The 144179-nt window shown below is 31.4% G+C and overlaps 15 protein-coding genes, 1 long non-coding RNA gene and 1 pseudogene across 22 annotated transcripts; 12 read left to right on the top strand and 5 right to left on the bottom strand.

Annotated features, from left to right (window-relative positions):
• Nucleotides 1-970: 970 nt before the first annotated feature.
• On the bottom strand, nt 971-1462 carry LOC130963552 (putative disease resistance protein RGA3; annotated as a pseudogene).
• Nucleotides 1463-8893: 7431 nt separating this feature from the next.
• On the top strand, nt 8894-12050 carry LOC130960517 (pectinesterase-like). The gene is made up of 3 exons (XM_057885933.1): nt 8894-9971; nt 10323-10646; nt 11510-12050. The coding sequence occupies exons 1-3, from the start codon at nt 8930-8932 to the stop codon at nt 11875-11877; spliced, it is 1734 nt and encodes a 577-aa protein (XP_057741916.1). The 5' UTR covers nt 8894-8929; the 3' UTR covers nt 11878-12050.
• An 11550-nt stretch (nt 12051-23600) lies between these two features.
• Nucleotides 23601-26415, top strand: LOC130963689 (probable pectinesterase/pectinesterase inhibitor 41). The gene is made up of 3 exons (XM_057889790.1): nt 23601-24254; nt 24579-25021; nt 25342-26415. The coding sequence occupies exons 1-3, from the start codon at nt 23698-23700 to the stop codon at nt 26031-26033; spliced, it is 1692 nt and encodes a 563-aa protein (XP_057745773.1). The 5' UTR covers nt 23601-23697; the 3' UTR covers nt 26034-26415.
• A 2088-nt stretch (nt 26416-28503) lies between these two features.
• Nucleotides 28504-29067, bottom strand: LOC130963551 (pectinesterase inhibitor 28-like). The gene has a single exon (XM_057889655.1). The coding sequence runs from the start codon at nt 29065-29067 to the stop codon at nt 28504-28506; it is 564 nt and encodes a 187-aa protein (XP_057745638.1).
• Nucleotides 29068-33201: 4134 nt separating this feature from the next.
• Nucleotides 33202-33789, bottom strand: LOC130963550 (RING-H2 finger protein ATL2-like). The gene has a single exon (XM_057889654.1). The coding sequence runs from the start codon at nt 33787-33789 to the stop codon at nt 33202-33204; it is 588 nt and encodes a 195-aa protein (XP_057745637.1).
• A 15494-nt stretch (nt 33790-49283) lies between these two features.
• On the top strand, nt 49284-50070 carry LOC130961510 (uncharacterized). The gene has a single exon (XM_057887441.1). It carries the CDS (start codon nt 49418-49420, stop codon nt 49934-49936), a length of 519 nt encoding a protein of 172 aa, XP_057743424.1. The 5' UTR covers nt 49284-49417; the 3' UTR covers nt 49937-50070.
• A 253-nt stretch (nt 50071-50323) lies between these two features.
• Nucleotides 50324-52455, top strand: LOC130961509 (uncharacterized). The gene has a single exon (XM_057887439.1). The coding sequence runs from the start codon at nt 51053-51055 to the stop codon at nt 51599-51601; it is 549 nt and encodes a 182-aa protein (XP_057743422.1). The 5' UTR covers nt 50324-51052; the 3' UTR covers nt 51602-52455.
• Nucleotides 52456-53406: 951 nt separating this feature from the next.
• Nucleotides 53407-55962, top strand: LOC130961831 (uncharacterized protein At5g01610-like). Its single transcript, XM_057887852.1, has 2 exons — nt 53407-54494; nt 55049-55962. The coding sequence occupies exon 1, from the start codon at nt 53985-53987 to the stop codon at nt 54480-54482; it is 498 nt and encodes a 165-aa protein (XP_057743835.1). The 5' UTR covers nt 53407-53984; the 3' UTR covers nt 54483-54494; nt 55049-55962.
• A 1118-nt stretch (nt 55963-57080) lies between these two features.
• LOC130958085 (indole-3-acetic acid-induced protein ARG2-like) lies at nt 57081-62450 on the bottom strand. Its single transcript, XM_057884982.1, has 2 exons — nt 62325-62450; nt 57081-57489 (listed from the first exon to the last, which is right to left on the bottom strand). Exons 1-2 carry the CDS (start codon nt 62405-62407, stop codon nt 57264-57266), a joined length of 309 nt encoding a protein of 102 aa, XP_057740965.1. The 5' UTR covers nt 62408-62450; the 3' UTR covers nt 57081-57263.
• Nucleotides 62451-66332: 3882 nt separating this feature from the next.
• On the bottom strand, nt 66333-67569 carry LOC130960558 (indole-3-acetic acid-induced protein ARG2-like). The gene is made up of 2 exons (XM_057885980.1): nt 67340-67569; nt 66333-66756 (listed from the first exon to the last, which is right to left on the bottom strand). Exons 1-2 carry the CDS (start codon nt 67390-67392, stop codon nt 66534-66536), a joined length of 276 nt encoding a protein of 91 aa, XP_057741963.1. The 5' UTR covers nt 67393-67569; the 3' UTR covers nt 66333-66533.
• Nucleotides 67570-76730: 9161 nt separating this feature from the next.
• On the top strand, nt 76731-83600 carry LOC130961566 (poly [ADP-ribose] polymerase 2). Its single transcript, XM_057887513.1, has 18 exons — nt 76731-76910; nt 77170-77500; nt 78038-78156; nt 78295-78376; nt 78479-78714; nt 78974-79100; nt 79318-79373; nt 79803-79876; nt 80072-80118; nt 80269-80318; nt 80570-80632; nt 81108-81188; nt 81319-81429; nt 81603-81678; nt 81789-81931; nt 82770-82843; nt 82938-83043; nt 83134-83600. Exons 1-18 carry the CDS (start codon nt 76827-76829, stop codon nt 83230-83232), a joined length of 1959 nt encoding a protein of 652 aa, XP_057743496.1. The 5' UTR covers nt 76731-76826; the 3' UTR covers nt 83233-83600.
• An 8764-nt stretch (nt 83601-92364) lies between these two features.
• LOC130961275 (putative disease resistance RPP13-like protein 1) lies at nt 92365-98438 on the top strand. Of its 6 annotated transcripts, XM_057887047.1 has the most exons (6): nt 92365-95847; nt 96085-96147; nt 96271-96691; nt 96890-96954; nt 97547-97640; nt 97761-98438. In XM_057887047.1, exon 1 carries the CDS (start codon nt 92483-92485, stop codon nt 95840-95842), a length of 3360 nt encoding a protein of 1119 aa, XP_057743030.1. In that variant the 5' UTR covers nt 92365-92482; the 3' UTR covers nt 95843-95847; nt 96085-96147; nt 96271-96691; nt 96890-96954; nt 97547-97640; nt 97761-98438. The 6 variants fall into 6 exon arrangements, with proteins under 6 accessions (XP_057743030.1, XP_057743032.1, XP_057743029.1 ...); XM_057887049.1 differs by lacking the exon at nt 96085-96147 and having other exon boundaries at nt 96418-96691; nt 97765-98438; XM_057887046.1 differs by lacking the exon at nt 96085-96147 and having other exon boundaries at nt 96418-96691.
• Nucleotides 98439-99165: 727 nt separating this feature from the next.
• LOC130961280 (uncharacterized) lies at nt 99166-100195 on the top strand. The gene is made up of 3 exons (XR_009079466.1): nt 99166-99617; nt 99742-99800; nt 100009-100195. It is a non-coding gene; the product is annotated as an uncharacterized LOC130961280 (long non-coding RNA).
• A 775-nt stretch (nt 100196-100970) lies between these two features.
• Nucleotides 100971-103474, top strand: LOC130963549 (uncharacterized). Its single transcript, XM_057889653.1, has 3 exons — nt 100971-101583; nt 101664-102235; nt 102314-103474. Exons 1-3 carry the CDS (start codon nt 100971-100973, stop codon nt 103472-103474), a joined length of 2346 nt encoding a protein of 781 aa, XP_057745636.1.
• An 11054-nt stretch (nt 103475-114528) lies between these two features.
• On the top strand, nt 114529-120089 carry LOC130961278 (putative disease resistance RPP13-like protein 1). Of its 2 annotated transcripts, none has more exons than XM_057887056.1 (6): nt 114529-118030; nt 118149-118213; nt 118355-118442; nt 118580-118880; nt 119085-119184; nt 119307-120089. In XM_057887056.1, exon 1 carries the CDS (start codon nt 114694-114696, stop codon nt 118024-118026), a length of 3333 nt encoding a protein of 1110 aa, XP_057743039.1. In that variant the 5' UTR covers nt 114529-114693; the 3' UTR covers nt 118027-118030; nt 118149-118213; nt 118355-118442; nt 118580-118880; nt 119085-119184; nt 119307-120089. The 2 variants fall into 2 exon arrangements, with proteins under 2 accessions (XP_057743039.1, XP_057743037.1); XM_057887054.1 differs by having other exon boundaries at nt 118580-118813; nt 119307-120087.
• A 1091-nt stretch (nt 120090-121180) lies between these two features.
• LOC130961279 (putative disease resistance RPP13-like protein 1) lies at nt 121181-122176 on the top strand. The gene is made up of 2 exons (XM_057887057.1): nt 121181-121705; nt 121983-122176. The coding sequence occupies exons 1-2, from the start codon at nt 121408-121410 to the stop codon at nt 121994-121996; spliced, it is 312 nt and encodes a 103-aa protein (XP_057743040.1). The 5' UTR covers nt 121181-121407; the 3' UTR covers nt 121997-122176.
• Nucleotides 122177-141308: 19132 nt separating this feature from the next.
• LOC130963548 (uncharacterized) lies at nt 141309-142742 on the top strand. The gene is made up of 2 exons (XM_057889652.1): nt 141309-142066; nt 142187-142742. Exons 1-2 carry the CDS (start codon nt 141309-141311, stop codon nt 142740-142742), a joined length of 1314 nt encoding a protein of 437 aa, XP_057745635.1.
• Nucleotides 142743-144179: the final 1437 nt, after the last annotated feature.

Here is a 144179-nt window from a genome sequence, read left to right as displayed (position 1 = left end):
TGTGATTGAGACTGGATGTAGGCTGCATTGCACTTAGCAGCTGAATCAGTGTATATCTTGGTGTAATTTTCTCTCTACTCTTCTTCCATTTCTGTTTTTGTTGCATAGGAGACAAAACTGAAAAATGTCTCCTGACTGGTCACGAGACAAATCGAAAAAGTCTCTTGGCTAAGCATGAGACAAAAACTAGAAATATCTCCTCAAGTGTTCTGAAGGACAACAAGAGTTACTAAGCGAAAAAGGGGCTAAGATTCAACCCCCTCCTTCTCTTAGCCACTGATAAACCATCACATCATCTGACAAATATTTAAATGACAAAACTTGTAAGCACTTCAATTGTTCTAGTAAGTCACAAGGAACGACTATTCCCTCTGATAATTCATGATATGTATTCAATTTGATGACTGGCAGCAATGCCCTTGCATGCTGTAAACTATCACATACTTCCAGGATCTTTGAGACTGAATCCTTGTTGTGCAAAACATACGACAAATGACGAGTTTTGATATCGTGCTTGAGTACATTCTTGACTTCAAAGGTTCTAATATAGAACTTTTCACCATAAAATGTTGCTAAATCATGCATGAAATCGTGCATTACAAATGAATTTTTATAAGGTATTAGAAGGTTGAAAAAATGATCTTGATGCTAAATCACTAAAATATTCATAGCCGACTTCTTCTAAAGTGCTTCCCCATCTCGGCCGTTGCAAAAGCCCCTCGGCCATCTACAATAACACCAATTCATCTCTATCAAATTCATAGTCTTTGGGATACAAAGAACAATAAACAAAACAACGTTTTAAGTGCGAAGGAAGATTGTAATAACTGATCCTCAGTGTAGGAATAATTTCAATTTCCTCTTCAGAAAATTCCCAAATTTCACTGTTCAAAACATTATTCCAATCCTTTTCATTATCTTTAGACCTTAATAAGCTCCCAAGTGCTTGAGCAGCTAGAGGTAACCCTTTTCACTTTTTAACAATTTCTCTGACAACTTTTTCAAAAGCTAGACACTCTCCAGAAAGAAATGCATGATTTGCAAACATTACCCAACAATCTTCATCATTCAACGCACTCAAATCGTAGGCTTGATAATGAAAACCTTTCACCATGTTTGCAATCTTTTCGCTACGAGTTGTCATAAGGATCTTACTCCCCTCACTTCCACATCTAAAAGGAATCAGAAAATTTGCCCAAGCTGTGTAATTGTTACTCCAAAAGTCATCCAAAACAACCAAGAATTTCATCCCTATTTGTTTACTCCTTAAATGTTGTTGAGCTGAGTTTAAGCTATTCATATCACAGCAACTAGAAGTTATTTCCTCTATTACAGTCTTTGTCACTTAAAGAACATCAAATTCTTCCCCAACACAAACCCATGCTCTAACATTAAACTTTTGCTGCACTTTGTCATCATTAAAAACCAACTTAGCCAAAGTAGTTTTTCCGATCCCACCCATACCCCAGATAGGAATGACAAATAGTTCACCATCATTAGTATCATCTAACAACAATTGACTATATCCTCCCTGTCTTGGTCCCTACCAACAAATACATCAGACTTTTGAACAAGAGATGTTGATTCGATTCTCCCAGACATGTTCTTGGCTACAATCTTTTCTAGACGAAGGATATCTTTGTGTTTTGCAATCTCTTCTAGTCTAGCAATGATGTCTTCAGTCCTAGTAACCATCTCCCTATCTTGCAAATTGAGAAAGCGAGACAGGAAGTTACCTGGTGGATCCTTCTGAGTGGCAGCTTTGGTGGCCACTTCATCCAACAAGTCATCAGCATCATAGACAGCATCTTGGAGATCTTCGAGCCACCTCTTGACAACAGGGTCAGTGATCTGTTTCTTCTCAGCATCATTCAGCACAGCTTCAACCACATTCAGAATGGTCTTCAGCCTTTGAAGCAGCTTCTGGTCAACCTTCTTTCCTCGCATCATGTTGATGATCGCATGATCGGACAGCCTATCAAAAAGAACATTGAGAAAAGAAGAGAGAAAAGCTCCTCCAACAAGTTCAGCAGCCATGTTCACAACAGCAAGAAAGTAAGAGAAAGGGTGAGAGAAGTTTTTTATAGTTTGCACTGGAATTCAAAAATTCTGATGAACACAAAAGGGTAAGAAGGAAGTGGTAGATTGCAGTGTAGTTTAGCCAAGTATATGATATTTTAAATTGACTTGAAAATTGAGATGCTTATTGGATCTGGACAAGTTCACATGATGCTTCTGGGTCCTTTCCTCGAAAACAGTGACATGTTTGAATGCTTTCATAAAGTGTATGGTCCACTGCATCCTGTAGCCAATAGAGGGGAATGGATCCTCTCCAGTGGAAAAAAAAAACTGGATGGTGTTCAGTGGAGGATTTCACCTTTTATTATTCTCTCTATCCTATTTAATTTTGGTCTCACTTATAGAATTAAAGGTGAGAGATCACACTTTATTCTCTCAAGTGTTAGAAAAAATGGAGAGGATCCATTTCCGCCAATAGAGTGATGTTTGCTTCCATTATTAAGTTGAAGCATAAATTCTTCTTTTATTTTTCATTCGTTCAAACATGAAAGCCACTCAGATAAAGACACCTAAAACATCTTTTTTTAAAGATGTTTTCTAGTAATTAAAATTTAATATATATAATCGATTAAATTATATTATTTTTGTCAAAATTAAGCTAGATAAATTGATTTAACCAAAAAAATGGTGAATCAAATCTTGAATTGGTCTAAATTAATATTATTTTTTATTAAAAATAACTATAATATTCTTATTATAGAGAATGATTAAAATACTCTTATTTTATATATATATATTAATTTTAGAAATTCTAAATCCTAACTCTACGATAGAAAAATAAAAGACTAAAATTTAGAATTCTTAAAATTAATATATATAATAGAAGTATTTTAGTCATTTTTTATATAAGGTATTGTAGTCATTTTCTATAAAAAAATAATATTAATTTAGATCGGTTCAAAATTTGATTCACCATTTTTTCGGTTAAATCAATTTGTCTAACTTAATTTTAACAAAAATAACACGATTTAATCAATTATATGTGTTAAATTTTAATTATTAAAAAACATCTTTATAAAAAGACATTTTCAACGTCTTTATTTAAGTGACTCTCTTTAGACATTTCTTACTTTTTATCGGAAAAGTTAGACTAAATACCCATTTTGGTCCCTGAGAATCACGCGATTATTCAATTTAGTCCCCGAAATTTAAAATTACTTATACTAGTCCTTCAGATTCAAATCTGGGCACTAATATAGTCCCTCGACTCTTTATGGCGATGACTAGACAAACGAAATGCTGATATGACACTCTCCCTACCACGTTGGATGATGAGTAACCAACGTCCTTTACCCTTGACACCCAAACAAGTCAGAAATGAAGAATAGCGGAGGCAGAGAAGAAGAAAAATACTTTATTTTGGGTCTCCATTGTTTCTTCTCCCTTTATATACAAAACGATGATATTTCTGACTTGTTTCAGTGTCAAGGGTAAACGACGTCGTTTACGCATCATCCGGCGTGGCAGGGAGGGTGCCATCTCAGCATTCTGTTTGTCTAGTTATCGTCGAAAAGAGTCGAGGGACCACATTGGTGCCTGGATTTGAATCTGGTGGACCAGTATAGGTAATTTTAAATTTCGAAGACGAAAATGAGTAATCGCGTGAATCTCATGGACCAAAATGGGGATTTACTTTCTAAATGGAATCCAAATCCAAATGTACTGAAATGGTAAGTATGATGTTTAACATAATGGGGACAATCCTCCACCAACTGATGAGAAAATCAAACGTGAATGGTCCTTAGTTGTATTATTAGCTTTACACACAGTAACCTGCTATATACAAAAGAATAAGGTTTAATTTGTGTTTAAGCAAATTTTGATGCTTTCCAAATTTAACCAAAATCACGCATTCAATTGATAACTATTTTCGTAACAAACTACAGCATGGATAATAATGAAGATCCCCTTGTAGTTCTGATTGTTGCTATACTCTCAAATCTCCAAGAAAAGAAGGTAAACTATGTGTGCTATGTAATACTATCTATATAATCAACAATTTAAAATATAGAGTAAAGTATATTTTTTTGTTTTTAAATTTTGGCAAAAATTTTAAATATATTTTTAAATTTCATTTTATTTTAATTTTGTCTCCAAAATTTTTAATTTGTACCAAATATATTCTTGACAGCTAAATTTTTGAAAAAATTTAAGATCATTTCAAAAATAATGCATAAAAATTATGTTGAATTTGCTTATTTTGAAGGTTATCTACTTATTCTTATAAAATTGATCTTATTTTTAAAAAAAAAATATTTGTCAGAAATATATTTGATACAAATAAAAAAATTTTTAGATAAAATTAAAATATAATAAAATTTATGAATATTTTAAAAATTTTTGCCAAATTTTGAGAATAAAAAATATAATTTATTCTTCTTTAATAATATAATATTTTAGCATAACATGGCAGAGTACATGACTCTTTTTTATTTTTATCTCATCTTTTGTATTGGGCTTTGTAAGCCCTCTTTTTTAGCCCCCCAAAAGATACAAACTATCCATTCTTCCCTGCTTTGTGTATCATATTAGTTTTTGGTGTATCATATATTCATATTAATTATTATCTCGCTTAGTCTTTTAAATTGGGCCTAGCCCAATATGCGGTTACAAGGCAAAGACAGAAAAAAAGAAAAGCAGTAAGTTGTAACCCAAAAAAAAAAAAAAAAAAGCAGTAAGTTTCACCTTACCTGTTAAGTTTGTGTTAATATTTTGGTGTGCACTACCGTGAAATTGATTTATTGTCTTCTGTATTTTGATATTTGTTATTTTGTTTAACTAAAGGGAATACCTTGTCCAAAAAAAAGAAAGAAATAAGTTAAATAGAAATCACAAAAATGAAGAAAAGAATACTTTATTGTCCTTAGAACACCACAATGGATTTTAATTTTATATCGCCCAGATAACCCAATTTTATTACCTTTTTTTTTGGAAAAAAAAAAGGAAGGAACACAAGAATCTAAAGAAGAGAAAAATCGGAAAAAATTAAAGGAACAAGAGGGAGAAAAAATGCAATTACAAAAGAACTCAGGGGTAGCAAATGCAATTTTTCTATATTCTAATATTGGATAGTATAGCATCTTCAAGTGTATAATGAGTCACAACTCACAAATCAATTTGAAATAAAAAACACTTATTAGATTTATAAAGAAAGTATCTATCTTTATTACTTCTCTTTTTTCTCTATATTTCTAATTAAAAAACACAATCTAAACGCAACTCTAAAACGTGTCCATGTTGAAAGTTTTGGCTCCAACTTGCGTTATTGTTTTTGTATATCTCTAATGCTATATAGTTTGTTAGAACATGATGAGTGTAATGCACATATAAAAATCTCGATACTTACTGGCCCGTTTCATCTAAGCCGAGATTGCATGGCTAACTTATAATTAAAGGCATTAAGTTCATATATATAATTATTATATTCTTTAAGAACGAAGGTTTCCAAATAAAACTTTGCATTCTCTACTATCTAAGGTTTGAATTCTCCTTTAATAATTCTTAGTCTTGTATGCTTAACTATTGGTCATTCATCCCCATAGATATTTCGAAAATGATAAGACTAACGAGCCTCCTTTTAAGAAATACAAAAAAAGTAGTAGTCGATCTTTATGGAGGTGACATAAACCGAAAAAAAAAAGGAATCGTTAAAATAGAAAATAGAAAATAATAGCTTTGTCAACCAGTTGGCGAATTTGAAATCTTTTCCTCTCTCTTTTCATATATACGAAGAATGTTACCAAAGAAAATTAAAAAATAAAGGTTATTAATATATAAAACATATATCACATACATTATTATTATTATATAGTAAACTCCCATACTAGAGGTTGAATAAGATATACAAATTAAACAAAGTATACAACACAATTTTTTCAAATTAAACATGTGGCTACTATTACCTAATAATCCGAGTTAGGTACTGTAGATTATTATATAAAATATACGATAAGGTCACGGTTTATTTTAGCTAGCACCTAGAAGCAAGTTGCATGCACGAAATTAAACTACTTGTTTCTGGGAGTGATTATCTAAAGAAGTTGTTTATTTCATAATATGATATTAGAAATATAATAATTTATATATTTTTTATTAATATATTTTTTTAAATAATTAGTTATTATAATATAATATTAAAATTTGTATGATCAAAGATTATGTTTGTTTTTTTATACTAAGATTGAGATTAAAAAATTAAAATTAAGCATTGTATTTAGTGATTAAAAATTAAAATTTTAGTCATAAAATATAAAATTTGAAATTAAATTTTTATAATATATTTTTTAAAAATATTCTCATTTAATAACTTTTTAAATTTTAGTTTATTCTTTAATTTTTATATTTATCTTAAATTAAATACAATATTAAAATATATTTTATATTAAATATAATATAAAAATTTAATTCAATCCCATTCAAACACAATCTTTATAAGAAGTAATTTTATGACAGATGTATATGTATTATTTTTAGAAGATGCATTGTACTACATATTAAGCGTTCACATGATAAAAGTGTTCTACGGTAATTATTACCAAATGGTAAATAAAGATTTGACTAAATATTTCTCTTTTTCATGCAAGAAATAAATTGTGAAAATGGTCAGAACTCAGAACATGCAGCTTTCTGTGTTTCAATTTGTTAGCCTAATTTCATAATATTGGATATTGTGTTAATAACGAGTACAATTTTCTGTTTATTTATATGCATACCTTACCAATATTATTCTTGATGAGGACATCCAAGCTATATTATTCTTTGCGACTTTTTTTTTTTACCTTGTCGGTTGGAATATAACTAATTATGTTTCTGGCTCAAAGTAAATGTTTTTTTTTTTTTGCTACAATATTTCTATATGTTTATTATTCAGTTACTTGTACTTAATTTTCTAAATCAGTCCTTTTGCCGAGAAAACATAATTTTCCTTAAATAATATAATCAAGTTCACGGTAATAATATATAAGTTCGCCCCTATTATCAAACATGCATGTATTTTTGAATGGATTTCCTTAGGAAGATAATGAATTATTGAGTTACAAAATGAATATTTTTTATACTATCTAAAATAATTATTCGAGTACTAGAGATAATAAACATCTTTTTAAATTTAGCGTTCTAATACTATATCATGATACCACTCATTTTAAAAATTTTAACTGTTAAAAAAGATAATACTAATAACTATAATTATATCTCTAATATTCTCTAAACCTCTATTATACATATCGTATAAATATTTCATTAATTTTTCGTAATTTCCCTTTTGAAATATATATCCGTCAAATACATAATATAACAATCAACAAACACGTTTTTGACTAGTCATTATTACTTTTTCTTTTTTATTAAATATTTCTTTATTCTTTGTGAAGAATGCTAGGAACCAACCACATCATTGACAAACCAATAATCATCAAGATAAAGATAAAAATATACATACAAGTGTCTCTAATGTCACCAAAAAAAATACAAATGTCTCTAATAACGGTGATTAGATAAGTCATGCACCAAACGAAATAAATCTAATGTCAAGGAATATTTCCATTTGCATACGCTAACATTTCATTTGCAGCGACCAACCTTAATAGAATTAAGATCCTCTTCTTCCTAATTAATATAAATTCCAAAATTAAATGTTTTCTAATACCCAGTTGGTGATGTTGACTAACTTCATGGTAGCCACTGGCTACGTCATGATCAACATCCAGCACACCTAGGTCAAAATTTCTTTTAGTTGACTTTTTTTTAACCCAAAAATAAAAAGATTTAAATCCGTAATTTTTAAATAAATATGAAGAGGCTATACCATTTAAACTATAACTTGTTGACTTCATTTAGTTTGACTTACTATTTGTAATAATAATAATAATAATAATAATAATAATAATAATAATAATAATTTATTATTATTATGATTATTAATTAGAATCTCTGCTTCATTAAAGTACTAGACCAACATCCAAAGAAAATGTCTAGTTATAGATTCAAAAAATGTGAAGTTTTTGGCATCTTTTCATCAAATTGCATATTTCAAAACTTTTAAAAGTTATGTTAGGTAGTTAATAATTTTTTTGAACAATATGAACAATCGCTAATCAAATTAAAATATATTACACCTCCAAATTATCCATCTAAATCTTAATATTAGAATAATCATCCGCACACTTAGTAAAATGAACATCCGATATATTCATTATTCACATTATTTAGTATTTTCATTATCTATCTATACTTTTCTTTTTTTTAATTCTAAAAATTAAAAGTTCTTAAATACTTCTAGAACAAGAAATTTCTTTTTCTCTTTTTGAGAATTAGAACAAGAAATAATTTCTTGTGCATGCTTTATTTACTACTTTCATTTACAATTTTAGCATTATATTACAATTGAATAATGTTAAAAAAAAAAATTTTTTCATAAGCATTTTTTTGTTAATTTAATTTAATGATAAAAAATGAATTCAGATATTAGGACAAAAACATATACACTAAATATAATCAAGATAGCTAGAGTGCAAGATTTTAGGTGTTTCATAAACCTTTTCCACCAATATAATAAGATGCTTAAACCATAATACACATATATACATCTTTTCTTACTTTCAAAGCATATATCCTTGAATTAGTCCTCCTAAAATTAATACTACATATAAGGACTTTTCATACACAATCTAGATTAAACAATGCCTTCATACCAACCATTATTATAATAAGACTTAATCATAGAAAAAAAAAATTGATAATAACACAAATACACAATTATTCCTCTATATATAAGCACAATATATAGCCATCACTTCAACCACAAATAAATATACTACCTTTTCTCACACATTCTCAATAAGATCCCAATATGGCTTTCAAGAAATTCTCCATTCTTATCAATCTTTTTGTATCCCATTTTCTTCCCTTCTTTTTGTTAATGACATCTTTGTCCTTAGCAGATGACCATGAATCCATTTGCCAATCAACAATAGACCCTTCTTATTGCAAAAACATGCTTGCAAATCAAAATGGCAACATATTTGACTATGGCCGTTTCTCATTCCAAAAATCAATATCCCAAACCCAAAAATTCCTAAACCAAGTTAACTCATATCTCCAAAATACAAACACTTTGTCACAATACACAATTGGGGCACTCCAAGATTGCACCTTTCTTTCTCAACAAAGCTTAGAGTATTTATCAAACACCTTCACCACAATCAATCAAACTAGTAATAATAATAATAATCTTCTTCCATCTTCACAAGCTGAAGATTTTCAAACATTTCTTAGTGGGGTTTTGACCAACCAACAAACTTGCTTAGACGGTTTATCATTACAAACCACTTCTAATTCGGATCAAGATTTGAGGAATGAACTATCTTCATCATTATCCAATGACACAAAACTCCATAGTGTTTCCCTTGCTTTGTTCACAAAAGCTTGGGTACCAAGCAAGAAAACCATAACATCATGGCCAAACAACAAGCACAACTTCAACTTCCATCATGGAAATCTACCATTGAAGATGTCCAAAAAAGCTCAAGAAATTTATGATCATGCTAAGAATTCCAAGCATGGGAGGAAATTGCTCCAAAATAATGCGAACAACGGCAGCAGCAGCGGCGGCGATCAGAGTGTTTTGGTGAGTGATATTGTGGTTGTGAGCCAAGATGGGAGTGGAAACTTTACAAGCATAAATGATGCCATTGGTGCAGCACCAAATAATAGTGTTGCTAGTGATGGATACTTCTTTATCTTTGTAACTGAAGGTGTGTATGAAGAGTATGTTTCCATTGATAAGACCAAGAAGTACCTTATGATGGTTGGTGAAGGGATTAACCGCACAATCATCACAGGTAGTCACAATGTTGTTGATAATTTCACAACATTCAATTCCGCAACATTTGGTAAGCAACAAAAACTTTAGCCTCTCTTATATTCGACTCGTTTACAGATAGACACGTCAGCAAAAATAATTACTTTTCAACGTTCAAAGACGTCCATTACTTTTTAAAATGTCTAATTTTTTCGAGAGATCGATTTGTCTCTATATATTTTAAATGAAAAAACTTAAATATCTCGTATTTTAAAAAGTCAAAAACATTTTTGTATTTTCAATTAATCAAAAACTTATATATCTTTGAATTAAAAAATTAGAGATTTATTTACCTTTTTCTCTATATTATAATTAATTCGTTTTACAAATACGTCAGCAAAAATAACTATTTTTTATGTTTACTCGTATGAATTGCATGCAGCTGTGGTAGGTCAAGGGTTTGTAGCAGTAAACATAACATTCCGCAACACTGCTGGACCAAGCAAGAACCAAGCAGTTGCTTTAAGAAGTGGTTCAGATTTGTCCACCTTTTATAGTTGCAGTTTTGAAGGATACCAAGACACACTTTATACACATTCTCTTAGACAATTTTATAGAGAGTGTGATATTTATGGTACAGTTGATTTCATATTTGGTAACGCTGCTGTGGTTTTTCAAGATTGTAACATCTATCCTCGCCTTCCAAACAAAGGACAGTTCAATACTATCACTGCACAAGGCAGAACCGATCCAAATCAAAACACAGGTACGGTTTCTACTATAAGATAACTTCACTAATCACTGGCATTAATTGTGCTTTTTGTTACATTATTTTATTAATAATTATATTACGTATATACTAAAAATCAACCACCAAATCAACTATTTGTATAAAATATATATTAAAATATAAAATATACATTAAAAATAAATTAAATATTATATAATAATCGATTTATTGATGACTAATTTTTTTATACTCATAATGTTTCTGTTTTATTAATATACTATATAAAGATTAATTACTAGAAATCACACTTTAATTATATTACATAAACACTAAAAATTATATTAAATTTATCATTCGTATGAAATGTATATTAAAATATAAAATACATTTTAATTTATAGAACAACACATGTATATACTATATACACATAATATGTGGTAACAATTATTATATTCTAGCAACGATTTTTCAGAGTTCTCATGATTTTGGACCAAGCTAGTTCAAATTCATATGACATCTATGATTTTGAGAATCGAGTTGAACTAGTCGTTTCAATTGGATTAATTAAAAATTAGTCTCTAAATTATATGATTCAAGGCAAAATTCGATTGTAAGTAGTTCGGTCAAAAACTCATAAATCAATTAAAATCGGTCGATTTTTAACGATAACCAATCTAAAATAACATAATAAAAAATATTTTTTTTTAAAATATATTTTAATGATATATGTATTATATTATTGTATTTAGTTTAATTTCAATTGAATTTTATTGGATATTTAAATCTTCGAATCTTTAGTTCTACTTGTTCAATGTCAGATTCGATTGTTGAACTACTATACTCTCTTGTAAGTTGTAAATATTACCTGAATTATTATCTGTTCGAATCTTTAATAACAGGAACTTCGATTCAGAATGCAACCGTAAAACCTGCCGATGATTTAGCACCAAATGTTGGTAGTGTTCAAACATACCTTGGTAGGCCATGGAAGAATTATTCAGTGACAGTGTTCATGGAATCATTCATGGATGGTTTCATAAACTCTGCAGGTTGGCATGAATGGAGTGGTGATTTTGCACTTAGTACATTGTACTATGCTGAATTCAACAACACTGGGAATGGTTCTGACACTTCTAACCGTGTTACATGGCCTGGTTATCATGTTATTAATGCTACCGATGCAGCTAATTTTACGGTTTCTAATTTCTTGAGTGGAGATAATTGGATTCCTCAAACTGGTGTTCCATATTTGAGTGGATTAAATTAATGCAGTTAGTTATAAATCCAAGTTAATTAGACACCAAAGTTGTTCAATTATTATTCATTTAATTGGTTTTATTAAATTATTAGTAGTTCATGTATGTGTATTATGGATTTGATTTGTTGTATATGTATCTTTAATTAGATATGATTATGAATAATAAGGCCTTTGTTTTGTTATTATGTAACATGTGCTGAATTAAGGAATTCTTTTGAGCTTGAAATTATTGCTTGATTATTATATTGTTAGATGATAGTGATAGCTGAGTAGTTAAGTTAGAAAGCTAGTTTTTACGGTTACTTGACATAGAAGCATTGTAGCAAGTAGTTGGGCTTGGCGGGAAATTCTGTTAGGAAGCGTGCCAGCTTGGCATTTGGTAGTTAGAGTGGTAGTTAGGAAGTGATGTAATCTCTGTGTGATTCTGCATAATGCACATTCTCCACTTACTAGTGTCATTGCAACTGCGACCTCTTTTGCTAATTCTCGAACTGAAAATTTCGTTCTCTAATGTATAAATATGTTAATCTACCGCATATCTGAATTTTATTTAAAAGTTTATTATTGATCAGTAAATTGATACATAGACAAAATAAAATGTGTACCTGCAATATTTATTTAATTAAACATATGAGTGAGTTGATTTTTTGACCAAATCCAAATTGATTTATTAGTATGTTTTAATTCCGATGGTGAGACCTCTCTAAATGTCTAAATGCATGGGACATGAGAGACGAGATAGAGTGAATATAATTAAAAAAAAATGCTTACTAATGTTATGTAATAAAATAACAAGAAATAATTAAATATGTCCGTGGAATTTTTTTTTCCCATCCCTTTTTGGGTGAAAAATTAAATCTCTTCTTTAATGTGTGTTGGTTTGGTGGCAGAGGATATGCATATATAGCTTTACTTTTATTTGTCTTCTTCAACAACTAACCCTTAATTTTCAAAAGTCAAACCCCTCCAAATTTTGTGTATATATGGATCCATGTTGGAATGATGGAAGGTTGTTGGTGAATTCATAAGTTGGTGAATTCATAAAAATTTGATCAGTTCATTATTTGTTTCCCCAGTAGTTAAAAAAAATGCTTAACTCGGTCTTCTGAAATGAGAAAATTTATACAACCATAATTAAGAATTTAAAATAAATAAATAAATAAAATTACCTTTGTTCAAGTCTTCCACACTTTAAATCAAATAAACGTGAATGATAAACAATACAAATTTTCATGCCCAAACACGCTTTGAAGGAGTCTAAGGACAAATTTGGATTGGATTTTTAAGGAAAGAATATATTTTTATTGAAAAACATTTTTATATAATTATAAGGATGTTTGTATATATAATTATTTAAAAAATACTTTTATTAAAAAGCAAAAAAAAAAGGACTTAGTTTTTGAAAAAATAAAATTTTAAGAAGATTTTAATGAATTATTTACTAAAAAAAGTACTTCTTATATTTTCTCTCCAAATACAATATTTTTTTAATTAAAGAAATTAAAAGCAATTCAAACTCACTAAAACTGTTAGAATATGTTTAGGCATGAGATGGATATAGACAAAAACACTACACAAACTATTATTTATTTTAGGTTTAATTATTCTGTCGATTTTTATAGTTTTATCGAATTTTTAATGAGGTCTTTATATATTTTTTTTAATTAGGTCTCTATATCATATTAAATTTTGTAACTAAGTTTCTACTGTGACAAAACGTTAAAACTAATGGAAAATTCTATTAAACTATATAGAATATTCAGTCAAGTGTTTGATATATATTCGTTTGGTTTAATGAAATATTCTGTTAATTTTGGAATTTTTATAACGATAGGGACTTAATTACAAAATCTGATATAGAATAAGGATTCAATAAAAAAAAGTATAAAAATCTAATTGAAAATTTAATAAAACTATTCGAAATAACAGAATAATTAAACATTTATTTTATGAAGAAGTTCTAAATTTTGATATTTTTTATGTTTTATTTCTTTTAGTACCTTAGCAAATCCGGATCCAAAAATAAGCTAAAACCTACAAGCCTACAACGAACTAAGGGCTCAACAAAAACAAACGCATTCATTGACTTTTTATTACTTAAACTCAAGATTGTTGACTTTATTATGATTAGTTTAGCCATATATAATATAAGGGTAAATCATGATTAGAATAGGTTTGGCAGAATAGACATTGGAGAGGAAGACTTCTAAAATTGAGAGAGAGGAGTTGCTATTATATATAATCTTTTCTACATGTGTTCTTAAATTACATTCAAAATAGGTTACTCCTTGGTGTCAAGTGTCAACTAGCTTTTGGTAAGAAATCTTAAAATTAAAGAACAAAAGACAGTTCCAATTGCACTTCATTTGAGTTAGGCATCTAAATAAAGTGACCAAAATATTATTTGTAACTGAAGGGTAACCAAAATATTGATTAATTACAAGGCTTGACTTTTTAATTTAGTTTTGATACGAGCATTAAGTTAAAGAAACTATGTATACAACTTTAATAATTTCTTTATTGCAGAACTATTTGTTGGTTAATAAAAGTAATTAATTAATTAAATTAGGTAGCATTTGGTGGAGAGACAGAAACGAAAAGATTGAGACCGAGAGACAGAGACTAAGAGACAGAGATTGAAATAAATCTTAATATTCTGTTTGGTGCAAAGTGAAAGACAAAAATTAAAACAAAAATAAAATTCTAATTTAATTTACACAAAAAAAATAAAATTGAAATTAATTAATTGAAATAAGAGTATTTTAAGTATAAAATGTTATTAAAGTTTCAGTCTCTATCTCTAAAAATTTTAATCCCCTGTGTTTTCACTTCTTGAAAGTGCTGAAATACTAAAATTTTAGAGATAGAAACAGAAATTTTAGTATCAATCTCTGAACCAACAAACATGATACTAAATCTCAGTTTTACAGTCTCTGTCTCAATATCTCAAAACAAACACTACCTTAAGGAACAAATCAAACAAAACCAATAGTATATAATAAGTTCGGAATTGTTGAAGTTTTATTGATGTTGTTTTATAAATTATGATGAATGCTGTAATAGGAGAATAATATTTGAAATAACTTCAAAAGCTTGTTTTTCATGAGTTGGGTTTATTTAGAGGAAAAGGGAAGAAAATAATGAGGTTTATTAGTGTTAAACCTTTCTTCTCCCTTTCAATGAATATATCTTCTCTAACATCCTTTTTTTTTTTTTTTTGGTGACAAAACAAACGCTCTTGTTGACTTGTTAGCAAATTCTTTTGAAATTATTACCTATTCAAGCTTTGGTATAATCATTAATATTCAAAACTAAACCATCGTTCTCAGTACCCATCACTCATTATCAATAGTTATGACTTGTTTATTTACATCTTGACTCTTAAGCAGTCATTCAATTCTAGGGATCAATAATAAACTAATTAATTAACCTCATCTACTACGAACATGGCAACTTGGAGATTGAAGATTATTATAATTCACTAAAATTAATACTCTATATTTGGATACTCTTTCGGTCTAGAAAACGTGTTATTGTTTTACCTTTTTCGGAGTTTTTAAATAAATTCCAATTTAAAAAAGGCATGTATGTGAAGACAAGTTTTTTTTCCAACTATAACCTTTTGAATTTATTTATTGACATATTTTTTAAATTGTTTGTATCTCCCACTACACCAGAAACGGAGCATAGAGATGGAGTATTGGCGGCGTTTCACCTTGTCACCGCAAAACAAGGCTATGGAAAAAGGATATCTTCGTGTGCCGCCACAACAGCGACGATTGCTTAGTGAAACGTCGCTATGTAAGGATCTAATAAATCAATTTTTGTTTTACTCTTTTTTAATTTATCCTATATCATCTAATTGATTCCTCCCCAAATTTCACAGAACCCCGCGAAGAGTCTTTGGAAGCCCGCGAACATTACCGTTGCTGCTCCATTGCACCACTGCTGTTGATCCATCGTCCTTTGGCTGCCGTCGAGCCTTTGCCTTGTTCACAGTTTCTAAAACCCATACTCCCTTGTCCAGGGTGTGCGAAGTCCGTAAGATCTGCTCCACCCTGCGCCTCTGTTTGGGTTGTCAACTCGCGCAGCTCCCATACACGCTTCTCCCACCAGCGTCGAAGTCTTCCATCACTTTGGTCGTGCACGAAGTTGTTGAGTCCATCCTCCACCGTTCGCCATTCTGAACTACCACGGCCTCTCCCTGTCACGGATTAGTTCTGACACTTTGAGCTTTCCTTCGTGTTTTCATTCTTGCTTCGGAATTTTGAACAATAATTTGTCTATGTCTTTTATTAATTGAGGTTAATTGCTGCTGTTTAGGGTTAGGGATTTGATCCATGTGACTTGATCCCATATGAGTAAGCTCAGTTAGCTAAACATTATTATGCTTCTGTCATAACTTTAACTTCTTGAATACGTGAGTGTATCATCTATCTCTCATGTAAAATCATAAAGATAAATGTAGAATTTCATATCAATACTAAAATTATGAGATTGTCCTAAAAGTATTTATTTGAGTAATTTATTATTTAAATGGTTTACTATTTTTAATTTTATATACTATTTATAGAATATTTAAAAAATACTGTTGCACTTAAAGAAATATATGGATATAAAATTTTAAATCTATATATAATTGAAAAAATTTATATTATTCTGTTGTTAAGTGTTTTTTTTATTATTTGAGGAAGATAAATTTAATATACCTTATGTAAAATATCATAACAAAATTTCAAAATAAAATATTTCAGAAAAATTGAACAAAAAGATACTAATAATATATATTAAGTATAAATACTAAGTAGTATTTTATAATGGGAAAGTATGAGGAGCTAATGAAATATTTATACAATGTGTACAATGGAGATTTATGGAGTATTAGAGATATAATTATTAGTGTTACATTTTTTCATTAGCTGAAGTTTTTGAAATGAGTGGTATCATGACATGGTATTAAAGCACTAGATCAAAAATTAGATGTTTATTATCTCTTATATTATTGTGTGTATTTTACTATTTTATACTTAGTATTATAGTAAGCAGTTCAGCTCCACATTATATAGCTCCGTTGAGGTATATTACCGGTGCAATTATGCAAATTTACAGTGATAACTAACCTTAGATTTTGGCTTAAGCTTTTAGTTCGTTAGTTGTTATCCAATTAGAATCCAGCAATAGATAACATGATATAACTTCACGCAAAAGCCATTTGTAATTAGCTTAATTCTCTGTTAAGTAAGCTAATAAAGATCACATTTTCTTCATTAATCTTGATAGGGAAATATAATGACATCCGAAATTCATATTAACTAATTTTTGTCATATTTTTATTCAATTACTACTAGTAAGACGGAATTTGATTTGTGTATGTATAGAGATCCCAAAAGAGAGAGCATTTTTTTTTTTCAAAAAAAAAAACATTTGTCTTTTTTTTTTTTTTTTGAAAATTAGCACGGGAGTAGCTATCATTTTTATGGTAAATTTTAATATAATTTTCTGAATTTCTAAAAGGGAGAGAGAGAGAGTTGGTAGGCGTGCTTTTATTCGAGTAGTGTTAGGAAGCCAATGGCCTAAGTGTACAATGTATACAATGAGTTAAATCTTTGATCCATGAATAGAATGAACAATACCTATACTATCCAGAATAATCATCCGAATACCAGGATAAATAAACATCTCATGTCAAAAGCACTCATGAAATCACACATCCCAAAAGCATAACCTGATAGAACAATGTAACACTAATGATTATATTTCTAATACTTCCTAAACCTCTATTGTACGCATTGTATACTTAAGTCATTGACTCCCTATACTTTCCCTTTTATTTTTAATATTTTTTATTTTTAAAAATATTATAAAAAAAGAGCAATAAAATAATAAAATTTAATTATTTGTTTCTTTTTTTTTGTTATTTTCTAAAATAAAAAATACTAAAAATAAAAACACAAATTAAAATCACAAATTAAACGCACCGTAGGAATGCAATTCTATCATCTCACCGTCGCCATTTTTGTCTTGTAACGAAAACTATTAACCAAAATTCTAGAGTAATATATGGGAATAAAAACAGGCGAAGAACTTTTAAATCAAATAAAATATTTAATCATATAATAAAAGGAAGTAATAATAAACTATTGCTTTGTTAGTTACGGGTAGAAGAATTATTAGTGTTCTTGAATTTGAACGCAAGCAATGAGATTCTAATCAACAGGGAATAATATATATATATATCTATTATCATAGCTTGCGGTTTTGATTTTGATAGGGTGCTTATCCAACTTATTTCCTTTATAACTCTCTAAATAATCATAATCATTACATCATGATTGCACTTTTTACATAAAATCATCTAAAACTATTACGTTTTCATTATTATTCTTACTGATTAATTAATCAGTGCGCACTAAGATGCATGCATGTGATGGCCTAATAACTAATAACTTATACTCTTAAATAATTTAATTTTTATGTATTATTTATAAAATAATTTTATACATATATTATCTCTAATTATATAATATCACATCAATAAAAATAACTAATTTTTATATTATTTATCATGTAAATAATTATTTAAAAAAATAAATATAATTAATACTATAAAACGTTTTACACTGTGAGTACATTAAATTTAAATTCTACTGTTAAAACTTAAATTTGCTAATTTTTTTTTTCTTTTACCCCCTAAATAAAGTCAATATACTAAATTTGACTTCTAATTAGAATACTCTTTTATTCTTTCATATTAAAACCATTTTTAATATCCGTTTTCAAAATGTAGTAGTTAACAGTGCACTGTTAACTCAGAAGAGTGTATAATATAATGTATATATTAGTATAATGTCAAATTGCATTCCTGCAAAATAATGCAGACCTATGTTAGATGAAGCTTCGTGACATTTTCAAACACCGCCACATATGAATAATGAATCATTTCCGCGTTCAATTTCCAAGGCTAGAACTGGGATAGTGGGGCTCTCTAATTTTTTTCCCTTTCTATTTTTGTATATATTATTAATTGTCAGAGATGTATATGATTATTGTATTTTTTATATATATATGATAAAAAAATTTGGAATTTACTTATTCTTATTAAATAATCACGCTTCAAAAAGCTAAATTTTTTGTATGAAGAGAAAATATATATATTAAAAATATAATTATTTTTATATTTTTATTAATTTAAATTTTTTAGAGTAGTAAAAATTGTGTAATATTTACAAGCATATTATGCTATACTACTATACTGGTAGACTTTCCTTTTTTCGGTCTTTCTATGCTGCTAGACTTTAATTTCTATGGTTGAGTGAAGTCTTAACTGCATATAATTTGTTGACTCAGTTGTCTTGTGACACAGCTTGCAAAATTTGGCATTTTATATTGAAAGGTTCTAAGTTCTTCAACGGTTTGTAGGGAATATGTATGTAGGGACATTTATTTCTGTAAAATTTTCAAGAGGTGACAAATACTTTACGCGTTTAGAATCATAAATTCATAATAAAGGTTTTTCCTAAGGTCAAAAGTAGATCCTAGATAGTACTCTTCTTTATCAAACATGTAACCAATCATCTTAGTCCAAATTGCATTAATCTTGTCGTAGGTAGTTCTTTATTCATTGATTGGTTTTATTTTGTTTTGTTTTGTTTGGATTTGCAAATAAAGTAGGATATTCATTAAATCATAGTCCAATCTTGTGGATTTACTTAAACTTTGATCCCTTTATCATCACAATACTTTAAGGGTGTTTATTTATAGATACAAAACATTGAAATAAAAATATAAAATTATATTTGATAAATAAAATATAAATAAAAATATTGTATTTAAAAATATTAAATTAGTATATTTTATATTTATTTTAATAAAAAAATATAAAAATATTAATAAAAGATTTTTTTATTTTTAATTATTATATTTTTATTATTTTTAAATAAAAAAATAAAAATAAATTAATTTTTTTAATTTATTATCAAATAAAATATAAAAATTACTAATTTTTGTGTATTATTTTTAGTATTTTGTCTTGTATCCTATTCTGATATTTTTTTATTCGAATCAGTCTTAATTATTTCAACTAGCATACAGTAAGTAGAAGGGATGACAAAACTCTCTTTCCATAATTCTGTCGTCGTGTACATTCTTCTCTCTTATGTCGTGTCCCCCACTTTGTCATGACATCTTCCATTGCGTCATTTTGAAAGTTACCATTTTCACGTTTAGATTTTTTATATAAAATTTTACTATTTTTGTATAAGATAGATACTTTCAGCTCTATTCCTATAGAAATAATCAATAATTAATTAGTCAAAATTATTAAAGAGATGAAAAATGGAGTCCGCGTGAGAAATGAATTCCTGTAAAAAATGGAGATGGAAAACAATATTCTCCCACAGTAAAAAATGAAAACAAAAATGGAGAGTAAATCTAGGGACTGAGATGAAGAATAGAGAGACATCCCCCTCCCACATCGTACCTTGTTGACATCTTTAATAAACAAAATTTTTTTCTTTTTTTTTACTTGCGCTCATTTCATTTCAACATATTAATTGTGAATTTCACTCAATTTTCACTCATTTATACTCCTCTATCTTTTTTTTTTTGACAAACTACCATCTCCACCTTTAAATCTAAGATGTAAAGTATACAACAAACTGGGTTGTATAATTATAATTATCTCTTTCTTTGTGTTGGAGTCATAAAAATGCTCTGATATACATTGACATTGATTCAAAACACTCTATCGCTATAGAAAAACACTAAATTTGTTAAATGATAATATATTAATATATCATAAATATGGCATATATGTATATAATTTTAATATTTATACTTTTTAATAAAGCACACCATCTTCTGGATAATAAACTTTTTTTTTTTGTGTGTGTGTCCGGATAACCAATTGACCAATGGATTCAAATTACAAAACTTTAATTTATCAGATTAAAGGACCTATTCAAAAATACACTAATCAAAACTTTAGAAATACACACTAACTAATTCAGCCTCTCTTTTTTCAATAAAAACTGTGTGATAAATTAAATCAACTAATATCATAGTTGTCAGAATTAAATCGATGATTAAGCCAATCAAATTACTAAATTACTAGATCATTAATTCAACCAATTAATCTAATTTTACGTAATAAAAATAAAAAATTTAAAATTAAAATCAGGCCAGATCCTTGGCAGGTCACCGGATCTGATTCCACTCATAAATCCAAATTATATCAATCTTTATATTTTTTGCAGCTTGTATAAATTATATCTGACTATAATGATATTATAAAATAATTAATAAAATTAATAACAGCGTTAGTTCTTATTATTTTCTGAATGTGGTTCCAAGTTACAAGTCACACATTTGCCTAATTTTCATTATTAAATGAAGACGTACTTTATGAGTAGTCATGCAATGCAACTAGTTAGGCATGTTATTGACAATACCTATATAATTCCAAATGCATTGATACCAAAAGGAGGCAAACTTTTACCAAACGTTTTCCATCCCTTCTCACTGTATGTCCCTTGGCCCCTTCAATATTTTCTCAAATTTTATGTATTATATTTATATATATATATTGTCTTCCTAATCTGAAATAACATTGGGCCTATATATAGCTAATTTACAGTGATCATTAACTAAACTATATTATATATTAAATTGCATCTAAACATATACAAGTCTTAATTACTTGAATCTAAGGTGCATTTAGAATTTTAAATCCTTAAACACTCCATTTTAAATAAAGAATATTGCACTTCTTGCCATTTAAATAAATCATAGTCATTTATTTATTATATTTTATATTAATGAATTAAATTTAAATTTTAAATTTTAAATTTTAACATTTAAGATTTATAATTTAAAATTTTGACTTTAAATTTAAAAAAAAAAGTATTTTTTACTTTTTTCCGTACGTATTAGCATTCGTCCATAACTCCATATACTAGGGTATATATGTACGTGGTAGGTACATTAATACTTAGACTTTTAATTTGTGGTAAATTAACCTTAGCTTAATTATAATGACGTCATAATCCATTACTATAAAATTTTAGATATTCCATGAAATTAAACAAGTATACAACTGATTACGGAAAACTTTTTAAGCGGTTCAAACATGAGCATTGATATTTTAGATACGTAGAATATTTGACTCAAAACTCTCATTGATAAATGCTAAAGGAATAAGAATAATGTATATTGTCAATATACATATACAACCCTTGCAAATTTCAATAACTATAAATTGAGCAATAACAATGCTTTTGGAGAAAAGAAAAAAAAACTAATAACTAGATATTTCAAAAAATAATTACATCCGCTAAAATAGATCATGACCCCAAACGTACACACTAAATCTAACCTTAAAACTTTTATGATTCATAATTATTTAATGATTTCTAATCAATCACCGAAAATCTTAATAGATAATTATTCTAGTGGGAAATCCATTACCGCATATAATTGCCAATAATATAATCTAGTTAAATAAGTATTAATTTGAGAGTAGTTAGAAAACATGCATACATATATATACCGTTGAATGCATGATCCTATTATATATTGACCCCGTCGTCCAAGTTAGAAACTTTGCATACAGCTAGGTAATAATAAATAAATAAATAAATATATATATAACATCCTTCCATCCTTAATTATCGTTATCAAATTTTATCGGATTTTATGTGACGGTAGTAGTGATCAACGCGCATCGGACAATTGTTTTAGTTGACTTCACACACGTAAGCTGCGCTACAGTGCAATATATACAACACCGTCATGAAAACAAATATTAGAATTTGATTTGAAAAAAAATTACAAGAGACACAATACACAAAACCAAAGACAATGATGTATTAAAGTGATAGTTATCTTTGACTTTTAATTTCTAGATTAGTTAAAAAATGTTAATGCTAATAAGATGAAGTAAAATCCATTTAAAAGTAGAAGTGTATGCATTAATAATTTTGTATAGAAAAAAATAAAAAATTTTCAGTTATAAAAATTTTAATTTATATTATAAAATTATTTAAATTTAATTATTCTATTATTCTTTATAATGTTATCAAAATTTTTATTAAATTTTTATATTTTTTTCTTTTAATTAGGTTTATATATTATTTTTAATTTTGTAATTAAATTTTTTTAATATAAAAAATGTTAGAATTAAAAAAATATTTTTTCACAAAAAGAAGGTATCTACAATTAAGAATCTAATTAGATATTTAACTACATATTTTTTAAGAAAAATATTCTATTAATTTTAACATTTTTCATATAAAAAAGATCTAATTATAAAATTAAAAATAATATAGAGACCAAATTAAAAAAAATTATAAAGACGTAATTAAAAATTTGATAAAATTATAAAAACTAACAAAATAATCAAATTAATTATTTATTCAAAAAATTAAATTATTAAATAAAGATATATAAATAATTATATTTAAAAAGATAAAAAAGAGAAAAAAAAAAAAACTACGTTCAATGTAGAAACTAGAAAGAGCTTTATTCTTTATTCTTTATATATGGTATTCTATAGTAATGGTTTTTGCCACATTTACAACGACTAGTCTTCTTTCTATGGTATGTTTGCACTTTGGCAGCCAGCATGTATAAACTTAAAAAAAACCCATCACGCAATCACAAAATCATAATCTAATTAAAAAAAAAAAAAAAACCCTCACTTTTCTCCCCTATAAATTCAACTCAAATCCAAAACCCAAATCACCAAAAAAACACTCATCACACTCTTCAAATATCAAACTCCATCGTTCTCATCATAATAACTTAAAACACAAGTTATTATTACACCCAACAATGTCTAAGCTTCTCAATCTCATCATTCTCTTTCTACTCCCTTTGTTCTTTGCTTCCATAGCTTCTTCAGACACACCTCCTTCAACTCCAATCACCCCAACCAATCTATGCAAATCCACACCCGATCCAAACTACTGCAAATCCGTTCTCCCTCCAACAAAAAACGCCAATGTCTATTACTATGGCCGGTTCTCAGTTAAAAGCTCCATTTCACAAGCCACGAAGTTCTTGACTCTTGTTAACAAGTATCTTCAACGGAGCAACACGCTTTCCGTCCCCGCGATTCGAGCACTTCAAGATTGCAAGACACTGGGAGAACTGAACCTGGATTTCTTGACGAGTTCGTTTCAAACGGTGAACAAGACGACGAGGGTGTTGGGGAGTTACCAGGCTGATGATATCCAGAACCTTCTTAGTGCCATTCTTACGAACCAACAAACATGCTTGGATGGACTTCAAGAAGCTTCTTCAGCTTGGAGCGTCAAGAATGGACTCAGTGTTCCACTTTCTAATGACACTAAGCTTTATAGTGTCTCTCTTGCTCTCTTCACTAAAGGGTCAGTAGTGCTCTTCGCTTCATTCATCACCTTAATTTTATGACAATTTCTCTTATAAAAAATTTTTTATATAAAAATAATAATTTAAATATTAACACGTATTATATTAAATAATTAAATTATATATTTAAATTATTTATTAATTTTTTATTAAAAAATTTTGAATTTACAATCTTTTAAATAAATATGAAAAGATTATGTAATTTGAGTTATAATTCATTGACTATGCGATTATTTTCTTTGCTGATATGATAATATACAATTAAATATTTGTACATAAAGTTAAAATATTTTCATTTATTTGACTATTATTTTAATTTATAGGTGGGTTCCAAAGACAAAGAACAAAGTTGGAACATCTTCAGTTCAAGTGACTAGGAAGCAACTTGGATTCAAAAACGGTCGGATGCCTCCAATGCAGATGTCAAGCCAAACCCGAGCAATCTACGAGTCGGTGAGCCGCCGGAACCTTCTAGAACCGGTGGTGGGGACCCAGGTGAAGGTGAACGGCATTGTAACCGTTAGCCAAGACGGCACAGGAAACTTCACCACCATCAATGATGCCTTAGCGGTTGCACCCAACAAGTCCTCGTCCACGGACGGGTACTTCTTGATCTATGTTACCGCCGGAATTTACGACGAAATCGTGTCCATTGATAAAAAGAAGACTTATTTGATGATGATTGGAGATGGAATCAACAAAACAATCATTACAGGAAATCAAAGTGTCGTTGATGGCTGGACAACCTTTAATTCCGCCACTTTTGGTACGTATAATGATACATCATTTTCAATTTTTCATACTTTATGGATGATAAATATGCGCTATTATTTTTTTCATAATTTGTTTTCTAAAAACTTTTCTGTTTTTAGAATTATTTATAAATTTTTCTATTTCTACTTTTGAGTAAGCTAAGAGAATTTGAATCCAGTTCACACCTGCCAAATTGTCTTGAAAAAAAAAATCAATTAAATAATGGCTCAATCAATGCAAAGTAGTTAGGATTTGAATTGAATTTATTTATTTAGTAATTAAAATTAAATCATACATTCATCTTAATTAATAATATCTTTGACTATGTTGCAGCCGTGGTAGGCCAAGGATTTGTGGGAGTGAACTTCACCGTCCGGAACACCGCCGGCGCCGTGAAACACCAAGCAGTGGCACTCCGAAACGGCGCCGATCTATCCACATTCTATAGTTGCAGCTTTGAGGGTTACCAAGATACACTCTATGCACATTCTCTAAGACAATTTTATAGAGAATGTGACATATATGGTACCGTTGACTTTATCTTTGGTAACGCCGCATCCGTGTTCCAAAATTGTAACATATACCCTAGACTCCCAATGAGTGGCCAATTCAATGCAATTACCGCCCAAGGCCGAACCGATCCGAACCAAAACACCGGAATCTCAATCCATAATTGCACAATCAAGCCGAGTGATGACCTGGCCGCGAACCTTGGTGCGGCTGCGACCTACCTTGGTAGGCCGTGGAAACAATACTCTAGGACGGTTTACATGCAAACTTTCATGGATAGTGTGGTTGATTCTAAAGGGTGGAAAGAATGGGATGGTGATTTTGCATTGAGTACATTGTATTATGCTGAGTATGATAACAATGGACCCGGTTCTAACACTTCCAACAGAGTCACTTGGGCTGGTTACCATGTGATTAATTCTACGGATGCATCAAATTTCACTGTCTCTAATTTCTTGCTTGGAGATGATTGGTTGCCCCAGACAGGTGTCACTTACACTAGTAGCTTGATATAGTGTTACACTATACGGTAAAAATTCATATACAGTTATCTTAACTTTATGTGAAATTGATAGTTGAGAGTTGTTAAATAATTTGATAAATTTGATTAAATTATCATTTAACGACTCTCGTTTACTATCAATTTTATATAAAGTTAACTGTTACTGAGTTTTTACTAAACTATATAGATAGCTAAATATATATATACATTAATTAACTTGATCACATCCTTAATTACTTTGTTATTTCATATTTTGTTGTATTGATTCTTTGGGTTCTCATTCATATGAAATAAGTGGCGGGGCATAGTAATATAATTAACTAAGCCCATGCATTTTGTGCAATGTCAAAACTACACATTGTATGATGAAAGTTATTTAATGAGATTTATATGAAGTCAATATTATTGCTATATATTATTAATTAAGGTTGTAATAAACTAATAATCCATCTTATAGTTTATTGTTGTTGTGATGACCCACCTAATTACTTAATTATGTATTAAGTGCTTGTCAGCTGTTTAATTCAACCGCTGATTTTGACTTAGATATCATAGAGAATAATAATATAAGATATAATACGTAGTTGGATCTTAGCATTATTGCAAACTCAATTGGGAATGGCGAAGATCATTATTGTTCCTAATTTCTTTGCCGCGTCTAAGATTGTTTAATTTTGACTAATGTAACATCATTGACCTCTTTCTTTTTAGTTTTTTCTACATAACTATTTTTTATTATATATCTGATCTAGCTAGTGAGATTTTTCCTATTCTACTAAAATAGTAATATCATTGACAAACACTTTTTCCTTTGTTAGACACCGTTACAATTTCCAATTTCGAAAGATCAGATGTACTAAAAAAAATAACCAGTATATATAAAAGAGAATGAAAGAGTAATTTTTTTAAGCTATTTCTTTTACTTCCCCTGCTTATTTGCTTTTTATTATTTATGGTTCCAAGTAATTTTTTTAAGAGTTTCAATTAAGAAGTTAATTTTTCCGGTCAATATTAGTTAATTTTTTGTAAAAAAATTATTTTTATCTTAACTTTTAAATTCCAATTAATAAACTCTCATTTTAAAATTTAAATTAAATATTAAATTTAAAAAATAAAAGTTTCACAATTAGGAAACAAAAATAATTGACTAACGCTAATTAAATAAAATTAAAATATTAGTTTTCTATATTTTTTAATTAGCAGAAACATGCAGCTTTATGCCTCTACAAATTATTATACCTTTTATTTTTAAATTGGCCAAGTTACAAGTGTTATTAAGTCCAACCACACATTGAAATGTCATGCATGTAGGATAATTATCATATAATAACCATGGTATAGATAAATAATTCTCCCAAGTTCCAAAGAAAAACAATGGATTACATATATACAATGCAACTGTTGAAATATATGGAACAAGTAAAAAAAATATAGATAATATAATGTATCCCCCAAAAAAAGGAAAAGAAATCCAAAGAACAAAGAACAAGTGGTTAATGGCCAAGTCAAAAAAGGACAAGCGTCGTATCTTCAACGTTAATCACCATTTCCACTGGCTTCCATATCGCCTTGTTTTATTAGTCAGTCAATAATTCTCATTTCAAAATACAAAACTTGTAGAACAAGGTGGGGATGCACAAGAAGAGTCGGACCAAGTCAGGTATAAGTAAATTCCAATTTTATTTTAATATTTATTGAATCTATTTTAACGATTTAAATTTGATTTTAAATTAATTTAAAATGTATTCAATTAAATTGAATCTGCTTAATATATATATTTTATATAATAAATTAATAAAATTTTAATATTACAAAATAAATTTAATAAATATTATATAATATTTTATTTTTATTTTCATAATTTATATATTATTATTAAATATGACTTGAAGCCGATTCAAGTCTACGAAAAAATTATTTAAGATGAAAAATATTAAATAATATATTATATTTTTAGAAATAAATATTCTAACTATGAAAAAATATCAAACCAATGCAACCATATTAAAATTATTTTGGATAATTTATACCAAACAAAGAATAATTATTTTAGTGCATATATATAAATAAGTTCACCACCTCAATTTTTACACACTTAACAAGAGAAATAGTGGGTTAATTAGCAAAAATATCTACAATAAACAAAGTAATTAATAAGATTAACTACTCTCTTTATTCTATGTTATTTGACAAAAAAAAAGAATAAAAAATAAACGATAATTAAATTTGTATGTATACAAAATTGCTGCAATCAAATTACATTACATACAAGATTTTCCTACAAAATCCAAAAACGGATTTCATGCTCATGTAAAAGTGTACACATAGATAAGATGACATGATACATAAAAATCATCTCTCTTTATAACAAAATGTATGAGTAATAAGATATAGAAATTCAACCATAATAATAATAATAAGGTAGCAAAAATCTCCAAAGAGATGCTATAGTAGTAGTAGTAGTGGTGTTGGTTAAATTAGAATTATTTAGGCTTCATCTTAGAAGAAGAATCCAAGGCCTTGCTAAGAGAAATGGCAAGGTTGCAAAGATGGCGAAAAGCTCTACTTTGTTGAGACAAAATATCATCATCACCAGGAATTGAAGCATCACAAGTATCAATGGCTGCCAATGCTGCTTGAAGCCAAACTTGAGCATCATGTTCTTTGTTTGCCAATGTGGCAGCAATGGTGTCCTCAAGTTGACCCTCGGCATCCAACAAGGTCTCCTTACAATCAGCCAGACCTTGTTGGAATGCCGGGTCAAAATTTGGGTCGTCGATAAGCGTCTTGCATTCTGTTAGGATGCCGGACGCATTCGCGGCCGCGACCTTAAGAGATATCAAGACTAGGTCTTGTAGGCTTGCTTGAGGACATGATGGGTCCGAGGTAAGTACCTTAAGACATAGATCCTTTGTTTGTGACTCGCTACATACTACGTTGATTAGTTCGTTCCCTTTGAGGTTTTTATCAAATGCAACAGTTTTGTGATTTCCTAGGATAATGCAAAAGATGGTCAAGAGGGGCAAGAATGTTGTGATTGTCTTCATGTTTTTATTTTTATTTTTTTGGTTAGGAATTTGTTGTGGTCAAAAAGTGGTGTTGAAGCTAAGATCACAATAGTGTGGGAGTTAAATAAATAACATTGAGAATGATTTTTTTTTTTTGAATGGTTGTGTTTATGTTTCTAAATTGGGGATGTTAATTGACGATGGGCATTGTTCATAGTCTTGTTAGCCTAACATCAATTGCTAAATTCGATTTGTTTGCTATAATTGACACCCAATTATTACTGATCAACGTTCATGGCTTTCTATTTTCGGATAGATTAAGTTTAATGGAGTTACTAGCATGGTTCCCGTGAGATGCGCCTAATGGCAATATATATTTCATGCTCATTTATAAAATTTAGAAAAATGTATATTATTAAGAGGTGATTAGTGATTACTCACACTACTACAATTTATAGTGTTAACAACGACTTTTTTTTTCCAAACAACAATTTTTTTGTTAACAAAAATGTTTATATAGTCGTAAGTTTTAGAAGCCAAGTGTCGCCACTTTTTAAGAGTAATATATAATTAAGCAAGATATTTAATATATGAGTGAACGAAAAAATAAAAAAAATAATTAAAAATAGTCAAAACTTATTTTATTTAATAATTATTAATTTCTGACTTTTTTATTTCTCAAATATTATCGATGTGGGTGAAAGACGAAGAAAGTGAAATTAGCTAAAACTCAAATGCATTGAGTAAATAAAAAAGAAGCCTTGTTGGAAGAGAGTATACTAAAGTTGCTAGTCCCTCGTTAACAGTATCATTATATTCTAAAAAAGTGAGGCAAATAAATGTCTTTAATATAATTTTAACATGTGGATCAGATATAATGGTTTAATTTGGAAGTTAAATATATATTATTCAACTGAAAAATCATGATAATAATGCTCTGTTATACATGGACATCTTGTCATAATTGTGGTCTTATTTGTTTGTTGCGAGAGTCATCACAACAGATTATAACATATTGATAAAAATAAAATTTAATCATTTGTTCTTTTCAAAGATGTCCCTAGACCCTAGCTCACTCAAGCAGCTGTTACTTCTATATGATTTCAAATTAAATTTTCCAATTAATTATATTACTTACGTCGGTCGGATTGATTGAAGGTGAACAAAACATATCTTATAAGAATGTAATTTTTTTTTTTTTGGGATATGATTTGATGGATAAATATAGAAGATTTGCCATCATTCTTATTATATATCAAGAACAAAATCGTAAGGCGTTTGAAATGTTAAAGTAGACAATATCTATAAACAGATGAATTGAACATTTTTTTTTAAAGCAATGAACTCAACACACTAAGTAGAGCGTAACTGTGTAAGTAATAAACAAGAAGATCAACATATATGGGATAAAGAAAAGAAAAAAGAGAAAAGTCAGCACCACGAACACTAAACTATATCCTTTGTTATCTTTGCCTTTTTCATTAACAACAAAAGGGATCCTTACCTAGCCACTCCTTATAACTTGTAAAGGACACATGGATAATCTTGTCAATCACTTTTCTCTTATGCTAAAAAATTCTTCTATTCCTTTCTAGCCATATGTTACAAATAATCGCAAAAAAGGACACCATCCATCTTTTACGCATCTCCTTGCTACTGGATATCTCTGTCCAACTCAAGAAATGTTCCTTCAACGTTGTTGATGATGCCCATTGCCTTCCAATAAATGATAGTCATACACACTAAACCTGTCAAAAAAAATCACAACCAAAAAATAAATGGTAATCGATCATATTCAAAAAAAAAATTTATAGATAATATAAGAACTAGATCGATGTGCTAACAAAAACGTAAACGAACAAAAATTGTAGATGTATTTCATTATTTTCATGTTATCCATAATATAATTCACCTACCGATGCATGGCAGTGACATAGTGTCCACGTTTTGGTGTAGAATGAATTTTAGTACGGTAGGAAGCTTTAATAGAATGTTATATTAGTCCAAGTTATTTATGGTAGATACCAAAAAAAATGTCGTTTACCAAATACATATCAATCAGTACTCATGCAAATTTATTGTAGGAACCAAAATGAAGAGGTTTGAAGGACAAAAATTCATTTTGTTTCTACTACATTGCTGTACATCCGTGACCATATCACTTTCATCCATGAATAATCATGAACCATGTTCCAATGCAAAATTGTATTCAGTTGGACTCTACATGTTATATATCTTTCAAGTATTAAATTATATTTATTATTATTATTATTACTATTACTATGACTATTCAAACAAAATCATCAGCCACTTTAAAGAAAACAAAATAGTCACTCATTGTCAACATCACTCGTCTTCACCGCTATCGCACTCTGATCTCAAAATCTCTTCACTTACCCAACATACATTAAAACAGTATAGTTTAAATTACAAATAATTAAATACATGATATATAAAAGTTTACTAAATAGAAAATTAGAATCTTCTAAATAGCAAAAGCTTAATTGCACATATATTTAAATTTTATTATTAATAGGATATTATTTTATATATATAAACCTACTTATTAAATGCGTATATATAGCATGCAAGCAGGTCTTGGATATATACCCCCGTTCCTCTCGCAGTCTCACCTCCATACACAACAAGATCAAGGATAAATTATGGCGAAAAATTATTGGCGGTTTTATTCTAAAACCGCCGTAAATTGATGGAGTAGCGGTGATTTTGATAGTATTTTCATACTTCATTAAAAATTAATGAAAATAGTGGTAGTTTAGAGTCTAAACTGTCACCGTAGAAGACATCATCGCGACACCTATTGTGAATTCTCAAGGAACAAAACAGATTTACCGATCTGTGTCGTCGTCGTCTTTTTTGCCGGTCTGTGCCGTCGTCTTCGTCTTTGTCGTCTGCTCTCTCGGACAATGAAGTGGTCTCCGTCGTCTTCATCTTCTATTTTGTCAAATAAGTTAGTTGTGAACTATGAAGCTGTTCTATTCTTCTTCTAATGCTTGTTGAAATTGAAATTATGAATTTTAGTATAAATATGTTGTTCTCTTCTGTTCTTTTAATGCTTGTTGAATGTGCTTGTTGAACCTGTGAATTATAGTATGAATAATCAGCTTGCTAAAATAGGAAATTTAAGGTTGTTGAATAGGAAATTTAAGCTAAGGTTGTTGTTGAATTTGGTTGAAGTTGTTTGTTGAAATTTTTTATATGAATAGGTAAAATTTTTGTTGTTGAAATAGCTGCTTGTTGAAATAAGTGATATTAAAATAATCTGTTTAATATAAATCTGCTTGTTCTGTGAATTTAAAGTTGCCATCTTATTAAATAGGTAATAGGGAATTTAAGATTGCTGTCTTGTTAAATTTGGTTGTTTTCGAATGTTGGTAAAGAATTAAAGATATATATTTTGAATTTTTTTAAGTTTATGAATTATGACTATTTTTAATATTTTATATTTTTTTATTTATATATAACCGATTTTATCAATTTAATCAATAATTTATCAGTTGAATTAATAAATTAATAAACCAGTAATTTGATAAATTTGATTATTAGTTTAGTTTTTACAATTATGATACAGGCTAATAAACTAAGTTTATTCAAGATTGAATTCCATTCATTTACACTAATTAAATAATCTCTTAATTTATTAAACTATTAACAAATTAAATTCAAACTAATTTACCATTTAATTTGACTCACTTTTTAACTCTAATTCATGCACAAAAGCATTTATCACAAATCACACAATTACTACTGTTGTTACAAAAATATTAACTGATTTAATTAAAAAATTACCTCTCAACTTTAACCTTTTTTATTTTTTTAACGGTATTTTTTAGCTTAATAAATTAAAAATTAATTCTTTACCGATTAAAATATTCTATTTAATTTTTTTTTTATAATTACCACATCTACACATTCGAGTGTCCAATACTTATTGGATAAGTAAATTAAGTCAATTAAGCATTATAGCAATGCAAGTTGGTTTTTAAACTATTTTATTGCAGTATAATTAACCATGCTGTAATGTTACATCACCTAACCACGTAACATAAATGTGGCCACACAGTTAAGTATAGCGCTACCAAAAAACTGAAAAAGAGAGAATGTTACATTACGCATAATTAAGTATACATATATAGTGCTAACTATTAATTATTAAAGAGCCATGATATTTATACAGTAACTACTATTCTTCATCTTCTGCACTTTCTCCATTTCCAACTCCATCTCCAACGGTTTCTTCTTCGGGCACCAAATCGGTTCTGGAGACCACTTCTCCAGACCCGGTTCAATAACGATCGAACCGGTTTGAACCGGATGAACCGGTTTTCTACAAAGCGGGCAACTCGAGTGAGAACCGAACCACGCATCTATGCATTGCGAATGAAAAGCGTGGCGGCAAATCGGAAGGACACGGCCCTCGTCGCCGGCGACGAACTCCGACATGCACACGGCGCAGATGTCGCCGCCGCCGACGGCGGAAGGAGAAGAAGGAGGGTGTGTGAAGGTTGGGAGGGAAGTAAGAAGGGAAGGGTGGATACCGTTGCTGGCGGGAACAGCGTGTCGGTGGCGGTGGTGACGACGGTGGCTGTTACGGCGGCGGATAGGAAAGCATGAGTGTCGGAAAGTGTGGAGGAAAATGATGAGGAGGAGGAGGAAGAAAAGGAGTACGGTGAAGGTAAGGAAGAGGATGCCGTTTTTGGCATATAACTTGGAATTGGATTCGATTTCTGATGAATCCATGAACATGAAGAGAGGAGAGAGAGAATTGAAGAAAGGGAAGTGAAGTGTTGAAGATGAAACAGAATGTCATGTGCAAGTAGTAGTAGATAGAGAGAGTGAAGAAGTAGAAGAGGAAATGAAGAGGAAGGTTCCTATAACTTTATTATTATTATTATTATTATTATTATCCATCATGAATTTATATATATATATATATATATATATATATATATATATATATAATTTTAGGATTTAATTTAAAAAAATATTATTATTTTTTAACATTGATAATGATCGGTGTCTCATTCAGTCTTTTTTAGTAATTTTTATTTGATATAGCTGATTTTTCGAAATTAAATTTTTTTAAGAAAATAAATAATTAGTCAACTTTTTATTTTTTTACTTTTTTGAAGGTCAACTTTTTTATTTAGATATCATTAATAAAGACAGAAAAAAAATATTTTCTTTAACTCTTTTTCTCAATTTTTTTTCTTGGAATTGAATTTCAGATTTTATAAATTAAACACTCCACACTTTCAATTATACAAATACAAGAACTTTCAATTTTATATCAATTAAAAGAAGTTGTATAAAAAATACGAAACTTAATTTCTAATATATTTATTTTATATTTATTAAAATAAAATATTCAAACATTTTATATTTTTTGTTATGCATATTAACTAATTAAACCCTTATTTATATATAGCTCATCAATAAATTATTTGATTAGACTACTCTACTGTATCTCAGAGATCTAATAAGAATACAAACTGATTACACATAATTGAATGATAATAATATAATATAGAATAAGAAAACTTAATTATATATATTTTATACCCACGAGGACCAAAAACTAATAGTAAAATATTGTTAATTGAACTTATAGTTGATGATTTAGGGTATAAGAAAATGCTAGACTAGCTAGTCTTTGTTGATTAGTGAAAAGAAATGATTGTGTGCTTCCTGTTAATTAATCCAATATTATTCTTATTGTTCTTCTTGACCTTTCAAACAAAATAATATTTCCTCTCATCATAACTGGTTCTGTTCTTATAATAACTTAAATAAAAATAGAAATGTTTTATGGATTTTTTTAATATTTATTTAATAAATTAAAAATATAATTATATTCTGTAATATCTGTGGTTGATATCTATCCAATTCATCATGTAAAAAAATTACTTTATTTGTACTTTTGTTAATTAAAATCAGAAAAAAAATCCTAATTATCTTCCGTTCTAATTTCTATTTGTTCTAATTTCTTGTCTTTTCCTGTCCCTAATTAAAAAGTCTTAATGATCATACTGAGACCACATTAATTATTCATCTCCTTTGGAAACAAACATTCATTCTAGTAATGTCCAAAGACATAATAGAAACACATATAAAGTGACAAAAATAAAAGATGGATAAAAAGTGACAATTAGGATAGTCCACCATTTGTTTTGATAAAGAGAAACATCGATTTGATGTTAATTATTAAGTTCATGGAGGTTATTAATTAAATGACATTTTGCTGCACCATAAATATTGTCCAAATTATACATTATCAATAATGCTAGGTAACAAGATGGTTCCATCCAAAAATCAGTCAAATGTTTTTGGGTGAATCCAAAACCTCTACGTGGATGGTGTTTATGTTAGGCATTAGGATGTTTCTTTTTTTGTAAATTGGATGGTTCTGAATCTATTTTCTGATTTATCATGTTTTAGGCATTTGAAGAGGGAATGAGGGTGAAGTTTCTGTAATTCACGTTGCAATGATACTAAACGTATCTCTTCTTAATTTAAATGTGGTGAAACATCTAATAACCAATATTTTAAATCATAAATAAATAAAACTAATTACTATATTTATAATTAATTAAGTTATTCCATTCTTGACTGATTTATAATTGGTTACGTATACTTTTTCATACATTATTATTAAGAAGTACGAAGTAAAAATACTTTATTTTTAAGTTTTCTTTTATTTTGTTGGCTGTTATTATGAGAATCTTTTTGTTTTCTTTTTCTTGGGCTATTAAGATTTTGTATTAGTCATTCTTTAAAAAGAAAATATAAAATAAATTAAAGTATTTCCTTCATCACCTCATTTAATTTTGATTAAGACCATCTGAGTAAGTTTAATTTGTAATAATTGGTAAAACCATGGTTTGATATATTAATAAACAATTTTTAACAATGTTTTTGCTTTTTCTTTTGCTGAATTTCATAGTTTAAGACTTAATCTATAAAAGAGTAAAAATTATTCAGAAATGTAGCTTAACGTGATTTTGTGGAATATAATCCAATCCAGTTTTTTTCCTTCATTTTTTATTTTATAAAATCTTCAAAGAAAATAATCCTTTTTTTCTTTTTGTTTCCAACCTCTAACATACAAACAATACCAAAACAAATTAACAAACACACACAATATAATATTTGTTATTAATGTTTGTATTTTAAAATTTTGTCCGTTTATAAACAATCTATTGAACCAACTTTTATATCAGTATAGTTAACATTATTCAATTTTTTATTATAAAAATTATTTTTAATTCTTATCTTTTAAAGAGTTTAGAGTGAATATATATATGTAAAAATAAAAATCAGTTGAAATTAGCTGAAAATAGTAAAAAAATAATGGTTAAAAAAATATTAGCTAAAATTAATTATCGAAAATCGATTGCCTGATAATTGGACTACTCTTTATATAAATCAATTCATGAATATATTATTAATAGATACTACAACAAAGATTTTATAATTTTCTTCATATAAAAAAAATTTTCATTCTTAAATAATGAATTGTATAGTTAAATTTTAATATGATATAAAAGTGTTATCTTTGTTTAATTTAAAGTGTAACTAAATAAATAAATTATATTTTTAAATAAACTATCTTTATAAAAAAATATTTTTATCATCTTTATTTGAGTAATTGTCTATATTATTTTCTTTCTTCCTTTTTCACGCTTCTCTGTCTATCTTTTTTCTTCTCTCCCTCTCTCTCTCTGAAAAAATTGGATAAACCAATCACTACTCACATGTTTTTGTTCCCATGCAAAAAGCAAGACTTTCACTACGTACAAGAAGAAAGAAACATATTAAATATACAAAAAGGTGTGTCCTACAAAACTCAATGGGGCTGTGATTATTTAGCAATAGATCAGTATAGTAATTATTAAAAATAATATTAATTCAATAATGAAAAAAAATGACTCTTTTGTTTTGAACCGAATCCGAAAATGTTTACCTAATTACCTATAGCAAAACCAAATAATCCAGGTCACTCATGGTAATAGTGATTCTAGCTAGTTTCATCGGATTGGAATTATTAGAATCTTGAAGCTAAGCTTCAAAGATTTAGTGGTAATTTTTTATGAGTGAAAATTCAGGCACCATTAATTTTATATGAAATTGATAGTTAAAAATTGTTAGATGATAATTTAGTCAAATTTATTAAATTATTTAATAATTTTCGACTATCAACTACTTCATACGAAGTTACACCTGAAAAAGGTCTATTATAAACCATTCAAATCTTCGAAAACTACTCCTTAGAAATACATATATTTTACCAAATTTTAGTAGAATTAGTGCACTTTGCCCTAAATTAATAGCATCGTAAATATTTCTAAAAAAAATCAGCCTTGTTTTCCTTGCAAACACCGGCGAAAATTAGAATAATATATAATAATTTTCTACAAGATCCAAATTATTGTTTTCATCACTTTTATGCAAACTAAAGTTCCTAAAGCATATACCCTTGAATTGATACAAAGCATGAACAAAAAGTGAATCCATATATATATAACAGTGGCAAAGTGGTCCATAAGCATATAATGATGGAAATGTACCTCAAGATGTTCAAAAGAAATATAAATGGTTATAGTTGCCTTAACATGTATATATATGTATAAGACATTTAGTATAAATATATTATTAGGGCCTACCAAAAGATAATTTGTCTTTGTTCTTATTAATGTTAGTTGGCATAGGTTTGAAAGTCCATAACGTTTAGACTATTATATAGTCTAATAATAAAATATATTTTTTTAATTTTTTAATAATAATTAAATAGTCTTTAATTTATTTAATTTTAAATATAATTTAATTTTTTATATATTATTTAATTATTAAATTTATTTTCTATTTTATAAATTATTATTTTATTATTTATATATCATGTTTATTAGCAATTAGAAACAAAAACAACAAAATAAATCTTCCATTAATCGTAACCTTCATAAATATTTTAGCAATGCGAATCAATGAAATTTTTTTATACTTGATCCGTTACATCTGTAAACGCCAGAAAAATTATGTTTTTTGTAATTGAATCGATTGGACATACAACACAATCGATTGAATATAGCAAGTTTCTTTAAAATTCAATTAATTGGAATTGTTACCCAATCGTTTGAATTGTGCTATAGGATATAAGTTCTTTCTTATTCAATTTGGTATTGTTACCCAATGGATCGAATTTCGCAAAACAATAAAGGCAAATCGATTGGCATGATAATGTAATTATGATTGAATTGTGCCATAGAATAAGTTTCCTCAAAATTTAATTGATTGGTTTTGTAATAATCGATTGAATTTTGTACATGATTAATGGTATTCTTGTATACCATCGATTGGTATGTTATAATAATATAATCATGAAAAAACAATATATCCAATTTGTATATATAAATCCAATTTGTATATATAAAATTTTGTTTTATTAGTTATGGAGTCTTCGTCATGTATTAAAAGTATATAGATATTATTTGAAATATAACTTTTAATATATTAAAACGGTTCAATTAGCTACTATTGAACAATACTGAAAGTTATTACACATTTTTAAAATAGAAATAAAAAAAATTCATGTTAGTCACGGCAAAAATTTCATTTTACAGCACAATTCAATCGATTGTGTTACCATACCAATTGATTAAATAAGAAAACACCCTTATTTCTCTATGAAATTCAATCGATTGGATAGTTACAATTGATTGAATAAAAAAAAATTTATATTCTATAGTACATTTTAATTAATTGTGTAACCATTCAAATCAATTGAACTTTAAAAAAACGTGCTATATTCAATTGATTGTGTTGTACGTCTAATCGAATTACTAAAAAATACGATTTTTATGGCGTTTACAGATTTAACAGATCAAGCATAAAAAATCTCGTTGATTTACATTGTCAAAATATTTATAAAGGTTACAATTAATAAAAGATCTTTTTAGCTGTTATTTTTATTTCTAATTGCTAATAAATATGATAGATGAATAGTAAAATAATAATTTATAGAATAGAAGATAAATTTAATAATTAAATAATATATAAAAGATTAAATTATAATTAAAATTAAATAAAAATTATTTAATAATTATTAAAAGCTTAAAAAAATGTTTTATAATAATATTCATAATACATAATAGAGAAAGAAAAACAAAACACAAACAAGTGTCTCACAGATTATACGGCATAATTGAAGTGCCTTAGGAGTAAACCTCTTAATAATTTTATCTAAAATTTTCTTAATCCTAGTATAGTTACGAAACTGTCCTCCATATATAATTTTATATAGAGTAAAAAATAAATAGATTTTTGACTTTTTAAACGTGAATATTTTCATTCTTCAAGATTGAAAAATATATTTAAATTTCCCACCTTATAAAATGCGTGACAATTATACCCTTCTATCGAGTTGGGACTTAAAATGGTAACAGAGAATGTTGACCTGGAGAGATAATAACTGAGTTGTCCATTTTGCCTCATGATGTAGATGAAGAACAAATTATTAAAGGACAAATTCGTCTTTATGCTCTAAAACGATACCGTTAGCATCCCCCACCTTATTTCACTCTTTGTAATCTCCATAACATCCAGAATTCACTACTCCATATATTACAAAAAACCCTATCAAAAGACAAACAACTTCCTTCTCCCTCCAAAAAAATGTCTTCCTCTAATTGAAAGTGATGGTGTACTTAGTGGATGTTGTGGTTGGCAAAGGGAACAGCAAGCTTCGTCTGGAAAGAAGCAGCCATCTTCTATAGAGACAAGGGTAATAGTCGCATGTATACATGTGTTGTTGTTTAAATGTTTGTGACAATATAATGCATGGGGTTGGGCTTAGGGGTGATTGCATGTTTTATTTCTGGTAGAAGAATAAGAAAAAAGCTATGTGGAGTTTACTGATTTCTAAATTTGAGGCACCTGATCTAGGATTTATTGTCTGATTTATGTTGTTGGGGATAATACATATGGATGACATATATGTGATACCTGTTTTTTTTTTTTTTATCACGGAGGCCATTTTAGTAGAGGACCCAGTAGAACTCTTGAGTATATTGGTGAAAAAGTTGAAAAATTTTCAAAGATGGACTTAGACTTCGTGAATTTTGGGAGTTTGGTGACATTGTTCAAGGGTCTGGGCTATGCATCATACATGGCAGTTTATTGGTATGACCCAACAAGTACTGATGTTGAGTCTGGACTGCACATTCTGAGAGGGGATGCAGAAATAAATGAGACGCGAGAGAACAGACTGAAGAATTCAAGCACCGATAAATTTTACATTTACTTCGACCACCCCATGGATGAGTCACAAATAGTGGAAGAAGATGTTGTTGCAAAAATGGGGGCAGAAAAATTTGATGATCACATTGATGTTGATCATCATGAGGGAACTTCAGTCATCACCATCCATAGAAGATGATGGGTATGATAGTGGAGAGGACAAACTGTATAAACCTCATCCGGCTGTCTTTGAAACTATTTCTAATGATGATTATTCTAGCTGTGATGCGGAAAATGATGGTATAAGAAGAAAAAGAATTATTAAGGAAAGGAAAATGTCCTACCACAGAGTAAGGTCAATGTCAAGGAAGGGATAGGAGCAGAGTCAAGTGAAAGTAAAAAAATAGCTGGACCAAGGAGTGTAAGTGGGAGTGATGCCAAAGGAATCAGGACAACTGCGAAACTCAAAGAAACTGGGCCTACTGTAAATCCCACAAGGACCAGGCCCACTGCCAAACCCAAAAGAACTGGGCTTAATGTAAAGCCACAAAGAACTAGGCCTGCTGTACATGCTGAAAAAGTTGTGTCTACTGTGCAGCCCAATGATAGCCTCCAATTAGACTCTATGTGAATGAGAAGGTTTCAGATGATGATGACCTCATTATGAGTATGAATTAGAGGATCTTCACACACCGGTGTCTTCAGAAGATGGGGGAGAGAAGCACAAATTTTCAGTTTTTAATGATGAGTATGGGTTTGGGGAGGGTAGATTTGAGATTAAAACCAAATTTGTAACAATTTATAGGTTCAAAGAAGTGGTAAGAGATATGTTCATTTCTAAAGGGAAGGAACTTGTGTGGATGAAAAATGATAAGAAAATGGTGAGAGTTGGCTGCAGGGGTGAAGATTGTCCTTAGCTGGCACATCTATCCTACAACAAAACACTATTATGTTTCTAGGTAAAGACTTACAAGGTAGAGCATACATGTGCTATAAATTTCGATAGTAATGCTGCTGATCAACATTGGATCAAGAAAAAAGTGGAGAAGAGAATGGCAAGTCAACCTCATATGACAACTAACGAAGCAATTGACTTTTTTAGAGAAAAGTTTAATCTGGTGGTGCATCTGAAGATGGTTTACAGGGCAGTGAAAGAGGCCAAAGAAAGGATAATGAGAAATAAAAAGGAACAGTATGGGAAGCTCAGGGACTATGGGATGGAGATAATTATGAGTAACCCCGGATCGACTGCAAGAGTTGATGTGAAGCCTATTCCACAATCCTTCCCTGTATTTGACAAAATATATATCTGCTTCGAGGGCTGTGAGCAAGGCTTTAAGAGTAGATGTAGGACTTTCATTCATCTAGATGGAGCTTTTCTAAAAAAATACTACGGAGGCCAACTACTTTCAACAGTTGCACAGGATGCGAACAATCAATTCTATGTAGTGGCATATGGAGTTGCAAGATCAGAGATTAAGAAATCATGGAAATGGTTCTTCACACTGCTTCAGGAAGATTTGGGTGATGCCAATCAATATGGTTGGAACTTTATGTCCGACTAGCAAAAGGTTAGACTTTTACACTATTGATTTGGGTAGATTAGGCTAGTAATCAGTGGTTTGCATCATTATATTTTAATAATCAATCAATATATTTAGGTAGATTAGGCTAGTACTTAGTCAATATGGTTAGCATAATGCATGACTTTGGACTGTTTTGACAATGTTATGTGATTGCATCAATATATTCTATGTAGGGCTTACTACCAACCTTAAAAGAGGTAATGCCGAGAGCACATCATCGAAACTATGTAATGCACATGTGAAAGGATTTCATTAACTAGTTCAAAGACACGCATACTAGAGACATAGTATGGGAGTGTGCTAATTGCACAACAGAACCAGAGTTCAAAGAGATCATGGAGAATCTGAAGGGGGTTAATAAGGCAGCATAGAAATATTTGATGAAATTTGAACCTGTCACTTGGGTTAAAGCTTTTTTCAGCCATGGACTCAAGGTGGATAACCTTACTAATAACATGTGCGAAATTTTTAACGCAAAAGTAGTAAAGTACAAAGTTAAACCAGTGTTGACAATGTGTAAAAAAATGAGGTGTTACTTAATGAGGAGAATGACCAAGTACATTAGGCTGTTAGAGCACTGTAGTAAAAAGCTTGCACCAGTCCAGGAGAAACAGTTACAGAAACGGATAAATTCCAACAACAAATGGATTGCTAAGTGGGTGAGAGACAATGAAAGAAAGAGATTTGAAGTTAGCAGAAATTACAAGTACATCAATCATCTTGAGCCCTTTAAAAAATATATAGCAAAAATAACAATAACTACACTAATCACAGTAATATGCCACAAATTCATGAATTTTTTCTTTTCAATAGATAATAGCTTCCTCTCCAAATCCTTCATTTTTTTTTTCAATTCTTGCCTTCGAAACAGCTGTTCTTCAACTTCTATTCCCTCACCATCATCCACAGCACCAAATGCTTCAGACTATATGGTCCTGATTTTTTTCAAGTGTTCATCAAGCCAGACAAAGAATCGGCAGTGACGTTCTTTAACCTAGAGCAAATTTTTAGAAAATCACCCAATTAGACACATTACAGTCTCATCCAATTATTGCCAAAATAGTAAATTACCTTGAAGAATGGACACCCAAAAAATATTCTGTTAGGGTTAGTAGTTGTTCTTGACTTGTACAGAATGACATATACACCGCAGAAGCATTTTGGCGCAACTCCATCTCGCTCGTATCATCCTGGCACGACGAATGAAGACCTCGCTCCAGGTCTTGTGCATGAAGAACCCCTTTCACTCATCATGGACGATCGCACCATCAATGGCCATGGCTTCGTAGATGCATTTCGATCAAATAGGACTCATTCCAGGTAATGGCGTCGTTTTAGAGCATAAGGACAAATTTGTCTTTTAATAATTTGTTTCCATCCACATCATCAAGCAAAACAGACAGTTCAGTCATCATTCCTCCAGGTCAGTATTTTTTGTTGCTGTTTTGAGCTCCAACTCGACAGAAAGATATAATTATCACGTATTTTATAAGATATAGATTTAAATATATTTTTCAATTTTAAAGAACAAAAATATTCGCATTTAAAAAAAATCAAGAACCTATTTATTTTTTACTTTTTTATATATTTATTCACGTTAATTAACAAAGCATTCCAATCACTTAGTAAGTTAAAATTTCAGAAACTCTTTTCTTTCCCTACACTATTTTACTGCAAAACAATAATTTACGAATATAATAAGCTAACAAAAACGGCATCAGAATTAAAGTTCATATAGTTTTATATACACTGGGTGTCATTAGTCATATCCATATCTATTTTATAATGAACATTAATAAATAGTTGTCTTTATATAAAATTAATAGTTAAAATTTGTTAGATAATAATTTAATTAAATATGTCAAATTTTTATTCTATTTTATATCCCAATCCTAATCTTTATATAATTGGTTCTGATTTCTGAATTTGGATAAACGAAGAAGGCTGTGTTTTTTTTTTATCAAATGGATTAGACAATCTTTAATCTTAAGCATTACTTATATATTACACATCCACACAACACATTCACACACTCCATGAATTTATTTAAGAGTTCATTTTTTTTTTCTTATGGGACTTGAACCCAGGTGCAGCTACTTGCAAGGCAGCAGATCCTGCCACTAGCACTAGGGGTGGCAAAGCGGGCTGGCCCGCTCCAACCCGCTCCGCCCCCTCATAAACGGGGCGGACCGGCCCGCCCCGCCAACTAAAATGGGTTCAAAATGCTAGCCCGTCCCGCTTTATGGGGGATTGGCGGGTTGGCAGGCTAGCCCGCTTGACTCTTTTTTCTTTTTTTTTTTTGAAAAATAAAATTCATTAAAATTAATAAAAAATAATAATTAAAAAATAAAATACAAATAAAAAATAGTCAAATTTTAATATAATTTGTTTACTATTTTTTTTTAATTTTTAGCTTCAATAAAATTGTTCAAAATAATATTTGTCAATAAAATCATCTTTATTTTAAAAAATAAGTCACATAATTTGAGCATATATACGAAATTGTAAAATAAAATAAATAAAGTTAATAACTAAAAGAAGAATAAAAACAAAAAATGAAAAAAAAGTGTTTAAAAATTTTATAATTATTAATTTTATAATAGTAACCACTATTTTATTTAATAAAAAAAAAAAGAAAAATATAAAGTTTCGGCCCGGCGGACCGGCCCGTCCCGCCCCACCAAAACCCGCCAATTTGGCGGTGCGGGTTTGGCGGATTTTTTTAATTTGACGGGTTCGAAATCCTAGCCCAACCCGCGTTTTTTAGCGGGTTTTGCAGATCGGTCTGGCGGACTCGACCCGTTTTGTCACCCCTAACTAGCACCAAGCCTCGGCTAAGAAGGCTGTGTTAAGTCATTACACTAAACCTTTATGACACATGGATCATAATTGAGTAAATAGGTTTTCTCTTTTTATTTTTTTGTATTCCAACAGGCCTGAATCCAAAACAAAAAAGCTGATAAGTAATTATTGGTCTCTAGGTAGATAACTACATATCTTAATAATCTAGAAACATAGCCCATTTTTCCGAAATAAATTATGACCTATTTCCCCTCAGGTTCAAATGAGCTGTCTATTTTCTTATGACCCGGAGAAAAAAAAAAAAAAACATATCTCATTTCTTACCTTCGTAGTACGTGTACGTACACTTCATTCAAATATAAAATAAATATTAGGAAGTATGATAAAATAGTAAAATACATTAGATAAATATACTTCATATGGTAATTACTTAATTAGTTAATTACCTCTCATGATCTAGCCTTCATCGCATTTTTGTTGGATGATTGGATCATAGTATCAAAGTTTAATTTATTCTCCATGACAAAATTTGAATAAATAAACATTTTAATAATCTCATCCGTCATGAATCCTCAATGTTTGTCTTTTTACTTTTTTTTTTTTTTATCATGATCCTTTTACTTTCTGAAACTATATATTAAAAGAATTCTCCAAGTGTTGGACTTCGAAGTGACGAAAGGTTGTGTGTAACAACAAATTGTGGCCCGAATCTATTCACTATATTTTATTTGGAAACGCCAAAATAAATAAATAAACACAAACAAAAAAATCTTAAAATTTAAAATAATAAAATATCCTAACAAAAAAAACTAAATATTATATATGTATTATCAAAAAGAGCTTTAGCCATCCGATTTTGATTATATTTTTTTTAAACAAAATATAAAAAAAAAATTTATTTTTAAAATTCGATAATTTTATGTCAAGTAAACTTTTTTACAAAATGTTTATCAAATATCAAAATTATTTACCACTAGTTAGTAAAAGTCAACATTATTTTTTATTATTTTTATTATATATTTTAATTTTTTTAAAATTTTATTTTTTGATATTTAGAAATAATTTTATCAACACTAAAATCTTAATAAATATTTTTGGTAATTTTTTTAAGGTTAAGTACGATTTTGGTTTTTAAAGTAGGAGTTGAAAATTTTTTTTGTCTCTGACCCCTTTTTTTTTATAAAATCGTTTCTAAGGTTTAATTTAATTTTAAAATCATCCTTTTTACCAAAATTTTAATTTTTATTATCAAATTACTCCTAACTAAACAAAATATAAAATAAAGAAAAAAAAAAGAAAAACGGGATAAGGGAAAGAGAATCACGCTAGGGAGAGGGGGTGGAATTTCGTAGAGAATAAGAGGGGGAAGAGAAGGTGGAGAAGAGAAGGAGAAGGGAATCCTCCACCACTGCTCTTGTCGTCATCGCTACTGCCCGTCGTTCGGTCCTCGTCGCCAGATCTCACCACTCCTCTTCCTCGCATACGTTGCATCGTCTACCCAGTCCCTCAACAAGCGTCGTCGCATCATCGCACTCTCTTCCTCTTTGTTGTCGCCGCCGCAACGACGGTGTCCTCCGCATCTGTTACTTCTACATCGTCACATTGTCGCACTCTTTGTCCTCTTTGTTCTTCTTCTTTTGTTATTTCTATATCTAGTTCTGCTTCTATTTCTAATTTTGATGCTTTTAATTTTGCTTTTGTTTTAATTTTGTATCTAATTCATCGTTCTTTTAATTTTGATGTTTCTATTATTTCTGTTTCTGCTTCTATTTCAGTTTTTAATTCTGCTTCAACTTTTGTTTCCAATTCTGTTTATACTTCTGCTTCATTGTTGTTGCTGAAGAAGAAAAAAAAGAAGAGATAACTTTATTGTTTTTGCTTTTGATTCATTGTTCTTGTGCTTCTGATTTGGATTCGGATTCATTAATCTTGTACTTCATTATTTTTTCTTTTGATTCATTGTTGTTGATTGTATTGTTGTTGTTGCTGGTGAGTTTACTGTTGTTGTTGTTGTTGATGGAGAAGAATAAAAATTAGAATAGGAATTATGTATATATTTTGGTGAAGAAGAAAAAGGGTATTTTGATCCGAATGACGGTTTTAAAAATAAGTTAAACCTTAGAGACGTTTTGAAAGCAAAAAAAGGTTGGGAACGAAAAAAAAATATTCAGTCCCTATCTTAAGGACCAAAATTGTACTAACCCTTCTTTTTACTATGCCTGCACACGGATCGGATCGGCTCGAATTAGATATAAGCATAATTAAAAAAAAAACTGTTTTATTTAAGGCCTATTTGATTGTTTTTACAAAAAAATGTCTAAAAAATTTATTTTTTTACATATGTTTAAGCCTATTTACTCCTAAAATATTATCAATAAATTTTTTTAAATAACAAAAAAAATTAATAATAACACAAGATTTAAGTTTAATTATTTTAAATTAAATACAACATAAAAAATTAAAAATAAAATATTATAATCTATTCTATTTATACAAAACATACAAATATGTGGATCTACAAATTAAATTCACAGATATTACTATCAAATCTACAATCTGATTCTATCACAGTATAAATCTAATATGATCTTATCGGATAACTTTGTGAATCGAATAATATTCACACAATTTAAATTAGATATAAATAATAACCACAAATATGAGAATATTATTATAGGGTCCTACTTCTTATTACCTATATATACTCATCTTTTGCTTGACATCAACAGCAATTAATAAAATAAATACTTGAAAGGTATTTTTATTCGTCACTATCTTATAGATATTAGTGATTATTTCACGAGAATACAGAAAAGCTAGTTAAATATTACATATTGTCAGATTTATATGAATTTAGTTAACTGCTAACATCTGATTTAAGGATATATATTAAGGTTATTAGTTAAAAAATTTTAAAAATATACAAATTTAGTTTTCAATACAAATATTTATATATTAAAATAAAATATTTAAATTTTTTTACTAATAATAAAAACATATATTACCCTATATTTTAAAAAGTTTGTATGGGCGTTTAAGTTGTAATTCCTTTAAATTTTGTGTCTCGATTTCTGATACAGACAAAGCCCTTTTTCTCAAAATGCACATCTCTCACGTGCTACGCGAGTTTCTCGCACTTATTAGAATATTAATTAATAATGGTAGATACAGATCTATACCATGCGTAAAAATAAAAATAAAAAAAGACTGAAGTTGGAGTGAATAGCTCAGTAAAACAATGGGGCTGGTCCCTCGGATGATTGTCATGTTGAAGTTGAAGGTGAAGTTGGTACAAACAATTGAGAAAAAAGATGCACCCAAAAATTAAACAATTAGGAAAAAAAAACTTTTTTGCTTTTCATGAAAAAAGGTATATTTTCAATTTAGGATGTGTGCTTAACTACTTCCGAATTAAATATTAGTGTAGTTTTTTTTAAAAAAATGTCATATTTTAAATTTATTAGGTCATAAATAAAATTTATTTAAGATATTAAACATCATAAAATAGAATCAAATAGAAATAATTTTTTTAAAATTTTAAGAATAAAAAATTCAATTATTATATTTTTATAAAAAAACATTAGCCATTAAATGAATATTAAATATAAAATATAAAATATATATTAAGAATATAAGAAATAACACACATGGATATGCAGAAATACATTAATTTTTATTTAAATATATTTTATCCTGTATTTTATAACCATATAATTTTAATTTTTCTCGGTAAAATATTTTTTAATAAATAATCCTTTAAATATATTTTTATAAATATTTATTCAATATGATTCAAATTCACTAAATGTTATTTTAGAACTTAGTATTTTCCTAGTAGACCTTAGTTTAATGGTAGCAAGATTGATGTCTATATAGAAACAACTTTTATTTTTGTGTGTGTGAAAATAATAGTTATTAAAAAAGTTTCATTTTCAACCCTAAACTTTTTCAATAATAGTTATTAAAAAAGTTTTATTTTTCAACACTAAATTATCTCCGATTTTTAAATATAATTTTTTAACAAATTTGTATTTGTTAAATTTTATTAAAATTATTTATGTTGTATAAATAAATATTTTTTTTAAAGTTTTCATTTAGGCTTCATTAAAATTATTTTTTTCTAAGATAATTTCTGTTGAATTGTTTTTTGAATTTTCAGACCCAATATCTATAAAAAAATAAATATTTTTGTTATTTTTAATATATATTAGACAAATATATCACTAATAAATTTTATTATAAAATAAATTAATTTTTACTTAAAATAAAAAATTAATTTATTTAATAAAAATAAATCTTATAAAAATTTATTAAAAAATAAAATATTCAAAATTTACATAATTAATTATTATTATTATTATTAAAAAATTATTAAAAATTATTATTTTTATTATTAATTCATTATTAGTATTTTAAACAAATAAAATAAAATATATTATTAAATTATTAGACTAAATAAATTTTAAAAAAATTAAATTAATGATCATGGTCCCTATTATTTATTATTATTATTATTATTATTATTATTATTATTATTATTATGACTTTTCCACCGAACCTTAGCTCGAAGAATCCCTTCCTCTCTTCTTACTTTCCCATTTATATTTTATATAACATCACATTCATCTCCCCACAACAAAAACAAATCCAAAATATCTCTAAAGACAAGTATTATTTCATCATTTCATCAATTCATCAATTCAATCCAACCTTCCTAACTTGAAATTTCCATCACACTAACAATAACCATGTCTTCAATCACCACCAAATTCCTCTTCACCCTTCTCTTCCTCCTCTTCTCTCTCAAATCATCATCATCACATGCTTCTTCAATTCAACACCACCAACACCAAGTTCAACAAGATGAGAAGCTATCAGCCTATGATGTTCTCCAACAATACGGTTTCCCTGTCGGTCTTCTCCCAAAGGGTATAATTGGCTATGCACTCAACAAAGAAACCGGCGAGTTCGCTGCATACATGGATGCCACGTGTTCGTTTTCTATTGAAGGGTACACCCTAAAGTACAAGTCCACCATAACCGGTGTTATAACACAAGGTAGGCTCTATAATCTTAAGGGTGTTAGTGTTAAGATTCTTCTTTTGTGGCTCAACATAGTTGAAGTCAAACGTGACGGCGATGAGATTCAATTCTCTGTTGGTATTGCTTCTGCCAATTTTGGAGTTGAAAATTTCTATGAGAGTCCTCAGTGTGGCTGTGGATTCGATTGTGTCACTGTTAACACTCTACCCCTCTCTTCAATTTAATTCAACATTTTGCATTTTAATTAATATCTTATCATATGTTATGATTTTTCTTCTTACAAATTACAATGTATTTATTTAGCATCGCTTTATTTTGTCTTTGCTCTTATCATTTATCAAACACCCCCACTTCTACATTGAGCACATCGTTGCAGCTTTTGGCGTTTTTTTCAATTTTTTTATTTCATTTTCCCTTTTTCTATAAAGTCGATCAGTACCATATAATATCGTAACATTAATATGGTGGTCCCACTATAAGTAAATAAATAATTTGTGTCATGACTTTTTTATTTACTGTCCGCTTAGTTTTAAATAATTGTATCTACCAAGAAATGCTGCTTAAAATAAAATATAATACTTTCCGTCCTTTGATGCCTCATATAATTAATGTGATATTTTTTAAAAAAAAAAGAATATTCTAAGTAATTGTGTAGTTGTTCTTTTCAGTATAATGTATAGATACGTGTATTTTCGATAGCCGCACAAGCTAGATACTCTCATAAAGTATTTTCTCTGATTACATTTCTTTAACTTCATATACATGTTATCTAAGCTTTATAGAAATAGAGTTTATAGGATTTTATACTTCTTTAATATTTAAATTAAGCATGTTGAATTATTACTTGGAAAAATTTAATTCATTAAAAAGAAATATTAATATATGAATAAATTATATTATATAAAATTTTGTATCTAATATTTTTAGTAAAAATTTATACATAAAATTATTAATTAAAATTATCAAATAATAATTTAATTAAATATGTAAATTATCTAATAATTTTACATAAAAATAACTAAACGTAAATTTTTACAATTATTTTTTTATGCTTACAAAAACACACGCCTTTTCAAATAATGGACCCAACCCAAACCTAAACGAGTTGCTATTAGTCAATTAGTCAAACTCGTGTGTGTGGAGAAAATTAAAATTTATCTATGCTTTTTGGTCTTTCCACGTGTCCACTAGGAACTAAAATATCACCATCCATTATGGTAGTTGGAATCTACGGTCTAGAAAATAACAACAAAGTAAAGAATCCAAGTAACACCATCATCAATTAAAATGTTCCTCACACTCACAACACAGTAACACACTCATAAACCCAAAAGAAAAAAATGGGTACTATCAATTTTCAAGCAAAACCCATATTCCAAAATCTAATATTTCTCACAACCTTGATCCTGATCTTCCTCTCAACCCCATCATTATCCTCTAATGAAGAAAACACAACCACCTTAACTGCTTATGATGTTCTTCAAAAATTCAATTTCCCAATTGGGCTTCTCCCAAACGGTGTTCTAAGCTACGAATTAGACCCTTCCACGGGTAACTTCAAAGCTTACTTAGATGGCACTTGCACGTTCAAGATTGAGTCCTATGATTTGAACTATAAGTCAACCATAACAGGTGTCATCACCAAGAACAAGATCTCTAGCTTAAGTGGTATTCAGGTTAAGGTTTTGTTCCTTTGGTTGAACATTGTGTCGGTGACACGTGTTGATGATGAGTTACAATTCTCGGTTGGGATTGCATCTGCTGATTTTGCGGTTAGTAATTTCTATGAGTCTCCCACTTGTGGTTGTGGATTTGATTGTGTGAATTTGGCTAATAAGGTCATTAATCATGGGAACATGTCATCACATGATTATGTTATGTCTTCTTAATTAGGGTTGTTGGATCGGAGAGAACTTGTTAATTAGGTGTGTTAAATAAGATTATATCATGGTTTTGATGTTGTATTTGGATGTTTTTAGTACTTCATCTTCCATATCAACATGGTGAAAGGGACTAAGGTTTGTTTTAATAGCCTTTTGTGGTTCTCTTCATAAGTTCTTATGAGATTTGTTTAGAGAAATTTTTGTGAGTTTGCCAATCAATTGATTTATCATAAATTGAAGTATTTGTCACACTTAATAATTGAATGTCACAATGTGTATAAGTGACGAAATCTTAAATATAATTACACATAAAATGGATTATATTATACTTCACTAACTTAACATGTTTTCTTGTACTTATTAGTTTGTGTTGTCCTTTTACACATGATTTATGTGGAAAGTGGAAAGTACATTTGATTAAGCATGTATGTGTATAATTTATTTTTATTTTCCTTTTAATAAGTGTAACTTGGAGAGTGACAACCGTGATGATATTTTCGCGTGAAAATGATATTGCGAATCGTTAGATGGTTGATCGATCTTATACATCGAGTTAATGTACATTTTTTTTATCAATGGATGAAGTGTGATATCTATTTCATATTAATCATGAATCTTATTTAACGGAGAAGAGAATTCTGTCGATTCCGTATACAAATCATCAAAATGATGATAATTGAAAACATTTCGCAGCTTAGACATCCGAAGCTGATGATCACATGGGTATCACTTTCCAGGTGCTTGGTTTAGGTGGGAAAATATGGCCGGACTCCATGGTCATGTTTGTTTCTAATTCTTTTTGACAATTTAAGTGGATTTAGGATTCAAAATGTGACCAAAAAAAAAAAGAATATTCAATTATGCTCTAATTATTTATTAGTCTCTTTCAGATCCTAAAATGGGGAATTTTTTTTGGGGGGGGGGGGTTTCTCATTTTTTGCATAAGTAGTGGATCTTTTTTTATTAAATTAAGGGAAAAAGACAGAGTTTGATTTTTTAAATTTTTAACAAATACATCTCTGACAAAATTTAAATACAAAAAAGTTCATAACTTCAACAAACAGAGAACAATTTAGTCCTTCCGTCTATTTAGTTCAGTTTTTATCATACTAGTGGCATTAGTTAGCATTAGTTCATTTATGCATCAAGTTAGTATTAGTTCATTTGTGTATCATTTATGTATTAAGTTAACATTAGTGCGTTTGTGTATTATATTAGAACTAGTATTTTTATCTATAATAATATTACGAGAATATTTTTTTTTTTAAATTATAGTTCACTTTGTTCTAACAGTATAAATTATGCATGGCACAAAAGATTTATAAAATCAAATTACTTTTACAAAAAAGTCGTAAATTGACAAAAGTCTTTAGCTAAAAAGACCAAGATATCTGCAGATAAAAAATTAAATAATAAGATTTTTACTTATTATTTTTGTATGAAAATGTCTAATTTTTTATTAATAATTAATTTTAACATTCGTTATCTAAAACTTAAAATAATTTAATGTGTATATTTTTACATTTAAAATATTTTAATTACAAAAAAATATCGAATGACATATTTTGATTTGTCAAATTACTAATATAAAATATAATTATATATAGAGTAAAAATAGTAGAGAGAAATAGAAAAATGGAGAGGTAGATGAGAGAATTTAATAAAGGAGTTTATTAATTTTGAAAAAAAATTTCTCTCAATTTTAATAAAAGTGTCATGTGACACATTTAATTATTAAATTAGATAGTAATATATGATACATAATATATGTATATTTCAATTAGATAGTAATATATGATACATATAGAAGCATAATGAATTAAATTCTCAATGACTTATTTGTCCTTCGAACATTATTTGCAAAATGAAGTCAAGGACTTATTTGTCCTTCGAAATTTATTCCCCTTCTAGCGTGACACTGTAACAGACATCTGGACACCGTTTCAGTCATATCAGCTAGTTCTGTTTGGTGTATGAAAGACAAATAGACAGAAGGATTAAATTGTTCTTCGTTTGTTAAAGTCAGGGACATTTTTGTATTTAAATTTTGTCATAGATGTATTTGTCTCTATATGCCCTTTTTCCTTAAATTAATTGAAATTTTTAGATTTAAACCATTCATTAATCAATGCATTCTTACGATGAAAATCACGCTCATTTTGGGCCAACAAAAAAAACATGGTAATCCAATTCTAACACAGCTGTGTCATGAGTCACATACCAAACAGTCAGATCCATTTAATTTAATCCACCAAACAAACGAAACGACGTCGTTTTGTTAAACCCCAGTCCCCACTTCTTTCTTTTTTCATTCATAGTTTCATTTCATACTAACCGAAAAACTGAACCAAAAACCCTTCCATCCCAAAAAAAAAAAAAAAAAACCGCCATGGCTCCGATCACCGCCATTCTTCTCTTCCTCCTCCTCTCTCCGCTGCTCACCACTTCCTCCCTCGCCGGAGAACCTACCGCATACGAGGCTCTCGCCAGCTACGATTTCCCCTCGGGAATTCTCCCTGAAGGCATAACCGGCTACGAACTCGACGAATCCACGGGCAAATTCCGCGCGTTCCTAAACGGAACCTGCAGCTTCTCTCTGGAAGGTTCCTACGAGCTTAGCTACAAATCAACGATCAGTGGCATTATCTCGAAAGACAAGCTAACGGAGCTCAACGGCGTCTCCGTTAAGGTCCTCTTCTTCTGGCTTAACATCGTCGAGGTCGTGCGTAACGGCGACGAGCTCGATTTCTCCGTTGGAATCGCCTCCGCTTCGTTCCCGCTTGATAACTTCTTCGTGTCGCCACGGTGCGGTTGCGGATTGAACTGCGACGACGAATTCCGAATGAGGAAGCTTAAGTTGAGGAATCCATCGGTTTCGTCATCGTAGAAATTAAAAAAAGTATAATTTATTTTTCAGAAATTTAATTAGGTTTCTCTGTGGATTTGTGTTGAATACTGTTATCGTAAATCAATTGCATAGTTTTGATTGGTGGTTTATTTTGTGCATGTTCTTGCTTGATAATTAGGTTATTATTATGTTAAAATTAAAAAAAAAAAAAAAAACTTGAGGGATTCTTAGGTACTTCTTTCCGCTATTGTTAAAATTGAATCGAATAAGAAATTTGTTATTCTACTTGCTGTCATGCTGTGACATAATCACAAAATCCAAAAGAATTTCTCTTAAACAATAGTATAGAGAGTCAGAATTTTGTCAGTATTTGCTACAATGATGTTGACAGCTTGACATGTTTATAGAGTCACTTTTGATTGTTGAAATGCTATTTTTTTGTATGGATTCAAACATGATGAACTATGCTTGCTGTAACAAAAAAGGGAAGGGGCCTTTTGTATGTTCACGTGGTATTTTCCTAAGCTGTTTTTGCTTCTGTGTGATTCATTATTCTGTGCTTTTGGACTGTTAAAAAGCTTAATTAATTTGATCATATTCACCAGGGAATAAGGATTGGAGCATTTTCGATTTTCACTGCAATGCTCTTTCTAGATCTGGCATTTAAACCACAGAATAAATACAGTGTAGTGGTTTTGCTTAGTGTCTTGAAGAACAGGACTATTATAATGGCATGTTAAATTGCAATTGTAGCTTATATTAATCAATTTGTATGAAGGGGATATGGGAATCAATCACTGATGTTTTATTCTGATGGAGGTTGTTTACCTGTATACCATAGATCTTGTTACAGTAATTTCGGTTTGATACACTATGCATAAGCAAAATCTGAAAATTGTTTGATATGCACAGTATTGGAAAATGGAAATTCTCTGGATAAGCAACTTAGTTGTAGTGTGGCACAGGGAGGTTTTGAGAAAAATTCTCAAACTTATTTTAGAATAATAGTGTATATAAAGTGTGAAATAGTAATACAACTACTTATTAGAAATCAGAAATGTCAAAATGTAGTTTGTCAAAATCTGTTTGTTTGGTGGAGATGACTTAATAATACAATAAAGATAGTGTACAAAGTGTTGTGGATCAAATATCTGGAATTCCAAATAGTGTAAACTTCATTACGTTTTGGTGCTTGCTTAATGCAATAATGATGGACCTAAAAACTACCCATATTTTGCTAATTACTCGCATAACCCGTTCACCAATATCAAGTTTTGCAATCGTTGGGCAAGCTTGAAATGCAACCATCTTTGCTAACTTAACATGAACTCGGGGGCTTGAAGCTTGCCTGGACTATGGGTTTTCGAAGATTGGAGGTAGGAGATGCAGCAGTGGTAATGAACTTGATCAATGGAGAAAGAAACCTCCGCAATCACCTCGATGTTCTTGTTTGAAGAATTGATGAGCCGAAAAGTAGAAATTAGTGTTTATTTTTTACAGGTTTACAGAGAGAACAATAGATGTACTGATTGTCTTATTCGAAGGAACTATCTCAGAATTAGCTAAGTTCCTCAATGAGGATGAAGAAGGAATTCATTTTTTTGGTCATTGTATTACTCACATACCTATACACCCACACTACGAGGTTTTCAAATCTCATCCCAGTCTTAGTTGGGATTTGAATTGATGCAACTTTTTAAGATGCAACTTATTTTGTTATTTGATCTTGCTCTCTGTTGCAAAGAAGAAACTACTTTATCCCGTAGAGTCTGTATTTTGGTTTTCTTGATTTTTGGGATTTTAGTTACTGTATAATAAAAAAAAGGTAGAAAATTCCCCAGCCTCCAATCTGGCAACAATTAGGAGGATAATCGAAATAAGTGAGAATTTGACGTCATGCAAAGTGCACTTCCAAAACAGCAAAACTCTTAAAATGTTTAAAACATGTGGATGCACAAACACCTCAAAATCATTGCATCAAATAATTTTCACCGACGTTTGTTATGTTTTGAAATGTTTGCTTGAAGGACATGACATAGGTTTATATAGTCAAGTTTTCGTGCATTTATGAAAATTATATTTTTGTCGATAGTTGAAAGAGCAAACTGTGTGGCATTTAAGAAAATTAAATGACTTAAGTTCAAATTTATCACAAGAGAAGTTCAAGAACCATAGACTTTAAGTCATAGGATTAAAGTCATATGCAACTGCCAGTCATTTCAAACACTAATACAAGACAAATTCATCAACTATGACTCCGATGCAAACAGTTGCCCAAGTAGTCTTGAATCTTGATAAAAACTTATTAATGTTTCAAATTTAAAATACTTAGTATACTTTTTATTTGGTCGTAATAATCATATTTTCCAACGTAACATTTTTTTTGTAATTGTTCAAATTAACTTCTTCAACTTTATGCCCGAGTCAAATTGGTTGCTTAAATTTTCATTGAATCAAATAGGTTCCCAAAATTATCTACCATGCATCGTTTTAGTCAACAATGCATATCAACGTGAGTCAAATAACATACATGAACATAAAAAATGAGTTAGAAACCGATTTAATAATTCAATAGAAATTGGAATACCAATTTGAGTATTTATTCCCAAAAAAAGAAAATAGAGTAAGAGTTGCTAATATTCGCCTAGAGGTTCGATTAAGTAAGGTTCACAAACGATGCTTGAAATATTAAATCATAATCTTCATGTCCTAATTCATCACCTTTCGCTACTAGTATATCATACATGAAAGTATGAAACATAATGAGAATTTTATTGTTGTAATCATAACATATGTTTTGGTGGAGTCACATAATCATTATTAATTGTTGAATTTTTTGGTCAAAAGTGAAGCTCTGAGCTCAGCAACATCGATCTCATTGATGTTTTCTGGTTTGTAGTAACCGGTGACAGTGTCCGGCATCCATGACACCTTTTTAGCAGTTGCCACCTTTTCTTCCACCGTCGCCGGCCCCATTTTGCTGCCACTTATGGTGGCTCTTCCTCCGCTTGCTACACTTTGTGCTGTTGCCACCGCGTACGTACGTCTATATATACTCCACAAAAAAAGCATAGTATAATGTATTAATTAATTAAACCCTTCTTGTTTTGTGAGATTCGGATTTGTATTAATATAAGAGAAAATGATTAAAATGGTATTTTAAAATTTATCTTGCTAAAAGAAATTTTAAAAGATACTAACAATAAATAAATTTTTAAAAAAAATTTAAAACACAACAAAAAAATTAGATATTAAATATATATTTTAAAAAATACTTTAGATATCAAATTTTAATACAAATTTGTATAATCATTACTATAGAATTAAGATATTTTTATCTTTAAAATTTGATAAATTTATGTCAAGTGAATTTTAAAAAAAAATTTGAAAGACCACCTTTTTTGAAAATTAAAAAAAAATTAGAGATCAAATTTTGCTATGAATTTTTGTGTACCTTTTAAATATTTATTCAAATATTGACACAAAAATTCAGATCAAGTGAATAAGTCGGTTGCTAAATACAAAATTTTTTTTGTGACTCATAAAAATATAATATTTAATGGTTAATTTTGACGTATTTTTAAATTTTTTGAATCTATTCTATTAGTAACATTTTAAAATTTTTTTTTTTTTGCAAACGAATCTTTCAAATATTAAATTGGTAGTTAACCCTTTTAATAATTACATATGTCAAATATATTTGGTACGTATAGAATGTATTTTTCATTCATGATCAATATAATATTTGTAAATAATTTAACATTATAATTTAATATATTCAAATACAGATTAATGTTGTGAACTTTATACACAAATATACTTATTTAATTTATCTTATATTAATAGGTACGAGGATAGGAAAAAAAAAATTAATCAATAATCATCCAACATGAACTTTGGAGTCTAGTTTTTGGATTTTGGATGTGTTATATTTTAAATTTTGAATATTTGAACTTTTTTTACGATTATTAGTTTATTTTTTGTTAATTTTTAGCAAAATCGATATTATTATTGAACAATAATATCCATGATTTTTTTTATTATTAAGCAGCCACTAACATCATTCATTTTGTAAAAAGACTTAGACTATTTACCAATAAATTTATTTATTTAGATTTTTTTAAGTGACAAATTGAAAAAACAATAATAATTGTTTTATAGACGCAACAAATTTATGATTAAACTTTATATAAAAAATTTCACTATCTAAGAATTAGGGCAATTTACAGAAATAAATAAAGTGGGAGAATTATTTACGTAAATGTGCAAATCTGTTTGTTGTTACGATTTTGTGCAAAATTGAATATTATGTAAACCATGGCAACCCACCACGGTTTCAAAACAAACATAAACCGTGGGAGGTCACCACGGTTTATGAACAAATTGTGTTGCATGTAAACCGTGGGAGGTCACCACGGTTTACGTATGAAAAAGTGTGTGCATAAACCGTGGTGAGTCACCACGGTTTATGAGGAAGCAATTTTGAAAAAGTGTGCAAATAAACCCTAATTACGTTATGTTAATGTGCATGATTGTTAGTGTTATATTTCAGAGTTACTGCTAAATATTATTTATCTTTTGAGTATGTAGTGAGTGCCTGATTCAGAGTAATTCATCTGTTCATGTATGGTATATATATAATGCACATTATCAAAGATATCTAAAGAGGTTTAATGAAACTGATAATTTAAAACGACGTTATTATACAAACAGATTTCGTTGTTGATGAAACAAGTTGAAAGTGACATATTTAACCAACGACGCATTACTAAGATTACTTAGAGCAAGAAACAAATAAAACAGCATAGACGAGGGTTACACAACATGGGATCTAAGCATCCCCTCCACCACTTTGTGATCGCTGCTGACAGTTCCTTCGCGTATGCCCAGGCTGACGGCATAACCCACAACGCTTCGGCTGATTCTGTTGAGACTGATCCATGCTTCCTCGGATCCTGGTTGACTTTGGACGACCTTCCTTTGCCCGCCGCAGATTAGGGTCAGGAATAATGGTCGGGCCACCATATGGAGGCCACAGGCCTTCAGGAATAGGTGGGAGAAACCCATGATTGTAAACGTTGAACACCTCAGTCATACGATACACCTCATGAACATATGACGCCCAGTTTAACCGGGAGTAGGCGCAACAGGCAATGGCGTGGCAACATGGATAATGCAGCGCCTGGAAGTGCCCACAATCGCATCGGTGATCTTTAAGGGAAACTCTGTAGCTACCAAGAGAGAACGTCCCCGTTGGTGTTGTCTCAGCCACGGTGTACTCTAGTTGGTGCCTGTCGTATAATGTCACAGTAAAGCACCTGGAGTCTCTAAGGTTCCGATCAATAGCCTTGACCAACGCCTGACAGAATTCATGGCCGGCTCCGAGTTGTGCCTCTGCTGTCTGTCCCCGGACTACAAATAGCTGTGCAAGCCTCCCGTAGGTTGACTTAACCAATGATGTGACAGGGAGGTTGCGAGTTCCCTTTAGCACGGAGTTCACACATTCACTGATGTTTGTGGTCATGTGCCCGAACCGTCGACCAGCATCCTCATGTTGGGTCCATTTGTCATACTCCATACGGTTGGCCCAGTCACACATTGCTGGATTCTCAGTCCGCATGATGTCGAACCAGTAGTAAAACTCACCCTCAGTCTTGGCGTAGGCAGCATTGACCAGTAACCTCCTTGAGTCCTTACCTTTGAACGTTAGGGCGAAATTGGCGGCCACATGCCTTATACAGTAGGCCCGGAATGCACGAGGAGGCAGCCATCCATTCTCAGGTGCCTCAAGGGCCGCCTTGATCCCATTATGCCTGTCTGAGATAACTAGGATACCCTCCTGAGGAGTCACATGCTCTCGTAGGTTTGACAAGAAGAATGACCACGACTCTGCATTTTCCCCCTCTACAAGGGCGAATGCTACCGGGAGGATGTTCGAGTTTCCGTCCTGAGCTATAGCCAACAGGAGCGTCCCTCCATACTTCCCATACAAGTGGGTACCATCAATACTGACGAGTGGCTTGCAATGCCGGAAAGCCTCGATACAGGGTGGAAATGTCCAGAAAAGTCGGTGAAAGTACACCCTCGACTCATCAACAGCACCACCAATCTGAACCGGAGACGTCTTCAGCACCGTGATTGTTCCCGGCATTGTTGCCTGGATCCCTAGCATCCAACGGGGCAGTTCCGCGTAAGACTATTCCCAATCTCCATATATTTCTGCCACAGCCTTCTGCTTAGCCAACCAGACCTTCCTGTAACTAGGCCTGAAACCGTAATCAGCTTCTGTCGCTTCTTGAAGTACCTTTACCGTAACCGCAGCATCAGCCCTAACCATAGGAAGAATCCTCGCACATATAACGTTATAATCCAGCTGACGGTGATCACTTGATATAGAAGTTGCGAGGCACGTGTGTGGCCCGTTGTACCTCCTAACCTCCCAAGTTCCCTTTCGTGCACGAAGCGCTACACGAATCAACCAAGTGCAACCCTTGCCGAATTGCTTGCATTTTCCATGATACTTCAAATGATCCGATTCGATGACTCTGTACTCAACACCTCGCCGGATGCTATAGTCCTTCACACTGAGCACAGCTTCATCTTTACTCTGAAAAGATTGCCCAATCTCAAATTCTGTAGAAGATCTACCGACTATGTTACCACTGTCTTCCTGTTGACGAAGAGCTTCCAAGTTTAGTGTCGAGAAGTGTGGAGGGTATTGATGAGAAGCAGAACTTGAAGGCCGATGTTGCGCATCTGGATCGCCGCCTCTGTTTTCGTCGCTGTCACCATCGATATCAACAGGCTCCTCTTCAGATTCATCGTCACGCATTGCATTCTCTATATGATCAGGTCCACCAAAGTCTTCGAGATAAGGCACAATACCACCACCGGTGCCCACGACGTTGGCAGGCTCAACGACTGCTACAGGCTCGAAAGGGACAGAACCAACAACCTCCGTTTGTTGTAAGTCAGCCGCAAAAGAAGGTGATTGAACCGGCGGAAGACGCGGTCTGACCGGAGGCATCGAACTAGATGCACCACCAGCGGAAGCTACGCAAGGAACTGGAGCGGATGCCCCAGAACTATCGACACCAACCTCCAACTTCGCAAACAACTCATGGATTCTGATCTCCGGAAAACTCCTTACACAGTAGAACAGAACCCTAATATCTTCATCAGACTTAACCGCAAAGGTTTCGTACTGAACACCGGTCGAGACAACCGCCATTGGAATCTTGTAGAATAGTTTCTTCACCCACTTGGAACCCAACACGCCAAGCTTCTCCAAGATGCTGGTCTTCAAGTCCGACAAACTCATAGACGAACTGATAAACATACTTAGTGGTTCTCTGTCGGTGAACTTCACACCATGGCTTTTGCTTTTTTTTATTTTTCCAGAGCAATGCACCAGAGCAAGAAAGCTCTCTTCCTCACTAGCCATTGTGAGAATGATCTCTTCTGGTGCTTGAATCACCCACATATATATAGATTTTTCGTCAAAGTAAACCGTGGCAACCCACCACGTTTTCTAGCTCCTCATAAACCGTGGTGACTCACCACGGTTTATGCACACACTTTTTCATACGTAAACCGTGGTGACCTCCCACGGTTTACATGCAACACAATTTGTTCATAAACCGTGGTGACCTCCCACGGTTTATGTTTGTTTTGAAACCGTGGTGGGTTGCCACGGTTTACATAATATTCAATTTTGCACAAAATCGTAACAACAAACAGATTTGCACATTTACGTAAATAATTCTCCCACTTTATTTATTTCTGTAAATTGCCCTATGTAGACTAAATTCATGTACGGACTAAAATGTAAAAAACTAGGTAATTAATTTTCACATGAAATAGGATTAAAAATCTTTATACCTGGTAATGAGAGAGATGGAGAATCCTCCAAGAACATGAGCAGAGAGAAACTTCACATTATTAGTGAAAAAAGAGCTAGCCATGTTTTATTATTATTTGTAATTGTGATTTGTGATTAAACTTTATTGTTAAGTTGTGATGAGAACATATTTTAGTGGGGGTGTTTTTATAGGCAACTAAAGACAATGAACATACATGCATATAGCTCCGTCAAATTTAATCTACTAACATAAGCTAATTATAATCATCTATCTTAATAACTTGAACAAATTCAATGTCTAATCTTAGCTAATTTTGTTTATTGATCTAGCTAGAAGTACTTTAACTACATGTGTCTACATTTGTAGTTACGTTTTGTACAAAATTGTTGAAGTCAATAGATGTGCTGATAGGTTATTAATAAAGGAAAAAGGTAGGTATCTACTTTTGTTAAAGACTCTAATAATGAATGGGAAAGAAATCAAAGTATTATCATGTGATTTTCTGTTAATAATTATGTAGAAACTAGAAAGCATTATCACATGTATATATTAATGGTTGATTATCACGAAGAGTGTTAATTTTCTCAATTTTTTTGTAATTTTTTTGTATTAAGTAATTAATGTTGTTAAGTGTGATTTTTATTATATATTATCTTTTATCATATGGCTTTCCTTTGTTTCACTTAAAAAATGTGCAACGAAAAATCACACTTTATAACACTTATTAAAAAAAATATCATACTTTTATTTATTTATGTCCACCCGTGGTCTTGAGATAAAGGGAAAAAATGATGTGGTCACAATTTCGTTTTGGAAAAGTATAGGTGAACAATGAAAATATTAAACAATGTAAACAATAGATATATTGGATGTTCATTTTACTAGTGTATAGATGGTTATTTTAATATTAAAATTTAGAGGGTTAATTTAAAAGTATAATATGTTTTTATTTGATTGGTGATTGTTTATATTGTTCACCAAACTCATTGTCCCCTAGCATTCCCCTTTCGTTTTTTATCATGGTCCATATTATGTGAACATGACTCATATCACGGGTTCCCAAATATATATTATATATACATATTACTGATGGTATTTATTTCAATGGCACTTTCATGGTTAAAATTCAGTCTATTTACTATTTAGTTACATTTCAAAAAACTCCTGTCTTATAATTTGAAGGATCCTGGAGAAATTTCTATTAAGTAGATGAATTCTTTCGACCAGTTTAATTATTTTGTGGGTTCTTATAATTTTATTAAATTATTAAATAAATTATTATATATATTTTATTAATTTTAATTTTTTTTATAATAAATATTTAATTATAAAATCTAATATAATATAAGAATTTAATTAAAAAAATAAAAATATATAATCTAATTAAAAAATTGATAAAACATATCAACTGACAAAGTAATTAAACATATTTTAAACATTAATATTTTGAGAGTTTGTGACAAGTATTTAATTAGGTTATAATAATTAGATTGTCAACAAACTCTTACTATCTCTATCTCATCTAAAAGATAAGATCTCAACAAACTCTTAAAATATAAGATAAGATAGAATACCGTCACTAGGGCGGTAATCAAACTCTACTATAAATACACTGGCACCCCCCAGATATAACTCACGTTCTAATCTACAAAAATCCTGCTCAAAGACCTTACTAATTTAAGCATCGGAATCTCTTGCAGGTACTACCTCCTACTTTCTCACGAGAAACTCGGACATGCGGCACCTCGACACCAAAGAGGTCGGACGTTGTCATACCAAGAGATTTGGACCTCACGTTCAATTCAATCCCAAATCACCGTTTCAAGTAACCCTCGAAACATTGGCGCCGTTGTTGGCGACCTGGAATTCATCCCATAGCGATGGCCGACAACCAGCACGAAGACAGCCACTCAGTATATGAATCCAAAGATGAGCCCCAACCAGAGAGCAACGTTATTATACTGCCTCCTCCACCTCAAGAACAGGACCCCTAAGGAGAAGGGCCATCGGCCAACCCTAGGCAAACACGGATTCATTTGAAAATCTATCATCTCAAAAAAGAAGAACCTCCACAAACCGCTAAAATACTGGGTCTCATCCGAGACCGAAGAGATCGGTTAGAACAACTCAAGTACGAGGTTGAACGACAGCGAGAGGCTGAACGATTGTTACGAAGGGAGGTAAGAAGACAAAGACAGCTAGAAGAAAAGCTCCTGAAGTTGAAAACCGACCTTTGAATTCGAACTACCTAAACAGATTGGGAAGACAGCCCTCTCAGTGGAGAAGATCCATTCTCAGAAGAGATCATGCGGGCCAAAGTACCCAGGAATTTTAAAACCCCCGATATGGACTTCTACGATGGAACGACCGACCCTAAATATCATCTCAACAACTTCAAAAGTAGTCATGAAATGGTTCGACACCTTATCCCCCAGGTCGGTCACTAGCTTTGACAACCTGTCCTGAAAGTTCCTAACCAGGTTCTCCATCTAGAAGGATAAAGTAAAACACGCACTGAGCTTATTAGGGATCAAACAAGAAGTTGGAGAAACCCTCCGAGAGTATATATAAAGGTTCAACAAAGCATGCTTAAAAATTTAGAGCCTACCCACTGAAGCTGTGATTATGGGACTAGTCAACGGCCTCAAAGATGGGCCATTCTCCCAGTCCATATCCAAACAACACCCAACTTTTCTAAATGAAGTTAAAGAAGGACAGAGAAATACATCAACATGGAAGAAAATTTCCGACTAAAGAAACCTCTTCCTCGGCCAAATCTGCCCTACGAAGCCCAGGAGAAGGAGAAGAGAAGCTGACTGCTAATTGGAAAGGACTATACAAAATAGTAGAGATCTTAGATAAACAACTCATACGAAACGATCTCAATGAGATCGGATAAAAAACGAGTTGTAAAAACAACTTGATAAAGGCTGATTACTCAAAGTTGAATTTATGAAAGAAAACTCAACATCTCAAAAGACCTAACTTTATTTTAAAGGCAAAAAGGTTTTTTCGAAAAATAAAATAGCGATTTGAGCACTGTTTATAAGAGTAACAAAGAACAAACGTTTAAATTTTCAAACAGGTGAAAAATCCGACCTCCATAGAAAGGAGCACCCGACATCTAAGCAGAAGCCACAGAATACTCGATCTCGACCTATATAAAGATCAGGACTCGAGCAGGGACACTGTTTATACCTTAACCAAAATTATAAAGCCAATCCTAATAAAGACACAAGGCCCACCTCAAAGGATGTCTTCTACTGGATACCCGACCTCTTTGAGAGGTCGGACAAGACGAACGAGACCGGCTTGTACTCATCTAAATAAGTAACTGCCTCCGCAAATCTCTCTTACTATCTCTATCTCATCTAAAAGATAAGATTTCAACAAACTCCAAAGATATAAGATAAGATAAAACTACCGCCAATAGGGAGATTATCAAACTCTACCATAAATACACTGGTACCTTCCCAAACATAACTCACATTCTAATCCAGCACCTCGACACCAAAAAAATCGGACGCTACCATATCAAGGAATCTAAATTTTATGTTTAGACCTAAGTCACCGTTTCAAGCAATTCTCAAAACAAATAACAAAACATAATAAATTCTGATAATCCTAACATTTCTCATTAATATATTTTGTACATTTTGATATAAAATCATATTTGGAAAATTTATTTAGTGTTTTATGTAAATTTTGTTTAATTTGCTTAAATGTAAAAATACCATAAAGCTAAATTTAGATAATCTCTAATTTTATTAGATTAATGTTCAACTCTTAAAATATTAAAAATACTATAAAGACTCACATATAAATTATAACCATTTATATATAAATTAAGTTATTAATTAAAATCATTAAATAATTTGACATATTTAATTAAATTAATATCACTAAAAATTTTACATAAAAACAAATTCATCTAAATTTTCACTTTAAAAGAAACCAGCAGTAACTTATATGACTTGGGAATATTTCTTTAATGATATAAGATTCTGAGTAGGCAGAACAGAACACAGAGGGCACAACAAAAATTTAGAAATTAATATATGTATACAATAATGGATCTCTTCCCATACATACATGAACTAATTAACTAGTTTTCATGCATGGTTCATTCATATATGAAATTAAATCTTAACCCCTCCTAATTATAATAAGGTTATACATGTCACTCAAGATAATTCCTCAATCATAATTTTTTTTTTTTATGAAACTTTTAATGGTTGAACTTTTTTGTCAAGAGGGTAGCTCTAAGGTCAGCAACATCAATATCTTTGATGTTTTCTGGTTTGTAGTAACCGGTGACTGGATCTGGGACCCATGACACCTTCTCCGCAGCCGCTGCCTTCTCTTCCATCGTCTTTGGCCCCATCTTGCCGCCGCTTATGGTGGCTGCTCCTCCCCTAACTGCACTTTGTGCTGTTGTCGCATATCCCTGCCTGTATTCATATAAAATGTCTAGATACATTAATTTTTTAATATATATTATTTTAAAAAATAAAAAATAAGGTTGTATTTAAAAGAAGGAAAAAAGTACATACTAATCTTAGTATGTAACTAATATTATTTAAAATGTCTCTGAATATAAAAATGATGCTGTCTTTTTCATATTTTTGTTTCTCTTAGCTAGCTTCCATGTTCTCCTAGCTACTAGAGAAGTTATCATTTATTTAATTAATAATATATTCAAAATTTGTGATAAGTTATACGAAACAAAATAAAAAAAAAAATAGTATATACTTAATTGACTTTTACATATGATGAATATATAATGGTTAGATCTATTTTAATTTTATAATATCCACTTTCCGAAAACCATGAATTAAAAAAAATAAAAAGTATTCATAAACACACTTGAATTCCTTAATGAAGGAAACCATATATAGATGGTAGAAAAATGCAAAAAAAAAAAAAATCAAATAAAACAATATATAGATGATCATAGAAAAACACAAAAAGAATAATGTATTTCAACATTTTCACACTATTATAAAAAATTTCAACTATTTTTTGGGTACCAACCTGGTAATAAGAGAAGAAATGGAAGCCTTCACAGCAGAGAAAGAACGAGCCATATTATATTGTGAAAGATGATTAACTAGATTTGAAACAATCTAGTTAAAGCTCGTTTTGTTTGAAGTGATTTTTGTATGAGAATCACTTAATTAAAGAGGGAAAAAACAGAGAATGAAGAAGCTATTTGATGAGTTTGAGGGAACAAGCATTTCAATGGGGTCTATATATAAGCCAAACACAAGGGAAAGAAGGGACACATAAGACAATATACAAAATATCAAAATAAGAATAAGAATATTAAGAATAATAAAAATAAGAATATTAAGAATAATAAAAAGAATTTAATTTTTATGTATTATAAAATATTAATAGTGTGTAAAACTGTTTTACGCGTGTATTTAATCACATAATGCTATATTGGTCGTGTCAATAATAGTTTAAGAAAACATTTATAATTACATGATTGTGTAAAATATTTAATCACGTAACGCCATATCAGTGTAAAATTATTTTATATGTGTATCTAATTACATAACATTATATTAATAAAAATAACTACTTTTTATATTAATCACGTGAATGGTCATTTCAAATTAAAAAACAATTATGATTACACAATTATGTAAAATGTTTGATTATGTGAATGCATCAAAATTAAACTCTAATAAAAGTATAAAATACCCTCGTCTGAATTTTAATTAGCATCTACCACATATTTTTTCAGACAACTATTTTCTTGATTCTTAATGGTGTCCCTTCTGATCTGATTTGTGCTCTTTTTTATTTTTATTTTTTACCTCAAGTTCTTGGTTTTGTCTTGTTGTCTCAATCTTTTATATTAATATAAATATTTTAGTGTTGTTCCTCTCAAATATTTTTAAATTATGTGACACACTGCGGTGTGGAGTAGTGATTGATATTATAAGAAAATGTTTTGGAAGATTTAAGAGAGAAACAAGATAATATCATCTTTAATTTATTCTCTATAGATATATCATTTTGAGAGAATATTAAAAATCACAACTAAATCATCTAGCTACAACTTTAGATTTAGGGGAACTATAACACTTTTCTTTAAAGTTTCAAATTACATTATTATAAATAATAAAAAATAAAAAATTATTATTAATTATTATAATTATGTTATATATACACAAAAAATTAACTATTAAATCAATTATTCATATAAAAATACATGTTAAAAATAAAATAAACAATACAAAAATCAATTTAAATTGAATTTAAAAAAAAATACTTATATTTTTTTAAAAAATTAATAGACAAAAATTATTTTATATTTAAATATATTTTTTAAAAATTTAAATAATAAAAACATCTTTTAGTTTTATTTTTTAAAATAAGATATTATTAATTTAAAAAGATTAAAAATATATTTTTTAAAAAATACATCTAAACAAATTTAAAACTTAATAAAAATATTTTATTTTTTATTATAAATATTTTTGTTCACTTAAATAAATCAATCCAAACCAACATATATATTTATACACTTCACATCCATCTCAAAAATTCCTGCCAAATAATAACGGAATTTACGCGCTTAATGTTTTATATTGTTTATATAAAAAAACTTAAATACTAATTATTAAACAACATACGAAAAATTATATATTTATTCGAACATAAAACTCGCACCATCGAATAAAGGTAGACAAGAAGACAAGTGGGAGAGTTTGAGGTCTGAGAAGGCGTTGCGAGTTGTGACTTGTGACCACGCCTCACTAATTTCAGGCATTTTATTTTATTTTATTTTTTTATGGAATCGCGAAAAGTTATTCTTAGTGTTATTTAATTTGTATTATATACGTAATATATAGGTTGATATTTTGCTCTTATTTAGAATAATGACGACATTATATATATATTGTTTACCTTATTTGAAATATGATATATTTTGTCACAATTCGTAATATATAATACTATTCATTAGACAATTCATATAGTTAAGTGTTTAGTATGACACTGTTTAATATGATAGCCCGAATAATAATACTTTTTAAAAAAGTGAATAATAATAATTTTGTTTAGTATGACACTACAATATTCACTTTTTTTCTTCTTATATCTAGCTATTTAATTTTTATATTAACATTAAATTGATTAAACTTATTATTGTATGTGTTTTAATTTGATATTGCATCTCTTAGCTCTTATAAGTATCCGATCTTGCAAATTTTTCATTCAATATAGGTTTAATTACTCTATTAATTTTTATAGTTTTGCAAAATTTTTAATTAGATCTTTATATTTTTTTTAATTAGATTTCTGCACTAATTTTTTTTAATTAAGTCCCTCTTGACAGTAATTAGCTTAATTTTATAGGAATCTAACTAAAAAAAAATTTGGTGTAGGAATCTTAAATAAAAGAAAAAAAAAGTGTAAGGACCTAATTAAAAAAATTTTTGGTGCAAGAACTCAACTAAAAGAAAAAAAATACAAGAATCTAATTAAAAATTTCGTAAAACTATAGAAATCAACAGAATAATTAAACCTTTAATATAATCAATAAAGCATATTCTTATAATATCATAAAAAAATGTGGTTGCTAATTATTTAAAAAAATTCTTGTTATTTAATTCTTATCATGAATTGTTATAAAACTATTTTAGGTTTGCAAAGCTGGCTTCTAAATTATAATTGCATGACATGTTAGGGTTTGTCTGGTTTCAAGAGTTTAAGGTAGGCCATGGATGTTGGACTCAAATTGAGTGAGTGAATTTATTTGGTCTTGTTTTAGGTTACCAGCACTTTTTAAACCTTTAATTTGCCAACTTATTTATTAATTATATTATTTTTTGAATTTAATTTTAATGCGTCGTCAGTATAAAACAGTTTTATACGTACATTCAATAACATAACGCTATATCATAAAAAATAACTATTATTTTTATTAACGACGTGAATATAATTATAAAAAAAATAAATATAATAATTACACAATATATAAAATAATTTATATTATTAATACACCAAAATTAAACTCATTATTTACCTTTGCCAAATGCCAACTTATTAATTTGGAATAACCTTCCCCGACCCATCATATTATCTCTTGGTATCTAATATAGTGCTTTCTGCATTGGCTTATCAATGCACAATATAATGGTGCCTTATTGAATTATTGGATTCTCCTTAATTATATGCTTTTTATTAGCAGACAAATGGAATGGGTTGAAATGGCAATTGGGAACGGACATAGACATGATGTTACAACATTCTAGAAAATTTCCCACTAATTATCATATAACAATAATCTCTAGGATCAATAAAAAATATTTAAAAATATTTTAAATTTATTAACAATAAAAATATTTTCAAAATATTTTAAAATATATAAAAATATTTAACTGTTAAATTATATATTCTCAAAAGTATTTAAAAAAATAGATTTTGATGTAATTTTTTTAAATAAGCAAAAAATTAAGACATTTTTATCATTGTTAAAATTTGGTATAGTAGTGCATTTTTGCAATATTTTATTGAATAGCTATAGGCAAAATTATTTTTAAAATGTATGTTAAACGAATCAACAAGAAGAAATAGAAATTTTGTTTTTCATAAAATATACAAGTGATTTGCAAAATATAAAACCATTTATTGTCACTAATTAAAAAGTAACATTTTTTAATTTTTATCACCATTTAAAATATTTTAAAACCATTTTTTTGTCGTTAACAAATCCAGGAAAATATATATATATATATATATATATATATTATTTCAGGTGTCACGGATTTCTCTGAGACCACAAAGTTCACAGATTCGACAATGAAACTGTGGACGCGGCCGCAGGAAAAAATAACTGTGTTCCAAGTTGGAAGATCAAATTTGAGTTTGTGATAGGCATAATAATGAATGAATCAAAAATTTGTGGCACAGTGGCTTAACCTGAACCTGAAGGACATGTCTACAATCTCTATCATGCATGCACCCATCAAAAAGTTTTATATCCTCACCCATTAATACTTATATTATTATTTTATTATTATTATAATTAAGTTTTCATAAAATCTATTTTGTTGCTTTCCTATACCATACATTCAACTCCATGTGTATGGTTTCTGATCATATATATATATATGCAAAGATATTTCGGTGGTTATGATAATTACAATATCTTAAAAATTATTACTTAAATAGTTTTTTATTTTTTTAATAATATTTTTAAATTTAAAAAAAAATATTACTAAAATATGAAAAATATAACTTTAATTTTATTAATATTTTTATAATCATTATAGCTATCAAATATTTTTTTATAGTAGAATTTGCTATGTATATAATGCAAACACAATAATTATGTTTTAATTTAAGTAATAATTTGGTTATGTAATAAAAATTATAAGACTAAGAAGATTAGATACATTATTAATAATAAAAAAAATCCAAAAGAGATAATTAAGGTAGCGTTTGTTTTGAGGTACTGAGACAGAGACTGAGAGACTGAGACTCAGTATCGTGTTTGTTAGTTCAAAGACTGGTACTAAAATTTCTGTCTCTGTCTCTAAAATTTCAGTATTTCAGTACCTCCAAAAAGTAGGGACACAGGGGACTGAAATTTTTAGAGATGGAGACTAAAACTTTAATAACATTTTATACCTAAAATACTTTCATTTCAATTAATTAATTCTAATTTTACTCTTTGTGCAAATTAAATTAGAGTTTCATTCTTGTTTCAATTCATGTCTCCTATTTTGCACCAAACAGAATACTGAGATTTATTTCAATCCCTGTCTCTTAGTCTCTGTCTCACAGTCTCAATCTTTCCGTCTCTGTCTCTCTACCAAACGCTACCTAAGAGTCACAGAAGACTTGAAGAGCAATGCATGAAACTATACATACATGAAAAATATGTTACACATAGTCAAACACCTTCTAATTTTAGACATCAATATATATATATATTCCAGGAACACTCTAGCTACAAGTGGAAACAAGATATATAAGTGACTATAAAGTTTATATCATTATATATAAAAGACTCGGTTTTCCTGTGCTCTAATCTTATCTTTTATATATTAATTAAGTAGCATTATTATTCCATTATCATGACACAGGTCATAATATAAAAAGTAAGACGACAACAAACAGAACTTTAAAAATAATAAGGCCATGACCATAAACTTTGATTTCGGCATGTTTAATTTATATTTATAATATAGGAAATTTTTCAAGTGTACCAGAGAATATCAGTATTCCAATTGTTTTAACCATTGATTTTAATTAATATATATTATATATATTTTTTATAATTCATATCAACGATTAAAACAACTGAAACACTAGTATTCTTAGTACACTTGAAACTCTTTCTATAATATATATGTTAACCTCTTGAATTTTTTTAATGAAATATATATATAAAAAGAAAGTAATTATAAGATATGATTTAAGCATAAAGTAAAAGTGATTAGACATTTTAAGTTTTCGTAGTTCGTTATTTTGTTCCACTTGGTTTAAGCAATGGATCCTTTGGAGATTGACAAGGGTCATTTAAACATTATATTTTATAGGAAAAATATAGGGTACTAACATATTATCTGTCAACTTATTGCCAACAATGATTAATTATTATATTTTAAATACATATATAAAGAGATACATTCAAAAAATATATCTATAAAGACACTTCTATTAAACACAGTTATAAAAAAGATATTTTTATTAGACATATCTACAAAGACATTTCTATTAAACATATTGATAAATAAAAATTGACAGATGTTGACAGAAATATTGTTGGTAACATAGCAGAATTGTATTTTATAACAATTAATTCAATTCACTATATATTTGGCTCAATGGTCCCCGAATAAGCTGAGCCATTTTGACCTTTCTTCTATTTTGGTTCCTTTCGATTGTTTGGTTAATTATATTAATGCATTTAAATATAATAAACTTTTTCTGTAGTGGGAGAGAGTATAGAATATTGTTCATGAATATTAGGTCAGAGATATTTGAATGATCCTAGCCAATAATTAAAATATACATTAGATTCTGAAATCTGAATGAACCACTTCAAAAACAAAATAAAATAAAATAAAATATGGAACCAAAAAAAGCATGCACCGTGGAATTAAGTGGAAGATACTAGTTTGGATTGACTTTGTTATATATATGATTTACCAATGAATTGTCAACCAAACCATAACCATTAATTAACTTGTGAATTGTGATCTACATTCGCCAATTTGATGTATTCGATCATATCCCTTTGAAGAAGTAGTGGGCAATTTTGTCACTTGCTAGTTGCTACATAAATACGTGTGTTTTTTTGGTGACTACATATATACGTGTGTTTGTTATAGTACTTAAAAATTGGTGTTTAATTATCAAAAAATAAATCATTAATAAAGTTTAAATATTTCTAATTTATTATAAAAATTAAATTCAATAAAAATTTAATATCAAGTAATAGGTATCAAAAAAGTTATATATATTAGTAATTATGATAATTTAAAAAATATTGTTAAAATTAAGCTAGTATTTTCTATTATTAAACAATATTTTTAAAAATATTGTTTAAAAATTTGTTATAAAAATATAAAAAATATTTTAATTTTAATAATACTTACACAAATAATCAATATAGTTACTATAATATAATCATACTAGAATCAACTATATATAAAATAAAGATAAAGTTTTAAATTAGTTTTTCACGTTTGAACGTTATCTTATTTTGGTCTGATTTAAAATATTATATTTAAATAAAAAAAATTCCATTTAGTTTTAATGTAATTCCACTTTGAGGTTAAAGTTAAATAATTAATGAAATGTCTTATATAATAGTAGTATAAGAATAATATTAATAATTAAAAAATAAATATAAATTATAAAAATACAAAATCAATTGTAAATATATTAATATATTTATTTATTATTTTTTTTTAGTTTTATAAAAAATATTTTATTTAAATAGTAAGAAGAATGATAAGGTGAGTTGATATAGTAAACTAGCAAAGGTTTTGATCACACATTCCAAAAGAACATAGGTTCAAACTTTTCTTTGTTTTGAAAGGCTCTTTGATATATATAAAAGAAATCAATAAATATTTTCGTAAAAGTTCGTTGAACCTGAATCCCATATAGATCCTGATTTTAGTACGTTAATCGGTATTAAATTTATCTAAGTTTGTTATTTTTAAATATATAAAAAAAAATACAGGACGCCGAAAAAAATAAATGAAGTAGGGAATGAAATAGATCTTTAGCATGCTGATAATGATTGTTTGGTATTTAGGAATATTGTTCCATAGTAAGATGTTTAAATACCACGCTAAATTTTCACAAAAAAAAAAAACGCTAAATTTAATTTAAACACGTACTTGAAGATAAGGTTAGTTGTTCTTATTATCGATTTTAAAATACCTAGGACATGCTTAGTTTTGTTGTTATTATTATTTATATAGTTTCCACATCACTCACGCTAACTTTACACAACATATAAGTCATGTGATCATGTTTATCCATTTGGTATATTATTAAGATGCTTCCATAAGATGATCCCTTAGCTTGGATATAACTACCATGTTTAATTTATATATCAAGTCCTAAACACAACATTGTGTAGGCGTTAATAAAAAATATAAATGCATTCTTCTACATTAATAATAAATTATATCATAAGAAAAAGGGTCTTATTATAATATTATCATATATTATCTTGAACTTCTTCTAAAATATTTAATTCATCATACTGAAAAAAATTCAGAACATAGTTCAACTAGATTCTGTTAATATTGTAAGTGCAAAAAATATATGAAAATAGTTTTATATTAGAAAAAATAAAAAAAATAAATAATTTATAAGATGAGAAATTTATTAATTTAAAAATTTTTTTAAAGTGGCCTAATAAATTCACATGTAGTGATAAGGATCATCACGAAAAAAATATCAATTTATTCTTTTCGGAAGGTTTAATTGTCATATATTGAGAGTGCATTTTTGTTATCAAATTAATTAAATACTTAGACTTATATGCAATTTATATTAGATAATAGATGGTTGAGTTAACATTTTTGTTGTTACATAATACTAATATATGGCAACTATAATGATTATAAAGTTTTGATAAGACTTAGAAAATATAATTAAAATTAAGGTTGCATTAGCTATCATAATTATATTTATCATATAATTCCCTAATATAAAATTTGATTGAATATTAGTGTAGACATGGTTTTTACATTAATGTACATAAAGTAATTAAATCCATTAATTTTTGCCAAACAAAATTTAGGTTGTCAAGTGTCAAGAACTCAAGATTGTATTTTTTTCAAGACAAATAGAGGCAACTCTTCTATTATTTTTTCATTAATGTTTTGGTCTTGAACTCTTTTTTTTTTTTTTCTCCATTTGTTTTGAACTTTGAATCATGTTTTTATTCGGAAACTTTTTATTTGCTCCTACTATTGGGCCCTTTTATAGAATAAGGTTCAACCAAAAACTTAATGACAATTCAAACAGGTTAAAAAAGTCCAAAAGCCACAAACCCATGATTGAAACGCAAAACTAAGGCCCTGTTCAAAAAAAAAAAGGCAAAACAAAGGTATGACCAAAAACAAAAGCAAAACTAAGGTAAATTGAGCCCAACATTAAAATAAGAGTAATCTTATCTTAGGTTAATTTATAAAAGCTGATTAGATCATTAAATAGAGGTAAAAAAATTTAAAAACAAAAAGACAAAAAGAGTTGACCAAGTCAATAAGTTATAGTTCAAATGGTATAGTCTCTTTATACTCAATTAAAAAATTGCGAATTCGAATCTTCTATCTTTCGAAAAAAAAAAAACAGTTGACCAAAAAAGAATATACCTCCGAAAAGACCTCAAGAGACAAGAGATATTAACTCTAACAATCCCTAGTTGGATAAATATTTAAATCAAAAGGTTTTTTTATTTTAATAAATAAAATAATTATAATAATTATCGAAATAAATAATTTAAATATTTATTAAAATAAATATTTTTTTATTTTTTTACACTGTAAACGAGATAATTTTATATGTATCTCGTTTTTAATGTAAACGAAATAAGACGCGACACGTGTATATTTCATTTACACTATATGTATATTTTATTTATAGTATAAATAAGATACATATAAAATTATTTCGTTTACAATGCAAACGAAATAAGAAAAAAGTATCTATTTCGATAAATATTTTTTGAATTATTTATTTCCGTAATTATTACATTTATTTAATTTATAAAAATAAAAAATCCTAAATCAAAAGCTTTCGTACACCAACAAAAAAATATATAATGCGTTATCGTGCATTCGTGCCAAGCACACCTCGTAAATTGACGATTTAGCCCTTGTCCCTGTAAAACGGCGTCGTCTATTAAGTTCTCCACTTCTCTCTTCAGTGTTGGGAAAGTTTCGTTCGAAGTTTTGAAAAGAAGCTTTTCAGAGCCAGAAAAAAAGCGCTTCCAACCAAAAATCGGTTCCACTTCGAAGAAGAAGAAAACATGTCAAGTAAACTGAAGGTGGAGGAACTGCGAACTCACCTCCAACAACGTGGACTCGCCACCACTGGAACAAAACCCACTCTGGTTAGTTGTAACTACACTCTCACAGTAATCGCACTATTCACCATTTTTGTTCCAATTTGAAAAATGAAGAGTATAATTTTGACAATGATGTGTTTAGTGTTAGTTCATGTTGTTCAAAGTTAGTTTTTTCTTAAGTAATTCTCAAGTTCGAGTTATGTGAATGATAATTTTTTTTTTTGTTTAAATTTCTTTATTTATTTTATTACTCGAGTTAGATTAGTTAGAGTCTAGTGCATTTTGAAGGATGATTGTTCTACAGGTTCGGAGACTTGACGCCGCACTTCGCAAAGAAGCTAAGGAAAATTCTGTTGGTAATGCTGATGGTTCTGGTTCTGGTGTTGGTGCTGATGGTGATACTTTGTTATTGGCGGGTAATAAGAGAGTGAGAGAGAGTGAAGGTGATGATGGTGAGAATGGTGACTCTAATCATGGTAACAAAATCACTGCCATTGAGGAGCTTCGCGAGTTGAGTGTTCAGCAGCTTCGACAACAAGCTTCCCTTCATGGAATTCCGGCCTCTGGTTCCAAGAAACAGTTGGTTGAAAGAATCTCTCAGCTGTTGCGAAACGGTTCTGATAATGTAGAGGATGGTATGCTTCTCATTGATGCTATGCAAATGGCTTTAAAAGTTCTTATTTTGATATGGGAGAATTTCTGCTCCATTGATGGAAGTTCTATGCTTGTGAATATTTGTTGCATTTGAATGTTTTAATCTCAATAGTGTGGAGTGAGAACACAATATAGGTGTTTTCGTAGAATGTGAAAACTAATCCTGACATGTTAATTTTTCGATCCCCACTTAACTTCTAAAGGAGAGGTATTGTGATATTGCCTCCTAAAATGGGGTATCTATTGTTGTTTCTAAGTTCAAATGTAATCATGTTAAGTTTCAAGTTCCAACTCTGACTTTGTTTGTCTGAGAAGAAAAATGAGGATTGAGGATACTAGACCACTAGTGCTTCGTTATTATATAAACATCTTATAGTGGATGCTTTGAGATTTGGGAGTGAAATGGATGATTCTGAGAATGGGTTGTCACTTTCCTTGTTACTTAGTTTTTAGCATAGGCATTGCATATTCGGTCTTCCTTGTTAGTATTTAGAGTAGTGAATATGATGTGTCTGCAGAGGAGGCTACATCATGTAAAGAGGAGGAAAAGATAGTGACTGCAACCAAAAAGGGTGCTGCTATTCTTGATCAGTGGCTGCCGGATCATATCAAATCACAGTATCATGTTCTGCAACTGGCAAGTTTCTAATAGTTGTTGCATTGCAAATTTTGTTAGCGAGATACTGTTGTTGAAATTGATACCTTCTGTTCAATTTGGATAGTTAATTACTTGTAGGGGTTTAAATTGACCAGTGTTTTTCTTAATACGATGCAGGGTGGTGAAGTTTATGATGCCATGTTAAACCAGACAAATGTTGGGGACAACAATAACAAGTTCTATGTGATTCAAGTTCTTGGTTAGTCACAAATTTGTGTCACTTGGCTTGTTGAAAGTTAGCTCTACTTTTGTGTTTATCATTCCACTGGTTTTTCTGACCGCCTGTGTCATAATTGCTCAGAATCCGATGATGGCAGTAAATTTCTTGTTTACAATAGATGGGGAAGGGTAGGTGTAAAGGGTCAAGACAAGATACACGGACCTTTCACATCAAGCGCGCATGCCATTGTAGAGTTTGAAGAGAAGTTTTTGGCCAAGACCAAGAATGCTTGGTCTGATAGGAAAAACTTTATTTGCTACCCAAAGAGTTATGTATGGTTGGAAATGGATTACAGCAGCAAGGAAGAAGAATCTACAGTGAGTTCTATTGACTTGACTATTCCCCTTATTACATAATCCATTTTCCTTTTACTCATGTAACTTGAATACTTAATGTGCCTTTTGTAACTAATTCTCATCCACTCCATTCATATTTATGGATTTTGGAAAGGACTTCACACATTTCTTGTTGATGGTAATTGATGTTATCTTCCCTTGTGGTTATGCTGGTGGAGAGGAACCTAAAGGAGGAAGAAACTATTTTAGTTGGTCATTCTAAATGGGCAGTTGCTTTCAGGTCACAGAAAGTGCTGGTCATGAATTGAAAAAGCAACCTCTTGAATCAAAACTTGAGACCCGTGTTGCAAAGTTTATATCTCTTGTTTGCAATGTGAGCATGATGAATCAGCAAATGATGGAAATAGGTTAGTTATTGCTCCCTTCAATTGGATGAGTTCTAGATCATATTATCCAAAAGCATGCTAGACATTCAGCTTAGTCTTTTAAATCAACTAGATGGTTTCCAAAGATACAACAATATCAAGTCAATACTCATTGTCATGCTGTTGAAACCCCTTCTTTAAAATTTTGATAAAGCCTACTTCAATATAAGTTATCTTTAGCTCTGGGATCTTTTTTCAGGGTATAATGCAAACAAGTTGCCCCTTGGAAAACTTAGCAAATCAACAATTCTAAAGGTAAGTATTAGGGCACCACAGTTTTATTTTATTTTACTTTATTTTTTGGCATATGTTTAATTTAATCTATTGTTCCTTTAGAAGTTCATCTCATACTAATTTTCTGTGCTTCTATAATGTTGTTGATGAAAAATCAAATTTCTTTGATACTGTTGAACCAAAGTACATCTGGGTACTTATTGGTGGTGGAAAATAAAATTGCACCACGAGGTGAAGTTTCAGTGTTATATGGAAAATTTTTTCCCCCTTTGATCTGCTTTTAGAATATGAAAGTTAAACCCGAGGTCATTAAATCTTGATGACACGCACAAGTTATATTGTAGATGAATCTTTTGTTCACATCATGTTGGGAACTGCTGTTTCAACTTGCATGCATTTTACATCCTGTTTTCTAGAAAAATAACCATTTATATTTCTTAAATAATTTAGGGCTATGAAGTTCTCAAAAGACTTGCTGATGTGATTGATAAATCTGATAGGAGAGCCCTTGAGCAATTAAGTGGGTAAGAAGATTTGGTACTTTGTTGTTCTCAATGTTCTATTCTCTTTTATTGTTTCGGTTGAAATCATTTGCCTTTTCTTACCTATTTGCTTTTCAAAGAGCTGATTTGCCTATATATCATGACTTGTATTTTTCCATTTGAGCTTTAAGAAATTGGATTACCTCATTATCTAATTGGGTTCGTTGCTTATTACAGAGAATTTTACACTGTAATTCCTCATGATTTTGGATTCAGAAAAATGCGTAAGCTCTCTCTCCCATACCTTTTTCCACCTGCCCATGTATTGTTATATTCTATGGTTTAAATTATAATTGTGAAATTTTCACAATTGATTGTGGGTTTTGGGCACTCTTTTCTCGGAATCTTACTAATTGGTATAGAAATATAAACAGGAGACTTTGTTATCGACACCCCTCAAAAGTTAAAGCGAAAGTTGGAAATGGTAATCCTTTATTCCTTATCTTTTTTCTTATATGTATTCTATATGTGGTGGCTACTTGTTTTGGGTGCTGTTATATTATATATTTTCGTTTATTGCTTTGTTTTGTTTCTCGTTAACCTCAGCAGCCTCCTTGTCCCCTGAGGCTATTCACCATCTTCCTTCAATTTCCTTGCAATGGTTCAGAACAGTAAATTAGTTTTACCTATTTTTATTTAACTTGATATTTTTTGGCTCCTTGTAATCAATTAAAGGTTGAAGCTCTTGCTGAAATTGAGGTTGCGACAAAGCTATTGAAGGAGGATGAAGAAATGCAGGTATCTCTTGTTTAAACTTCTTTCTTGTGGATGGTTGGCAGTATCTGGAATTTTTTCAAGCATTCTTATCAAAATTTATTTTGGATACTGCCATAGGTGCTGAACTATGATAGAAATGTTTATGATATAAAATGTTAAATTAAACCCTAAGTGATGATGAATTACTTATGGATACATTTTATTCCAATCTTCTAAACAACATCGGAGTGAGAAAATATTGTATGGTTTTGTTTTTAATTGTCATAGTGAAATGAAGAGACAGCATAGACTAGTTAGTATGTTAGGCATCACAAAATATTTTATTTTGAAATAATTATTTCCATTGGTATATTTTTTGAAAATTAAACATATGATGTTCAATTTAACACAATCCTGTACAAAAAGGATGGACTCCTTTCCCGATGATATCTACTTTTCTAAATTACTTTCTGGATAGACTTGTTATACTTTATGACTGATCTTGGAATTGCTGTAGGGAGATCCCCTTTATGCACATTATCAACGCCTTCATTGTGAACTCTTACCAGTTGAATCTGGTAGCAAGGAATTCTCCATGGTAAGCAATGATGTTGTCTTTTCCTGTAAAATATTAAATCAGACCTTGCTGGAGATGTGAAGCATAAATTGTTAACCCTGACTCCTACTGGTCTCATTTGATATCATCATGTCCCTGTTGATGTCATCAGATTGAAAGATATATGAAGAACACTCATGCAGAAACACATTCAAACTATTCAGTGGAAATTGTTCAAATATTCAGGACTTCAAAAGAAGGAGAGGCTGAACGCTTCAAAAAGGTGTGATTAATGCATGATTGAATAAGAAATTTTTTTTTCTGTGATATTTTCTTCTGCAAATATAATATATTCCAACCCCCCCCCCCCCCCCCCCCCCCAAAAAAAAAGAAAAAGTAAATCCTATTATGTAGACATTTTGAATTAAATCTATAGCTTTCCACTCTATATGACAGTTTTGCAGCACAAAAAATAGGATGCTTTTGTGGCATGGTTCTCGGCTCTCAAACTGGACTGGAATTTTATCTCAAGGTCATTCCTTCTCTTAATTGTTGAATATTGCATCCATGTGCATGCTGTTGTACAAGTTAATATTGTTTTGTTGCTACAATATCCGAGTGAATTTGATGAACCATTGTCAGGTTTACGCATAGCTCCACCTGAGGCACCTGTAACGGGATACATGTTTGGAAAGGGGGTATACTTTGCTGACATGTTCTCCAAAAGTGCAAATTATTGCTACGCTACTCATACCGCTACAGATGGAGTGCTCCTTTTATGTGAGGTTGTTTCTTATCTTTTAGTGAACATTGTTGCTTCATGGATAAGTACGTTTTTAGGATTGAAACTCCCATCACCAATATCACCAAAAGATGTGCATGTCAATCATATTAGCTAACTACAAGAGCTCCAATGTTGATTTTTCATTGTTTTGTTTTCCCATGTTTTCTGAAACATAACGTGAGTATTGCACCCAAGGTTCCATTTATAAGATGAGCCTTGCAATATGTTCATCGTTGATCCACATCTTTTGAAATTTCAATATATATTAACTAGATTTAAATCTGCATGATGCACGAAAAAATATAAAATCTAAAATGAGATTTTTTTTTAATTGTATTTTAAATGAGCATCATATTTGTCTATTTGAATAGTATATTACTATTACTTTCTCATATAGTTACATATGCCAAAAATGTTCAAATAGACTAATTAGAATTATTTGTTGCTTATTAAAATTATGTCACGACTATTAATTTTTCGTATGATCATATATGATGAACTGTTTTATGAATTAATTAAAAATTTAATAATAAAATGAAGTATACTCTCCAAATAATTGTCTAAGTAGCAGTAGTAGTAGTAGGTGGTGTGACAAATTTATAGAGAACTTAAGAATTTATGTGTCATTAGTTTATTATAGCACTACTTTGGTATCTTTTATAATATAATTGGTTAATTTATTGTGGGAAATTATGAAATTGATACTGAATTGATTAAATAGATGCTATAATATTAGTTTAGTTTCTCCTTTTATATAGATTTGTTTTATTGTGCATTGTGTCATTACTCATACTGATATTCATCTTCATGAGAGTATGATTTTTTTTACTGTATTCTAGGTTGCACTTGGTGACATGGCTGAACTTCTAACAGCAAAGTATGATGCTGATAAGTTGCCTGAAGGAAAACTTAGGTTTGTTTCTCCAATTCCTCAATTGTTAACATTTAAGTATATAAAGTGGCCAAGTGGAGTTTCTAATTGAAATGTTTGCAATCTCATGCTGCAGCACAAAAGGAGTAGGAGGAACATCACCAGATTTTTCTGAAGCCCAGGCACTTGAGGACGGGGTTGTTGTTCCCCTGGGAAATCCCAAGAAAAATCCAAGCTTTAAGGTAGGCTAAGATTTTAAATTTCAACAGCAGATTTCTTCATTATTATACTTTGATTTTTTACATTTATTCTGTTATCACTTGGCATTGCAGGGTTCTCTTTTGTACAATGAGTACATTGTTTATAATGTGGAACAAATTAAGATGCGCTATGTTGTTCATGTAAATTTCAACTTTAAGCCAAGACACTAATGGTAAAAAATGTATGGACTTATATATATCTGTACTGAGAGAAAGGTTTGTACTTTTTCTGCTATTTTGAAGAAAAATGTTTTAAACAAGGGTAAAAAAATGTTATGCTCTCATTGAATTAGACCATGGTTTACCATTATAAACTACACATATTAGTGAGTGGTTTATAACTGATAATACACAATAGAGTGAGTCAAGAAATCAGGATATCTACTGAGATAGAATTAATAGAAGCAAGAAGTGTCAACTATATCTAAAACACTCACTACTTGGTTTTTTGCATGGTTTTTTCACTTTTTGTGAACTCTAGTGCCTGAAAAGGAAACTCTGGGCGGTGCACGCCAATGACTGTGTATATCCCCATATAAAACATGCATAGTTTTCATTTTGTTCACTTTTGTGCTTCATTTAAACCAGTATGTTGGCAGGTGAAATAGGCTAATAGCTACTCACAGAAAGTCAACAAATGGCAATTTGGCCAAACATAATTCAATTCCATGACATTATTGTGACGGAAGTAACGACTTCACTTGCTGTTTGGGAGCAATTTCCTTGAGAAAAAAATTGAAATAAATGTCTCTCATTTATATATATATAGTTATATACTCTTTACATCTTTTTTTCATTTTTCACCTAAAACTCATAAAGTCTGTAAAGGTTAAGAAAAAAAAATGTAAAGAGGGGGGATAATGGTCATGGACATGGTAGATTGGTAGTGGTTCCATGCTGGAATCATTAAACCAAACATAAGTCTGTTGTTTCCTTTTTCTTGTTCTTATAAATCCGTTAGATACATAATCATTTACCCAAATTTAATGGGGGGTAAAGAAGCAAGTGACTTTTGGCTGTGTTGCTGTTCCTTTTTCTGAAGCATAGTCAAACACACACATCAATTGCTGTAGAATTTCAGCTGTTTGTTGGGAGCATGATTGAGTTTTAAAGGCCTTTGAATCGTAGGGTGGTGCCTGACCAAATAAAGCATTTTCATTTTTCAACATACCCAACCCAAGTGCATGGTGCACACGCCAATATTAAAGACCCTTAGATTTGATAATGACCTCATCCAGAATCTATGTTCTTATCCCACAAGATAGTGGCATGGCCAACTTTCTTACAAGCCCCATAACTGCTCTAATATATGTATAATACATGGAACTAGACCTACTAACACCATATTGGTAGAGTGGTGTTGATTTCTTTCGACTGATCTCATGTTCCTCTCTTGGATGATGTTTAGTGAGTGTTTTTTAGAATAAAAATAGACATTTTGCTTGTCATTTTATTCTTTTTTTCCCTCGAAACAGGTTTGTGTCTCTTAAAATCTCTGTATTTGGAGACTTATACAAAAGTTATGAAGAAGTTGTAATTCTTCAATATGGATTAGATTGAGTTCTTAATAATAAAGCTAGATTATTAATTAACCAACTTGGGTTGGTCGAGTGACCAGCTCATTCTTCGGTTTATTGGGGGTTCGAATCTTACATTGTGCATGTAGCAACTCATTGGCTAGTTGTAGACCCTTAAATGGAGCTCAGATCTGCGACAGATTAGTCTTTGTCTTGTCGGGTTGGGGACACTATGTGCAACCAAAAAAAAAGCTAGATTATTAGTTGCAAAGTAAAACCCGAAGAAAGAGAGATATCACCCTTCCCCTTCAAAGTAGACCTTACCCTTCCCCTTCAAAGTAGACCTTACCCTTCCCCTTCAAAGTAGACCTTACGGTTCTTTAATGCATTGATACACGAGTGCTTGTGAAAATTTAGTAGGAATAGAGTGTGACATGTTTCATGGTTTTTCCTTTGTGCATAATTGAATTGGCATGGTAGAACAGCAAAGTAGGGGTGGTGGTAGTAATGATGGGGTTGCTGCTTGTGTATGTAAGATTGACCTATGTAGAAAAACTAAACTAGGATTTAAACCATTGCTGCACGGCACACCTTCCTAGCATGCTATTCATCAAACTTTGCAATGTTTCATTACTCCCTCCTCACCACTTCTTCTTAGGGAATTCTCTGTTGTGAAACTAGCTTCCTTCTTTGCCCCTACCTTTGTATCCTTTTTTATGCGATAAAAGTTGGAAGTAGCAGTATAATCGGGTCGGGATTGGATCGGTTTTGAGTGAATTTGAGAATCGAATCGATTAAATTTGTTTTCCAGTCATTCTATTAACAATTTTTATCAACGATTGATGACCTAAAATGTTAGTTGACAACATACATAATAGCTAACATGTCTAATTGGATGCTGATTAAATATATTTATAAAAATTTATTAATTTAGTCTCTTTTACCAATTACATAAAACCTATATCGAATTTGACTTAACAACTAAATTAATAAATTTTTATAAATATATTTTGTTAGCGTCTAATTAGATATATCATGTCTAATTGGATATGTCATGTGTGATGTATGCTATCAATTAGTATTTCACATTATTAATAATTGACGAAAATTTTTTAATGGAATAATTAAATGACAAATTTAAAAAGTGTTCAATTTTTTAAAGACTAATTTGACTATTAATTAAAAAAGCCAAAGTATTCATATGAATCATAGGTTAGTACAAGTGTAATTATCCTTTTGACTATGCACTAATCTAAGATAATCGCTAATTAATGTACATAAATAAACAATTTTTCAAATTTTATCTAATAATAAATGAATTATGAGTAGATAATAATGTAAGTCAAGTTAGTTCTTTTATTAATTTTTTTTAATATGTCACCACATGATATGTTAAAAATGTGATATGTGATAGACTTCACTTAACACATTAACAATTATAAGAAATATATTAGTAAAAATAATAAAAAACTAATTTAACTTAAACATGATCTTTAAAAATTAAATTATTATATATATGTATTATTTTATTAATTTTTAATATATATTTCATATGAGTAACTAATATGAAAAGTGAATTTAATATATAGAGTATGATTGTATACATATACAAGTACCATTCACACAAGTTAAAAAGCACATGAATAATGACGTAGGTATTTGAATTAGAAATGGATAGGGTTAGTGGCTGGGTTACTTATCTGGTTAGCCTTTGGATTTGATGTAGCTACAAGTCTAGAAGGTTGCAACATGGTGTTTATTATTAGGCCAATTTTATAGTGCCTATAAATATTTTTTGTAGTAAATTTTAATATTTAAAAATTATTTATTTTTATATTTTTTAAATTAAATAATAATTTTTAACTTTTTTAAATAAATAGACACTACTTTTTAGACACTATAGCATTCATGTTATTATTACGTACGAAGTAGGAGGCAGGCGTGAAGTATATTGAGTCCATGATGGGCAGTGTTTTGGTATTAATGTCAAGTCATTGAAATTCTTGTGCTGTTAAAAACTCACCAAAAACATTAGAAAGAAAAGGTAAAGGCCTATTACACATAGGGAATGATATCAACCTAGGAAGCCTCCCCACAACTTTCTCTAAAACTCACACAAACACAAACACATGCAAATGATGCAATACTTGAAAACTTTGCATGCCAACACGCAAAACCCAAACCTATCTGCACTCTATTACATTATGAAATTTTCCCTTCCTTTCTTCCTTCCTTCTTGTTTCCTCCATTCAATCCAATTCTTTTCAAAGATTTCTATTTGATTGAATTTGTAGATATTTTTATGATTTATGAATAAATTTTTTTAATTTTTACAGTAAAATTGATTTGAACAAATATAAGTTAACATGAGACAAAATTTGTCTTTAAATTATTTTTTATTATCATAAATGATTATGAAAAATTATTTTTATTAAAATTTATTATCTAAAATTGTTTTATATTTTACTATTATATTATTTTTTAAATCAAATAATATGATTAGCGACAAATTTATGCATTAGAATTTCAAAAATTATTTAGTAGTTCTTAATAATAATGGTTAGTTGTTCCTACTACATAAGTAATTTTGACTCCACTCTAGTAAATTATTATCAAAATTATTTTATTAACTTTAACTCTAGTAATATATAAAATTATTATGTTAAATTAATTTAAAATTAAAGATGTTGATTTAACTTATTTTAATATTAAATTTTAAACAAAGATATTTTATTGAATCGATAATAAAAAAATTATTTAATTTTTTTAAAATATAAAATCTAAAAGAATAAAATTCTAAATTATTTATTATTATTTTATTATTTTAATTTGCTAGTTAGATAATTTAAAGACTAATCATATTTTATAATAATATAGTAGAATTGTAAAAATTATTGTCATGTTATGAATACTTTGTTTTCACTGTTAAAATATTTTAGATTTATCCGTCATTGAATATGACTAATGTTATTATTTATTTGTTAAAATTTACCAACATATTTTATCTATTCTTGAATTGGAGTAGCTATATTTATACTTAAAAATAATTTTATGTTTTTTTTAGTTTAAACACTTAATAAATCTGCTAAAGATAAGAAAATACATAATTGAATATACAATATTTTGTCACAACGATGATAAATTTATTAGTTTAAAATCATTTATAATATTTTTTTTAAAAGATAGATAATAACAAATTTATTAAAAAAAATAAAATACAATTTATACTTATTATTATGTACGTATAAATACTATTGTATATAATTAATTTGATTGATTAGTTATAATTTAATGTGGTACGGTCAAACAAAATATTAAAATATCCTATGTCTGTCTCTCCAAAGTTTTGGACCTAGCTATAAATAGTGAGTCATTCCCTCGATTAAGTTCAACTTCAACATCTAAATTCACTTTGTCTCATCAAATTCTCAAGGCTTGTGGAGTGTCTTCTTCTTCATTGAGTGAATAGTTCTTGTTGGAGAAGCAGGGCACGTGCAAATTTTTTTTTATTTTTATAGTCGAAATTATTTTGTTGCACGTGCTCTTTTTCTCCAACACGGGTTTTTCACTCTTTTATTCTACTATCATGTTATCGTTTAGATACAACATTGAGTTTGAATAATGACGCTTCATGAGGTATAACTTTTATATTTGTGTTTGTTCATAGGTAGCATTCATACATACCATGATATGTTCAAAGGAGAAGCAATTTTCATATATGAGATTCAGAATCATGTTACATGTAACTCGCTTGATTTCATTAGATGTGATACAATGACTTAAGTTTCTATCCACTTCAAACCATGATTTTGAGGAGAGAAAATTAGAATCCTAACATACTAAAAGATGAAATGAATTTGTATATCATTATATCAATTTATTGATGACTACCCTACGAATAATATATAGTTTAATTTCATAACATTCTAAGCATGATTGTTAATGTATGAGTGTTTGTGATTTGAAAACTATAGACCAAATATCAGCTTAGTGCATGTAAATCAGCCATTGGTAGTTATATATTGATTTAGTAATATACTTTTGGAGTGTAATACAAGTTAATGCTGCAAATGAACAAGGCCTATATATAGATTGTAATATTGTAATTGAAAATGATGAAATGTACATTAAATGTTTTCACCTTATTTTCTCCCATGGGAGGTTCTAGACTATAGTATATACTATATAGTATAGAGAAACATTATGACAAATTAGGGTAAGCAACTATGAAATTTATATTAGATGGAATAATTTTCGCAAACACTTGTTGATGCTAGTTTAACTATATAACTATTTTACACTTCGAAAAAGTTTGAAAGGCCAGCACTTTTATTAAAATTTGGTCAGGACTTAATCAGTAAAAAAAAATGAGTAATTTTCTATCACTAGATAAAATCTCACACTATTAAAAATATTATTAATGACTAATTGATGACTAAAAATCACAAAATCTACTGGCTCTAACACTCCTCAAAATTGGATTAATGCAATTGATAATAAACATTTTTTTTATAAATTTAATTCTCATTACTATTTTAATTTGAGAGGCGTTTTAATGGATAATATACAAATATTTAAAAGTGTTTGGAGACATATCTCAATCCAAAGTAATATTATCATCAATTTTAAAACTTTTTTAATCTCTTCATTATATATGTATTGTTTGCAGATGTTTGAACTAATATAAAAGTTGTAAAATTTCTAAATGAGTTAAAGCGACTTGTATTGAGTACTAGTTTTTTGGTGTAGGAAAAATATTTTGCAATTGCCTATACTTTAATTTCCTAAAGGAAAAGTATGTAGAACCAAAAGGGAATCAGCAAAAACTAAACAAAATCACATTTTGCTTAATTAATTTAATTTTATTTAATTTTCAAATTTTGTTATTAATTGCCGTGTTCAACCAAATCACTCCTTGACTAATATGTGAAAAAAAAAACCAAAAATCTCTCCTGGGATCACGGAACTCCTCATCACCTTCGTTTCAAAATTCAACCCTATGGTGCATGGTTTGGTGAGGGTGTCATCAACGGTGTAGGGAATTGGTGCATAGGAAGCTGATAAAGCCGGTTGGAATATTGGATCAGCTTGGTCATAGTTGAAGGGAGAGTGTGGATTCTGAAGGTTGTGTTTTTAGGGAGTATGAAGTGGGGCCATTACGGGTGTTATTAAAAAAATATTTATTTAATATAAAAAAAACATCCTAACACTTAACAAAAGAAATATTCAGTTATATTTTAGCAAAAATAATTAAATATTTATAAAATTTAAAAAAATATAAAATTCTTAAAGAAATAGAGACATTTACATTTGTAATACAAAAAAATTCGAAAAATATATAAAAGAACATTCATTTAGCATGAAAAAGAAACATTCTAATATTTAGCAGAAGGAACATCCATATATATTAACTCGTAGAAATTTTAAATTCACCTAGAGATATTTGGCTAGCATTACTCCTTCTAAATAATTATTAGAGATGATTCAGAGCTTATTCCAGCAATGGAGACCGAAAAACTTGTAATCTTACGAAAAAAGAATTTAATTATAATAACACTCAGTTATGTTGGATTATTGGCCAAAACATAAAAAAAAAAAGAGTTAATGGTAAACATGGCGTTATCATAAATTTATACCTTAAAATAGTTTATATCATAAAAAGTTATATCAAATATTTGTTTATAATTATCTCTGATATATACCATAATAAGTAATATATTCAACTAAATATTTAGATTTCTATATGCAATAGACTGATGAAAGACTTAACTTGGCAACAAAAGCGAATTCCATTGAAACAATATTATTTATTTTCCAAAAAAAAAGAAACTTTAAATTCATCAAATTATCATCATTTTTTAAAACTAGAGAAAATTAATGTTAAACAAATTCTAAAATTAAATCAAAACTGAATTTTTGTAGAAACTAAAACTAAAATTCACATTTAAAAGGATTCAAAACTTATTTAGCAAGCGCATGTTTTAATTTCTTATATAATTAAAAACTAATTTTTATAGAAGTTAGTTTTAGGATTTGATTGGGTGAGTTTTTTAAAAAATTATTTTTTTAATAGTTTAAAAAATATAAAATTAATATTTTATGTTAAAAATATTTTTTATTTATGAATTATGTTTGAGTATGATAATATAAAAATATTTTTATTTTTTTTTATAAAAAATATTTTTTTAAATAAAATATTTTTTAAAAAAAATAAATTATAGATTTGTAATTTTTTAAAAAAAATATTTTTTAATTTTTTTAATATTTTATTTTTACTATTAAAAATTTATTAAATACAATTAAAAAATAAAAAAATCTTTTTATTGAATTTTTTTCTAAAAATGTATTAACATCCAAACAAACTCTTATTATTCACTTACAAAAATGTTAAAAAATAAAATTTTAATACATATTATTATTTAATAAAATTTACACAAAACTATAAAAGGTAATTTTTATTATGCTTATACAGTACCAAATTTAAACTAATATTACTGGCTAATTTAGTGGTATACGTTTTTATTCAATTTTTTGTAAATTATATTTCTTAACTTGAAAAATTTTACTGAATTCAAATCTTATTTCAAAATTTTCTAATTCACATACATTATAAAATTTTGAACCTATTTTCGGATAATTTAAATTATTATTTTACGTTAATTAATTAGTTAATAATTTTTTGTTTTTACATTAGGTGCACATGCTCATCACCATCGAGGTAGAATGGACGAAATCGAAATACATAATTTTCTATTAGTGTTAGTATCCTATACCCAACTTTTCCAACTTCTTTTCACTCCCTATCACCGACGTGCGTCAATATCAGACTCTCTAACTTGGACAAAGAATTTGCTCTCCGAGTGCGCAGCAGCGCAGAATTCTCATACTCAAATATAATCCCACTATCATTTTTCTCATGTGACAGTTGGGATACACCATCATAACAAAAAAATCACTACCACTAGACATTTTTAATAAATAAAAAAAGAACGGGAGAGAAGAAGAATTGAGATTTTTGTGGAGAATACCAACGGTTTGAAAATCCTTTTATAGATGATTAATTTTTGTCGTACTATATTTCATTTATATTGTCAACGTTTTAAGTTAGCATGTATCTCACTAAAAGAACGTTCTTCTCCTTGTAACACATGTGCACACGTGATACGTAGACCTGGATTTATACCTTATCTCGTTTACACCGAAAATGAGATACGCCTATATTTATCTCCTTTTACAAAGTAAAAGAGATAAAACATACAGGTTAAAGACTAGTTCGTCGCGGATCTGAGCTCCATTTAAGGGTCTGTCGCTGGCCAATGAGTTGCTGCATACACAAGGCAGAGTTCGAACTCTCGACACTTACTTAAGCGGACGATTGAGTTGGCCACTCGATCAATCCAAGTTGGGTAAAAACCTAAAAACCTATTTCTTTATCATTTATCTCTACCAGTTTGGGCCTTTAGTCCCAACACACCATTTTCTTCACAGAAGTCATTATAAGAGACTTCACTAATATTTGGGCCTTCAAATACCAAAAACAAAAAATTTAAGAGTATTTATTTTGTAATGTGTTACAATTTTTATTTCTTTTTTCAATAATAATGAAGAAGATTTGTGGAAAGTAATTGTACGTTGAAATAATATTATTGAAAATAACATGAAAAGGTGAAAATTTTCACCGATGGGTAATTCCGTAAAAGCAAGCATTATTGCAGCACGTGATTTTGTCGGAAGACCATAAAGCTGATCATTGATCAAGTCAATTTTAGTCACCACACAAATCAAACACTTCCCTTAGCTCCTGACCTCCTGTTTCAGAAAATCACGAGAGTACTCCCTTCTTCCCTCATCCTTCACCTTTCTTCCTTTGTTGTGATCTCATCCGCTACACTTTTGATCCAATCATGGCTGCAAAACTTGATGGTGGAGCTTATCTCACCTCCTTTGTTGATGCTGTTTTAGACAAGTTGTCTTCCATACTTGAAGATGACTCTGTCCTCAATGGAAACCACTCTGCCCTCGAGTTGCTTCGAAGGTTGGAGATAAGTCTGTATGAGGTTGGACCTGTGCTTGATGATGCTGAGCAGAAGCAGTTCACTAACAAGAGAGTCAAAAAGTGGCTTCTTGATCTCCAAGATGCTCTCTATTTTGCTGATGACTTGCTCAATGAGATCTCCACTAAAGCTGCCATCGCCGCCACTCAAAGGGATCCAAGTAACTCTTCTTCCTGGTCTCGTCTTGTTGATTCATATATTGAAGATACTGGTGACATGGAAAAAATAGTTGGTACACTAGAGTCTGTTATAGCAAAGAAAAATCATTATCGTCTGAAAGAGTGCGCCAAGGTGGACATGTCGTCATGGAGAACTCCATCCACATCTCTAGTTGTAAGTTCTGCCATATTTGGTCGGGACGAAGACAAGGAGAAGATAATCAAATTGCTGTTAGATGATACTCGTCATGCTGAATCACATGTGACTGTCATCCCCATTGTGGGTATGGGCGGTATAGGAAAAACTACTCTGGCTCAATCGGTTTACAATGATAACCAAGTGCAGCAAAAGTTTAATGTTAAAGCATGGGTTTGTGTTGGTGAAGTATTTGATATTCTTAAGGTGACAAAGACTGTAGTGGAAAAAGCTATTTCTGCTTCTTGCAACATGAATGATTTAGATTCAGTTCAACAACGTTTGAGGACTGAGGTAACAGGGAAGACGTTTTTGGTTGTTCTGGATGACATGTGGACCATTGATTATGATGATTGGAAAACTTTTCTAGCCCCCTTTCAATGTGGAAGTCAGGGAGGAAAGATTCTTGTAACAACCCGCATTGATGCTGTTGCTTCTATGGTGAAAACTATTCCAGCTCACAATTTGAGTTTGTTGGATGTTGAACAATGTTGGTTGGTGTTTGCAAATCATGCATTTTTTGCTACTGAATCACGAGATCGTTTGGCTTTAGAAAAAGTTGGCAAAAAAATTGTTGAAAAGTGCAAAGGACTGCCTTTGGCTGCTCAATCTCTTGGGGGCTTGCTGAGAACCAAGGATAATATAAGGGATTGGGAAGATGTTTTGATGAGCGAGATTTGGGAGTTTTCTGAAGATGAGTGTAGGATTCTTCCTGCATTGAGAATAAGCTATCATTATCTCCCTTCACACTTAAAACGTTGCTTTGTCTATTGTTCTTTGTATCCTAAAGATTATGTACTCAGTAGCCATGAATTGGTATCGTTGTGGATGGCGGAAGATCTTTTGCAACAACCAAAGAGTGGAAGCATTTTAGAAGAAGTTGGATATAAATACTTAAATGATTTAGCTGCACGATCATTCTTTCAACCATCAAAGAATGGTTATGAAGATTCATTTGTGATGCACAACCTCATGCATGATCTAGCGACATTCTATGGTAAAAAGTTCTTTGTTAGAATCTCTGAACACGAGAATGTAGGCCAACATGATACTAAAACTCGTCATTTGTCATATGATGTCAACGACAATAATTCAGTCCCGAAGATGTTGGAAGCATGTGAGAGTTCAAGTCATGTGAGAACCCTGTTTCGAATCAAGGCAGATTTATACCGTCAACACGAATTGGGAATTGATCCTGGTCGCTTACTAGCACAGTTGAAGCGCTTACGTGTTTTGTCATTTAAATCATTTAAAATTGATATATTGCCTGATTCAATTGGTGAATTGATCCACTTGCGTTATTTGAATCTCTCTAACACACTTGTCGTGACATTGCCCGAGTCCTTGAATAATTTGTATAATTTACAAACATTGAAGTTGGCAGAGTGTAAAAAACTTAAAAAGCTTCCCTCTAACATGCAAAATCTTGTGAATTTGCGTCATCTTGATATTTCCGGCACTGATAATTTGGAAGAGATGCCAAAAAAGATGAGCAAATTAAAAGATTTGCAATTTTTAAGTGGCTATATTGCGGGCAAACATGAAGAGAATGGGATTGGAGAACTGGGAGAACTAACACATCTTCATGGCTCATTGTGGATTAAGAAACTAGAGAATGTTAAGAATAGTGGTGAAGCATCGAATGCAAGGATGGATGAAAAAATACACCTGAATGCTTTAGATTTCAGTTGGTCATCGTTTGAAGAAAGTGAGGTTTGTGATTCCCAAAATGAAAAAGATGTACTTGACAAATTACGTCCTCACAAAGACTTGAAGAAGCTATTCATGTGGGGTTACAGAGGTACGATGTTTCCGGATTGGGTAGGGCAGTCTTCGTACCACAACATGACTTGGTTGAAGCTGTGGGGATGCAGGAATTGTTGGGTGCTTCCTTCACTTGGACAGTTACCCTCTTTGGAGAGTCTAGTCATTTCAGAGCTCGACAAGGTGAAGAAGATTGATGAGTCATTCTACAAGGGTGATGGAACTCATCAGCATCAGGAGACACCCTTCCGATCCCTTAAATATCTGACTATTCAAAAACTGCCTTGCTGGGAGGAATGGGAGTCATATGAATGTGATGATGATGATGATGCACCATTTCCGAAACTTGAGTGGCTTGGTATATTGAACTGCCCTAAGTTAAGAGGAGATTTGCCCACTTTCCTTCCGTCTTTGGAGAAGCTTCGGATTGAACGATGCGAGGAGCTTGGTTGTTATCTGCCAAGAGCTCCCATCTTACGCGAATTAATAATAGATGGAAAACAGGAAGCAAGAATGCGGGATCTACCACTTTCCATGTTGGAGAAAGTAGTAATTAATGGAGAGCAGCTTGTGAATTCTGTGTTTGAGGCCATGACCCACACCCAACCAACCTCTCTCACGGAGTTAAGTATCTCAAATTGCTCATCAGTGGTATCATTTCCAGGGGATGCTTTGCCCCCTTCGTTGAAAGAGTTGCGCATATATGATTGCAAGAATGTAGAATTCCCAAGGCAACACCAACAACATCACTCGCTACAGGAATTAGAAATATACAACAGCTGTGATTCGCTTACATCCTTCGCATTGCCACCATTCCCAAATCTCTTGTTTCTGACAATTCAAAGATGTGAAAATCTGACATCTCTGGAGCTGTCACAGTCACAGTCCCTCCAAGAATTATGGATTGTAGAGTGCCCTAAGCTGGAGAACATAATAAGGCTGCCTGCCTCTTTAAGTCGACTCTCCATCAGAGAATGTGGGTTGTTGGGTGAAGGCATAGAGAGGAAGGACCCCCACATTTGGCCATCCATTTCCCACATCCCCGTAATATTTGTTGATGAGAAACTGATTCAATATCACCCAACATCTTAAAACAGGTAACTCTTTTGCTCTCTCTCTCTATCCCAAACCCACTTCATCTTCTCCAACATAATCTTATTTTTATTTCCATATTTCTATACCTCATTCAAATTCTGTGTCTCCTGCTCTTTTCACACTGTCAATCACCACTCTAGTCAATGCCTACTTTTCGGAACATAGAGTATGGGTATACAATGTCAATTTTGGTCTTTTTTCCCCTAATAATTCTTCTGGGACTTGTCAATTTAATGCAGTTCGGTTGTGCACCTCCATTCTTGAAAGGATGCTTCTCTATCTCTAACATCTCTCTATTGAAGGTTGTTTTGTTAATTCAAGGATCATACCTTGAGAATGATGAAATCTTTCCCTTCAAGGATCATATCTCTAACATCTCTCTTTTAATGGTTTTTCTTCTTTTTTTTTTTTCTTATTTCAATCAGCTACTTGTCTTACACCCAAATGGAAGGCCTTTCATTACCTTTCTTCGTGTTGCTCCTGCTTGCTTGCCTGTGGCCTTTGTTGGATTTGGTATAAGTTTATTACCCAAAAATTGTATGAGTTGTTATAATTTGTTTCTTTCGGTGCAGCAAGAAACAAATTGAAGCCAAGTTGGAGTAAGCTCAATTTGGAGAGCAAGGGAGTCTGGTCAAGAATGATTTCATGAGGTGTGGTCTCTGCATCAATACAAAAGCTGAATTCATGGAAGACATCATCCTCATACAAAATCAAAAGAAGAAATAGATGATGTAGAACAGAATTTCGCTAAGACCGATAGATCAATCAAAATGCAACAAGAGCACCTTCAATGATAAGGATACAGTTGGAGCAGCCTGTCAAAAATTTATCCTACTCTTTTTTGAGGTAAATACAAAACCCAATCCTCTCTTTTAACACTCTTAATCACCACTCTACTCAATGCCTACTTTCCCCAACATATAGTCTCATAAAACTGTTAACTTGTTTTAGGATACAAGGTCAATTTTGGAATCCCCCCTCCCCATTTAACCGTTCTACCCCTTTCTTTTATTTATTATTTCTTCTTTCTTTCTTCATGTATAGGGACATCTATTCATTCTTCTGGAACTTGTCAATTTATTGCATTTGGGTGCTGCACCTCAAATCTTGTAAGGATGAGTATCTATATGACTATATGGATTTAAAGTAACGTTTGCTTTATTCTGTTGAAGGATTCCTGGAAAATTAATTGGCATTAAAGTACAATCTTAACATTAAAAATGCTCTTATCACTCTATACTCTTCAAAGTCTCATGTTTCATATCTGCATTAAACAAGCATAGGAAATCTTTGGGCATGCTTTTTTCCAATTTTCCACAAAATTCTTAGATTGTTGCTTTTTTACCTATTTTTTACCCTACTTGAGAGCATGGTAAAACTTGGTTATTTGGAGCAAATAATGTTGAAAGCAAGGTTGAGTGGCTGGTATAGTGATCTCAAAACAGTATTCCTCAACTAAAGGAACAAATGAATTCTGAGGCATGTCTTTTGAGTAAGTTTTGAATAGTATTATGTGGCTATTACTGTTAGGGGATTTTGGCCATAATGCTATAATAAACTACATACAACATAGAATGTTTATTAGAAGGTTTTAATTTTGTTAATTCAAGGATAAACCCTTGAGAATGATGAAATCTTCTACTTTCCACTTTTGCCTTTGTCATTAATGGTTTTTCTTCTTTTTATTGTTATTTGTGTCAGCTACTTTTGCACCACCCCTTGACTCACCCAAATCTAAGGCCTTGCATTACATTTCTGGTGTTGCTCTTGCTTGCTCATGGCCCTTGTTGGTTTGGTATGCTGTTTACTATCTTAGTATTAACTTTTGTTGAATTAAGAAATTAATTAACCTTGTGATGACTATGCACTAAGCAAAAATTGTACGAGTTGTTCTAATGTGTTTGTTTTGGCGTAGCAAGAGACGAATTGGAGCAAACTTGGATTAAGCCTAACTAGGAGACCAAAGAAATCTGGGCAAGAATGATGGAGGAACAATGAATTCCAAACAAATCAGATGAGGTGCAGTCTCTGCTTCAATTCAAAAGCAGAATTCATGGAAGACATCATCCTCGTACAAAATCAAAAGAAGAAATGGATGATGAAAAACATAATTTTGCAAGGACAGATAGACCAATCAAAATGCAACATGATTACCTTCAATGATATGGATACAGTTGGAGCAACCTGTCAAAAATAGGCAGAAAGCTTACAAACTTTTCAAAGAAAAAAAGGAAGGACAAACTTAGTTTTATATTTTTATTTACACTCAACAATTATCTTTTTTTTTTCTTTAAGAGTTTTTATGCCTTCATCGTTTCATTCTATTTTAGGAGAGCTGATATGAGTTATTCTGCTTATACGAAAGAGAGAGCTTAGAAAGTGAGAATCAATTTCTGTTATGAAAAAGGCAAGAGAGCTAGGATGTGAGAATATCTAGAAAAAGCTATAGCGCCGTTTGAGAAAATTGTTTTTTGTATTGGCTTGAATTGGTATTTGTAACTTGAATTTGTTTACAGTGAAAAATTCTACCATTTGTTGTGGTGGAGACTGGATGCAGATCCCACTTTGGGATTGAACCAGCAACCAGGATACATCGTGTTGTTCATCTTTTCTATTATAATTTTGATTCACAATATTGTTATAACTGTCATCTGCATATGTTTTCTGCAAATCATGCAATCATTTTATAAAATCACCTTTTAATCATTCAAATCTGCATCACTCTTCCATTTTCTATGTCTTACAATATAGTGCTGCAGGTTGGTGTTTAAGAAATAGTGTTATTAATTTATTGACGTAAAATTATAATTATAATTCATTCTCATTCAGTAAATGTACAATTCAATTCAGTTTTCTCTTTTTTATGCTTTCAATCCCTTCAACTCTGCTTTCTTTCTCCATTTTCTAATTTTTTTTCTTACTCTCAATCTTCTACTATAATTTTGGCACCTCATTCAGACACAAGTTTGGTTGTGTAGCATTGTTGTAGTGCAAAAATTAAATTGAAAATAAAATCATATGCTTTGGGTGCAGATTTCATTTCATTCCCTAGCTGCAACAAGGTTGATTGGATTTCTGAAGATGAGTGTAGGATTCTTCCTGCATTGAGAATAAGCTATCATTATCTCCCTTCACATTTAAAACGTTGTTTGTTCTATTGTTCTTTATATCCTAGAGATTATGTACTCAGTAGACATGAATTGGTATTGTTGTGGATGGCGGAAGATCTTTTGCAACAACCAAAGAGTGGAAGCACTTTAGAACAAGTTGGCCATAAATGCTTTAATGATTTGCACGATCATTTTTTCAACCTTCTAAAACTGCTTATGACGGTTTATTTGTGATGATTCATGATCTCATGCATGATTTAGCAACATTCTACGGTAAAAGGTTCTTTGTTAGAACCTCTAAACACGAGAATGTAGCCAAACATGATACCAAAGCCCATCATTTGTCATATAATCTCAAAGACGATGACTCAGTCGTGAAGAACTTGGAAGCATGTGATAGTTTAAGTGGTGTGAGGACTTTGTTACAAATCAATATGTATTCATTCTGTAAACACACAGAGGGAATTGATCCATGTCACTTACTAGCACAATTGAAGCGCTTACGTAAATTTGCGTTATCTTCTTTTTAATGGCACTCCTATAAAAGACTTGAAGAAGCTATTCATCTGGGATTACAGAGGTACCATGTTTCCGGATTGACTCAGTTGCAGCTGGGTGGATGCAGGAATTGTTGGGTGCTTCCTTCACTCGGACAGTTACAGGTAACTGTAACTCTTTTGCTATCTCTGTTCTAGAATACAGTGTCAATTTTGGAATATTTTTTATTTTTTCTCTCCATTTAACTTCCTTTGCCCCTTTATTTATTTCTTGTTTCTTCATATGTAGGGACATCTACTCATTCTTCTGGGGCTTGTGAATTTATTGCGTTTGGGTGCGGCAATCTTGTAAGGATGCTTCTCTGATTGGATTTGATGTTACTTTGCTTTGTCCTGTTGAGACTTAAAGGGTTCCTGCAGAATTAATTGGAAATCTATACTCTTCAAATTATCATTTTTGAAATCTGCAATAAACAAATATGGGAAATCTTTGGGCATGCTTAAAGAAAGATCTTGTAGAATAATTGGGTTATATGTTTCAATTTTCTTAATGCAGAAGATCTTTCAAGCTGGACTACTCTTAGAGTGGTATAATCCTACACTGGATTACTCTTGTGACTGACTCATAACAGTGTTGCTCAACTAAAGGAAGAAATCAATTCTGAGGCATATCTTTTGAGTAAGTTTATATGGCTGTTACTTTTAGGGATTTTGGCCATAAATATATAAACTACATACGTCATAGAATGTTTATTACAAGGTTAGAGTTTTGAATAGTATTATATGGCTGTTACTTTCATATCCAGTATATTGTTTCTATTATCAGAAATCGATTAATATAATTAGCCTTCATAGTTGTTTTTTTCTTTTTAATATATGTTTCTATATAAACAACCCCCCTTCAAAATTCACATAATATAAAAGGGATTTAATAGAGCCTTCCACCGTGTAGACCAAATCGATATTGGTGGATTGGTGTCACACTTTAATGCAACGGTCATGATCATCATGATTGTTAGTCCCTTAACCAAAATATTTGTTATTAACTCAAAATTTATAATTATACATCATTATTGGGCTCATGAATTTAAATATGGTTTTCAAGGTGGTGTTTTCCTTCTTTATGGAGGGAATATGTGTTTTACGTCTAGGTGGGGGTTTGGGGTGAAGGCCACCACGCAGGGGGCGGGGTGCAGGCTACACGTGGAGGGCGTGAAGTTGACGTGGCAGCATGTGGTTGGAGGAAGAGGGTATTACGTGGGGGGCGTGCTGACGTGGCAGATGGTGGTTCGTTGTTTGGAGCAGCACGTGGGGGGCGTGCTGACGTGGGCCTATCACGTTGGGGGCGTGATGAATCAGCACGCGGGGGCGTTTTGACACGTGGCAAGCTGTGATTGGATGAGACAATCATTACGTGGGGGGCGTGGTGAAAGCTCTCCTCTATATAAGGCAGTGCTCCGGTTCATTTTCATTCTGAGTAAGAGTGTATGAGTGTTCTTTGAGTGTTTCTGAAGAGTAATGGAGGGTACCGCAAATTTGGTGGTGTATCGCAACGGTGAGATAATACGTAATACTCATGAGGGAGTTCGGTTTGTGTGCCAAAATCCGTTTTCGTTTGTGGTTCCATGCACGATGACGTTAATGGAGCTTCAGAATGGTCTCTGTCAAAGCATGGAGAACAATACGTTAATGAGAGTGAGCAGAATTCTGTACCGAAATCCGGTTATAGTTTTTGGTGGTTTAATACAGTTTGATACCATGCCAATCACAGACGAAGTGAGTATGCAGAATATGTTTCAAATTCACCGGCAGACTCAGACGCGACAGCCACAGATTGAGCTGTATGTTGAGTTTGAAACCGTAGAGGCGGAAGGGACTCAAAATGATTTAGAGGTGGCGGATGATAGAAACGCAGTGTATGAGGGAATGAATAGTGACAGTGACGAGGACTTCGAAGCCACTTATGAAGCCGGAGATGAGGATGAGGATGGTGATGTGGGAGTTGAGACAGCAGCGGAGAATGTAGTGGTTCATCCCTCGACCAGTCAACTGATGAACGTGCCACGTTTTATGCGTGAGGTGGATCTCGACGCCATGCATGCACCGGAGTTTCCGGAATATTCAAACATAGGTGCGTGATGATTAAATAATACGTTGTTGTTAATTTATGCATTGGATTGATTAGTAAACGATGATTTCTACTTTCTGTAGGCGTTGCTAATCCTGAGGATGGAGAGTTTCGGATTGGAATGGAATACAGTTCTAGAAAGACGGTCGTGGCAGCAATTAGAAGTTACACTATCGCTAGAGGAGTTGACTACGACGTGTATGAGTCTGAGCCACATACCTTCTATGCAAAGTGCAAGATGTATGCGCGTGGGTGCGATTGGCTTATCCGAGCCAGCTTGATAAGGAAAAAAGGTTGTTGGGAGATACGCAGATACAACGGTCGGCACACGTGCTCAATGGGAGTGATTTCACAGGATCATTCGAAATTGGACTCGGATACAGTTGCGGAGGCTATAAGGCCATTGGTCGAGACTGACCCGTCCATCAAGGTGAAATCTATAATAGCCGAAGTCCAGTCAAGGTTCAACTATACCATCAGTTACCGAAAGGCTTGGTTGGCAAAGCAGAAATCCATAGCAAAGGTTTTCGGTGATTGGGAGGAGAGTTACCAAGCCTTGCCATGGTGGCTCTCGGTTATGGTTCAGAAGATGCCTGGGTCAGTTGTCCAAATAGAAACACGACCACTGTTCAACGGGAATGAGGAGGCGCAAGGGGTAAAAATACTCCATCGCGTATTCTAGAGTTTCAATCCATGTATTAGGGCATTTAGGCATTGTAAGCCCCTAGTTCAGGTTGATGGCACACACCTATATGGCAAGTACAAAGGTACACTTCTGGTCGCTGTTGCACAAGACGGGAACCAGAACATTGTGCCTATCGCTTTTGCCTTGGTGGAAGGGGAGACAGCCGACGCGTGGCACTTCTTTCTTAGGAATCTGCGAATGCATGTTGTAAGAAAAGATGGTGTGGGAATGATCTCAGACCGGCATGAGTCAATTCGGGCAGCAGTGAATCGTTCCGGAGGTGACTGGCAACCTCCAAGGGCATGGTGGATGTTTTGTATAAGGCACATCGGCAACAACTTCCTACGAGCATTCAAAGTCCCTCACTTGCAAAAGCTTGTGGTCAACATCGGGTATTCAAGAACGGTGGAGGAGTATAACATCAACTATAAAAGGTTGGAAGAGCGAGGCGAGGCATATGCCAGGTGGTGCGACGACATCGGACTTAGACATTGGGTACTGGCGTTCGACGAGGGACATCGATGGGGCCATATGACGACGAACCTTGTCGAGTGCATTAACTCAGTGTTAAAGGGTGCCCGTAATTTACCTGTGTTGGCACTAGTCCGAGCAACATATTATCGGCTAAATGAACTTTTTACGCGGAAGAGTGCCGAGAGTCACGAACGCAAGCGTGCTGGATTTACCTATTCCGCATTTGCACAACAGCGGATTGAGGCAAATATGCATCAGGCTGGGAATATAGTTGTGCACCGGTTTGACAGACGGAATGAGGTATTTGAGGTGCGCGAAATGACTAGCGAAAAGGTGTTAGTGGTTGATCTTGCGCGACGGAGGTGTGACTGTGGGCACTTTCAGGTGGAAAGAATACCATGTCGCCATGTTATTGCTTGCTGTGCTAACCAGCGTCTCGATTGGCAGCTGTATGTACATGATGTGTACAAGATGACAGAGATCCGTAAGGTATATAGATTCGAGTTCACACCATTAGGTGATGCCGAGACATGGCCTGATTATGAGGGACCCACATTGGTCGCTAATCCTGCCATGAGGCGAACGTCTAAGGGTCGCCCGAAATTGACCAGATACTTGAACGAAATGGACTCACGCGACATGCGTGGTCCTCGGATATGTCGTCTCTGTGGTGCTCAGGGTCATAGTCGGAGTCGATGTCCTCAGCGTCCTGGACCGAGTGGTGCGGGAGTTTAGGGTTTTATTTCCTTCGTGTTTGTATTTTTAAATTTGCAATTTGTCAACTGGGGTTTTTTTATATTAGTCGTCAGTCGTTTTTGTATTTTCAAATCTGAGATTATCCATTGATGTTTAACAACAACTTAATCTAAACATTTATTGCCTTCGTGAAGCAAATATACGAAAGATACATAAATTTTACATCGGTTAACATACACAACATTAAATACGAATTACATCGGTTAACATATAGAACATTAAATATGAATTACATCGGTTAACATACAGAACATTAAATATGAATTACATTAAACCTTAGGAATAAATCTAAAAAACCCAACCGAATGCTCACTTCCTACGACCCATCCAGTGCAGTCCCTTACCCATCATGCCCTGACCTGGCCGCGACGGAGTATACCTATCTGGCAGATTTCGCTCCGTCCGTAGGTCATATGGGTGCCCCGGATCCCGATCATCTGCACCTGGAGCGACTGACCCACCTGCCTCTGCCGGAGTAGTCGACCCAGCTGCCTCTGCCGGAGGAGCCGACCCACCTGCCTCTGCCGGAGGAGCCGACCCTCCTATCCATGCTGGAGCGGATGAACCGGGGTAGTACTCGTCAACTACTGTGTATGTCCGCCGAGGGAATCCACTATCACACGACGCACCCACTGACGAGTGCTCGGAAGCATGCGTCGGACCAACTGATGCCCCATGTGGATCAGCCGACCCTAACGGTGAATGCATAGCACTAAAATCTGACCAACCACCCAAACTAGCGTTGGCCCAATTCTGTTGTTGCTGATCTCCGTGACCACCGGTGGAGAAGTCAAACCAATCATCACCGCCTGGAATCGTCAGTATGGGCTGAGAGTGGTGAGAGTGGTGAGAGTGCTGAGAGTGCTGAGAGTGCTGAGACTGGCCCGGGTGGCTTCCCTGACTGTGATGGCTACCATGACTCTGGTCCGGTGGCTGTGGTACATAATACGGAAACGACTCAAACACTGCATGCTGAGGTGCATGTGGCTGAGGTGCAGGTGGCTGAGGTGCAGGTAGGTCCTGAGGAACATAATCCGACAATCTCAGCATATGTCCGTACGAGCGCACATACCAATCCCTATACTCCCTGCTCGGTATAAAGTCCCAGGTCGGAAGGGGGTGCAGATCCCGCAGTCGAGTGTTTCGCCTGTTGCCCCACTCCACTATCCATGGCCCATGCAAAACTGTCCAGTCATGCAGCTGCACTCCGCGAAGAGCAAGGCAATGCTGGTCCAATGGAATGACCCTTGCTCCTTGCGGGGGAGGCTGTGCGAATCCAAACTGACGCATCACTCGGTCCGCAGGGTGCCATTCGATACACTCGAACGACAACAACGGAGCAACGGTATCGCACACATCAAGATGTCCATGTAACTCACCGGGTATGATCATTCCTTCGTACGGCCGCCACTCAAACTGTCACATATAATTCGTACGTCAGAACCCTAACATTAATGTTTGGAAATATGAATCACAGGAACCATAAATATTTACCTCCTGCATGTAGTCTATATCAACCCTAAAATTCACTACGGTCTTCGCTAACCACGATGTGGTCCGTTCCGAATGGCTCCACCTAATACATCATACATTGAAAAAAATTACATAAGTAACCTAAATGGAATATACATAGCGAATATAATTTCCGACAAGAACCATAAATATTTACCTCATGGCAACTGGTATCTCAGCAGGTGGAAGGGTATGTCTCGGTACCGGCGCAAGACACGGCATTCGCTCCCATGCCCACACAAACAACAGATTAAGAGGGCCATCCATCTCCTTCGTATCATATCGTGACGCACGGCACAATGCTCTGTAAAGATGTGCAAGACATGCTGACCCCTAACTATACGTATAGATCCGCTTGAAATCGCGAAGCAACGGTAGATACTTCGCGTGGGCGTATGCGGCCGACTTATCTGTGAATAGCGTCGACCCTAACAAACAGAAAATCTGGCATCTGACGTATCTCCTTATGGACTCTTCAGTGTCCAACGGTTCCGCATCTCTGATACGTCGAACCCAACCAAGCTTTATATAGGATTTCGAATTACCACTGACTACTGGTTCACGTCCAAATACTGCCATGCTCTGACTTTGAACGAAGTCACTACTACTGTCAGTCCATCCACTCACAGGTTCACCATCGATTGGTAAGCCAAATATATGTGCGACATCTTCCAATGTCACTGTAACCTCACCCACCGGCAACACAAAAGTGTGACTCTCCGGCCTCCACCTTTCAACCAAAGCAGCTAACAAGGGGTGAAATCCTCTTATAACCCCAATCCTCGATACGTGGTAGAATCCTGTGGCGCGTAAGTAATTTTCCACCCTCGGGTTCCACGTCTGTGGCGGATCCAATTTACGCACCAACAAATTCCTGTTAGGCTGCATTAACAAAAATATATTTATTAGATAAATTATAAATATAAATTTTTTAATAAGCAAATATTAACATATTTATTTATTTTAATATTTTATTTATTAAAATCATTAACGTATATTTCAAAAAGTTTATGCATTTATGTATTAAAACCCTGAACCATATATCTAAACGTATACAAGCCTATACAAACCCGTTTATTATTATTATTATTATTATTATTAATATCATATTTTTAAATTAATATTAATATAATTAAACCTACTAGGCGATACTTATGCAACTATATATTTTTTTAATATCCAATAACAATGCATATATCTAATAATATTTATTTATTTATTTATTATTTTATTCTAACAGTTATTTTTTTATTTATTTACAGATTATATATATTTATTTTACTATATTATTTTAATAAAATACTATGGTAGAAAAAATATATTTTATTATAGAATTTTAATTATTATATCATATAATATACATTTTATTCTAGTATATTTTTATAACATAACACTAATCCAAAACTAACAGAAAAATAAAATATAATTCTGAAATAATATGTTAAATAACAAAAAAAAAATAAAAACTTAACACATAATAAAATTATAAATTACCAACTTACATAAACTGGATGATCCAAATAATTTATAATATGTTCTTCCAGAGCACTATAATTACGAACCATTTCTTCAAATAAAACCAAACTATTTTTTTTTCTTATTTTCCAACCTTTTTCTTTTTTCTACAGCAACCTTCTTCCCCTACACACCTCTTCTCCTCTATGTAATGTTAAACCCAAAATCACTCTTACTTGAAACACTCTTCTTTCTTCTACTCTCCCTAACTAACACCCGCTGTATTACTACACACTTCTAATACTTCTACTACTTGTATATATAAGCATGGAAGGTTTGAAGCATGCAGCTTGCTTGTTGTTTCCCGGGGAGGAACACTGTTCCCTGCATGGCAGCAGTCAACACGCCCCCCCGTGGTGCAGAGCATCGGAACTCCGCGACGCCACGTCCTCCACACCCCCCCCCCCCCGTGGTGCTGCATGCTTGCCACGTCCTCCACGCCCCCCCTGCGTGGTGCTGCATGCTTGCCACGTCCTCCACGCCCCCTGCGTGGTGCTTGGCGTCTGACACCCACGAGCGAGCGCAGCACGCCCCCTGTGTGGTGGCTGCTCCCTCCATCCTCCGGTAAATTACTCCATTCCCCCATAACCTGCAAATACACCAACAACTTTTCCATAATCAAAATAATTTCTGTCATTATTGTCACTAATATAGATAAAATAGATGGAAAATTTGGGCTAGTTTTAATAAGTTCGAAAATTTCACCCGCATCCCTCTCTAGCTAGAGACATTATTATTATATTATGTCCTAATTTCACATACACATGATAAACGATAAACTCTGAAATGACCTGAAAGAACTAATTTCTTGAACAAATTGATGATATGGTTGCTGCACTATGCATGGTGTATTTTGTAACCAGTTGAAATAAGCTTTTTTTTTTTAATTTCAAGCATTAATTAATTTGAGAGAAAAAAGAAGAGACATGTTTGTGCATTGCACTTGTCGCTTGTGTGAGGAACGAACCTATGCACATATAGAAATACAACTTTTGCTTTTATTTATTTAATTCAGTTTCCTCAATATTTTGCTGCCTAAGAGTTCCTCAACATAATGAAAATTGCAATATTTGGGGATGAGAAATTTCTTACAGCAAAATAAAATTTATAATTCTAAAATAATACTCACCACAACTGAGAGAAACTATTGTCCGAAACAAGCATGGTGATTGATGAATAAAAGTATATGTTAAAATTCTAGCTGAAAATAAGTGGAAAATCATAGAAATAATACTAAATTGGCATAATATAATAGAATAATTTTATACTATATATTGAGATATTTGAAAATTTGCATATTTTGTTAAAAAATAAAATCTAAACGTATTGATAAAATCCAATAAAAAAAATCAATATGTACTAATCCAAGTTATACTAAGATATTATCAAATTAGATCAATATGTATATTAATTAAAATATTATTGCTTTCTAACAATATGATTGTCTCTGCTGCAGTCTGCCAATCTTTTTCTTCATTTTTTTAATCATTGGAAAAACTTATTTATTTTTTTGATTTTTTTTGGACTGGATATATTTTATTCATTAAAATTAAAGGTGTTAATCTAGGCCATGTTATTTAGGTCTAGATAAAATTTAAGATTTTATTTATTCTTTGATAGTTATGTGATAACCGATAAGTCTTAATATTCTTAAGTTTTGGATTTTGTCCATTTTATTTATAGTCCAAGTGTTTTTCATTTTATGGTTTTTTTTTAAATAAATAAAATAAATATTTTATTTACAAAAATAAGTAATTTGAAGAGTTTTTATTGATTTTCGTAACATACTTATCTCATTTATAGTGTAAATGAGATAAAATACAAATTCATGTTTACGTATTATGTGTTATGACACGTACCTTATTTTATTTATAAAGTGAACGAGATACGTGTAAACGAGATAAGGCTAAGGTGCGGCTATAAATATAACTCGTTCGCAGCACCTCTTGATCCACTTTCCATCTCCTTTAACCTTCATTTCTCTCTTTCTCGGAAGTTTTCTTGATATTTTTGAGTTGTTAGGACGTTATGGTGTGCATCGACACACGGGACCCCGATATCAACCGCTTGAATGATAGTTGGCACATTGCGGGAGCGATCGACTTCGAAGTTAGTGTGTTTTTATCTTTTAAATTAATAAGCGTATGCGATTATAATTATGGTACTTTTATAGATTTAGTGTTTTTAAACATGAGTAGAATGGATTATCTTTAGGTAACATAAAATAGGTTAGTTGACAAGTTATTAACATTTGCTGGGTGTTGAATTTACTTATAATAAAAGTTAATTTACTAATTAACTTAATTTAATTTATTGATTAACTGTTTATTAGATTTTTTAAATAAATAAAAAAATTTATTAATTATTGTTTATCCATGTTATTACGTTATGTTATTTCTCTGCATCAAATTTTATATTTTTAATTTTAAATTTGAATATGCCGGAGAACTTAGTTTAAAATCCAAGTTTTTAAGAAGTTTTAATTTTAAACAGAAACCTCGCCTGCTACTACCTAAGATGTCCAACTGTCGATGATCTTGAGACATGGTGGAGACTAAACACGTGTGTAGTCTGCCGAAGTTACGCACCTCCCTAATAATTTAAAATATAATCGAATGATATTATAACTAAAATAAGAATGACAAATAAGATCATGCATTAAAATATTGTAACACTTACCATTATTCGAGATTCTGTCAGAGGACGATATGGAGATTCCAAGGACAACCATAAGTAAATTAACGGCAATGCACATGGTATTTTAATCGATCCGACTCCACAAGTTGATACTCGGCTCTTCTTCGAATGCTGTAATTCTTCATGCCTTGCAGTACTGCCTCTTTGCTTCTAAATCTGTGACCAACCGTAAACTTCATACCACTATCGATGTTGTAATCATCCGCTCCCATATTGAAAAATAGAGTTACCTCGTGCATCGTGTCCAAATCCAAAGTACGGTAGTGACTGGTACAGTTGATAACTCTAAATTGGTTGCGGAGTAGACAAAAGGTATCGAACTAATCCGCTAATGGGAGTCTCTGGTATAAACTTATCCTCGTCATCATCCTTAGAGGAGCCACTTTCGTGGCTATTGACAACGTACTCTTCATCAGACTCCTCACCGTCAAGGTCCATATCTACCACTGGACAAGCACAATGCAAGAGGTGGGTCATCTTGGACAAAATTTGAGCTGTCAGAACCACCACCACCAATATCACAAACCTCCACAAAAAGCTCCATTCATTGTTCAACCATAATTCTCCTGTGGACGTCAAACCTTAGGTGTAACAGCTATTACCCTAAGCCTTACATCATGCTGTAAAGCAAAGGATAACAAAGTGTCACAATAATTCTAAAGCTTATACAATAGTAGATATATAAGGAATTTATAATACGAGAAGCCCAAAGAAGAAATAAAGCTCAAAACAGAGATAGAAAAGCGCGAATCATTCATACGATTAACTAAAAGCGTAAAGGCACAAGATACAACATAATACAGTAATAATCAAGATAGTTATATATAAGTATAATTGTCAAAAGAAATCTAGCCATAGCCCGCAGAGTTTAGGCCAAACAATACAGAATTTTTGAAAAGTTAAACAGCATATACAACTTGTCTCTCAAGTAAGTCTCTAATGAAACAAGGTCTAAGATACAAGAGAGAGAGTATTACAACAAAATAATCAAAATACAAAAGGTGATAAAAGATCCTCCGCTCCGTCACCATCTCGCAACTCACTGAAGTGGGTTACGACCTGCATTTGAAAAACAACAACAACATATGGTATGAGAACCTCCAGTTCTCAGTATGGTAATAGTGCCCAATAATGTAAGATATAAGGTTCCAGAATGCTAAAGACAATCCTAAAACTTCACATCAAACATAAGATTCAAGCTTATAAAATATTTTAACAAAGTCCTTAAATTGGTCATCTAACTTAGGGAATTTCTAAACTAACATTTACATTGCTATCCCACAGTCTTCGCCAGCCTAATTTCCATGCGATCCCATCGCCACCGCTTACCGAGCCTCCTTAACCCCAATAACATACAAAAGTATATGCAAACAAGTAATATACAAGTAATAATCATGTATAGCAAGTAAATCAGGAAGCAAGTAAGCATGTTATACACTTAGGCAATATAGGCAAGTAAACAAAGCAAACAACCATATAGTAAATGCACATGATGAATGCCTGTCTTATTAGCTGTGATATCACATTGTCAGTTCAACTGTCAACCCGACACATTCCATGGGAATGTCGCCTTTGGCCACAAATATAAATGGGTACCCCTCAGGGATATAGTGTCTGACTCACTCTTATGAATCGAAAGGATACGAGTGGGATACTCAGCCACAGATCTCACATTATCCAGGGATATAGTGTCCGACGCACTCTTACCACTTACAGATTGCCTCTCAATCAGAACCCAACTCAAGTTATTAGTCTCATTAACCATACTCATTTCTCTCCGAGTCATGGACTCGTTATAACCATCATTAGTCCTTGATTTCACAAGTTATGATCAACTCTCAAGTTCTCAAAGTCATCACCAATATAGCACTTCACCTGTTCACCCACAACTTCAGAAACTTAAGTCTCCATCTTCTAAACTCATATAGAAATTTACCAATTTAATTCATTGAATCATCTCTATTAGTCTTAGGGCCTATTTACTAGATAGTAACCTTAAACGGTAATTAAAGAAGTTTAGAAAGTTAGAGAACCCTTGAAAAGTGAAGAAAACAATTTTTCAACAAAACAGGGATCTCACGTACGCGAACCTCTGTCTCGCATATGCACAAGTCGAAATTTGGGCGTCCGCGTACGCGGCATCTTACTCGCGTACGCAAGTGTCCCAATCCGAATGGAAAGCCTGCGTCGCGTGTCAAATTTTTGCATACGCATGCCTTGAAAACACATGCTCGCGTATGCATGTTAGTGCCCGCGTACGCGAGATACCCTAGACAGAGGAGAATGCTCACGTCGCGTGCACAGATTCACGTATGCATGCTGTAACAGACTTAGAAAAATTTTAAAGTTGCAGAATTTTAGATTTTTGCACCGAACTTCAAACGCGTATAACTTTCTCGTTTTAAAATATTTTCCGTTCGTTCTTTAAAAATGTTAAAGCTCTTGGACCCAACTTTCACTTAAACTAAGTTTCTAAAAAATGGGGGTCCAGAAACCACGTTATGCCTCGCCAAAATTTGTTAAAAACAAGGTTTTACACAAAATCATCAAAGTTATCTAGTTTCCAAATTTTCAAAACCAAACCAATCAAAACCTACTCAATTTAATAAAAAATACTACCACACACTACAAATTATCATTTCATTGCACTTCAATCATTTTCACACCTATTTCACTCAATCTTTCCACCTCTTTCCACCATAATTCAACAAAACCCACAACTTTCAAATCAAGATATCAATATTAACAATTTTGCACAATTCAACTATTCATAAACTTCATTCATCATATATCATCTTAAATCCTCATAATTATCATTATTCAACCCCAATATTAATATCAACATCATTCATTAACAATAACATCGTAATCTCATAAAAATCATCACATTCATCAAAATCATCATACATCATCAATCCAACAATTATCAACAACCAATTCAATTCTATCTTAAGGTCCACTGGTTTAAGTGTCACGAAACATTACATATTACATAGAGAAAACCGAAATCATACCTTGACCAATTTCCAATATGCACAAATCACCAAAATCCACAACCAAGTTCAATGAGCTTTGCCTCGAAGTCAATCAACAAGCAACTCCAATCCACCAACTTCACTCCAATCATAAGAATTCAACTTATATATACATAATTTACCACAATTCAACCTAGGGTTCCATATATACATAAAACCACAAAGGATTCGAATACACTCACCTTATTCAACGTTGATTGAGGCAAAATCCAATAGCAATCAAGTGCTAGATGGTACCTAAATACCAAAAATCACAAAAATAAGTCAACAACTATAGCCAAATTTTCGAAATTGTTGGGAAGAGAGAACTTGGCAAGAAAGAGTGAGTTTCTTGCCACTTTGGTTAGATAGAACTGACGGACTCGTCAAGAGTTTCGCGTGGCCATAAACATGACGCGAATCAAAGCACTGTAGCTCAATTTATGAGTGATTTAAGATGAATATGAATAGTAACCTCTCTTCTCTTCTCTCTTCTCCTTACCCGCTGCTAGGGTTGTATTATGTTTGTGAATGAGGCTGAATTGGCTTCATTTAAGTATTTATATATGTTGGGCTTGGGTTTAACTTGGGCCCGGTCTAACTTGTTAGCATTTTTGTCTCGTTTAGTCCAACTTTAGGCTGAACCTTTAAAATTATCGTCTGATTTTTAATTTTAATTATTTTTCTAAATTTTTCTATCGTTTTTATTACGGTCATGCAGTACCAGACAGACTTAAACTGGTACTGCCGACTAATTTACCAGTACACATTTTTACTCAATTTTTCGTAAAAAATTATATTTCCCAACTCAGAAAATAATACTGAATTCAAATCTCACCTCAAAATTTTTTAATTCACATTATAAATTTTGAACCTATTTCGGACAATTTAAATTATTATTTTACGTTAATTAATCAGTTAATGATTTCTGGTTCTTACATTAGGCGCACATGCTCATCGCCATCGAGGCAGAATGGACGAAACCGAAATACACCATTTTCCATTGGGGAATGCTAGGGGAACAATGATTATTTTGAACAACATGAACAACCACCAATCAAATAAAAACACACTACACCTCCAAATTAATCCTCTAAATTTTAATATTAAAATAACCATCCGTACACTAGTAAAATGAACATCCGATATATCTATTGTTTACATTGTTTAATATTTTCATTATTTACCTATACTTTTCCTTTTCCATTAGTGTTAGCATCCTATACCCATCTCTTCCAACCTCTTTTCACTCCCTATCACCGACGTGCGTCAATATCAAACTCTCTAACTCGGACAAAGAATTTACTCTCCGAGTGCATGATTCTTATACTCAAATATAATTCCATTATCATTGTTTTTCATATGATAGTTGGGATACACCATCACAACAAAGAAACCACTACCACTAAACATTTTTAATAAATTTTTTGAAAAAAAAAAGGAGAGAAGAAGGATTGAGATTTTTGTGGAATGTGGAGAATACCAACGGTTTAAAGATCCTTTTATAGCTGATTGATTTTTGTCGTACTATATCTCATTTACAGTGTCAATGTTTTAAGTTAACATGTATTTCGTTTACAAAGTAAACGAAATTAGTTTGTTTATATCTTTTCTACAGTATAAATGAGATACGTGGAGTTCGTTCTTCCCCATGTAACACACATGTACACACATGATACGTAGACCTGGATTTGTACCTTATCTCGTTTACACTGGAAATGAGATATGCCTATACTTATCTCCTTTTACAAAGTAAACGAGATAAAATATATTACGGAAATCGATAAAAACTCTCAAAATTATCTTTTTTTTCTCATGGTATTTCCCAGCTCGGTAAGTCAAAGACTAATCTGTCATAATACTGAGTTCCATTTAAGAGTTTGCGAATTGCTGCATGCACAAAGCAGAATTTGTAATTTAAACATTTATTGTATTTATTTTACAAAAAAAAAATCATTTCTGTATCATTTATCTCCACCAATTTAAGCCTTTACTCCCCACCATTTTCTTTATGGAAGTCAATATAAGAGACTTCACTAATATTTGGGCCTTCAAATATCCCAAAAAAAAAATAAGAGTACTTATTTCATATTGTGTTACAATTTTTATTTTTTTTTCAATAATAATGAACAAGATTTGTGGAAACTAATTGTATGTTGAAATAATATTATTGAGAATAACATGAAAAGGTGAAAATTTTCACCGATGGGTAATTCCGTAATTGTCCTCTGACATCATCATCTTTATTAAAAGCCAATGATTTTGTCCGAAGAGGCGAAGACCATAAAGCTGATCATTGATCAAGTCAATTTTAGTCACCACACAAATCAAAGACTTCCCTTAGTTCCTGTTTGGGAAAACCCAGAGACTACATTGCAAACTGTGAACCCTTCTTCCCTCATCCTTCACCTTTCTTTCTTTCTTTGTTGTGATCTCATCCGCTGCACTTGAGATCCAATCATGGCTGCAAAACTTGATGGTGGAGCTTATCTCACCTCCTTTGTTGATGCTATTTTGGAGAAGCTTTCTCCAATACTTGAAGACGACTCATTCCTGGAAAGGAACATCTTGCTTGGAAGGTTGGAGAAAACTCTGTATGAGGCTGGACCTGTTCTTGATGATGCTGAGCAGAAGCAGTTCACTGACAAGAAAGTGAAGAAGTGGCTTCTTGATCTCCAAGATGCTCTCTATAAGGCTGATGATTTGGTCGATGAGCTCTCCACTCAGGCCGCCATCGCCACCGCTCTAAGAGATCCAGGTATCTCTTCTTCCTGTTCTTCTCTTGTTGATTCATATATTGAAGATACTGGTGACATGGAAAAAATAGTTCGTACACTAGAGTCTGTTGTAGCAAAGAAAAATCATCATCGGCTGAAAGAGTGCACCAAGGTGGACATGTCGTCATGGAGAACTCCATCAACATCTCTCGTTGTAAGCTCTGCCATATTTGGTCGGGACAAAGACAAGGAGAAGATAATCAAATTGCTGATAGATGATACTCGTCATGCTGAATCACCTGTGACTGTCATCCCCATTGTGGGTATGGGCGGAATAGGAAAAACTACTTTGGCTCAATTGGTTTACAATGATGACCAAGTGCAGCAAAAGTTTAATGTTAAAGCATGGGTTTGTGTTGGTGAAGCATTTGATGTTCTTAAGGTGACAAAGACTGTAGTGGAGAAAGCTACTTCTGGTTCTTGCAACATGAATGATTTAGATTCATTTCAACAACGTTTGAGGACTGAGGTAACAGGGAAGACGTTTTTGGTTGTTCTGGATGACATGTGGACCATTGATTATGATGATTGGAAAACTTTTCTAATTCCCTTCCAATGTGGAAGTCAGGGAGGAAAGATTCTTGTAACAACCCGCATTGATGCTGTTGCTTCTATGGTGAAAACAATTCCAGCTCACAATTTGAGTTTGTTGGATGATGAACAATGCTGGTCTGTGTTTGCAAATCATGCATTTTTCCCTACTGAATCCAGAGATCGTTTGGCTTTAGAAAAAGTTGGTAGAAAAATTGTTGAGAAGTGCAAAGGACTGCCTTTGGCTGCTCAATCACTTGGGGGCTTGCTGAGAACCAAGGATAATGTAAGCGACTGGGAAGATGTTTTGGTGAGTGAGATTTGGGAGTTTTCTGAAGATGAGTGTAGGATTCTTCCTGCATTGAGAATCAGCTATCATTATCTCCCTTCACACTTAAAACGTTGCTTTGTCTATTGTTCTTTATATCCCAAAGATTATGAATTCAATAGAGGTAAATTGATATTGTTGTGGATGGCTGAAGATCTTTTGCAACAATCAAAGAGTGGAAGCATTTTAGAAGAAGTTGGATATAAATACTTCAATGATTTAGCTGCACGATCATTCTTTCAACCTTCAAAGAATGGTTATGAAGATTCATTTGTGATGCACGATCTCATGCATGATCTAGCGACATTTTGTGGTGAAAAGTTCTTTGTTAGAATCTCTGAACACGAGAATGTAGCCCAACATGATACTAAAACTCGTCATTTGTCATATGATGTCAACGACAATAATTCAGTCCCGAAGATATTGGAAGTATGTGAGAGTTTAAGTCATGTGAGGACCCTGTTTCAAATCAAGGCAGATTTATACCGTCAACACAAAGAGGGAATTGATCCTCGTGGCTTACTAGCACAGTTGAAGCGCTTACGTGTTTTGTCATTTACATCATTTAAAATTGATATATTGCCTGAGTCAATAGATGATTTGATCCATTTGCGTTATTTGGATCTCTCTGGTACACCTATCGTGACATTGCCCGAGTCCATGAGTAACTTGTATAATTTACAAACATTGAAGTTGAGAAGATGTGAAAAACTTAAAAAGCTTCCAAGCAAGATGCAAGATCTTGTAAATCTGCGCCATCTGGATATTACAAGGACTAATTTAGAAGAGATGCCAAAAGGGATGAGCAAATTGAAAGATTTGCAATTTTTAAGTTGCTATATTGCGGGCAAACATGAAGAGAATGGGATTGAAGAATTGGGAGAGCTAGCACATCTCCGTGAGTCATTGTGGATTACGAAATTGGAGAATGTTAAGAATAGTGGTGAAGCATCGAATGCAAGGATGGATGAAAAAATACACCTGAATGCTTTATATTTGGTGTGGTCATCATATGAAGAAAGTGAGGTTTGTGATTCCGAAAGTGAAAAAGATGTACTTGACAAATTACGTCCTCACAAAGACTTGAAGAAGCTATCCATCGAGGGTTACAGAAGTAGCATGTTTCCGGATTGGGTAGGGCAGTCTTCGTACCACAACATGACTTCGTTGGAGCTGAGTGGATGCAGGAATTGTTGGGTGGTTCCTTCACTTGGACAGTTACCCTCTCTGGAGAGGCTCGTTATTGAAGAGTTCGAGAAGCTGAAGAAGATTGGTGGGTCATTCTATAAGGGTGATGGAACTCATCAGCATCAGGAGACACCCTTCCGATCCCTTAAATCTCTGGAATTTTATGTTATGCCTTGCTGGGAGGAATGGGAGTCATATGAATGTGATGATGATGATGATGCACCATTTCCGAAACTTGAGACACTTGAGATATGGCTTTGTCCTAAGTTAAGAGGAGATTTGCCCACTTTCCTTCCGTCTTTGAAAGAACTCGACATTAGAGGATGCAAGGAGCTTGGTTGTTATCTGCCAAGAGCTCCCATCCTACGCAAATTAAGAATAGATGGCAAACAGGAAGCAAGAATGCGGGAGCTACCACTTTCCATGTTGGAGACACTAGAAATTAATGGAGAGCAGCAGGTGGAGTATGTGTTTGAGGCCATGACCCACACCCAACCAACCTCTCTCATAGACCTACACATCTCAGAGTGCTCATCAGCCATATCATTTCCAGGGAATTCTTTGCCCCCTTCATTGGAATATCTACACATCTACGATTGCAAGAATGTAGAATTCCCAATGCAACACCAACAACATGAGTCACTAACGAGTCTTACAATAGACAACAGCTGTGATTCGCTTACATCCTTCGCATTGCCAGCATTCCCAAATCTCAAGGATCTCACAGTCACAAGACGTGAAAATTTGACATCTCTGGAGGTGTCACAGACACAGCCCCTCCAATACTTATCAATTTCAGAGTGCCCTAAGCTGGAGAACATAATAAGGCTGCCTGCCTCTTTACATTATCTCGACATCAAAGAATGTCCGTTGTTGGGTGAAGGCATAGAGAGGAAGGACCCCCACATTTGGCCATCCATTTCCCACATCCCCAACATTTGTGTTGACGGCACATGGGTGAAGGCATAGAGAGGTAACTCTTTTGCTATCTCTCTATATCATATTCATTCTCTCCTACGTAATCTTTTTTTTATTTCCAAATTTTGATCCTTTTTATTCTTAATTTCTTCTTCTTTGTTCTTCATGTATAGGGACATTTAATGATTCTTCTGGGACTTGTCAGTTTAATGCAGTTCCGTTGTGCACCTCCATTCTTGTAAGGATGCTTCTCTGTCTATTGAAGCTTGTTTTGTTAATTCAAGGATCATACCTTGAGAATCATGAAATCTTTCCCTTCCATGTTTTACCTTTTCTATTAATGGTTTTTCTTCTTTTTTTTTTTTCTTATTTCAATCAGCTACTTGTCTTACACCCAAATGGAAGGCCTTTCATTACCTTTCTTTGTGTTGCTCCTGCTTGCTTCCCCGTGCCCTTTGTTGGATTTGGTATAACTTTATTATCTTATTATTAATTCTGTTGAATTCAGAAACTAATAAACTTTGTGATGCCAAACATTTATGGTTGAGTTAATGTGTGCTAAGCAAAAATTGTATGAGTTTTTATAATGCTTGTTTCGGTGCAGCTAAGCTCAATTTGGAGAGCCGGGGAACCTGGTCAAGAATGATTTCACGAGGTGTGGTCTCTGCATCAATACGAAAGCTGAATTCATGGAAGACACCATCCTCATACAAAATCAAAAGAAGAAATAAATGATGTAGAACAGAATTTAGATCAATCAAAATGCAACAAGAGCACCTTCAATGATAAGGATACAGTTGGAGCAGCCTGTCAAAAATTTATCCTACTCTTTTTTGAGGTATAGTGATCTCAAAACAGTATTCCTCAACTAAAGGAACAAATGAATTCTGAGGCATGTCTTTCGAGTAAGTTTTGAATAGTATTATGTGGCTATTACTGTTATGGGATTTTGGCCATAATGCTATATAAACTACATACAGCATAGAATGTTTATTAGAAGGTGTTTTGTTAATTCAAGGATAAACCCTTGAGAATGATGAAATCTTCTACTTTCAACTTTTGCCTTTGTCATTAATGGTTTTTCTTCTTTTTATTGTTATTTCTGTCAGCTACTTTTGCACCACCCCTTAGACTCACCCAAATCTAAGGCCTTTCATTACATTTCTTGGTGTTGCTCTTGCTTGCTAGCTTGTGGCCCTCGTTGGTTTGGTATGCTGCTTACTATCTTTTAGTATTAACTTCTGTTGAATTAAGAAATTAATTAACCTTGTGATGACTATGCACTAAGCAAAAATTGTATGACTTGTTCTATTGTGTTTGTTTTTGCGTAGCAAGAGACGAATCGGAGCAAACTTGGATTAATTCTAATTAGGAGACCAAAGGAATCTGGGCAAGAATGATGGAGGAACAATGAATCCCAAACAAATCAGATGAGGTGCAGTCTCTGCATCAATTCAAAAGCAGAATTCATGGAAGACATCATCCTCGTACAAAATCAAAAGAAGAAATGGATGATGAAAAACATAATTTGCAAGGACAAATAGACCAATCAAAATGCAACAAGATTACCTTCAAATCTTCAATGATATGGATACAGTTGGAGCAATCTGTCAAAAATAGACAGAAAGCTTACAAACTTTTCAAAGAAAAAAAGGAAGGACAAACTTAGTTTTATATTTTTATTTACAGTAAACAAATATCTTTTTTTTTTCTTAAGAGTTTTCATGCCTTTATTGTTTCATTCTATTTTAGGAGAGCTGATATGAGTTATTCTGTTTATACCAAAGAGAGAGAGCTTAGAAAGTGAGAATCAATTTCTGTTATGAAAAAGGCAAGAGAGCTAGGATGTGAGAATATCTGGAAAAAGTCATAGTGCCGTTTGAGAAATTTGTTTTTTGTATTGGCTTGAATTGGTATTTGTAACTTGAATTTGTTTATAGTGAAAAATTCTACCATTTGTTGTGGTGGAGACTGGATGTAGATCCCACTTTGGGATTGAACCAGGATACATCGTGTTGTTCATCTTCTCTATTACAATTTTCATTCACAATATTGTTATAATTGTCATCTGCATATGTTTTTGGCAAATCATGCAATCATTTTATAAAATCACCTTTTAATCATTCAAATCTGCATCACTTTTCCATTTTCTATGTCTTACAATATAGTGCTGCAGGTTGGTGTTTAAGAATTAGTGTTATTAATTTATTAACGTAAAATTATAATTATAATTCATTCTCATTCAGTAAATGGACAATTCAATTCGGTTTTCTCTTTTTTATGCTTTCAATTCCTTCAACTCTGCTTTCTTTCTCCATTTTCTAATTTTTTTTTCTTACTCTCAATCTTTTACTATAATTTTGGCACCTCATTCAGACACAAGTTTTGGTTGTGTAGCATTGTTGTAGTGCAAAAATTAAATTGAAAATCAAATCATATGCTTTGGGTGCAGATTTCATTTCATTCCCTAGCTGCAACAAGGTTGATTGGATTTCAATCTCTAATACTAGAACAAGATTTCCTTCGTAAGAAGTAGAAGGACACCTTGGTGGTTCCACCAAAAAATTAGAGATAATCAAACCTTATTGTCAAACAAAAATGACAATGACTAATGAAGTTGAGTATCCTAACCTATATTTATAGTGGACAAATAACCCAAACATGCTCTAAATAGTTGAAGCTTTAGCTTTTAGCTATATTGTTTGGCTTATCAGATGCTTTTGAAAAATGGATTTCTCACTATGAAGTAGAGGCATATATACTTGAATAAATTCTGCATTCAATTTAAAAATAAAATATAAGTCTCATTACAAATATACATTAGATAAAAATTAATGAAAATAAATTGTGTGAAATAAGTTTGGAAATATCTACTCAATCATTGAAGCAAACATGTTGGATTCTTTTGTAGGAATAAAACAAGAAGCAGCATCTTGGGAACATGTCAATATTATTCAGCAGAAAGAAATTTTGGGGCAGGAGAACTTTTTCTTAGAGACATTTAGTCTGTAGAATACGTTAGAAATCAAAATGTGTTTAGTGGGAGTGTTAGGATGTGAGTGAGAGCATCTAGCAAAAGCCTTAAGCAAATGGGGTCACTACACATTAATTGGGAGAGTTAGCAAGTAATCTTCATGGGTCATTTGGCATGGACAAATTTAATTAGAGAATGTTATTAGTAGTTGTAAAGCCGCCAATGCAAGGATGGATGTGAAGATACACCATTAGTAACTGCTAAAAAAGAGAACGCATTAGAATTGAATAGTCATAATAATGCCAGCATGCATCACACTTTCACTATAATAATACTTTACTGCTACTGCTACTGCTACCACTTCCTTACCCTTTGTGTTTGTGAGAGAATTCTGAGTTTGAGTGCATACTACTACAAACCGCTTCCCTTACCTTTCTTACTTCCTTGATCTTGTGAACATGGCTGCTGAACTTGTTGGAGGAGCTTTCCTCTCTTCTTTTCTCAATGTTCTTTTCGACCGGATGTCCGATCCTGTGATTGTCAACTGGATCCAAGGAAAGAAGCTTGACCGGAAGCTGCTCGGAAGGTTGAAGACCACTCTGCGTGGTGCTGAAGCCCTGCTGAATGATGCTGAGAGGAGACAAATCAAAGAAGGGCCGGTGAAGGTTTGGCTGGATGATCTCAAAGATGCTCTTTATGAGGCTGATGATTTCCTTGATGAAATCACCACCAAAGCTGCAACTCAGAAGGATCCAGGTAACTTCCTATCTCGCTTCCTATGTTGTAAGGATGCTTCTCTGTTGAGACTTAAAGGGTTCCTGGAGAATTAATTGGCATTGCATTACAAGTTTAACATTAAAAATGCTCTTATCATTCTATACTCTTCAAATTATCATTTTTGAAATCTGCAATAAACAAATATAGGAAATCTTAAAGAAAGATCTTGTAGAATAATTGGGTTATATGTTTCAATTTTCTTAATGCAGAAGATCTTTCAAGTTGTGTATGTACTAATTGAACTTTCTTGTCTCAGGCAGGAACTTCTGAGCCATATCTTTTAAGTAAGTTTTGAGTAGTATTATATGGCCGTTACTTTCAGGGATTTTGGCCATAAATATATAAACTACATACGCCATAGAATGTTTATTAGAAGGTTAGAGTTTTGAGTAGTATTATATGGCTGTTACTTTCATATTCACTATATTGTTTCTATTATCAGAAATCGATTAATATAATTAGCCTTCATAGTTGTTTTTTCTTTTTAATATATGTTTCTATATAAACAACCCCCCTTCAAAATTCACATAATATAAAAGGGATTTAATAGAGCCTTCCACCGTGTAGACCAGTTCCATATTGGTGGATTGGTCTCACACTTTAATGCAACGGTCATGATAATCATGATTGTTAGTCCCTTAACCAAAATATTTGTTATTAACTCAAAATTTAGAGCAATGCTAGGGGGCCAGCAATTTTTGTGATTGTTAGCCATCAACTAGCCATCAATAATGATTTGATGGTGTGAGATTGGTGTGAGATTTCATCCAATGGCTCACATTTTTCTGCTGGTTACATGCTGGCCAAAATTCAATAAAACTGCTGGCCCGTAGACTTTTCCTAATTATTATATTATGTCCTAATTCCACATACACATAATAAACGATAAACTCTGAAATGACCTGAAAGAACTGATTTCTTGAACAAATTGATGATATGGTTGCTGCACTATGCATGGTGTATTTTGGAACCAGTTGAAATAAGCTTTTTTTTTTTTAATTTCAAACATTAATTAATTTGAGAGAAAAAAAGAAAAGACATGTTTGTGCATTGCACTTGTCGCTCGAGTGAGGAACGAACCTATGCACATATAGAAATACAACTTTTGCTTTTATTTATTTAATTCAGTTTCCTCAATAGTTTGCTGCCTAAGAGTTCCTCAACATAATGAAAATTGCAATATTTGGGGATGAGAAATTTCTTACAGCAAAATAAAACATATAATTCTAAAATAATACACACCACAACTGAGAAAAACTATTGTCCGAAACAAGTATGGTGATTGATGAATAAAAATATTTGTTAAAATTCTAGCCGAAAATAAGTGGAAAATCATAGAAATAATATTAAATTGGCATAGTATAATAGAATAATTTTATATTATATATTGAGATATTTGAAAATTTGCATATTTTGTTGAAAAATAAAATCTAAACGGATTGATAAAATCCAATAAAAAAATCAATATGAACTAATCCAAGTTATACTAAGATATTATCAAATCAAATCAATATGTATATTAATTAAAATATTATTGCTTTCTAACAATATGATTGTCTCTGCTGTAGTGTGCCAATCTTTTTCTTCATTTTTTTAATCATTGGAAAAACTTATTTATTTTTTGATTTTTTTGGATTGACTATGTTTTATTTATTAAAACTGAAGGTGTTAATCTAGGCCATGTTATTTGGGTCTAGATAAAATTTAGGATTTTATTTATTCTTTGATAGTTATGTGATAATTGAATATCCCTAATAGGGGTGCACATGGACCGGGTGAAGTCGGGTTTGATGTGACCTAGATTCGATCCGAAATATACACCGGGTTTATTTATTAGACTCGAATCCGACCCTAAACCTGATGAAATCAATACACTTTCGGGCCATAATTATATCGGGTGAAAATCGGACCGTTAACATTACATTACGTTGATACCTTCTTGTAAGATAGCATGTAAAAATATCCAAATTTTCAAGACTCCAACCATTATTTAACATGATAAAATTCACTTAGAAAAATATAACAAGAACCAACCCTTCTTTAAAATTAAAGCATAACCACAATCAATACTAATATTGTCTAACAATACCAAATATTTAAATCAATACAAATAACACAATATTATGCATTAGTCTAAAGTCTTATGCATTCTAAACATAAAACATTAACTTATAGTCTTATAATGACTAATAACACAAAATATTAAGGTTTACGATACTTAAATTTCACATAAGAATAGTCATGATCCATCACTAATAACACAAAATATTAATTATGTATGATGACCGGGCCACCGGGCCGACTTCGGGTGACCCGAGCTATGGCCCGGACCCGATCCGAAATAATGATCGGGTCTATTTTTGAGACCCTTACCCGACCCTAAACCCGATAAAGTCACACCAAATTAGCCCCTAAAGTGTTCAGGACCGGGCCGGGCCGGGTCTGTGCACCCCTAATCCCTAAGTTTTGGATTTTGCCCATTTCATTTACAGTCCAAGTGTTTTCATTTTTAAGGTTTTTTTTTAAATAAATAAAATAAATATTTTATTTACGAAAATAGATAATTTGAAGAGTTTTTATCGATTTTTGTAACATGGTTATCTCGTTTACAGTGTAAACAAGTTTAATTACCCGTGTCATGCACGTGATAAGATTGAAATTATAATTTTAAATTATTTTTAAAATTAATTTGAATTATAATAATTTGATTAATAAAAAAATAATATGTTATGCATTGTTTGATTTTTTTTAATCTAGTGTTAATTGGATTAACTCTAAAATAGTTATTAATCGGTTTTAATAATATACTTTTTTCAATAAATCAGACATATATACTGAATGTGATCATAAATATAATATAGTAATAGTCAAATCCACCAACAAATATATTGGCTATTATCACAATATAAAACAAATTAAATATAGAGGCTATTAGCACTTATAAATCTATAAAATTGCACTGTCTTTGATTCGTGCAAGGGTTTACTTATCAAATAAATTTAAAATATGAACAAAAAATATTTATAAAATGGACCTAGTATTACTTGAAAGAATCATGGAAAATAATCAACTTACCTTATCATCCATGAGAATCATTTCTATGTAGGTCGTCTTGTTCTTGTCAAATTTGGACGGGACTTTTCATAACCTTATAATTCTTGCCTTTATTTTTCAAACTTTTTCATTACATAATCTACCATAGGTAATATTGTTAATAGAATCATAGTTAGTAGCCCTTAGGTATGAGAAATAATAAATAGAAGAAGATCTATGTATGAGGTACAAATTTTTTAGATGATAAATAATTGTAACAATTCATTATTAATCCTTATATATATATATATATATATATATATATATATATATATACACTAATTATACATGATAATAATTAACAAATATTTTTAATAGAGATACTTGCTATAATTAGATGAAATTTATGCCATTATATTTTATTAACCTTTATGATTAATTCAATAGAGATATTTACTCAATATATATATATATATATATATATATATTATCGACATTAATTATATGCCAATATGTTTAGGAAAGAGCCAAAAGAGGAGATATAAATATATATATATATATATAATATTATTGCTATATAAGAAGCATACATAAATTGCTACATTTTTTTATTATATTATACAACTTAAAATTATAGTATCATGTTATTATTAATTCTAGATACTTGCTATAATTATATCAAATTTAATTATGACTCTAAATAAATAAAATAGATAATATTTAATATTATTTTTTTTCTTTTTTACATTCAGTATTTACTGTAATTATAAAAAGTAAAATAATTAATAAAAAATATGAGCAGAAAATAAAATATATTAATTAAAATTCAATTTGTTATCTAATTAATTTTGTGTCCATACAATATAACTTTACGAAAATGTTATGAATCACAACCTTTTTTATTCTATTAAAAAAATACTATATATAGCCTTTAGTAGTACAAAAATAATAAGAATTAATTATTGATATTGATATTAATCACAATTGATTATTGATACCCTAATTTTTTTAAAAATATATTTAACCTTTTTAAAATATAATGCATGTACCATGTAGACCTTATTATTATTATTATTATTATTATTATTATTATTATTATTATTATTATTATTATTATCAAATTAAATGGATCACGATTAATGTTTGCATTAACTATCTCCTAATAAAATTATTGCACTTGAATGAAAATTAGAACTATATCAATTGATATAATTAGAATGATTAAAAATATCGATGATTGATAAGTAATTTAATTACGCATTAAATATTGATTAGATATAATTATAATAAAGATATTTTCTTAAATTAATATAATCATACATTATTCATGAGCTAATTGTAATATAATTAGAATAAATTTATTTGAGAGAAAAAAAGAGTTCATGTGTAATTTTTAAAAATTATAATAAATTTTTTATTTATATATACGTATATATTAATTTTGTTAAATAATTCTATATATATATATATATATATATATATATATATATATATATATATATATATATTACAGTAGTTTTTCTTAATATATATACATATGCATAAATAATTATATATATATATATACATAAATAAAAAAATATATGAATTATATTTTGTTAAACTCCATATTACCGGTTATTAAAAATATTTAAATCATATATATTAATTATTTTTTGTTATAATTATTTTGTTTTATATATATATATAATTATTTTTTATTCAACAATCATGCAATAATTTTTTATTTTTTATATCCATATATATTCCTCAATCTCGACTCTATTGTTTTTTTTCTAATAGTGATATTTTAATTTGTTGTTTTCTTTTTTTTCACGTATCTTTCTTTTTTCTTAAATAGTGATGTTTTAATATTTTTTTTAAATACAATTTTTTTAATAATTACATTACTAATCTAAAATATAAAATGAGAAAAAAAAGACGATACATATATTCAAGAAAGAAAATAAACTTAAAAATTAGAAAAAAAACTTATATTAAAAAATATAAAAATAATATATTCAAAAAGAATAGTTGTAATATATTGAGTCAACAATTTAAATTTCTCTAAAACTAATTTAATTAAATACCAATATTAGAAATAAATTACTTAAATAATATTTAATCTATTCTACTCCTTAGACACGTATAGATTAGAGTCATTCCCATAACGACAACCAACTGAAACAATATCGTAAGTTCCAACATTTAAAATTCGTGCAAATTTAGACCATTTCCTTGTTCTTTGAAAACCTTATGTATCCCTGATAGAGTTGAATCGCAATTCCTTTTATGGAAAAAAGAGTTATGGATGTGACTTTGATGTGTTGGGGACCAAAATTCGAAAGTCACTATTTATATCTGAGTGTGACACCCATTAAACACAAAAACCAAATAAAATAGTATATATGGTTTTATTCTTATTTAATTCTAAATCAAAAGTAATAATGACTTATTTAATTAAGCATTTATGATAATTAATAAGATGACCATTATATAAGTCATTTAATATAAAATAGCTTAATTTACGATTATAATTAATATATGTATTGTGCATGAATAAATTAGAAAATAATAATTTCATAACAAAATAATCATTCAATTTGAATTATAATTAATTGATTGATAGAAACTATAATAAATTGTATGATATTTAAATAATTAACCAAATCAATTAGTTGATATAATTAATTTATTATAATAAATTGAATTTCATGAGTTAAAAGAAATAAATCAAAAACACCATCAGAAACATGCCACGACAGTTTTATCATTAAATGCAGAAATTTAATTTTTATATAATAAAATAGATAAAATAGATATTTACAGATTATTATATTAAACACAAACTAAAAAAATACACTAAACAAAATAAAAGTATCAATGGTAAAATATAACCCAAAAAATCACTTAAATTAAAAAAGAACCTGTGATGAATTATAATAAATCTATATGGGAAGTAAAAGTAAAATAAATAATTAAAAATAAAGTAAAAATAGCAATTAAAAAAGTATAATTTTATCATATTATAATTTTAAGTCAACTTCTTAAACACATTATAACATAAACCATCTAAAAAGATACACCAAATTAACGAATATCACATAGATCACAATATACACTCTAAATTGTCACGATATTTCAAATAAAAAGAATATCAATACAAAGAAATCAATGAATATAACTAAAATAAAGAGTAACAAAGAGACACACACAAAAAAAAATAAAGAGAATCAATAAAGGCATTAACAAATAAATCACATACACGAACAATGTATATATTAATTGTGGATCACAATATATATATATATATATAAACCACATACACAAACAATGTATATATTTATCGTGAATCACAAAAAAAAAGAAAAAAAAAAAAAATATATATATATATATATATATATATATATATATATATATGAATTGAAGTATACATGACAAAATATAATATTACAAATAAAATTATAGTAAGATTATTTAAAAATAATGTAAAGATGACACATCATTTTTATTAATCAGAAGCTAAAAGAAAAAAAAAGTATGCGCCTAATAAGAAGCAATTAAATAAATAAAATTTTTAAAAAATAAAATGTATAAATAAAGATAAAAAATAAAAATTAAATAAATTATAAAAATTGTACCTTAAACACGAAAGAAAGAGAAAGAGAGGAAGAGAGGGAGGGAGTGAAAGAGAGAGAAAAAAGAGCGAATGAGTAAAAATTATTTGATCTTGTATAAATAGATGATATTGAAAAAAAATAAACTAATTAAATTAATTCATATATTTCGTTATCATATTTATTATTTATTAAAAAATTTGATATTTACTCCAATCAAATCAAATAATTAATATAATTAACCAAATTAATTCATTGATATAATTAATTATAATTAATCAATTCATATAAATTATAATAAATGGGTGAGATTTGAATGTCTAATCAAATTAATTAATTGATATAATTAATTAATTATAATTGATTTACTTTAACGAATTAAATGAAATAAATAAGAAAACACACCAAGAGCATGCCACATCAATTCTATCATTAAGTGCAAAAATCTGATTTTTATATAATAAAATAAATAAATAATAAAGATATTTTCTTAAATTAGTATAATTATGTATTATTCGTTAAATATTAATTACAATATTGTAATATAATTATAATAAAGATATTTTTTAAAATAAATTTGTTTAGAGAAATATAAATTAGTTATTAATAACCGGTGCCATTATTATATAATTATCATATTATTATTATTATTATTATTATTATTATTATTATTATAATCAAAATAATTAAAAATATTTTCGATTGATAATTGATAAGTAGTTTAATAATGCATTAAATATTAATTTTATATAACTATAATAAAGATATTTTTATAAAATAAACTTAGAAGAGAAAATAGTGTATTTATTTTAGCGGGAAAATAGATTCATGAGAAATCGACACCTCACTTCTATTAGTTGGAAAAAAACCCAGTTTTAGTATATATATATATATACTATTTTGAGAAAAGAGATATATATATATTATACTGTCCACATTAATTATATAACAAAATTTTGAGAAAAGAGATAAAACAGAAGATATATAAATATGTATAATATTATTGCTATATATGAAGTAGGTTTATATTGCTATAATTATAAAGATTTATTATAATTATATTAATTTTAATTATGAGTGTAAATAAATAAAATAGAAAATAATCAAAACATTTTTTTTTTCTTTTTATAGTCAAAATTGACTGTAAATATAAAAAATAAAATCACTAATGACTAAAAATTTGATTGAGAAATAAAACTCCATAATTTAAATTTAATTTGTTAACTAATTATTCTTATGTCCATAATAATAATAATAATAATAATATGTATTGATTAAAATTGTGAATATATACTGATAAAATTATTACATATAAATAAGAATTAAAATTATATCAATTATATCAATTATTATTATTATTATTATTATTATTATTATTATTATTATTGCATAATAGGTTATTAGTCACGTGAATTATTATTATGAAGTCACGTTAATTATGCTTGAAATTGATATAATTGCTATAATTGTCATATACTCTCAATCATATCAATTATATCAATTTAACTATATCAACTATATTCAAATTATTAGTCAATTATTTTAATGAAAATTCTTGCTATAATTAGGTTATTGCTATATTATTATCTTGTATCAATTGTTATAATTAATTCAATAAAGATATTTATTCAGTATATATGTTATCTATATTAATTATATGCCAATATTTATAAGAATGAGTTAAAAAAAGTGATATATAAATATATATAATATTATTGTTATATAAAAAATAAATATAAATGGATATAAGCTTTATTAAAAAAAATAAATCCTATATATAGGAACGAAAAACTCAAGTAATTATTTATTAGTTTTTATGGTTTCTATTACGCTTAATAAAAATTGAGTGATCTAAAAAATAAATATGGAGGTGACATACATACATATATTAATACAGAAAGAATATATATTTAGAAGCATTTTTTTATTATATCACTTATTTACTGACAGCCTTAAAGTCTTTAAAAATATACAATTGTATTATCATTCAAAACACAAATTCATCTTTTATTTTCATTAAATATTTAGATTAATTCAGTTAGATGAGTGTTTTAATAAAAGGATAGACTATTATTATTATTATTAAAATAAAAATATCATTAATTGATAATTAGTTTAATAATATATTAAATATTAATTTGATATAATTATAATAAAAATATTTTTCCAAAATAATATAATCATACATTATTCATGAGCTATTTATTATGCAATTAAAGATATTATTATAACATAATATTTACTTACTATATTTCTATTACACTTTGTATATATCATCAAAAAATGATTGTTTCATTATTTTTTCTAAATAAAATATGTTTCTATCGACAAAGAAATTGTGTTTAGGTCAACGATTTACTATATGTTTAGGTAGAGATTTTTTTCGAATATAATGAAAATACAATTAAAGAAATAAAGGATAAAAATAAACTTAAATATGTCTGACACCACTTTATTTTATTAAAATATTTAAAAATAGCACATCCATGAAAAATACACATAATATATAAATTGAGGCAATAATTTAAAATTCTATAATACTAATTTAATCAAATACTAATATTAAAACCAAATTACTTAAACAATGTTGAATCTATTGTAGTCCTTAGTGCAAATTCAGACCATCCTCATGTTAAATAAGTTTCATCATCCGCTATCCATGCAATGCGGCAAGGTAATTACTTAAACCCCTCAATGGTATTGCATGCATGCAAAAGAAAAGCCGGTAATTTCTCAAAAAAATCACAATATGTTATAAAATTATTCTAATAACGAAAAACTTAAAATAAGAAAATTTAAATATATTACGAATCGTTGAAATTCGTGGAAACAATTCCTCAATAAAAAATTGAGCTCCTCCTAAGAAAGCTAACTTTAACCACATTCCATTAGATTGGACATAATAGGTGAGTAGATCTAACCATTATTCGGTAAAGTAGAGATTATTGCCCCTTCTTTGAACGCTTACATTCATGTAGTTGGAACCCGAATCAATGAAGACAACTCGATGAGGTATTTCATGGATGTGATGCATTGTAAACGATTATGGCAAAAGACAATTGAACTGGAGCATTAGACGATAAGAATAACTTAGAGTAACAACAATTAATAAATTATCAAAAGAATAATATAATAGAATGAGTATATGAAAAACATTATAAAAAATTATAAATTGTACCTTAAAAGGATCAACTTCAATAAAAAACGAAGAATACATTCTTATTCTATGAAGTAGTAAAAAAAATACTAAATATAAAATTATGAGCTGACTCTCAAATTTAGATTCATGTACGACAGAAAAACACTATTTATAGACCTTAGTAAAACAAATATAAATATGTAAATTAATTACTATTAAGGCAATTTTTTATTATGTACAGTAATTACGCATTATAATGGTTTAATAGTGCATTAAATATTGATTTGATATAATTATAATGAAGATATATTCCTAAATTAGTATAATTATATATTATTCATTAAATATTAAATATAATATAATAATAATATAATTATAATAAATAACTTAGAATAGATAAAAAATTTCATTAGTTTTGGAGGAAAAAACGGACTCACGAGAGAGCGACACGTCACCTTTATTAGTTGGGGGAAAACCCAGTTTTAGTATATTAAGTAGATGAGATAAAGCACAAACTCATGTTTACGTATCACGTGTACACACGTGTCATGACACGTACATTATCTCATTTATAGAGTGAATGATATACATGTAAACGAGATACGCCTATACTTATCTCGTTCACTCTATAATGAGATAAGGCTGAGGTGCGGCTATAAATATAACTCGTTCCCAGTGCCTCTTGATCCACTTTCCATCTCCCTTAACCTTCATTTCTCTCTTTCTCGGATGTTTTTTTGATATTTTTGAGTTGTTAGGACGTTATGGTGTGCACCGACACACGGGACTCCGATATCAACCGCTTGAATGATAGTTGGCACATTGCGAGAGCGATCGACTTCAAAGTTAGTGTGTTTTTATCTTTTAAATTAATAAGCATATGTGATCATAATTATGGTACTTTTATAGATTTAGTGTTTTTACACATGAGTAGAATGTATTATCTCTAGGTAACATAAAATAGGTTAGTTGATGTAAACCTCGAATAATTAGTAAATAATTAATCAATAAATTAATTATTATTTAAAAAAATTAGAAAAAAATTTTATAATTTCATGAAGTAGCTAGGAATAATTAAAATATGAATTTTAACACTAATTTTAAATATTTTTACCTAAAATTAAATCAAACGGACCAAACTGATTGAACCAAATTCGAACCGGACCCAAAGCCTAACCGGTTCACCTTTATTTAATGGACATTCAACCTTCTTCCTTCCTCAAGATTAGTTTCACGCATAGGAAATGGAAGAAAAAGAAAACCTAACGAAACCTTTTCTCCAAATATTCAAACTTCTATAACTTTTAATCTGGAACTCCAATTGACGAGCCGTTAGTGGCCACGCGTTCGTCTCAGAATTCTCTACAAAACCTACTGAGCAATTTGGTAAGAGAATCAAGTTTTCTCACCCAATTCTTCTCTTTTCAGTTCGTGATTTTGGGTTTTGATAATTGAGAGATTTTGTGATTTTGATGGTTTAGACGTACTCTAGCAGTGGATAATCATCGAATTTTGTCCAATTGACTCATGGGTAATGGTAAGGAAATCCTAACCCTTGTGAATTGGTGATTTAGTGAGCTCAATGTTGATTATTGTGATATTATATGAATTAGATTGTGTATCTTATGGAATTAGAGTTAAATTGGTGGATATTAGAAGTTTGGAATTGAATCCTGAAAGCTAAAAATTCAATCGGTGAGGAGTTGAACCTTTGGAGCTTGAGGAACGGTAGATAATTGAGGTGTTCCAGACTTGGGGAGGAATCAGTCAAGGTATGGTTTCGATTTCTCGTAACTAAAATATAATGTATCGTGAAAACTTAGGCTAGTTGACCGTGAGTTAGGTTGAACCAGGATGACTTGTTAAAGTTTAGTAAATTGGTAAAACTGTGGAGTCGAATATGTGAACGTGTTGCTGAATTATTGAGTAATGATGAGGTTCGAGTTTGATTGTAAATGATGATGATGTTATATTGACGATTTATGAGTATTGTTGCTTTGGTTATGATTGTGCGGGTTAGAGTTGATGAAATTGAGTGTTAAAGTTTTGTGGAATGAAGGAAATGGTTATAGAATTGTTTTGAGTGTATTTAATGTTGTTTTGGCCTTTTGGGTTGTGAAACTTGGTTTGAAAATGAGAATTTGAAAAATAAAGGTTTTGAACTCTTTTGTTAAAAGTAGATTTTTAATGAACTTCGGCGGTCCATAACCTGAGCCTCGGATATTGAATTTGAGTGGATTTTGATTCAAATTAATTAAAAGCTTTAAGATGGTATAAACTTTGTAAAAAACAGAATTTCGAAGAGGAAGTTATGGACGTTGGAAGTTATCTGTAAAAATTGAATTTTTGAACTTGTAGGAAAAACTAGAAACTCTGTTTAAGGTCTATTAGTTTGGTTTTGGGTTACGGAGTAAGGGTTAGTGAGTGGGAGTAAGATAGAATTGGTGTTAAAGGAATTGAGGAAGAGGATGCTTGAATTGATGAGGAAGATGAGAGTAATGAGGATTTGTAATTTAAAGAGATATATGTGACCGGGCAGTAGGTAGTGGCGTTGTCCACTTGCTCCGGGTATGAGATGAGAAAGGAAAATTATGAAAAACTGAGTTAATTATAGAATTTTGAATGAACATGATAAATGAGATTGATTAATGATGAAATGATTATGAATTATACTTAATATTTGACTTGAGATTGAATGAATTCTTGAATGAGATACCTGGGTAGTAGCAAGGATTGTGGATATAAAACTTGCTCCAGGTTCAGCTTTTAAACACCCGCCTAGGTAGTAGCTGCAGTAGTGGTTATTCCACTAGCTCTGGGTTAAGCGGGTAGTAGTAAGGGGGTTGTAGCTCAAACCCACTTGCTCCGCAATGGGTGTTTCTGTCCATGGTTAGCTACCAGGACGTGTCGGATTGGTTATATAATCGACAGATGATATCATCAGTCATAGGGCAGGCATACATCATATGCATATGTTTGTTTTGTTTGGTTGTACATTAATTGTGCTTGCTTATGTGATTATTATGCTTACCAGCTATATCTGCTACCTGCTGTATTTGTATTCTACTTGTATTTGCCTTGTCTACTTTGTTTGTCTGTGTAGTTTTCTACTGGTGTTTTGGAGGATTGTGGAGGAAAGAGAGTAGTCGAGAGTTTTAATTAGAGTTTGGTTAAATTGAAGAACCATAAAGAACCACCCTATTTATGGTATCTGTTTTAAATCTTTAAGTTTTATAATCTATTGTCGGAAGTTCTAGGACCGCCTTCGGCTTTTCTGGGACATTATATGTTAGTTATGTGGGAACTGTTACCATACTGAGAACCTCTGGTTCACACCCCATACATATTTTGTGGTTTTCAAATGCAAGTCAGGCAGCACCTCGCTGAGGCATTCTGGAAGTTTCCGAAGCGAAGAACTCTTGTCTTTTGGGTTTCTATTTTGGAGTTTTGATATATATGTAGACTCTTTATATCTCCAATGTGTATATATATATTATGCTTTATCCTTCTTAGAGGCTGATTTGGAGAAATAAGTTCCGTAAACAGTCTTTTGGGTCATTTTGGGATTTCGGTGTGTATATGTATATATGTCTGCATGCTCTATCTGGTTTTAACTTTGCGAGCTGGGTCAGAAGCCTTGTTACCTGTATGTTGGAACTCTCTTGTATATATCTAAGCTTAGTACTCTTATCTCGCTTCGTTTACGTTAACGCATTCATGAGTGCAGCGCTTTTTGGTTTAATGCTTTCGTTTTAACTTTCCTTCAAAGGCTCCTTGGTATAAATTCATTTCAACGATTATTACACACACACACACACACACACACACAGATATATATATATATACTTTTAGAAGTCGTAATACCTTGTCACCTCAGTTTTATGACTTAAGCATAAGATTCTGTGTGGTAGGGTGTTACAGTTGACAAGTTATTAACGTTTGCTGGGAGTCGAATTTACTTATAGTAAAAGTTAATTTACTAATTAACTCAATTTAATTTATTGATTAATTGTTCATTAGATTTTTTAAATAAATAAAAGAAATTTATTAATTATTGTTTATCCAAGTTATTACGTTATGTTATTTCTCTGAGTCAAATTTTAAATTTTTAATTTTAAATTTGAATATGCCGGAGGACTTAGTTTGAAATCCAAATTTTTAAAAAGTTTTATTTTTAAATAGAAGCCTCGCATGTTACTACCTAGGATGTCCAACTGTCGATGATCTTGAGACATGGTGGAGACTAAACACGTGTGCGATCTGCCAAATTTACGCACCTCCTTAACGATTTAAAATATAATTGAATGATATTATAACTAAAATAAGAATGACAAATAAGATAATGCATTAAAATACTGTAACACTTACCAGTATCTGAGATTCTATCGGAGGACGATATGGAGACTCCAAGGACAACCATCAATAAATTAACGGCAACGCACGTGGTTTTTTAATCGATCCGACTCCACAACTTGATACTCGACACTTCTCCGAATGCTGTAATTCTTCATGCCTTGCAGTACTGCCTCTCTGCTTCTAAATCTGTGACCAACCCTAAACTCCACACCACCATCGGTGTTGTAATCATCCACCCCCATATTAGAAAATAGAGTTACCTCGTGCATCGCGTCCAAATCCAAAGTATGGTAGTGACTATATACAGCTGATAACTCCGGATCGGTTGCGGAGTAGACAAAAGGTATCGAACTAATCCACCAATGGGAGTCTCTGGTATAAACTTATCCTCGTCATCATCCTCAGAGGAGCCACTTTCGTGACTATTGGCAACGTACTCTTCATCGGACTCCTCACCGTCAAGGTCTATGTCTACCACTGGACTAGCATAGTGCAAGAGGTGGGTCATCTTGGACAAAATTCGAGCTGCCAGAACCACCACCACCAACATCACGAACCTCCACAAAAAGCTCCATCACTTGTTCAACCATAATTCTCCTGTGGACGTCTTACCTTAGGTGTAATAGCTATTATCCTAAGCCTTATATCATGCCGTAAAGTAAAGGATAACAAAGTGCCACAACAATTCTAAAGCTTATACAATAGTAGATATATAAGGAATTTATAATACGAGAAGCCCGAAGAAATAAAGCTCAAAACAGAGATAGAAAAGCGCAAAGCGTTCATACGATTAACTAAAAGCGTAAAGGCACAAGATACAATATAATACAGTAATAATCAAGATATTTATATATAAGTATAATGGTCAAAAGAACTCTAACCGTAGCCTGCGGATTTTAGGCCGACTAGTGATATACAAACAATACTGAGTTTTTGAAAAGTTAAACAGCATATACAACTAGTCTCTCAAATAAGCCTCTAATGAAACAAGGTCTAAGATACAAAAGAGAGAGTATTACAACAAAATAATTAAAATACAAAAGGTGATAAAAGATCCTCCGCTCCGTCACCATCTCGCAACTCATCGAAGTGGGTTACGGACTTACGACCTGCATTTGAAAAACAACAACAACATATGGTATGAGAACCAGTATGGTAACAGTGCCCAGTAATGTAAGATATAAGGTTTCGAAACGCCAGAGACAATCCTAGAGCTTCACATCAAACATAAGATTCAAGCTTATAAAACAATTTAACAAAGTCCTTAAATGGGTCATCTAACTTAGGGAATTTCTGAACTAACATTTACATTGCTGTCCCACAGTCTTCGCCAGCCTAACTTCCATGCGATCCCATCGCCACCGCCTACCGAGCCTCCTCAACCCCAATAACATACACAAGTATATGCAAACAAATAATACACAAGTAATAATCATGTATAGCAAGTAAAATCAGAAAGAAAGTAAGCATGTTATACACTTAGGCAATATAGGCAAGTAAACAAAGCAAACAACCACATAGTAAATGCACGTGATGAATGCCTATCTTATTATCTGTGATATCACATTGTCGGTTCAACTGCCAACCCAACACATTTCCATGAGAATGCCGCCTTTGGTCACAAATATAAATGGGTACCCCCCAGGGATATAGTGCCCGACTCACTCTTGTAAATCGAAAGGATGCGAGTGGGATACTCAGCCACATACCTCACATTACCCAGGGATATAGTGCCCGACACACTCTTACCACTTACAGATAGCCTCTCAATCAGAACCAAACTCAAGTTATCAGTCTCATTAACTATACTCATTTCTCTCCGAGTCCCAGACTCGTTATAACCATCATTAGTCCTTGATTTCACAAGTTATGATCAACTCTCAAGTTCTCAAAGTCATCATCAATACAGCACTTCACCCGTTCACCCACAACTTCATAAACCTAAGTCTCTGTCTTCTAAACTCATATAGAAATTTACCAATTTAATTCACTGAATCACCTCTATTAGTCTTAGGGCCTATTTAATAGATAGTAACCTTAAACGGTAATTAAAGAAGTTTAGAAAGTTAGACAACCCTTGAAAAATGAAGAAAACAATTTTTTAGCAAAATAGGGATCTCGCATATGCGAAACTCTGTCCCGCGTACGCACAAGTCGAAATTTAGGCGTCCACGTACGCGAGAGTGTCCCAACTCGAATGGAAAGCCCGCGTCGCGTGCCAACTTTTCGCATACGCATGCCTTGAAAACACATGCTCGCGTATGCATGTTAGTGCCCTCGTATGCGAGATAGCCCAGACAGAAGAGAATGCTTGCCTCGCGTGCACAGGTTCGCGTACGCACGCTGTAACAGACTTAGAAAAATTTTAAAGTTGCAGAATTTTAGATTTTTGCACCGAACTTCAAACAACTTAAAGCTCTCGGACCCAACTTTCACTTAAACTAAGTTTCTAAAAAATAGGAGTTTAGAGGTCAAGTTATGCCTCGCCAAAGTTCGTTAAAAACAAGGTTTTACATAAAATCATCAAAGTTCTCTAGTTCCTAAATTTTCAAAACCAAACCAATCAAAACCTACTCAACTTCATCAAAAATACTGCCACACACTACAAATTACCATTTCATTGCACTTCAATCATTTTCACACCTATTTCACTCAATCTTTCCACCTCTTTCCACCATAATTCAACAAAACCCACAACTTTCAAATCAAGATATCAATATTAACAATTTTGCAAAATTCAACTATTCATAAACCTCATTCATCATATATCATCTTCAATCCTCATAATTATCATTATTCAACCCCAATATCAATACACAACATCATTCATTAACAATAACATCATAATCTCATCAAAATCATCACATTCATCAAAATCATCATACATCATCAATCTAACAATTATCAACAACCAATTGAATTCTATCCTAAGGCCCACTAGTCTAAGTGTCATGAAATATTACATATTATATAGAGAAAACCGAAATCATACCTTAGCCAATTCTCAATATGCATAAATCACCAAAATCCACAACCAAGTTCAATGAGCTTTGCCTCCAAGTCAATCAACAAGCAACTGCAATCCACCAATTTCACTCCAATCACAAGAATTCAACCTATATATACATAATTTACCACAATTCAACATAGGGTTCCATATATACATAAAACCACAAGGGATTCAAATACACTTACCTTATTCAACATTGATTGAGGCAAAACCCAATAGCAATCAAGTGCTAAATGGTACCTAAATACCCAAAATCACAAAAATCAGTCAACAACTATAGCCAAATTTTCAAAATTGTTGGAAAGAGAGAACTTGGCAAGAAAGAGTGAATTTCTTACCACTTTGGTTGGATAGAACTGACGGGCTCGACAAGAGTTTCGTGTAGCCGCAAACGAGACGGAAATCAAAGCATCGTAGCTCAAGTTACGAGTGATTTAAGATGAATATGAATAGTAACCTCTCTTCTCCTTACTAGCTGCTAGGGTTGTGTTATGTTTGTGAATGAGGCTGAATTAACTTCATTTAAGTGTTTATATATGTTGGACTTGGGTTTAACTTGGGCCCGATCCAACCTATTAGCATTTTTGTCCTGTTTGGCCCAACTTTGGGCCAAACCTTTAAAATTATTATCCGATTTTTAACTTCAATTATTTTCCTAAGTTTTTCTACCGTTTTTATTACGCTCATGCAATACCAGACAGACTTAAATTGGTACTGCCGGCTAATATACCGGTACACGTTTTTACTCAATTTTTCGAAGAAAATTATATTTTCCAACTCATCAGAAAATTCTCCTAAATCAAATCTCACCTCAAAATTTTCTAATTTACATTATAAATTTTTGAACCTATTTTCGGGCAATTTAAATGATTATTTTACGTTAATTAATCAGTTAATGATTTCTGGTTCTTATATTAGGCGCACATGTTCATCGCCATCGAGGCAGAATGAACGAAACCGAAATACACCATTTTCCATTAGTGTTAGCATCCTATACCCATCTCTTCCAATATTTTTTCACTCCCTATCACCGACGTGCGTCAATATCAGACTCTCTAACTCGGACAAAAAATTTACTCTCTGAGTGCGCAGTAGAGCAGGATTCTCATACTCAAATATAATCCTACTATCACTGTTTCTCATGTGACAGTTGGGATACACCATTACAACAAAGAAACCACTACTACTAGACATTTTTAATAAATTTTTTGAAGAAAAAAAACGAGAGAGAAGAAGGATTGAGATTTTTGTGGAATGTGGAAAATACCAACGGTTTAAAGATCTTTTTATAGTTGATTGATTTTTGTCGTACTATATCTCATTTACAGTGTCAACGTTTTAAGTTAGCACGTATCTCGTTCACACAGTAAACAAAATTAGTTTGTTTATATCTTTTTTATAGTATAAATGAGATACGTGGAGTTTGTTCTTCCCCATGTAACACACATGTACACACGTGATACGTAGACCTGGATTTGTACTTTATCTCGTTTACACTGGAAATGAGATACGCCTATACTTATCTTCTTTTACAAAGTAAACGAGATAAAACATATTACGGAAATCGGTAAAAACTCTCAAAATTATTTTTTTTTTCACGGTATCTCCCAACTCAACAAGTCAAAGACTAATCTGCCATAACACTGAACTCCATTTAATGGTTTGCCGACTGCTGCATGCCCAAGGCGGAATTTGTAATTTAAACATTTATTGTATTTATTTAAAGAAAAACCCATTTCTTTATCATTTATCTCCACCAATTTCGATTTTTAATCTCAACACACCATTTTCTTCATATAAGTCAATATAAGAGACTTCACTAATATTTTGGCCTTCAAATACCAAAAAAAAATGAAGAGTATTTATTTCGTAATGTGTTATAATTTTTGATACGTCACCCACATCCTCGGTCGCCCGGAATACTCGGAACGCAAATATCTGAGGCTGGCGTCACGTCAAACAAGCTCGGAATGTGAGCAGATAAACTCGGCCTCACCCATTCGAATAATAAGACACGTGCTCAACAAAACCACTCACCTAAATAGAATATCATAACCAACCTACAAACTAGGACTTATCCACATGAAAACGGTAAAACAATCCCTATAAAGCTGAACTAATATTCTCGGCTAAAACCAGGTTCCACTATCAGTTTCCATATTCACCTATTTACTCTCACTTAATTATTCTCTCTCTCTCTCTCTTCTGATATTATTTCTAACTTGAGCGTTGGAGTATCTTTTGCAGGTATTCCCACCGCGGTGTTTGACCTTGGCCGACGTAAAGCTCTTCCTCTCGGTCGACGACTTGCTCGGAAGCGCTTAAGCTCGGCCTACCCAGTGTTCGGACGAATCAATTGGCGCCCACCGTGGGGCCGAATACATCTAACCCCATTTTTTCCTTTGTTCAGTCTTCTACTCTATTTTGCAGGATCCCCGATCCTCGAACATGGCTGACAGGGAAAATCCACAACTCTCGCAGGACGACCTCCTGGCTCGAATCGCAGAGCTTCAGGCAGAAGTACGAAGGATAGCGGAGCTATCAACCCAGAACAATGGAGAAAGCTCCAAAGGCTCGGCCCAAGGTGTCGCAGATCCTTTAAACATCACCCCGCCAAAAGAGAAGCTCACCCTCGACAATCCCTTCTCCGAGGAGATCACAAACTACCAAATGCCAAAGAACTTTACACTGGCCACTGCACTAGAACCATACAAGGGGTTCGGAGACCCCCGGGCCCACGTGAAGAAGTTCCAATCAATGATGTTCTTCAATGGTCCTAACAATGAGCCCGTCCTCTGCCGAGAATTCCCCACATACCTTGATGGCGCTGCATTGCTCTGGTTTTCTAAACTTTCTGCAGGTTCAATCTCCTCCTTTGAAGACCTAGCCAGGTCATTCATTGACTATTTTGCTGCATCAAGGATATATGTACATGGATCAGATTACCTCGGCACCATCAAGCAAGGTCAGAACGAGAGCTTGAAGGACTACATGACCAGATTCGCGGATGCCACTATGGAGATCCAGGACTTGGACCCGGCCGTCCACCTACACGCCCTAAAAGCCGGCCTCAGGCCCGGTAAATTCTGGGAGACCATCGCTATAACAAAGCCTAAGACGCTAGAAGAGTTCCGCGAAAGGGCAGCAGGTCAAATGGAAATCGAAGAACTCCGTGAGGCCCAAAAGTCGGACAAACAACCACATCGGTGAGATGAGGAAAGAACTTTCAGATCACCAAGCCGTAGAGACACTAAGAAGCCTTCCAAACTCACGCCAAAATACAACACATACACCAGGTTCAATACTTAGAGAGAAAACATCATCAGAGATATCCTCAACGCCAAAATCATAAAGCTACCAGCTCGAGCAGGAAGCTACCAGGACCAAAGATTCGTGGACAGAACGAAACATTGTGCTTTCCACCAAAAGTTCGGCCACACCACGGACAACTGCATTGTCGCAAAGGATCTCCTAGAAAGGCTGGCACGCCAGGGACTCTTAGACAAATATGTCAAGAGCCGGAAGGGCAGAAGAGGAAACTCGGACAGGGAAGAGAACAAACAAGCAACGACGAACAACAACAAAAAAGAACGGACAACCCCCGATCCACCAAGGGGAATTATTAGCCACATATCAGGAAGATTCGCAGGCGGAGGAGAAACAAGCTCGGCCAGAAAGCGAAGCTACAGGGTGATGCTGGCAATCGAAGGAACCATACATCCAAAGAAGGACAAAGACCCAGATGTCACAATATCCTTCAACCAAGCAGACTTCAGATCGGCAAGCCCTAACCTCGACGACCCCGTGGTAATTTCCATCCAGGTCGGAGAACTATTGGTAAGAAAAACATTGCTGGACCCAGGTAGTAGTGCTGATGTTTAATTTTACTCTACCTTTATAAAGATGAAATTATCAGAAAAATTGATACAGCCCTCCTCAGGAGAGCTAATTGGGTTCTCCGGGGAGAGAGTCCCCATTATGGGACACATATGGCTAAAGACCACAATGGGAGAAATCCATATGTCAAAATCAATTGATATTCAATACCTAATAGTAGACTGTTATAGCCCTTACAATATTATAATTGGAAGACCCGCCCTGAATATATTCAGAGCCGTGGTGTCCACATTACACCTATGTGTTAAGTTCCCAGTGCAGGAAAACAAGATAGCTACAGTATACGCCGACCATCAAGAAGCTCGGCAGTGCTACAATGCCAGCCTAAAGCTAACCCAAACAAAGCAAGAAGCTCGGACTCAGGTCCAAGCAATCCACACTTCTGCAGACACAGCGACACTGGCCGACCTCGACCCAAGAGAAGACCTCGGCGAAAGACCTCGGCCAATGGACAACCTTCAACAAATAACACTAACAGCAGATGATAAACAATGCACATACATTGGAGAAGCATTAGAAGGGGAAGACCGAGCAAGACTTATACACATACTACGCCAGAATGCCGACCTATTTGCATGGACACCAAATGACCTGCCCGGAATAAATCCAGAGGTCATCTGCCATAAGTTAGCAATCGACAAAACAGTCCGACCAATAGCACAGAAGAAAAGGAACCTCGGAGAGGAGAAAAGGCAAGCAGCACTTGAAGAAACCAAGAAGCTCCTCAATGCAGGTTTCATCAGAGAAATTCGCTTCACCACATGGTTGTCCAACGTGGTAATGGTAAGAAAGAACTCAGGTAAATGGCGTATGTGCGTCGACTTTACAAACTTAAACAAGGCTTGCCCTAAAGATGCATATCCATTACCTTGCATTGATAAATTAGTTGATAACGCTTCTGGTTTCAAAGCCTTGAGTTTTATGGATGCATACTCTGGTTATAACCAGATTCTGATGCATCCAGAGGACCAAAGCAAAACGGCTTTTATAACAGAATATGGAAATTTTTGTTACAAGATAATGTCTTTTGGCTTAAAGAATGCAGGTGCGACATATCAACGATTAATGGACAAAGTATTCCAACAGTAGATAGGCCGGAATATAGAGGTCTATGTAGATGATATGGTAGCAAAGACACCAGCACAGGGGTCACACTGTGATGACTTAGTAGAAATATTCAAGCAACTCCGAGCATACAACATGAGACTCAATCCGGACAAATGCGCTTTCGGAGTCCAAGGAGGGAAATTCCTCGGATTCATGCTAACCTCGCGAGGCATTGAGGCCAACCCAGAGAAATGCAAAGCCGTGCTGAACATGACGAGCCCAAAGACAGTAAAAGAAGTCCAGCAACTAGCAGGGCGAATAGCCACCCTGTCACGTTTTCTACCTGCAGTAGCAAACCGATCTTACCATTTCTTC

Source organism: Arachis stenosperma, chromosome 2 (assembly GCF_014773155.1).
Source record: "Arachis stenosperma cultivar V10309 chromosome 2, arast.V10309.gnm1.PFL2, whole genome shotgun sequence".
Lineage (NCBI taxonomy): Eukaryota > Viridiplantae > Streptophyta > Magnoliopsida > Fabales > Fabaceae > Arachis > Arachis stenosperma.
Note: the sequence above shows the minus strand (reverse complement) of the source record. Positions and strands in the feature narration are given on the sequence as shown.

What these genes read in the sequence shown, in the direction of transcription:
- LOC130963689 (XM_057889790.1), top strand. Translation starts at nt 23,698, where the DNA reads ATGTCTAAGCTTCTCAATCTCATCATTCTCTTTCTACTCCCTTTGTTC. An exon ending in CTTGCTCTCTTCACTAAAGG is followed by an intron (nt 24,255 to 24,578) that starts GTCAGTAGTGCT and finishes TTTAATTTATAG; the next exon opens with GTGGGTTCCAAAGACAAAGA. An exon ending in CTTTAATTCCGCCACTTTTG is followed by an intron (nt 25,022 to 25,341) that starts GTACGTATAATG and finishes ACTATGTTGCAG; the next exon opens with CCGTGGTAGGCCAAGGATTT.
- LOC130961275 (XM_057887052.1), top strand. Translation starts at nt 92,483, where the DNA reads ATGGCTGCAAAACTTGATGGTGGAGCTTATCTCACCTCCTTTGTTGAT.
- LOC130961831 (XM_057887852.1), top strand. Translation starts at nt 53,985, where the DNA reads ATGGCTCCGATCACCGCCATTCTTCTCTTCCTCCTCCTCTCTCCGCTG.
- LOC130963551 (XM_057889655.1), bottom strand. Translation starts at nt 29,067, where the DNA reads ATGAAGACAATCACAACATTCTTGCCCCTCTTGACCATCTTTTGCATT.
- LOC130960558 (XM_057885980.1), bottom strand. Translation starts at nt 67,392, where the DNA reads ATGGCTCGTTCTTTCTCTGCTGTGAAGGCTTCCATTTCTTCTCTTATT. An exon ending in ATTTCTTCTCTTATTACCAG is followed by an intron (nt 66,757 to 67,339) that starts GTTGGTACCCAA and finishes ATATGAATACAG; the next exon opens with GCAGGGATATGCGACAACAG.
- LOC130960517 (XM_057885933.1), top strand. Translation starts at nt 8,930, where the DNA reads ATGGCTTTCAAGAAATTCTCCATTCTTATCAATCTTTTTGTATCCCAT. An exon ending in ATTCAATTCCGCAACATTTG is followed by an intron (nt 9,972 to 10,322) that starts GTAAGCAACAAA and finishes AATTGCATGCAG; the next exon opens with CTGTGGTAGGTCAAGGGTTT. An exon ending in CGATCCAAATCAAAACACAG is followed by an intron (nt 10,647 to 11,509) that starts GTACGGTTTCTA and finishes CTTTAATAACAG; the next exon opens with GAACTTCGATTCAGAATGCA.
- LOC130961278 (XM_057887056.1), top strand. Translation starts at nt 114,694, where the DNA reads ATGGCTGCAAAACTTGATGGTGGAGCTTATCTCACCTCCTTTGTTGAT.
- LOC130961566 (XM_057887513.1), top strand. Translation starts at nt 76,827, where the DNA reads ATGTCAAGTAAACTGAAGGTGGAGGAACTGCGAACTCACCTCCAACAA. An exon ending in AGTATCATGTTCTGCAACTG is followed by an intron (nt 78,157 to 78,294) that starts GCAAGTTTCTAA and finishes AATACGATGCAG; the next exon opens with GGTGGTGAAGTTTATGATGC. An exon ending in GCAAATCAACAATTCTAAAG is followed by an intron (nt 79,374 to 79,802) that starts GTAAGTATTAGG and finishes TAAATAATTTAG; the next exon opens with GGCTATGAAGTTCTCAAAAG.
- LOC130961510 (XM_057887441.1), top strand. Translation starts at nt 49,418, where the DNA reads ATGTCTTCAATCACCACCAAATTCCTCTTCACCCTTCTCTTCCTCCTC.
- LOC130961279 (XM_057887057.1), top strand. Translation starts at nt 121,408, where the DNA reads ATGGCTGCTGAACTTGTTGGAGGAGCTTTCCTCTCTTCTTTTCTCAAT.
- LOC130958085 (XM_057884982.1), bottom strand. Translation starts at nt 62,407, where the DNA reads ATGGCTAGCTCTTTTTTCACTAATAATGTGAAGTTTCTCTCTGCTCAT. An exon ending in TCCATCTCTCTCATTACCAG is followed by an intron (nt 57,490 to 62,324) that starts GTATAAAGATTT and finishes GAGTATATATAG; the next exon opens with ACGTACGTACGCGGTGGCAA.
- LOC130963548 (XM_057889652.1), top strand. Translation starts at nt 141,309, where the DNA reads ATGGCTGACAGGGAAAATCCACAACTCTCGCAGGACGACCTCCTGGCT. An exon ending in TCGGACAAACAACCACATCG is followed by an intron (nt 142,067 to 142,186) that starts GTGAGATGAGGA and finishes AAACATCATCAG; the next exon opens with AGATATCCTCAACGCCAAAA.
- LOC130963549 (XM_057889653.1), top strand. Translation starts at nt 100,971, where the DNA reads ATGGAGGGTACCGCAAATTTGGTGGTGTATCGCAACGGTGAGATAATA. An exon ending in TCCGGAATATTCAAACATAG is followed by an intron (nt 101,584 to 101,663) that starts GTGCGTGATGAT and finishes TACTTTCTGTAG; the next exon opens with GCGTTGCTAATCCTGAGGAT. An exon ending in GGAATGAGGAGGCGCAAGGG is followed by an intron (nt 102,236 to 102,313) that starts GTAAAAATACTC and finishes CCCCTAGTTCAG; the next exon opens with GTTGATGGCACACACCTATA.
- LOC130963550 (XM_057889654.1), bottom strand. Translation starts at nt 33,789, where the DNA reads ATGGATTCATCAGAAATCGAATCCAATTCCAAGTTATATGCCAAAAAC.
- LOC130961509 (XM_057887439.1), top strand. Translation starts at nt 51,053, where the DNA reads ATGGGTACTATCAATTTTCAAGCAAAACCCATATTCCAAAATCTAATA.